The following is a 143,809-nucleotide window of genomic DNA, read 5'->3' as shown; positions in this document are numbered from 1 at the left end:
CTTAAAGGTTTTACATGATGGACAGGTAATGTTGAGTGTGACACTCTTGGACTGAATTAAGGCATTTTATGTACGTTGGGGGTTGTTGTTAGATTTTTTCGTCGAAAAAAATATGTTTTAATCTAATTTATGTCTTTTTCTCATATTAGTGTTATTCAGGTACAAGGAAAGAAAAATCATAGTAGCTTGCTCTTCATTAGCATCTTCTTTCGCTCAACGACGTATAAACAATGAGCAATCTGAAACCCCCCAATATTATGTTATTGTGAGTTACGAGCTAGTCTCCAGACATCATGGACAGAATCTAATCAGGAAGGCGATTTTTTTCATATCCAAAATATAGAGTAAGTTTTCGTTATATCAACACACTGTTGTGAAATTTTTAATTATTGAATTTTGATTAAGTTGATTTGAAATTCAGCAAAGGGGATGTGACTTCTTCTTATGGCATGACTCAGAACCGTCAGAGAGATACTACAGTGGTCCCGTTGCTAGGCCGAGCGAGACCAATGGCTACGTTTTCGTCACTGAGGCAGTGCCCAGCGGTTCAATTATGTTATGATCTTAACATAATTGATAAGACAGTATAAGCTTCCGTCGTACGATCCACCTGTCGACTATGCCTCGTGTCAACAACACTACCTCCCAAAAGGAAGTCGAGAGATACTACAGTGGTCTCGTTGCTTGGCCGAGCGGGGTAGCCGCTCGGCTAGGATTCCGCTCCGTCCGCAACCATGTCCCACTGCTTGGCGAGCGGGGTAGCCACTCGGTCGGGACTTTTCCGCTCTGTCGACCTCGATGACTCTCATATGCGATGGTTTTGTAGCACCTGCCTTCCCTCTGTTCGGACAGGTTACCCGGTCTCCCTCAACATCCTACTGTTCTGTATGAGCATTGGTTGTCTTGCACATCATCCCGAGCTAGACTGAAGATATGCTCGGACCTGTCTCTCGCCCGTCGAGGCCTGACTGCCCGATCGGTCATTGTCATTGCCCTCCGTTCGGCCCTCTAGCACTCAGACCTTGACCACCTTGACTTTGACCTCTATCCTGACAATTGACCTTGTGCCAGGTCGGAAAAACAACAAAGTTAAAGGCTATGTGTTGGCTGGAATGAACGATGTGCTTAGGCTGAAGCACGAGCAAGTGGAGAATGCTTGTGAAATAATGGATTCTCTACAAGCTATGTTTGGACAGCAGTCTAGTCATTCTAAGCATAAGGCGATTAAGAAAGCCATGAATGCTAAGATGAAGAAAGGACAGTCAGTTGGAGCGCATGTTCTGAACATGGTTAACTACCACTTCACTGAGGCTGAATAATGTTCTGAACCCATGGTGCGACCATATATAGATGATGGCTCGCAAGTAAGCATAATCTTGGAATCCTTGTCCCCAGATTTCTTGCAATTCAAGAGCAACTATGTGTCAATTATAACGCAACACAATTGCTAAATGAACTGAAAACCTTTGAGGTGATTTCTATTGGCAGAAAAAGTCTCATTAGTAGCTTGAAATTATCAACTCAGACCATTTAATTAATGTATACTTATAATGTCTGGCAACAAGATTATCTAACGTCGTATAGGATGCATTGACCGAATCAAGGACATGCTAAGTTGGAGCGCATGTTCTGAACATGGTTAACTACCACTTCACTGAGGCTGAAACCCATGTTCTGAACATAAAAAGGTGTAGCTTCACTTGGTTAACTAAAAGCTTGTACATGCAGAATGTGTTCCCTTCTCAAGAACCACATTAGAAAGTTAATTGCTTCTATGTTCTACATTCCACGTCCACTTTTTATTTTAATGACATTTTGCTTGGATTTAAGATAAATCTATGTTGGAACTCTTTTGACAAAAGGATAATATATATATATATATATATATATATATATATATATATTAGTTATATGCAAGAACAAGTATTGCATTCAAGCTACTAATGAGATCATTCTTCGTCGACAAGGCCATCGCCGTGACCCTGTTCGGTGCCAAGCGCGGCCGGATCAACCTGGCCATACCCCCGGTCGCCACCCTTCTTCCTCATCGAGCTGCCAGTGCCCATGTACGTGCTCCACCGGAAGATAGTGTTGAAATAGTGGTATATGTTTAGTCCCACATTGAAAAGAATAAAGATGTTTGATAGGTTTATTAAAGGATGTGCATCAAGTATGTTGTATTTAATTGGTGACCTTAGTAGCCAAGTGGAAAGACACATAAATGGTGGGACCATTTCACTTTTTGTGGGTCCCATCATTTATGTGTCTATCCTTGAGATTTTTCCTTAAGAATATCATTTTTCATTTATATATATGTCAAAGATGGGCACGTGGGCACATATAGAAAATTCGGAATTAATTTAATTTTGAATTTTTCTTGGTGAACAAATGTGACAGTTAACGTGCCCATTCATGAAAAGGTGTTTCCACAACTTTTCCCAAATGTTACATTGTTCACTATATATACATCCTTTTAATATCTTCTCGGAAATCACTTTTCATTCTCTAATTTGTCTTGGGAGAATCTATAGAATTGTTGTCTATAGATTCTACATTGTTTTGAGTATACTGGAGGGAATTTGTCGTTAAAATCCGGCAGCAACATAATGGGGACAAAATTTCCTTAAGAAAAGTGATTCACGCTCAAAACAAAGTTCCATCTTCGTGCTGCATCTAACAGATAGAGTCCGGGTTGGTGATGTTGGCACCGGAGAGCAAGACCTGAACGCCGCGGCAAAAGGTAGCAGAGGAGTACGTTTGTGCCGTCTATGCGCAGGCGACCAGCTCAGTGGGCAGCTCAGCATCTTCCTTGTCAAATTGAAGTAACAGTGCTGTAACAACAACAAATTAAACACGAATTAATAAAACAATTAAACCTCCTTAATTAATTTGTACTATCTCTATATACAAAATATTTGATATTAATATACTGTAAATAATCAATAATAATTCATTGTCACCTTGCAAGGGCGTACGTACCTAATTAAAACTTGGATTGGTAGACGAGCCACTCACAGTGATCTCCCCATGCCTGTGCTTTCTCTTTTCACATATCGCCCATTTGATGTTTTTTCCATGCACCGAAAGACGCTGCCTCTATTGACGGTGCTCATGTCAGGCACTGGGATAAGACATGTATCACGAAAAAAAGGATAAACACAGCTAGCTTGCACCAGTGTGGCTGATGGATGTATCACGAAAGCAAACAGTCTATACAAAATGTCATTAACAATCCAGTGAGAGAAAAAAAAAAACCTACTTAATTTGCAGATAATTCTCAAGCTCAAGGATATCTCCTTAACTGCTCAAAGTTTCAAGGTACGACTTACAGAAAAAAGTGATAATGTCAAACAAGTAGAGAACTACATTAAATAATCGACTAATATATGACAAACAGATACAAAGAGGTGCAACATCAGTTTTGCCTAGAAATTATATATTTTAGCTATATTTCATGTAATAACTGTAATAGAACTAATTATGTTAAAACAGTAATATTTAATTGCACTAATAAACGACGAGCATGTAATAAACTTTAATAACAGCAAAGGGTTAAGAAATTGTGTATCTCCGGTCGAAGCGTCGGACGTGCCGACTGTCTTTAGAGAATTGATTGCCGTCCACGGCGCAAAGGCTCTCCGGCAAAATCCTCCCAAGATCCGACAACCGCTCGCGTCGCTCGTAGATGCACTCCAAAACGAGCACCGCACTCGGACTCAACCTCAAATCGCAAACCAAGCCTCAGAACTCGGAACAAGGGGAGAGAAGAAGAAGCAGAAGGCAGAAGAAATGCTTTGCTTCGGTGTGTTTTTAGAAGGAACGGAGGAAGTGTATTTATACACTTCGAAACAGTGCAGAGGAAGGGACGCACTTCCTCTTCTCACGCGCGGATGAGTTTAGATCCTCATACGACGCGGAGCGCTGCTGACCAGAAACGAGACCAAACCAGAAACCAGCAAAAACAGACCGGGCCGCCCGTGAGTGCAAGGCCCACGGGCTGGGGATTTGCACCCCCCGCACGTGACGCCCGATTTATGGATTTCCGGCTCGAACCCCCCAAATCCACTCGATTTGGGCTTGGCCCGCGCATACGTGTAGGTCTTCTTATTATTGCTAAGCAAGGATGGAAGGGCTTCATATATAAGCCCTTCCAAGCTTCTCCACTTAGCAATGTGGGACTAAAAAACACTACAAAAATTGTTTTAAATTTAAAACAAAACTCAACATTTCATTCAATGAAAAAGACTGAAATCCAACCAGCCTTATAAACATAAAGAATAGGGACTATAAAAATAGTAGAAATTTAGATTTAAAAAACAAACAAAAATGACCTGGTCTCTTTGAAAATAAGTTCTACCATTACCATCTCTACCATTTTTCAATTAGTAAAACATCTTCAATATCTCCATGTTTCAACTTTCAGAAGTCCCCTCGGAGCGGTGTGATGGTTAAGACATGGGGTATTACCACATGAAGTCTTGGGGTCGAAACTCAGCATGACCGAGCATAACCTCCCCCATGTCTTGGCCATTTGCACTAATGGCTAGTAGCCACCCATGATTTACCTCCTCCATGTTAGCCTAGGGACAGATTGACGGGAGCGTTGGGACGAACGAATAACCTTTTTGCCACATGTTTCAACTTTCAGGAATAAGAAACAAGACCATTGAGCATGAAGTTGGAAGGATATATATAATAGTAATTTATGGAATTGAACACGCTATAGAATAGAGTTACAAAATTGTTTTATCTGATTAAACAGAAGGTATTATGCAGAGTCTTGGGAAATAAATCTATCTACTTTATGTTTTTTATTGTAAAGAATAAGCATATGTATTCATTCCTCTTGTATAAATTATAACATGGGGGTCTATATTATAATTGAAAAATCCATGTTGTAGTTGCTCTAGCTAGTTCCTTGTGGAAAAATAGAGATTCCACGGCACTTTGTTAAGAGAGTATGACAATGTAACATCTACCAGCTATCATAGAATCCATATTGTATTTTTGTTACCCCCACATGCTAGCTGAGATGGTAAGTGGTAGAATTGATACCACATAAGGTCTAGGAGTCGATTCTCGGGGTTGGCGGACCGTAAATCCCTGCAACCCGTGTAAACCTCACCCCACCTGTCACTTGCCTTCTTGGTCATCGTGATTTATCTCCTCCATATTCGTCTTAGGACAGGGACCCTAGGGGTGAGCGTATTTACCTTTTACCACATATATTATATTTTTGGGACTAGGTTACCCTAATTTTCTAATACTATTTCCTACTTTTGTTGTTAATCAATCACCTATGATTAATTAGTTTAAGCTGAATATCCGGTGTCAACTAAAAAAAATATATAGAAAGACGTTCTCTCCCCTTGCCCTCTTCATTTTCTCTCACTTTTGTTTGTTCATATCCTATGTTTCTTTGTTAGTTTGTAGTGGATTTGGTGGGGGGATTTGGTCTTAACTAGTAGAAGCTAAGATGAATGATTTGCCCTTCTTGATATATGATGTGTGCATTTTATGCATAGAATTTGGTATTATTTTACATGTATTTTATTTCGTTGCATGAGCATATTCGACATACATTTATATCCTTGTCATTGGATGTGTGACCTTGCATGCTTATAACTCGTAGCTATGGTAAGAGTTTAGGATAACCAACCGGATGGTCGTTGGTGCGTGAGCTTTGCACGTTTATAACTCGCAGTTGTGGCGAGAGTTTAGGATGATCGACCGGATGGTTGTTGGGCGCATGAGTCTTGCATGCTTATAACTCTCAGTTGTGGCGAGAGTTTGGGATAGCCGACCTGATGATCATTGGGCGCGTGAGCCTTGCATGCTTATAACTCGTAGTTGTGGCAAGAGTCTAGGACAACCGAATGGATAGTCGTTGGGTGTGTGAGTCTTGCACGCTTATAACTTGCAGCTATGGCGGGAGTCTAAGACAGCCGATCGGATGGTCGTTGGCACATGAGCCTTGCACACTTATAACTTATAGTTGTGGTAAGAATCTGGGACGAACAGAAGTCCGGATAGTCATTGGGCGCGTGAACCTTGCACACTTTTAACTCGCAACTGTGGCGAGAGTCTGGGACAGCCGGTTAGATGGTCGTTGGGTGCGTGAGTCTTGTACGCTTATAACTCATAGCTGTGGTGAGAGTTTGGGATAGCCAATCAGATGATCATTAGGCATGTGAGCCTTATACACTTATAACTCACAGCTACAATGAGAGTCTAGGATAGCCGACCGGATGGTCGATGGGCGCGTGAGCCTTACACGCTTATAACAAGCAGCTGTAATGAGAGTCTGGGATAGCAAACGGATGGTCATTAGGTACGTTGGCCTTGCACATTTATAATTCACAGTTGTGGTGAGAGTCTGGAATAGATGACAGAATGATTGTTGGGCATGTGGGCCTTTCACACTTATAACTCGCAGCTGTGGCGAGAGTTTAGGACCTTTTCATTAGATAGAAATTGGTACAAGTACAAGTACAAAATGCTTTCAAGTGTGATCATGAAGTTGGAGGTAATTGGCTCTCCATGGGCGATCCAACTCCTTACCATTGGCATCCTAAAGATAGTAGACACTAGATAAGAGTTCTTGACAACTTTGTAAGTTCCATTCCACTGGGGTACCATCTTGGTTACATCTCTGACCGGCTTTGTCCTCTTCTAGACTAAATCACTTTCTTGGAAGAAGCGAGGAATCACCCGCCAATTGTTATTTTGTTGCATTCATTGCCTATAAGCTATCAGCCAAGTAGTAGTTCTTTCTCTAGCCTCATTGATAAGGTCTAGCTCGAGAAGGCACTGATCAACATTATCTTGGTCATACAGTAATCGTCGAGCAGATTCTCCGCTAATCTCAATGGGGACAATTACTTTATTGCTATAGACTAATTGGAAAGGAGTTAGTCCTATTCTCTCCTGGGGAGTTGTATGGCAAGCCCATAGGATGCTCAGGAGTTCCTCGACCTAGTCACCTCCCACATGATCAAGTTTCACTTTGAGTCCCTTGACAATCTCTTTGTTCGTGACTTCGGTCTGATCGTTACTCTAAGGATATGATATAAAGGTGAAGGTTTGGGTAATACCTAACTCTTGGCACCATTCCTAAATTTTGCTCCCTTAGAATTACTAACCGTTATTCGAGACCAACTTATGAGGGATCTCAAATAGGCACAAGATATTAGCTCACAAGAACTTGATCACAGCCCGTTCGATGATCTTGATCAGGACTTCGACCTCCACCCATTTGGAGAAATAGTCTATTACAACAAGTAATAACCTTTTCTAAGCTAGGGTGATGGGGAAAGGACCTACAATATCCATTCCCCACTAGTTGAGAGGGCATGAAACTATCGACATCTTTAGTAGTTCTGTTGAGCGATGAGGTATGTTCTGATGCTTCTGACAAGAGACATTAGTAGCTACTAGTCGATTGCCATCTACCTACAGAGTAGACTAAAAACAACTTACCAGTAGCACCTTGCGAGCTGACATCCTCCCCCTGACGTGGTTGCCACAGCAACCTTGATGAATTTCATATAGAATGTAATCAACTCCGTCCGGTCCAAAATATTTGAGTAAAGGCTGGGAGAATGCACGTCTATACAGTTGATCTCCAATAAGGGTGAAGCGGTTGACTCTATTTTTACCTGCCGAGCTAGCTTAGGGTCGATCGGCAACACTCCTTGTTGTAGGTACAAGATAATTGTGTTGGTATCCCAAGGTAGTTTTGATGTGATCAAATAAGTTAAGTTAGGTCCTGTTGTCTTTAACCTTGTGTCTAAGTATGCAAGAACTTAGGAGCACAGGACGTCAAGCAAAAGACGCAGCTAGCGAGAAGGATGACATAGGAGAGAGCCGACGGGTTCGGTGCGTCTGGGGTACGAGGTGCTGCGGAAGAGTACACGAGTGGACGAGAAGGAGGCGCGCGGTGTTTTCGAGGGATGAGAAGCCGGAGCGGAAGCTTACTCGAGAAGGCCGGAAGTTTGGTTTGGGTGAGTCCTATTCCAGATGGCCGAAATCACCCAAACAAGCGGGGTCAGAGCGGAAGACTTGGACCGTTGTGAGTGAAACCAAAGCAGGAGATCGGGACCAAAAGTAAGTAAAAGGCTGACTTCTGGGGCTCCGGGTGCCCGGACCAGTCCGGGGCGCCCGGAACCCTTCCGGCTGCCCTGAACCCTTCCGGGTGCCCTGCACCCGAAACTTAGCCATATTCGACGTGGCACACACTGTTGCATCGGAGATAATATATTATCTCATTCCAAGCACTTGGAACCCTTCAAGGCGCCCCGAGCAGGGCTATATAAGCAGCCCTGCTCCCATAAGCTAAATACAACAAGAAAAAGAGAAACAACACTTGTACTCGTTCAGTTTTCTGTTTAGCTTCTGTTTTTGTGCGTTCATTGCTGTAAAGAGGTTTCTCCGTCTGAATGAGAAATTAGTGCGACTTCATCTGTCTTGGATTAACAACCTCCCTGGTTATAACCAAGTAAACCTGTTGTGCCTCTTTCCTTTTAGTCTCTTTTATTATTCTTATGCAAGTGTTATTTTAATTAAGTTATAAGTTGAGAAATGTTCATTTGCTTAATTTGTGCAAGGGCTATTCACCCCTTCTAGCCGGTCGCCGAGGATCCTAACAAGTGGCATCAAAGCCAGGATGTTTCAAGAGGACTAACCGCCAAACGAAGCACACGAGATGGCCAGACCAAGCATTATTCACCAAAGTTTGAAGGGGAGTTCGTGAGCTGGAAAAAGTGAATGGAGGTATTTTTTTAAAACCGATTTTGACTTGCTTTTAATAATGAAGTTCAATTTTATAGCACCCGAAGGTAAAGAAGAATACCAATGGACGAAGAAGGAGCAGACCGACTTCGTGGCAAACGTCAAAACATAGTTTCATCTGCTGAGCATTTTACCACCACAAAGAAGTCAACCGGATCGGCACCTACAACTCAGCAAAGGAGCTTTAGGAGAAGTCCCTTGAGCTACACGAAGGGACGTTCGAAGCCAAGCTCGTGAGACGGGATCGGCTAAGGAACCAGCTGAGTAATATAAAATTGGAAGCAGAAGAAACCGTTGCATATCTTCACTCAAGAATGAAGGAACTAATCATCGGACTCACGAATCTCGGAGAAAAGGTAAGGAATCAAGATTCGCTAAGGTACGTGCTTAATGCATTTCCTAGAACTATCGAGTGGTCATCATTAGTAGATGCATACTATATATCTAAAGATTTAGAATCTGTCACCTTAGAAGAAATGTTTTCAACATTTGAAGTCCATGAAACGAGATGTACAGATTCGAAGAAGGAGCCGAAGCACAATATTGCCCTCCAAACGAAGATAGATGAACTAGATTAAGAATCCACTCTGGACAAAGAAGAAACGGTAATTCAGGCTTAAACTGATAGCTAATATAGTCCAGGGTCCATGGATAGTGAGAACGGCTGTTGGCGAGCAGGCTATATGTATTCTAGGGAGAGCTGTTTCTTGCAAGTACACATCTGGGTTGAATTACATCGAGGTAGATGTGGATATTGGATCTTCAATTATTGCAAATGCAATTGTGCACTTGGCATTTGGTTATGTAACAATATTAACAGTAGATTTAGCATTCCTGATCGAGAGCCAGACTGAAGAAGAACTTCCTGAGCAAATCCTCGGAGCTGTAAGGTTCTCGAATCTAAATCCAGCTTCAGCTGGTCATTATGATCTGACATCTGATGCAGATGCTGGAAGCCATCCACCACTGCTTCCCACAAGATTGTGGAGATCAATTGGATTTGGTTTTACCAACCTGCCACTGCAAGGGAGTCTAGAACCTTCATCCATCATGTCAGATCATACCAATGGAAATCTTCATGGAGAAAATGATACAAAGAAGAATGATGAAACTTGGTAATATGTTATCAAACTTTATTTTTCATTGTTTCTGTCAAGTTTTGGCTTTTACTTGTGGTGGTATTTGTTCGATTAAAGATTCTTATTTTTACAACCTCAAGTTAATCGATGAATTACAACAATATTCTACTTTAGTTATCTTTAAATATAGGAAAAGGGTCTTAGAAACGCACGCTGTGGGTATCCAAATAAGACTGCATTGACCTTTTGATCTTTATCTACCATAATATCTACTTCATTATCAGGATTAGAGATTTTTATGTTTTCTGTCATCTATTTTCTTTCTTGTAAACCTGATGCATTTATCATCACAAATTTTCAATTCTAATTTTTTTATCTGAAAGTTCTTTATATTATACACGCTTAATGAAATCTCATAACAAGTGACACTTCTGTCCCTTCTTTTGCACCACATCTCGGTGCCACTGAGGCTTGCTCCATTTACTGATGACACCTAGTCTAAACAGATTTGTTAAGATCCACACTTATGCTAGCGAGGATCAATTATCATTCATCCTCAAGACTTACATTACAGTGTTATATCATTGTTTCTGGTCTTGACTTCAAAATGATCAACTAGTATATTAGAGAATATACTCGGGTTTACATTGGTCATACTGATGCCCCTTATTTTTGACTTATTAGTGAATGTAAGAGTCTTGTTATTTAATGTTGAGGCTTGTATTTTTATAAGCAACTGCTCATTCTGAACTATCTAGTTAATATTGGCTTAGTGGCATCATCATGTAATATTTATTATGTACGGCGATTAAACAAATACTTGTTCTCTACCTCGTAACTAATAAGCTATGGTCCATAACTGTGATTTCTGAATAAATTGCATCCTTCTAAATAGTTGTTGCCTTAAGTAGGGCTATAAATGAACCAAACGTTTGTGAACAAGATTGATATGCAGATTGGTAAGAGCTTATTTATATTTGTTCAATATACACAAGGTTAATTAAATAAACAAGTATGAACAACTCATTAAACTAAATAAACAAGCTTGAACACATATGTATTCAACTAATTAATGTTCATGAGATTGTGAATTGTTCGTGAATATAGAATTTGTAAATTGTTCATCAATAAAACTCTTATCAATAAAGTAAATAAACAAAGAAGCTCTCAAAATCTAGCTTACTAACCAACTAAACAAGTTTAAAAATATAAAAGCTTAAAACATTCAAACAAGGTTGAACTAAGAGTTTGATAACATCTAAATGAACCAAGCTCAAGCTCGTAAAAAGGAAAAACCAAGCCAAGTTTGAACCATCATTTCAACAGTTTGGTTCATTTAAGGCTCGGCTCAACTTGGCTCGATCACCTTATCAAACAAGCTTGAATAATATAAAGCTCGGCTCGGCTAGGCTCGTTTACAACCCTAACCTTAAGAGCATCTTTGTAAATAAGTAATCAAATATCTCTTGTCAAGCATGTTCGTGTGTAAAATTTCTGTGAATCAAATATCTACTTTTTAATTTTAGACCTTAAACGAACATAAATAAGTTCTTATTGAGTCGGGATCAAACTTGTTCACGAACATCGTCTTCATTTACAACATTACATATGCTTCCTGTAAAATTGTACTAGACTTCATATGATTTCTCATCAAATTTTTAATGCAGCTGCTTCTCATATTCATTAGACTATCTATTTATCCTTTACTAATAGGTGGCTTCTAATCCAACATGAATATGCACATCTTTAGTTTATATTTTAGATCTTGCCATAACTAGTTGCTTCGTTGCTTGCAGAAATCACGAATGCATTATATTATCCCAGGCAACTTCGTGTTTGTACTTAACTCTCAGTATCTTCTGATGGATGATAGACTCATCGTAACTCCATTTCATGATCTATTAAAATATCCTCACAGTGCCCTGCTTCATTTATTCATTGAAAAAGAAGGGAGAAAAGTCTCGATGTTCTACTTTTGACTGACATCATGTGAATAGTAGTCACCCCGTACACATTTATGCTGTCTCTTAACTTCCTGTGGCATTGGAAAGAATATGAATCTTCCATGAAAGAGGGGGAGAGGTCATTTGTAAAGATATATATTTGTGTATTTGTTCCTGATTCAATGATTGAAGCATTCATTTTGGTGATTTGGTCGTTTGTAAATTGTTTAATTCACTCCTCACTGTTGTATTAGATGAATCTTGAATCATTCAGTATTGCGATTGCTTCTTCTATCAGTTTAATTTTACAGTTTTTTGGTATAAATAAAGAGGCATTTGCAGTGACAGGATCTTCATCCAAGTGGTAGCCAAGATGTAAAAGGAAGCCTTGTGTGTCATTCAGGCACAACAGAAGCTGCTCATTTTGATCAAGATGCAAAGTAGGCACTCTAAGCATTTACAAGAATTTGTCCTTGTGGTTTTATGATTTTCTTCGACTTGTGCAATGCCTGCTCAAAGTTAGTGGTCACATCGATATCTGTAGATGTTTGTACAACTGATAATAAGACCAAGTTTTCTTCAAGATCTTCAATGGGAATGACAAACGAAGGATGCCTCAGTGAAGAGTTCAACTTCAAACTGAACCAAAACAGCAATATCATATAAAGCATCACGCACCTGCTACATGAAATATCGTCACCAGATTCATCAAAGTATCCACTCGGCTGTTGCGGTTCCATACCCGAACAATTTCACAAAACATAAATTGCAATGTAAAAGTATGTTTGTCACAGACACTTTTGTCGTACCATTATCAGGAGCAAGAAAGAAAGTACCACTTATTTCATTCAAAGTGATGGTAGGCTTCTGGTTCAAGAAAGAAGATGGAGCTAGGTACATGTTTGCTGGAATATGAAGCATCACAAGTTGAACATTGTGTATTCCAAAATTAATCTATGAAAATAATACACCTTAGAATAAGCCCATTTTCAGGACAATATAAAAAAGAAATAAGTATAAATTTACTGCCAAAATAACATTTTAGCACAGTATATATCGAAACAAAGTTGACAGAAAAAGGAAAAAAAAAAGTGTCCAAGCATAAAGTAAGTTTTGTTATATATATATATATATATATATAAAAGAGCAAAACTAACTTCTTTAAGTGCAAACCTACCCTTCATGCTGATTCATTACGAGTTGATCTTCAACGACGCTTCATCAAAGTTTATCGTGTAATTATCCTTATTAGATGGACTTATTTATAAATTATATATATGAATACGATCCAAACTCATTTAACTTAAAGTTATTAAATTTTTAGATATTAGATATGGATATCATATGTGTAGAACTTATTACCCGCATCTATTATTATCTATGGGCTAATAATAGATGTCCACTATATATAGGGTTGGTACCCAAGGGTTTATAGTGAAATTTTTGACAGAGCTTTTGATTTCCCATTTACCTAAACTTTTTCGATGTCGTCACCCCTAAGTCCCTTGGAAGATCTTCCTTTTCTTTCTGCTATATCTTTTTCTACATGGATTATTTCTGGACGACGCTAAAGACAAGAATGACTTTTCAATAGGTTATTTGTCATATTTGTTTATGTATATATTTTTCTTATATCATATTTTCAATGAAACGAAGATCGATGCTCACATATTTTTATTTTTCTTATTCGAATTCTTATTTTAATTCTCTAGAATTCATGCGACTTTAGTTTTACAAGAACTATTAATTGGTATCAAATCCAAGACTTTGTTTCTTTATATTTTCATGATAATATAGTATATATTTTTCATCGATATGTTATTTATATGCTAGGTTAAGTTTTCCTAATATAACATAATGTTTGATCGTCGAAATCATGTGAGAAAAAATTAGAATAAATTTATTTTTTTGAGTTTTTCATGTTTCTACAAAGAACACAAAGAATGGTAAAATCTTCGCTATTTAATCTAATTTTAGATAAAATTATGATGGTTCAATCGATTGTTGAGTCTAAAATTTTGAACAGAAATGATTAAAAATTTTAATCGATAAATAACATTAAACTCGTAACTATGTTAATTATCAATTAATTAGAATTAGTTTTTTAATCAATTCAAAAAAAAATTTTCATTAAGTTTTTTTTCCCATTACGGTTGCTGTTTCAAGGTGAAACACAAACGAAAACAAAAAAAAATCATTGTTTCGAATAAACAGTAAAAGAAAAAAAACACGGCTTCGAGTGGAATAAAAGAAAAAAAACACGGTTTAGAATGAAACAGTAAAAGTAAAAAGTAAAAGAAAAAAAATAAAAAAGATAAATATATTTACTCTTTTATTGCAAAAAAATATGTATTAGATTTTTTTAATGAATAATTAAGAGATTAAATAGTATTAAATAATATTATTTAATTATAGAACTTAAAGAAGGTTTTATATATGATTATGTAATCGTATATAATAGACTTTTAAATCGATTGGATAAAATCAATCGACTGTCATACTATATCAATCGATTGATAAGTCTAATTTGGAGTTATTAAGGTTGATTAAATAATTTTTGTTCAAATTAAGTTTCTAAAATTTTCTTGAATATATCCATGCAACGTGCTACAAAGTTGAACTAATGTGTCAGCTCAAAGGAAGACACCTTAGATATGTTTAGTGCATTTTGTATTAGTAGACGTATATCTATGCTAAAAGTAATCGACCTAAAAGAAGATTATTTTTATGTCAGATATATGCATAAGGTAGCTTACAACTATAGAATAAAATATTATTTTATTCAGATCATGGATAAAATATGTAAGCCCCAAAGGAAGGCATATTATGTGATCGATTAAGGTTGTTGTGAGCTATGGACTAAAATATAACTCATATAAAGTATCATATTATGCGCATAATAGATTGGCCCAAAGGAAGGCAAATCATGTGGTCAATTAAAGTTTGAGTTATATTAGAGAGTATCACTAACAAATAATGTGTCGGCCTAAAGAAAGACACATTATGTTGTACTTGGTATCCCATAAAAAACTCATTTAGATACATTTAAAATTTTATTTTATTTGCATAATTTTATGTTACTTATATGTTCTTGGTTTTAATTAAATCATGAGCTTAAATAAATTTCTTTCTTTAAATTTCAGTACAATTTGTAACTGCTAGTATTAATAACATCTCAATATTAACTAGTTCGAATTTTACTAAATGGAAAGAATATGTGATCGTAGTCTTAGGTTGCATGAATTTAGATTATGTATTAAGGAATGATCGTCCCGCACCTCTGACCAGTGCTAACATTATAGAGTAGAGAGCTGAATTTCAGCTGTGGGAGAATGCAAATCGCATGTGTTTGAGTATCAGGAAGCTTTCCATACCGATACCAATAAAGGGCTCAATAACAGAAGGAGGAGATGTTAGGAGTTTCATGGATTAATTAGCAGACTGATTCACCTCAAATAAAAAGGTCGAGGCTATCACACTTCTTACGAAATTGGTAACAATGCGGTACAATGATAAAGAAAACATAAGGAAGTACATTATGGAGATGTCCAATATAGCGATAAGTCTAAAAGCACTAAAACTCAATATGTCTGAGGGTATGTTAGTGCATTTCGTCTTAATGTCTCTGCCTGTAAGGTTCACTCTTTTTAAGATATCGTATGATCATGTCCGAATGAAGGAAACTAGAAAGTTGGGAATAGGGTGACCGTTGACGGGATGAAGACCTCGATCTTGCAAAATAAAATCAAAACCAGGGAAGGGGTCCCTGGCGTTGGCCTTCCGACGCTCAAGTCAAAATCAGGAAGAGAATGAATAATCCAGAAAATAGAAAATCTTACCTTCCTCATACCTGGAGTACCCTTTTATACTTTTTTCTGTGATCGTTCACCTGCCCTTCTTTAATGATATTAATTGCCAGAGGAAGACTTATTTGTCTTGACTTCCGTGCATTGATGATAAATGTAGTGTTCTTCTTTATCTTGACTTCCTCATATTTAATGATAGACGGTGTATTCTCTTTTGCTTTCTTGTCTCCTCTTGTGTAATGTCATTCCTTGCGCCGGACGGGCGATTCAAGCAACCACTCCTCTGCCCATGATGCCCAGACCGACCCATGATGCCCTAACCGACCGGGTGATGTTCATTCGGTCACTCCTCTGCTGACTGGGATAACTGTAAGCCCGACGTTGATCGCCTTGACTTTGATCGACACCGTGTCAATTGACCCATGACAGGTGGGTGCGCTCTCCCTTATCACCGCATCATCGTATAATACTCAAAAGAAAAAGTAGACATTGAATGAGCTCATAGCTCAATACATGCAAGAGGAAGAAAACTAAAGATTGAGACATTTAAGAGTGCTCATTTAGCATCTAGTTCTCAAAGTGCGAACAAGAAACGAAAGATGATCAATAACAAAGGAAAAGGAAAATAAACTGCAGATTATGGGAGTTTTCTCAACTTTGTTAGTTCGGAAGTCAGTCTAACTATTGTACCCACTGACACTTGGTGGATAAATACCGATGCTACTACTCACATAAGTATCACTATGCAGGGTTGTCTCAGGAGCCGACTTCCACTTGATGGTGAAAGATACATTTATACAGGAAATGGAAAGAAGGCTAAAGTCGAGTCGATTGGTGTTTTTAGGCTTTGTTTAAGAACCAATATTTTTCTGGATTTAGAAAATACATTTATTGTATCGTCTTTTCGATGAAATTTAATTTCAATTTCTTGTTTGGACAAATCAGATTATTCTTGTTTATTTAAAAATAAAATTTGCAACATTTTCTTTAATTCAGTTGGTTGACAATGGTTCCTTGGTTGATAAGTTTTATAAATTAAACACATTTACTCCTACGGTTGACAACGTAATAATACATAGTATAAGTACGAAACGCAAATTGACTAACAAAAATTCTTCCATGTTATGGCATAGGCGTTTAGGACATATATCCAAACAACGCCTAGAAATATTAATATCATATGGAATTCTCGATTCGCTTGACATGTCAGACTTTGATATTTGCATAGAGTGTATTAAGGGGAAGACCGCTAATAAAAGGAACAAGGAGGCTAGCCGTTGTAGTGACGTCTTGGAGCTAATACATACGGACATTTGTGGGTCATTCCCTAAAGCATCTTGGAATGGGCAAACATATTTTATTAGCTTCATAGACGACTATTCAAGATTTGGCTATCTATACCTTATTTATGAGAAATTGTAATCTTTGGACATGTTCAAAATTTTCAAAGTCGAAGTTGAACTTCAACCAAGTAGGAAAATTAAAGTCGTCCGATCCGACCGTGGAGTTGAATATTATGGTCGATATAATGGATCAGGTGAATAACGTCAATGACCTTTTGTGAACTACCTTACTGAGTGTGGGATTGTGCCTCAATGTACCATGCTTGATACACCCAGTCAAAATGGTGTTGTTGAGCATCGATTTGAACCCTAAAAGATATGGTAAGAAGTATGATGACTTTCACTTCTCTACCAGAGTCTTTGTGGGGTGAGGCACTCAAGACTATAGTTTACCTACTCAATAGAGTATCTAGTAAGACGGTAACTAAACCCCCATTCGAGATGTGGATGGATAGAAAGCCTATCATTGGGCATTTACATGTTTAGGGTTGTCCAGCTGAAACTAGGCCTTATAGCCTAATGAAAGGAAACTGGACTCAAAAATAGTTAACTACAATTTTATAGGTTATTTTGAGAAGTCAAAAGGGTATAAATTTTATGATCTCTCTAATAGATCCTTCTTCAAAACGGGAAATACGAAATTCATTGAGGATAGTGGGAGTGATAAGTTAAGGGAAATATCTTTTGAGGAATGCATTGACAATCCTCCTGTAGTCGCTACTAATACAATCAGTAGTGGCGTGGTTATCATACAACACATTATAGGTATTACATATCCAATGAACGTAGTGAACCAAGATATTTCCATAACATCTCTAATGCAATTGAAGGAGCATGACATTGAAATTGAAGTACTGCCTCATATTGATGAGTAAGTACCTCAGTCATCTCAAACACAAGTGCCTTTAAGGTGATCCATAAGAGAACGGACGAATTCTCGTGATTATGTTTATCTCCAAAAGCATGACTTTGACATAGGGTTGGAAGGTGATCCTACTACATTTTTCCAAGAAGTCAAACAATGCTCTAACCTTGAAAGATGAATTAACGCCATGTAAGAAGAGTTGAAGTCTATGGCAGACAATGACATTTGAAAACTTATCGAATTGCCTGGAGGAAAGAAGTCCGTTGGTTGTAAATAGATATTTAAAACCAAGCGAGATTCAAGGGGCAATGTCGAAAAGTATAAAACTCGTCTTGTTGCCAAGGGATTTACTCAGAAAGAAGACGTTGATTACAAGGAGACTTTTTTCACCTGTGTCGATGAAAGACTCTCTTAGGGTAGTCATAACACTTATAGCTCATTATGATTTAGAGTTACATCAAATGGATGTAAAGACTACATTCCTCAATGGAGATATAGAGGAGTTTATATATATGGTGCAACCAAAGAACTTTGGGTCTAAGAACTCAAAGCATCTAGTATGTAGATTAAAGAAGGTCATTTATAGTTTAAAACAAGCATCCCGTCAGTGGCACCGAAAATTTGATCAAGTGATTACCTCATTTGGATTTAAAGAGAGTTCCGTCGATCAGTGCATATAAACTCCTCAATGGAGATATAGAGGAGTTTATATATATGGTGCAACCAAAGAACTTTGAGTCTAAGAACTCAAAGCATCTAGTATGTAGATTAAAGAAGGTCATTTATAGTTTAAAACAAGCATCCCGTCAGTGGCACTGAAAATTTGATCAAGTGATTACCTCATTTGGATTTAAAGAGAGTTCTGTCGATCAGTGCATATATGTCAAGTTTAGTGGAAGGAAGTTTGTTATACTTGTTTTGTATATGAACAATATATTGCTTGCGAGCAATAATAAGGACATGCTGCATCAAACCAAGTCATTTTTATCTGGTAATTTTAAAATGAAATATCTTGGTGAAACATCATTTATTTTAAGCATATAGATCTATCGTGATCGTTTAAAAGACATTCTTGGAAATTCACAACAGGCATATATTGAAAAGGTGCTTATAAGGTATGATATGCAGAATTGTACACATGGTAACACGTCTGTGTCAAGAGGTGATAAGTTCAGCTTGCAGTAGTGTCCACAGCTTGAACTTGAAATAAAGGAGATGAAACAATTCTCATATGCGTCAGCAGTAAAAAGTCTCATGTATGCACAAGTTTGTATTCGACCAGATATAACATTTATAGTGGGGATGTTAGGCAGATATGTAAGTAACCCAGAACTATCGCACTGGAAAGCGGTAAAGAGAGTGATGTGATATTTGCAAAGAACTAAAAGATATATGCTCATGTATCGGAGATCAAATCATCTGGAGGTGATTGGATATTCAAACTTTGATTTTGCTGGATTCTTGGATAGCAGGAAATCTACTTTAGGCTATATTTTCATGCTTGTTGGAGGGGTTATATCTTGGAAAAGGCTTAAGCAAACACTAGTAGCTACTTCTACTATGGAGGCAAAGTTGGTAGCATGCTACAAAGCATCCAATCACGGGATTTGGCTGTGAAACTTTATCACAACATTACAAATCATTGATGTATTGACATGCCACTGTGAATCTATTATGATAATAAAGCCGCAGAACATTATGCCAAGAACAATCGTAGTTCATCGAAGTCCAAGTACATCGACATCAAGTTTCTATCGGTTAAAGAAAGAGTTCAGAGTAGTTAGATTATAGTAGAGCATATCAACACAGATTCCATGTTGGTCGATCCACTCACTAAAGGCTTAGTGCCTAAGGTGTTTGATAACCATGATTTTGCTACATTATTTTGATTTATAATGCATATATTTAATGGTCTTTTCATAGCCTAATCTCACATTTACATTGTATTTCATAATTGCATGTAATCTTGGACTTAATTGCAAATTAACCTATTTTCATGGTATTTGATGCTAATATTTGTTTATTATTTTGTAGGCATCAAAAGGGTCATGGACCCGATCAGGTCAGGCCATATTTGGGCTCAAATCTAGGGCTAAACGAGGCGATCGAGCTTTGGAGTAGATCTGGACCGTAGATGAAGATCGGTACTGTTGGATCGGATTTTAAGTTATTTTCTACCGTTGATCAAGCGTCGAGAATTCTTAACCGTCCGATCAGATTTGGGAGAGTTTAAATGCCGCGAGAAGCTACAGTGTACAGTGGGCTCGGCGATCTCGCGATTTTGCTACAGTGTTCTTCCTTCTTCCGCGACGCCGAAGCTCCCATTCCCGATTCCAGATCTGCGAGCTAGAGTTCTTCATCGGCGGCGATTCCTGAGCTCCGGCGATCTTCGTCCGAGGTCACGGAGAGCGGTCGAGGGTGTTTCCCAGTCCGCAGTGTTGGACTGTTCCGCCGCAATCTAGCTCCAGGGTGTTTCCCAGATCTGGATTTCCATCAGCATCGGAGCTCGAAGGGTGTTTTCCAGAAGCTTCTGATCGCATTTTCGATTGTCATTCCATCAACGACTCCAGCCGATCTGATCATTCGGTTGAGTGTGGCAAATTCCAGATTCATGCTCTGTTTCCTTGTGCGTTAAAGACTCCATTTGGTTGTGAGCCCGAAGGGTGTTTCTCAGAGGCTATGAACATTCGGCTGGATGAGTGGGAAGCTCAGAGATTGTTTGTTGGATGTTTTAAGGGAGGTTTCCGAAAACATATTTGTTTAACAGCAGATTGATAAGGTTTGGTTACGGATTTGGTTGAGAAATGTTAGGGTTTAGTTTTCTTTATCTGTTTTTTGATTTTGTCTTGAATCTGCTTAGATCTTCAGATCTGATTTCTTCTTTTGCAATTTAGTTTGTGTTTGAATTACAACAATCCAAATCTTGTTGCAGGGATTTAATTGATTGCAAATTTTATTCATTATGAATTTTCGATTCTGTTAAATACTAGTTTGTTTAGTTTTGATTGTTTAGTTAGCTAATCTTTATTCTTTGTGTTGGATATGTGGTTATTGAGATGGAATTTAAATGTGGAATGCTTACTTGAGCTTTTAATTGTTTACTTCCCTAATATGTGTTGATTGTTAGTGAGAATTGAAGACTAGTGATTGAGCTAAGTGTTGAATCTGAGTGTGATTATGAATGTATGCTATTTCAGTTCATGCAAGATGAGCTTAATTTCAAGTCTTGAATGTAGGAAACTCTTGCTCTAGTTCTAGAATCTTTGGTTACAGTGATTGTTGATTGAAAATGTGGGAATTACATTATTTGATTCAGAGACGAATAAGAATTTGAATTTCATGGAAGCCATTTGGTTAGAAGGTAGTGTGATTAGATGAGAATGTACTTTCTTTGATCTTATTCTTGATCTAGTTGAAATTAGATTTTGATTGGAACCAATTCTAGAATTAGCACACATTTACTAATTAATCCTTGGAAAAATCCGACTTAGGACTCCTTACTACAACATTTGTTTTTATTTTAATGAGTTTCAATTTTAATCAATTTGGGGTGCCACGTGACATACAAAAAGGCTTATATTAGTGTTTCATGCGCATATTGTGGATATGAGAATTTTTCTTATCGAAGAAGAACTCATCTAGTGGGAGTCTGTATTTATTTTATTACTCTATATTTGATAATAAAAAAATATTTTGTTTTGATTATTGTACGTACTTAAAGTTCAAAACATTAGTGAGAATTTATGTGTTTATTTGACACTCTGACTGTGATATCATCATTTACTACTGTTGTTTAACATTTAGTGTTTGTAAATATGATACAGATTCCTTTTGGAATCATAAAGTTGATCATAATTTACTATTACAGTTTAACATAAAATATTTTGCAAATATGATCTGATTTCTTTTGAGGTCATTTTAGGACTAGTTGGAAATTAACATGTATTAATCACATTTCATGCAATTTTCACTTTACAGATCTATATCTTGATCTATGTCATTAATGATCTCTTTAACCCTATACCAATGAAGTTAATAGATCAGATTGTTTATAAGAACATCTTGTACCCATAAAATTTGATATCAAGTAAAATTTTACTTGTATTTCACATACAACTCATATATAACCCAAGTGATAAATTATTAAATATAATTATCCCTATTAGATGGGTTTATTTGTAAGTTGCATATGTGAATACGATCTAAACTCGTTTAAGTGATCTAACTTAAAGTTATTGAGTTTTGAGGTTATTGGATGTGGATCTCATATGTGTAGAATCCATTACCCATATCCATTATCATCTATGGATTGATAATAGATGTACACTATATAATGGGTTGATCCCCAGAAGATTAGGACTTCCTTTTAAGACGTCTCTTCATTCCCCTTTGACAAAGAGGATTCAGCGCCGTCAACCCTAACTCCTCCGAAAGACCAACCTTCTTCTCCTTTTTCTTCCATGGAATTATCGGATCGACAAACTCTACACAAAAAACAATGACAATTCCACTACGTTCAAGTTCTTCGTAATTACAATATTTATGTATTCATTTTTTTATATCATGTTTAATTGATAAAACTAGATCTTCTTATTTTTATATTTCCTATATATGAGTTATTTATGTTTTAGAATTCATGTAGCTTAGATTTCATGAGAACTATCATCTTGTGTTAAAAGTTTATAATAAAAACCAATAATGATAGTTTTTCATGCCAATTGAACAGTGAACCAAGAGTTTTTTTTCCATGATTGAATTTCTTCTGCAACTGCTTGTCCAACAATATTTTCAAATTTCATTAGAAAATCAACCACGAACCAGAGTTAGCAAAATTATACCTGGCAGAATGGATATCCTCAGGTCACCTCCAAGGAAATGAATCCTGCATGAAAGCTTGAAATGTTACTCAGCAGCTGATAACAAATGTGTTTTGTACATGGTGTCCTCAAAGTAAAGACACCGACATTTCTCCTTTGATACTAACAAAATCAGTTTCAATGTCACAGAAATCTAGCAGGAAAACCATCAAAGCTTGCCACAAGAGATAAGCTCTCAAGACAGATTACAAAAGAATTCAAAGGAAATTACATTGAATTTTGCATCATGCCTACAATAAAATGGCACACAACCCATGCAATTAGTACATTCAACCAATAGATTACGTGAACTGTTATCTTCAAAGGAACATCACATTGACCTTTTTTCCCTGCTGACATTTTATATTAAGGCAATTAACCATGAGCTGAGCTGAAAACTTTACAAATACCATACATGTGATGAGAATTTGTAGATCTTTAGATCAACATATGAAAGATAATTGACATGTCGTATGTCTAATGAGCAAGTTGAACTCAGATGAAATACAATACGTAATCTAACTATAAATGGCCATGACATCATCCCTGAAGCCAAGATGAACAGTGATAATAAGTATAACATCCGTGACAAAACAGACCACTAAAGGCTCACCAAATTTATCTAGTATGAAATAATCTCATAAGCGACGAGGGAGCCGTTGCAATTCAAGTGTTAAATTCACAACAGCCTCATGGATTCCAGGAATAGCTGAGTTCTTAAGAGTTAAAAGAAGGGTTTCTATACTTGAAATTGCCGATGCCGGTATTGACAAAATCAGTGCATGGGAGAGGTATTGCCTACAAGAGAAGGCAAGAGCATACAGAAGACGAAGAATATGTATGCCAAAGGCATTATTAACTAAGAATTCCATAAGTTTGCTGATTTTTTGAAGTTTTGTTAAAATGCCCGTGGTGGCTTCTCGTGGTGCTGCTTTAAGCAGCAGGACCACACACTCCGATGACAAATCAACAACTGATGCTTTCGGGTTCCTTAACAAGTCCAGGAAGACACTGAGGTTACTGGCAAAGTCACAAACATCCTTGATGCAGTGCTGCTGATCAACAGCAATACTCATGTTGAAGGCATTATTGCATAGAAGAGATGGTTCTTTGCAAAGGGCTACACCCTTCTCATGTCCAATACCCCGCAAAATAAATGCTTTGCAAAGTTGTAATGTTGGTTCCAGAAAATCCTCCATTTCCTTTGCACTCACAAATTCCAAAAGATTTCCTATTTTTCTTGCCACTCGTAATTGAGACAGAAGCTTAGTTTCTGTCTCAGAAGCAGAAGCTAATGCTAGACAAAGTTTTACGTCATTCACATTAGCATTTGAAAGGTCACCATGCAAAAATCCAAAGCAACGTGTAACTGCTTTCAGATCCACTATATCTGATACTCTTATATAGTTAAATTCAATCAGCATCACTAGAAGCTTCTGGGCATACATAGGAATTGGATCTTCATCTTCAATCAATGCAGGGTAAAGAGGAAGGAAATAAGTTCGAGATATCAACTTTATGTCCTCCAATATTTGCTCCATGTTATATAAGGAAGGATCATCAAAGATATCAACCATTGCATCAAACAAAATTTTCAAGCACAAAAACCTGGCATCTCCATCTCTGTTGCCATTGTATATAATGGCCAGGCTAGGAAGAATCCTACCTGTAAATATTGTGGGGCCATCTAGAATAACAGAAGGATCTTCTATAATTGTTTCAAGCACTCGAAGCAACGTAATTTGAAAATCTTCTCTTCCCTGTAGTCATTAGAAAACAAAATATTAGAAAACTATCTACTTTCTAAGGCTGACATTAGATACCTTAGAAGTTGAAAGAGGGCAAACATTAGTACCCTCAGGATATTTCTTAACAGATTGAAACTGATTTGACAGTAGTACAATTCCTACTACAATAAGATCCGTCCACTATAATTCATAATTGGCAATTCTCCTTAGAGTTCATTGGTAGAGAAACCTCAAATAGTCAGGGCTCATTTTGTTATTATTGTTATTCTTGTAGTAAAATTATACAATTGATTTTGTTACAATAAAATATTAATATTAATTTTTTGTTAACAGCTGTTGGGTAATAAGCATTATATACCTATGATTCTGTCTACTTGTTCAGAAAAAATCACAGATATATGTTGTTAGGGTGTTTTCTACATAAAAATAAAAATATAGGAGAATAATTTCAATAAATATATACAAAAACCTATCAACGAATTTCTTTTTAGTTTGGTCTTTTTCCCATAGAAGTACAAAACAAGACTGGCCCCGGTTTATAGGAGAAATCAAAGGCCAAACAGAGAATAGGCCTGATTAGAAAAGGTTTGTACCTGAAAAGGTATCTCTAAAAGTTTGATCAGATTCGTCAACTGGAGCAAGACATGATTGTTGACTACCCGATGTTTAAAGGAAGAGCTTCCAAGAAGATGAAGAATCACTGGAAGTACATTGGCACTGCTCTTTGGGTTACCTCGGCTAGCAAGAGCAACAGTAGGTCCATGACGTTTACCGGCCATCATCTGTTGCATATCAACAGACACAGTTTCAAGAATACCTGGAATTGTAGTAACAATTAAACACACAAATGATTCCATACACTGCTGAATAAACCCATCCTTCTCTTTTCCCAGTCTATCAACTGCATAAAGCAACTTAACATTTCCAAGAAACTGAGAAAGCCATCTACGGCTGTTAATACAAAGAAGAGCCACAAACATAACAGCTTTTCCTCGTAAAATTTCAGTCCCTTGCTCAATTAGTGACAAAAGAACTGGCACCAAGTGTTTTTCTTCCCCCAGGGAATGAAGATTTCTGTTCATGTTCGTCAACCCTTGCATGCTTAAAATTGACATATTGAGAAGATTTAAACTAATCTGCTGCTCGCGTGGATTTCCCTTAACTAAAGCAGAGGCAACATCTCTGAGTGGCAATTTCTCCAACACATACTGTATGCATGAGGAACAGAAACGACTAAGGCGTACTAAACAAGATCCAGCAATAAACCTTGTATTTTCATGTTTTCCTGTCGCTTTGTATATATAACAGAGATTTGCAATTACATCCTGACTGGCAAAACGAGATGCCCAATCTCCTCCTTGACTGCAAATGTTTTCAATTGTTCTTAGAGCATAAAGCTGGGCTATATCATCCTCTCCCATGCGCAAGATGGATGAGACCAGTGCAATGACAGAACTTGTAACCTGTTCAAATATTTTCCATTATAAAAGCAAGAAGGCTATAACATTAAAGAAGGTATAGCTAATTCTATATAGTCCCAATAGTGTACTACAATGGCAGAATTTTACAATCATCCTATCAAAACAACATAGGAAAGGATGGATTATTGGGTTGTACAAGGAAACATAACCAACTCTTCTAAATTCAACATATAATTTGAAGCTATGAAAATGACAATAATGCAAAGCCTATGATCTTAAGTGCATGCAATAGTTTGTGCCGATAGAAGCATTAATTTACAATCAACCAATCAACAAAATTGACAATGACCATAGAAAACGTCAAAGAAATCAAACCTGCCAACAAGATGTAGCTTTTATCTCCTTCGATGGAGATTCAACAGTATCTCCATCATTGCAGTTGTGTTCATTTTTAGTAGAAATATAGAAAAGCAACTCCCCAAGAGCAGCCATAGAAAATCGTCTTACTTTGTCATGCTTGTCCCTTAAGCCATCCATCAGTGAATTTATAATACCAGAATTTGCAAGTTCGGTTTCAATAAAGGTGCAATGCCGAATCAAAAGGCCCATTGCTGAAGCAATTTGAACCCGCAGAGTAGATATTTTTGAAAGTCTCAGCATTTTTATAAGCGACAACATCACAGGCCCATTAATAATTATATTGGCTGCGTCACTATTTCCACTTAAAATTTCTAAGTATCTAATGATATTCTGCTTCTCTAAAACATGAGAACTTCCATTTAACACATGAATTATCTTACCATTCAGTGCATTCATTTTTTCTGCTGGCAACTTGCCATAATCACTTGGAGAAAAAGATTCAAAAGGAAGATTTGGAATAGCATCTGCAGCTCTATCACCTTTTCTACTTGGCATCACTGGCTTTACTGCAAGATCTGATGGATGCCAAAAAACTTCAAATAATTTAGTGGATGACCCAGAAGAATCTGAATCAGTTGCAGGTTCAGCAACTGTCTTGACGTGCTGTGTATTCCTACTGCAGACACTAGGTGGGGTAGCAGTCACATCGCGATGCTCCGAAGAAGTGTCTTGTTCTGGTTTCTTATGATCAACTAATTCATCATCAGCGGCGATACTTGGGGGATCCATATTTTGTTCTCTCTCTTCATTCTTTTTATCAGTATTTTCAGCTTGTAATTCAGCAGATATAATGCAAGAATTTTCAGATCCATCAGCATCATCAGTTACTTCATCTTCAGGGTTCTCATTAAAATCAAGTTCCATATCATTATTCTCAATTTTTACTTCGGCATCATCATCGCATGTCTCTGCTGTTGGACGTCTATAGTTCTCTTTCTCGTTCTCTCTCTGTAAATTCAGCTTGGCCATCCTTGACATCCTAACAAGATTTAAACCCTTTGCAGTGTCAAGCTTCCCACAATGTTTTAAATTATTTTTCCTATTATTCTGTGCATTTCTAACTGGCGTTTCAATAGCTTTGTTCCCAGAATGAGAACTTTCATCTTGTTTATGGGCTCTCATCTTGCTTTCTTGCCGCTTTTGAGGAGTTCTTGATTGAGAAATTTTTTCACCATTTCTATCTGACAGGTATGGTTTATGTAAGACTTGAACCATATTATTGAATGCAGGCTGAGCAGGTAGAGATACAGAAACAACCTTGGTTCTCCAAAAACTGTGTTCACAAAGTTCAGTCCATTCTATTCTTTGAGCTGGATCTTTGACCAAAAGTGCATTGATCAGGCTCAGAAATGAGTTGGATGTGCTATCTGGGAGAGCTGGTATGGGATCCGAAATAATTGACTTCACTAACTGGGTAAACTCAGTCCCTGTGAAAGGTGGCCTTCCAGTATAGCATTCATATAGCACACACCCCAGAGCCCATAAATCAGAAGCGTAAGAGTGGATCCCTCCATCATGGAACAACTCAGGAGCCATATAACACGGAGTTCCACGCTTTGATTGAGGCAGCTAATATGCACAATGATAAAATAACATGAAAGTATTAGCTGAGAAAATGTAGATTGATAGTGTTCCTATGATATTAACAAATGTCTCCAAGAGCTGAGGAACTCACCGCAGCAATAGTATTCTTTTCAATATCAATTAATCTCCTAGCCAATCCAAAATCACAAAGCTAAAGCAGGTTATATGGGAAAAAAGTAGTTAGGCAGAAATGTATCTTGAAATTTAGTACAAAAAGAACAAAATTAGAGTGTACCTTGGCAAATCCAAATTCATCCAGTAAAATGTTTGACGGCTTTAGATTGCAGTAAATAATTCCCTTCGAATGCAAGAACCTAAAAAACTCCCTGTTAGAAATTTAAACATAGTGCCACCATAGTTGAAACAAATTTTTCCTAAAATAAGACTGACTGGAGAGCTTTCACCAAGTCAAAAGCCAAATCATGGATGGAATTTTCAGGAAGTTGTCTGTCCTGCAAACATGTCATACTAGCATAAGTGCAACAACTTCAGACAGTCCGTGAAAATAATTACAAAAACAAGAAAATGAGTTTTAACATCAGTTCATAAGTATAAAAAATCTCCTAATTCTAAGCTTCATTATAGCTGTTAGTGTCGAATCTTTTGTTACAGTAACGTCAGTTATTAGGATCATTTAATTGGAGAACAGAATCATCAAATACCCTATCAAATTCAGCAGCTGTTTCAACAAATTCATTTTTTATACAAACAAGCAATAGGAATTACATTCCTAAATGTTTTTGGCAATTGTAAGCAGTGCGTTGAAGCTTTAAAACATTAGTGCAATAAACTACTCAAGCACACAAACTTTTAATAAACTGATAAAGAAAAGTAATTAGAAACCATCACTGCAGATAGGACATCAAACAAATCTGTTCAACTATCAGTACCAAACATGACCTTGACAAACACACAATAATTGATTTTGAAAGATGAAAATAGAGAGAACAGCTGAAGATGTATCTTTCACTTTCATATTGACACTTGGAATCTAACAATTCAGAAAAAAATCAACCACTAAAAACATGACTTTTGTTTTTAGGATGGGAGCTTGCTAGAGAGGTGAAGTGAAACTACTCAAGCATCTAGCTAATCAACATGCACTCAGAAAAATAAAAATCTTGATTTGCAAGAAATAAACACACTCATATGCAAAATTCAGTTAGCCAATTATCCCCTTATTGTACATTGATCATTAGTAGAGATAGAAATAATATTATCTTTATTGATAACAAACTGACAGTGCGTGTAAGTTACCTGTTTCAATAATGTCATGAGGTCACCACCAACACAATACTCAAGAACCAGCCAAAGGTGAGCGGTGGTTTCATACCTGAAGAAACTCAGCATAGTTCCATCAAACATATTTTCATCAATCTATATATAAGGGAAAATGACTGAGATAAAGTCCAAAAGGCACTTTAGAATTAGAGTTTTCATAATGTAAAATAATCAAACAGAATTGCCCTTGTCTTACCAAGAATAAAACCTCAGTACATTTGGATGATTCAGAGAATGAAGCATCCGAACCTGCAGAACTCAAATAGGAGAATACAGTGAATTTTGCTGAGCAAAAAAGTTACAGGATGAAGGAAAATAACTTAGTGTGTGTGTATAAAGTTTCTCCTTTGCATCCATGGAGTACAGAAGCAGCCAACATAGCAGACTCAAAGAAAATCTCCTTAGCGTCAGCAAAAGAGACATATTTGTAAAATTTACCAAGGCCACTAGCTACAGAACAACACTAAAGTTACAGAAAGTGACGTATTTGTTAAATTAACCAAAAATTGAGCTGTTCAGGGTAATTTCCCACGTAAAAATTAAGCTTCGGAGTAAATATGCAAACTTAAAAATCATAGCGTCGCTTACTTCATGAAGAATTTTCGACCTCTGGGATTTCTCCACGCTCTTTATCGCAAAATACTCAATCGTCTTCTTCTTTCTCCCTTTATAAACCAACTGCAACAATCGAGACAAAGAAAAGGCCGAAAAGAACCCTAAAACTTCAATCTTCTTCAAGAGAAATGCGCGAGACGGAGACTGATGGATCGAGGTGTAGAGAAGCGGACTCACCGAGTGCTTTCCTTTGCCGACCACCACGTAGATGTGGTAGTTGTTCATCTCGGGGTAGGGTTTCGGCGTCCTGTCGATCTCGAAGTCGGGGTTTCGCCACGAGAGAGAGAAAGAGGATTAGAGTGAGATCGGTGTGTCTGTTTGACTCAATCAATTGGGTGAAAAGAGGCGGCAAAATTCCAGATCAGTGTTTTTGAATTTTGAAATATCTTCTGAATTTTTAAATTTTTATGTTTTTTAAATGGAGATAACATAACTGGAAACCTGTTTACTTGGCGAGAAGGGGAGGAAGGGCAGCTTCAGCATATTCTCCCTTGTTTACCTTGGTGGAAATTGCAAATGGACTGAGGCCCCCCCCTTTTCGCTCTTAAAAAAAATTAAGCAGATCAGATAACGTCGAATTTAGGATGATTAATTTGATCCCATGAAAATTTTTCACCGGCTAACAAAGTAAATAAAAAATATGTACATAAAAATTTATTCTAATAACCAATATTATCAAATCTGCTACTCATTAATTAAAAAATTTTCTAATAATATGTCGCAACCCTCGAAAGAGGACTTAAGTTGTATAGTTTGTCCTCTATCTTTCAATGCAACATCAACACTATGAATGAAATGGCATGTGTCTTTGAGTGACATTAATTTTTTTCGGCTTTTTACCCAAAAACGTAGGTAAAATTGTGTATTTATGAAAAGGCATATTATAGTTTTATAATTACCAAAGGCACATTAATAAATATGAAAGTCCTTTTATACCCCTCCCACTACCATCATCTTTTGCTACCGCATTTTCCAAGGCGTCTGAAACACATTTGAATTGTTTAGATTTAAAAATTTCATTGATGATTCGAATGCTGAGGGCATCAATATCTTTCTCCCTCCCTCTTTCAACACGTGCAAGTCTCGCACTTTTCTAACTCTCCGATTGTGAAAAACTTTCACACATTTTTAGTTGCGAGATCATCCCCCCCAACGAAAGAGTGCGTAAGCGTCTTCGTATGTCCGTCAGGCGACATCAAGGGTTTCCAACAAAAATCTACACTGGTCCCGTCTCTATAGTGAAGTTTAGGGTTTCTACCAATACTCTCCTTTCATAATGGCGGAAAGAAGTGGGTTGAATGTTTCATTCTCTACTGTTAAATTATCCACAAAGGATCACCTTCGAAACCATCGGATTTGCAAAGCCTGAAACAGTTTGGACAGAAACTACATTAGAACAGCTAGTGGCGGATCCAGGAATTCAATCATGGAGGAAAAGCAGCGATCTGAGCGCGGCGATTTTTTTTTTAATAGTTAATAACTTCTATGTAATTAAAAAATATTTTTAAATAACTTGGCATACAGAAGAAAAAGGTACAATATTATGAAAAAAAACTCGTCTAATAATATTAAAATACTAAAGCAATGTACTAACGAATACGTGACAATTGCATTCTTCGAGACTCCATGTTCTGAAAACGCTGTAAAATTGGCTCATTATCGACAATATTAAAAACATCTTTCTCGATATAGACTATCAAACTATCATTCATCCATTCATCTCCAATCCTGTTTCGCAAATATGTTTTGACAATATTCATTACCAAAAACACTATTTCAACAGTTGTAGTAGCAACTGGAAGAAGTAAGGCTAGCTTAATCATCCGATAAACCAAAGGAAACACACGGTTCTTCATTGTTCAATCATTTTCTTTGCAAGAGCTCCCAAATCTGAAATGTCTTCAAACCGTTCATCTAATCTGACGTCATCAATATATGTTTCAAGCTCTTGTTCAACCAACATACGCTCACTCCAAGAAAAATCATCCTCATAAAAATGAGCCAGACACACTAATTTCTGTACATCAAATCTAGGTAACGAGTTCCTAGGATCAAGGCATGGCATATAAATCAACAAATCTGTAGTTGTTTCAAAGAAACGACTATTCATCTCCTGTAGAATAATATCGATAACCTACAATTTAAAAATCAAACAACAAAAGTAAAAATTAATAAATATGTTACTGTTTAAAAGAATTTAATTGACGGTAAACAAAAAAAGAATTATGAAGTTACCTCACAAAAGATTTCAACATGGTAGTAGTGATAAAAATTAACATTTTTTCCATCTCTCTTCAAACGACTACGGCTGTTGATGTTATCTGTCATATTAATTATTTCAATGGAATGAGTGTTACAAAACTTCTTCACATCCTCAAGTAAAATATCTCATCCAGAATCTCTCAACTTTTGCAATTTGCATTTCACATTATTGATCAAATGCATCGCATTCACAATATTTTGATCTATCTCTTGTAGAACGGTTGACAAATGATTTGTGATTGCCAATATACGTTTCATCAATAGTAGAATAAACACAAATTCATACCTCTCCATTTTTTCAACCAAAGTTCTACTTAAACCCTTAGAAGAACGATCACCATCATCAATCAAATTTTGAAAAACCTCTATAACAGATGGCCACATTTGTTCAATACGACATAAAGTTGAATGATGAGACCCCCATCGTGTATCTCCAGGTCTAGCTAGACTAGTTTCTTGGTTTAATCATCTACCAGAACTAATCTCTCCTCTTTCAAGAAGTTTAACTTTTATGTCATGTTCAAGTTGTCGAAGTTTGTCGGCCCTTTTGCAAGATGATGCAGATGTGTTCACAATCGAACCAATAATCCACATGAAATCACAAACATATTGATTTGCTTGAGCAACAGCTACAACCACTAGCTGGAGTTGATGAGCAAAACAATGAACATACAATGCATACAGATTTTCTTTCATTATCAGTGACTTTAAGCCATTAAATTCTCCAGACATATTTGAAGCACCATCATATCCTTGACCCCTCAATCTCGCCACTAACAAACCATACTTAGCAAATAAAGAGTCGATTGCTTCCTTTAAACAAGCAGTTGTAGTTGTTGCAACATAAACTATAGTCATAAATCGTTCAATCACCTCTCCATGTTTGTTCACATATCTAATAACAACTGTCATTTGCTCTTTCACTGAGCAGTCACGAGCCTCATCAAATAGTAAAGTGAACCACCTATCTCCAAGATCAACTAGAATAGCATTTGTGGTCTCAACTGCACAAGCATTCACCAATTGCTTTTGAATTTTTGGGATAATCATTTGATTATTTCCAGGTGCATTCATTCCAACAACTGCCGTAACTTCTGGACACTCTGAGTTATACCATTTGTGCAATTCTAAAAAATTTCCTCTATTGGATGATGTCGAAGACTCATCATGTCCTCGAAAAGGCAATCCTTGTAACAACAAAAATTGAATTACTTTTAAAATGGAAGTCAAGCGTTTGCAATAAGCAACTTCAAGCTCATGTTTCCCCAATGAAAATGAATACTCCACAATTTGTCTTTGATTCTTGAAACCCTCAAACTGTATTTTTGCCTCATTGTGCGCACTACCAACTCCACCTATATGCTGATTGAATTTTTCAATTGTTTTTTTTTCCAATTTATGAAACTAGATCTTGTAAACACATCATCTCCTCCAAACCCTATATTACTAGGTCTAAAAAGATAACACCAGAAATAAAAGGTTGTATCCTTTGAAACACTATACTCCAACCAATCACGGTCTTTAAACCAAACCTCTCTGAAACATCTATTGTCTTTACCCATTTTTTTTCTTAGAAAATTATGGCCTCGAGGTTGACAAGGGCTTATAGCAACATATTCTTTTCGAATACGATCTCTAGCACCGACATCATACTCTTCAATCAATTTTCGCAAACCAGGATCAGCAACAATTTCTACTTCACTACTCAGATTTTCAATATTTTCAAATAAAATTTGCGAAGGAGGAGGTGGTGGTGGTTGTGGTGCAAGAGTAGACTCTTCATCCGGAACACTAGACGATTCAATTGAACTCCTATGCCTCTTTGCAAAATATTTCAACATTTTCTACAAATTATAATGTATGGGAAAAAATTATCAACATAAAGCAATGTGAACAATTTAACCATAACACAAATAACTTATCTAACATCATTCATCAACAATTCTTTTAAAAAAATAAAATTAATTTAGCATAAATTATCAATATTCACAAATTACAATTAACTAATAGCTAATAAAAAAACTAATTACATATTCAGAGTTTATACAAAAACTAAATTATAAATTATCCAACCATTAAATATGTAAAATCTAAATTTTCAATTACCAATAATCGAATATAAAAAGCAACTAAACATTTAAACTATCAAACTTTTAAATTGTTAATTGTATCATACATTATAATTAAGAAACAATCAAACAATTATTAAAAAAAATAAAATAAAATAAAATTCAGTAATCCACTTACCTGAACTCCTGAAGGCTAAAGGCTTCACCTTTGGACTTTGGTCGTTTGATTGGCACTCACAAGAGAGAAAAAAAAAACCTTTGGGCAAGGCTTTGCCGCTTTGGTCGACGCTCGGTAGAGAGAAAAAACAAAGGGCAAGTTTGTGAGCGGCTGAAACAAAAAAACGGAGGAGAGCAAGGAAATTGGTTCACAATTAAAAAAGCAATTGGACACACGGTTCACAATTAAATTGAAAAAAAATAATTGGAAAAATATAAAAAATAAATCTTTATATGGAAACGTGTCATTGTGCCAACGTGGACACGTGGTTCACAATTAAAAACATGAATGAGTCGACTCTTCGTTTTCTCCGCGACTCCACCAACCGTGTTTTTTCTCCAACTGCTGGCTGCTGCGAGTGAAGAAGGAAGATAGTCAGCTTGTAGCAATGGAAATCAGAACTATCCACAACAAGGTTGCCTTAGGTAAAGATGAAGGAGAACTATCCCTGATTTTTTTTTTTGGCGGTCCCCGGCGGTACATCTGCCCCTGGGAATAGCGTGTTAGGTCACTTTAATAGTTTAAAAAAAAATCCACAAAGAAAGAAAGATATCATGGATGTATTATTTTACATAAGCGATACGTAGTCATGATCAAACAGTCTCCCTTTAGTATTTTCTTAGACATATAAGATATGCAGCATATTCGTGATATATTGTTCAATATATTTTAAAATTAGGATTCAACTTCTCAAACCTTTAGATTCTCAAGTATAGCTTATAGTTGTAAATTTTAAGTACAAAGTAGTAGTTTATTAAAATAAAATAATTTAAAAATTTTAATATTTATTTATGTTGGTCCACTGATAGTCCTGGTTATTAGTAAATCATGACAACTGAGGGTCTGAAATGATCTTATATCAGGCCTAATGTGGTTCTGATATGATTGAATATCAAACCTAACGTTGGGCCTGATATGAAATCATTTCATGCCCTTGTTTTCCATGATATTATCATATATAACGTTGGATCTGATATTAATTTTTTAGGTGTATTGGTTGCATTCAAAAGAAGAGACGTTTCATTATTGTTTGGTATTGCAGACTGTGGTGTTTCAGATCTGATAAATTCAACTAAAGCATCAGGTGACCTCTTTCTAACTTCTCGAAAAAAAAAGCTACCAGATCAAAAATTGAGGAGTTGCTTAAATTTTATGCCAATTGTATTGAAGAAGATGATGATGTTTTATTATTTTGCAAATTCTACATTTTATATATATTTGTTTGTGTCTTTTTTTCTTCTAGTACATATAAGTCTCTTTATGTCTTATAGATATAGTAGATGATTTTGAGAATTTTGTTATATTCAACTGGGTTGAAGCTTCCATAAATTTATGGCTCCACAATTAGTTAAGATTAGGGACATATTTTCATCAACTTAGACAATACATGCCAACACCAACCTTCCTTACGTAAAGGGCATTGCTAGTCTTTTGGCAGTGAGTATATTTTTGATGTTAAATGTAACAAAATTTTGTCGATGTGTATGAATATCTAACACTTGTGATGATGAATTAAGCATGATTTTTAGAGCATGTTCCAATCTAAAAACCTTACAAAATTGAAGGAGCACGAATAAATAAGTAGAGGAATATTCTTTCACATATTAGTAAGGTGAGGGATTTGTTGGATTGAGTCTCATTTGAAGATGTAAAGTTTGAAAACTGTCACTTAAGTTATGTTAATATGCTTCTTTTACCATTTGTTTTAATAATATAACAGATTATGATTAACCTAATCCCTACCCAATATGAAAAATCATTGGTTGAGAACCTTGATTTCGTTGATGATATTCCACGTCCAATGAAGACATTACAATTTGAAGACAACAAAGCAGGAAGTGAAAGAAATAAGGAATGTTATAACTGTATTATTCAAGCAAACTGAATTAAGGAACTAACAATAGAGAACATGCATTTGAATGAAAGGGTGAAATAATTACTGGAAATAATAGAAAATAAAGGCATGCAACCTCAATTAAGCGATCTTGTAGTCAATCCTCAATGTGAGCAAGTAGCTTTTGGAACAAGAGGTAGGAGAGGACGTGACAAAATTCGTTATGATTATAGGGATACTTCAATTGATAGTTCATTGTGGCTCTAGATTTTACCTAAAAGGAAGTGGAGAAATATACAAATATGCGAGCCTATGGAGAACGTTTTACCAGAAGTAGGGGGTAAAAAATTTATAAAAGAACCTGATATTGTAGACAAGGGGAAAGGAAAAATTGATGGGATGATATGGAAGAAGAAATAGACATTGTCACAATAATGGAAGGCAATTCTGAAGAAGAGGCAAAGAAGGATGCAGCTAGGATTGACCAACTTAATAAAATAAGGAAACAAGTCATTGCTGTAAGTTTGTATTTGCATATAAAATAGTAATTTATTTGATTTAATTTATTAATTAAATGGGTCTTATGTCTATGGACATAGTTTGTGAAGAAGCAATTTAAGACTTCGAAGAAAAAAAATAAGATGAAGATGTGACCTACTTGTTAAAACAATTGGAGAACATAAAGTATGTTAAATACATAGTTGATTTAATTAAGTTATAAGTCAAGATAATTATATGGTTCTCTAATATAGATAATTATATGATTTTCTAATTTTATTATGTGATTTATAGTTATTGATTTACTTTGCAGGTTTACAAGTGAATTAGTTTGGAGGATCCACCCTTTGGTTTAAATATGCATTCCTTCTTATCTGGTGTGAATGGAGAGATTTTGACAAAAGGGGAGGTAATTGACAAGTATTGTAACATACTATTTAGGGGGGGCATCCTCGTCTGGTAGGCCATACAACAAGTGCATATATTGTTCAACCTTCTTCACAATAAAGAATCTAAATGATTTGAGAATTTATAATATTTGAATACATTTTATTATTTGTTTAAGTATGTATGACTTTGTATATTTGTAGTCATCAATAAAATCCTCAAGTAAGTTTGGCTTGCAACAAGTGATAAAGACAGATAAAGAAGATAAAGAGTTTAAGTTTATTTTTATACATTTATGCAGTGATAATGTACACTTCCACTTATTGATGATGGACATCAAATCAATGACGTTCAATCATTACAATTCTCTAGCAAGTGGAAGTAAATCCAAATATGATTTTGAACCAGTGGTGAGTATCCAATATTCATGTGTATGTTAGAAATGCAATATAATTGCTAGTTGATATAAAATTTTAATTTCTTGTTCAATCTTGTAGGTATCAGATTTAAAACAATATAGTCGTGAACACCTTGCTTCTATTGATCCAAAGTTTGAAAGACATCATCCCTTCGATCAATGAGTGCCTCTCATAATAGAATGTCCATAACAAGAAGTCAGGTAAGTCGAGATCAAATAGTGTGAATAGAAAATATTGATAAAAATATTGAATATTAAATTGCTTATGTTATTTACAACGTTAATTGTGACTTCTTTGTGATCCAATACATTCGATGTCTTCTATACGATCTGAAGATGAACTTCAAACAAGGAGATATGAAAAAAATTAGAATTGATATAATTGTATCAATTTTGAGGAACAGGTTCTGTAAAACATTGGATTAATTATCCATAGTTTTGTAAGTAAAAAAGTTGGGTTGGGAATATAAAGGTACAATTATGTAGTGTTGTTAGTTTTATATCTTTGTATGTAGTAGTTGTTGTTGAATACAATGGTATGTATGATATAAAATGTTTAAACTAAATTGTCACAGGAATAACAATACTATTGCTTAGTGAAATAAAAATCACAATATCCAAATTGCCATGATGGTATAGATTAGTGAAAAGAGACATAACTTCACACTATATCTCTCTTATGAAAACTAAAAACTTGGTAACCGTTGAGATTTTTTAGAAATCCAAATAGGCTAGGTCTGACACTGGTTTCAAGTCTACAAGGTCTACTTGGAAATATAAAGTAGGCATGTAATTTGGGAACTCCAAAGTAACTAAGTTATGAGTTAAAACAAATGGTTATTATTATCTCCGAAAATTAAAAGTCGACAAGGTGTGTGTTGTTTGTTGAATGGAAATCCATCAGATTCACATGTTCTGTGCCAACTAGTACGGAGCAAGAACTTCATTTGTGGTGGTTAGAACCAAGATTTAGCACCATATCTAGCTTCTCCCCTTTCAAACATTCCTAGGAAACGTGAAATTAAAGAAATCCAAGTGTCGTAGGTCCATCAGTGGGTTTCAGTCAAAACTCACTAATGGACCTAGACTTCTCCGATTGAACACATTTCAAGTGTTCTGAGTTTTTAGTCTTGCAAGGACTCTAACGGTGCTATGCATTACTTATTTAAAGCTCCATATAAGTGATCGAGCGTTAAGAAAATCTTCAACCTGATTATGGGTCTGATATGGGATAATATCAGGCCCAACATGGACCTAATATTATCTGATATCATACCCAAGTTGGGCCTGATATTATCCCATATTAGGCCCACGTTGGGTCTGATATGATATCATATCAGGCCCAATGTGGGCTTGAATGGTTGGCACCTCTCTCGCTTTGTTCAACCGATCACAATCCAATTTTTTGATCCCGATATCTAAAACCAGAGATTATATCTCTGTTCTATAAACTAAAAACTTGCTACAGATTGTGATTTGTGAATTAGTTTAGAATTTCAAATAGGCTAGGTTGAACACTTGATTTTGAAGTCTACAATAAGTTATTGGAAATTTCTAATTATATTGTAATTTAGCTTAAATATCTAAGTAATTTTTGACTTAATAATAAATTGGTGGTAGGTGTCATCCCATAAATTAAAATTTGATAGAGTGTGTGTTGTTCATTGAATGGAAATCCATAAGATTCACATGTTCCGTGCCAACTGGCACAGAGCAAGAACTTTATTTGTAGTGGTTAGAACCAAGATTTAGCACCATATCTAGCTCTCCCCTCTCAAACCTTCCTAGGGAACGTGAAATTAAAGAAATCTAAGTGTCATAGGTCCATCATTGGATTTCGATCAAAACTCACTGATAGACCTAGACTTCTCCAATTTAAGCCATTTCAAGTGTTCTAAGTTTCTAGTCTTGCAAGGACTCCAATAGTGCTTTGCATTATTAATTTAAAGCTCTCTATAGGTGATCAAGTGCTACGAAAATTTTCAGCCTAATTGTGGGCCTGATATGGGATAATATCAAGCCCAACGTGGGTCTGATAGTATCTGATATCAAGCCCAAGTTGGGAATGATATTATCTTATATCAAGCCCAACGTGGGTCTGATTGGTTGACACATCGCTCACTTTGTTCAACGGATCACAATCTAATTTTTTGATCCTAATATCTAAAACCTGAGACTATTTCTCCGTTCTATAAACTAAAAATTTGCTACATATTATGATTTATGAATTAGTTAGAATTTCAAATAGGCTATAGGCCAAACAATAGATATGTGATAATTTAAATTTGTGGTTGTTATTTTTGTAAATTAAAATGTGACAGGGTGTCAGTCATTGCAAGAACGTAATATTACACTTATTTAAAATTACAAATATACAATTTACAATTTAAAATTTTTGTCAGTCATTATTTTATGGCCAAGCCAAAATCTATAAGCTCTCATTTCATCTTGTGTAAAGTTCGTTGATCGCTGAAACATCAAACTCTCTACAAAATGCATCATAAAAAAGCATAATCTAACCTACAAGAAAACAATATTAAACGTGTAAGAGTCTCTTTTAAGGTAAAGATGATAGAATATAAACAAATACTTACGATTTACTTTGTGTCGGGCCATTTACTTGAATCGATTTAAACTCTCTCCCCGAGATAGGTGCCAAACCACGATGTTATATGTGATAGTATGACCAATTTAGCTCCTTAAAAAATGACATCTACACATAAATGACATTAGTAATTAATACATATCCAACGTTCCTCCAGGTCTATGACCATTAGATGCCAATGATTATCTTCATTATTTAGTGGACAAAAAATATACCTAATGGGCTTATCATTATCAGTTTTAGCACTTTATTTTAATGCGTCCACATGCATCATTCTAAACATTTCCTATGTAAACAAGATAAACTTTAAGTTTACTACATCCATTATATATAAAGATAAGATCAGGTGCTCAAATACTTACTTGAAATCTAATCTCATAAAATATGAATGGGTAGTATGGTGAGTTAGAGGTTTTGACTTCATTAGCTAGAATAGTCTAATAAACATTTATGCAATCCCCATTGGTGTATTGAGTCTAATCAAATATTATCATAAAAGATTGCATATCTAAAGAGAAAGTACCATTGGACCATATTGGAAGCACCGTAACCCTACATAACCAGTCAAAAAACAACATAAATAAGTTAGCACTATTAATTATTATTCAACTCCAATCATCATCATTAATTTACATGATTATACAATTACACTACCAACTTACTTTAACTGACTCAGTTTCAATATTGCATCTACTATCAAACCATCTTTATTCTTCTTAAAAAATATCTTTGCTTGTTGAAAAAAATTCAAATTCTAATATGTTAATAAGGATTACAAAGTAATGAATTACCTTCAATCGACCCTACCTTCAATATTTTGGTCTTGAGCTTTTTAAGTTCACCACATTTATTTCTATATTTGATGAAAATGTGTCTTCAATCTGTGATGGGACAGGAGCTTCTGGTTCTACATCCTTAGCAATCTAGTTATCTTTTTTTTTACACTCGGCTATTTGTTTTCTCTGAGTTCTCTTTTTTTGGGGGCCCAGTCCAAAATTAGTTAGTAGTCTTGGCAGATTAGGTTATATGTCCTCTTTATCTATGGTAGTGGATGTTCGTGGCTCTTCTGAGACCTTGCTTTATAGGATTTTTTGGAGATCTTTGATTTAATTTTCAGCATCGACTATGATTTTATCTTTTACAATTAAAATTCTATTATCTACAAGAACATTGCTAGTGTCAACAATTTTGCCACTCCTATCCTGTAAGTCATGAAGGTGACTTATTTAAAGATCTTTTTATTTAAGCATACTCTCCATTTCAGCAATTAAAATATTCTTTGCTACTAAGAGACTATTCTTTTCATCTATAATTGTTGCCATGTTGCTATTAGCATCCTCCAAGCTTTTAATAGCTCTCTATAATTGTTGCTTTAAATTTTCAATTTGTTCTTCTTTTTCCTTGCACTGACTACAGTCTACCATCTCTGGGCACTGCAGTATACCTTCTTGCCCTTGTTTGCCAAGAACGCTACTACTACCACAAAATAGAATAGTTGCAAAAAAATATAAGATATACAGCTGACAGTATAACTTGTCATTTGATCTTGACTTCCATATAAGTTTCTCCAAATGTTTGGCAGAACAATCAGACTCTTGGAAAAACTCCAGGTACAGTTGGCTGGAGGCCTCATTTAAATCAAGACGAACTATCTCTCCATTGTCGAGTAGGCCTAGAATCAGTACAACATCTACCTTGGTAAATTTCAATTTTTTTCTATGGAAGATGAAGTTGTGTTCCTCCTGATCCCAATTATCAAACATATTCTGTACCTGAGCTCTTACACAGGAACTAATAGGGAGGTCGAGGATCTACGAAAAGGGTGCCCCTTGAATTATCTGTTCTTATTATACAGATGGTTGAACAGAAGAAATAAATTTTCTGAAATGACAAATGGTACTTTTCCAGTTCATTCTTTTAGTTCTTCCTCTGTTGACATAACTTGGATAACTGGGTCGAGCAACACCTCCACTTATCGATGCTCTGTTTGAACCATTCCGAACTTAGCAACCATAAATCAACAATCACACATAGAAAAAAAAACTCTTAGATTCCGTAATGATGGTTGTGCTCTTATTCTAACAATGCCCTTAACAATAACACAAACCCTAGGTGAAATCATTATACATATTACCACTGAATACGTAACGGAGCTACGTATAAAGCCAATGGTCGGATGCCGATGATGCTAAAGGCACGCCTCAAATGGAGCTACGTGCATTGGCTCTAGAAGATGACTACGGCCGAGGCAAGAGAGTGGGAGATTGCGCTGTATTCAAACGTTGGTATGATATCCCCCAATATCAAGCCCAACGTCAGAAATTTATTTATTTTAATTTGTTAACTTTTTTAGTTATTTATTTTCTATTTAATCTCTATAATTTATTATATATATTAATCTTTTTTATATTATTTTACTTTTTATTTATACTATATATTACTTTATATATATATTATTAAAATATGTTTTATATTTTATAGATATATTTAATTTCATTATGTGATTTATTTTAATCTATATACTATATTTTGGTTTATTAATTTTTTTTAATATTAATATATATATATTAGTAATTTATTTTATATTTATTTTTAATATTTTTTTATTAACAAATAAATTTTTTATTTACTATTTAATCTATAACTTTTATTCTATATATTACTCTTTTGATATATGAAATTTTATTTTAGAATAATAATATGAATCATTTTGTTTAAGCTATAACTTCATTTTACTTCAAATCAAATTACAAGACAATTTTATATTTCCAAGCACACCCTATAGACTTGAATCCAACTGTTGGTGCTAGGCTATTTGAATTTAAAAAAAATATCTCAACTCCTAGCAATTTTTTTTTTAGAGACTGAAGATATGGTGTGAAATTTTAGATCTCGGGATCAAAATCTTGATTGTGATCAATGAACAAAGCGACCAAGGACGGATCTTACAAGGCCCATGTTGGGCCTTATATGATCTCATATTAGGCCCAATGTGGGTCGAATATCATTCATATCAGGCCTAGCATCGTGCTGAAATCTATCATTACATTGGAGCAACTGTGGAGATATTTAAATCAGTAATATATAACACCGTTGGAGTTCTCACAGCACCACAAACTCACAAGATTTGAAATGGACGCAATCAGAGATGTGTAGGTCCATCAGTGGGTTTTGGTCAAAATCCACTGATGACCCTACAGTATTTGGATTTCTCTAAAATCACTTTCCCTATGAAGGTTTGAGCTTATAGAAGCTATATATGGTGTCAAAACTTAGTTTTAACTAATACAAATGAAGCTCTTGCTCCGTGCAATTGGCACGAAACATGTGCACCTATTTGATTTCTTTAAATGAACATCATTAAATTTACAATAACACCAAGTACCACCATTTTATTTTTGAGTGACAACTTAGTTAGAAGTTAAAGCTATATTACATTACTATTAGCAATTTCTAATCACACATTGTAGCCTTAAAATCCACTGTTGGACCTAGCCTACTAGAATTTCTATACTTTTTCACAATTGGTAGTGAGTTTATAGTTAATAGAAGGGAGAGATGGTGCAAAGCTTTAAATTTGAAGAGCAAAAACTTGGAAGTGATCGGCTGAACAAAGCGGCCAAAGTCCCAACCTATCAACCCAACATTGGACCTGATATGTTAGCATATCATGCCCACAATGTAACACCCATAGGATCCCTAGGAATTTTATGAATTTTACCATGATTAAAATAGGCCTTATGTGGATTTTTCCAAAATAAAAGAAAAATAGAACCAAAAAGAGGCATGACCAAAGTTTGAACTTTGGACCTTGTGTTAGATGCATGTATGTGATAACCAGTAGCCCCAGCAGGGGTGTGCTGTTAGGAAAAGAAGGGGAATTGTAGTTAAGGTGAAGGCCTTTCATTTAGAAGGAGACTTAGAAGGAAAAGTTGGAGTTGTCTTCTTCCTCCCTAATGGAAAAAGATGAATTGCCCTCTTCCTTCATTCAACATAAATAAGAAAAAGGGAAAGAGAACTTCATTTTTCTTCTCTTTTCTTCCTTCCTTCTTCTCTCCACCAAAAAACCAAAAACCTCACCCTCACCATTGCCGAAACTAAGCCAAAGAAGTTCTTCTAGGAAAAAGTTTCAAGAAGCAAAGGGTATTCTCTTAGTGAATTAAGCGAGAGGATGTAAGTATTCCCGCACCTGCAGTACAATAGTTCTTGTACGCTTTATGTTTAAAAGTTGTTTGAAAAACTTAGGGATTTCCTTGCAAGTTTCGGCCAAGATAAGGAGTTGTGGTCACTTATGGTTGTCAAGTTTACAATTTATGCTTCATGTTGTAACAAAAAGTCTAGAACCTCACTCTTGAGATTTCGGCCAAGTTGGAATACCAGGCTTAGAGTAGAATTTTAAGACCTAATCATGCTTGTTTATGCGCCTTCATGATGTATGATCTATTATATGTTGTTAGTTAAGTTTTCATGCTACATGTTGTATAAACAAAACCTAGAACCTTACCTTAGGTTTCGGCCAAGGATGAACATAAGGCTTAGAGCAAGGTTTTGAAATCTAATCATGTTTGTTTGTGTTCCTTCATGATGTATGATCTATTATATGTTGTTAGTTAAGTTTTCATGCTACATGTTGTATAAACAAAACTTAGAACCTTACCTTAGGTTTCAGCCAAGGATGAACATAAGGCTTAGAGCAAGGTTTTGAAATCTAATCATGTTTGTTTGTGTTCTTTCATGATGTATGCTCTATTATATGTTGTTAGTTAAGTTTTCATGCTACATGTTGTATAAACAAAACCTAGAACCTTACCTTAGGTTTCGACCATGGATGAACATAAGGCTTAGAGCAAAGTTTTGAAATCTAATCATTTTTGTTTGTGTTCCTTCATGATGTATGATCTATTATATGTTGTTAGTTAAGTTTTCATGCTACATGTTGTATAAACAAAACCTAGAACCTTACCTTAGGTTTCGGCCAAGGATAAACATAAGGCTTAGAGCAAGGTTTTGAAATCTAATCATATTTGTTTGTGTTCCTTCATGATGTATGATCTATTATGTGTTGTTAGTTAAGTTTTCATGCTACATGTTGTATAAACAAAACCTATAACCTTACCTTAGGTTTCGGCCAAGGATGAACATAAGGCTTAGAGCAAGGTTTTGAAATCTAATCATGTTTGTTTGTGTTCCTTCATGATGTATGATCTATTATATGTTGTTAGTTAAGTTTTCATGCTACATGTTGTATAAACAAAACCTAGAACCTTACCTTAGGTTTCGGCCAAGGATGAACATAAGGCTTAGAGCAAAGTTTTGAAATCTAATCATGCTTGCTTATGCTCCTTCATGATGTATGATCTATTATATGTTGTTAGTAAGTTTTCATGCTACATGTTGTATAAACAAAACTAAGATCCTTACCTTTAGGGTTCAACCAAGATTAAATGGAAGGTTTAGGGAAAAGTTTTGAACCTAACTATGCATGTTTATGTTTTCTCATGATGTATGATTCTTGATATATATGGTTAGTTTAAGTCTTCCATGCTTCATGTGGGGTTAAAAATAAATTAAAAAAAAACCTAGAATCCTACCTCTAGGTTTCGGTTAGGTTAAGATTTAGGGTTATAGGAAGATCAAAAACCCCAATCATGTATGCTAATGATTTATTATGATGTGATATGGATTTTATGTCATCATGCTATTTGTTATGTGCACTTACGTCATCATGTATGTTTTCTCTAAGAAATGCTATGTGTTCTGTGCACTTTATGCTACTATGTTATGCAAGGCTCATGTATGATGAAAAGCATAAGAGATGCTTCCCTTAAGTTGGGACTAAGAGCACTCTTCATGATATGACAAGAATATGATATGCCATGATAGGATAAGAACATGATATGCTATGATATGATATGAATAATGATATGTTATTTTACTTTATATGACTTGTACCAAGGATGAGCTCCTAAGTTGCCCTTAGGTCGATGGTCTATGAAACAGACCTAGTAAAAGGGATGAGCTCCTAAGTTGCCCCTAGGTCGATGGTCTATGAAACGGGCCTAGATCCCAATAGGTTCAAGATTTGCTACCTTGGATCTACTTAGGATGCGCGCATTTATGTATGTATGTGGTACAAAGCCGGGCTCTCATGATGAGATTATGTTTAAGTATTTATATGGTATATACGTTTTCAAAGGACATCTTGCATATATTCATTCATGATGCATGTTTTCAAAGGACATCTTGCATATGCTTATTCATGCTAAATGTTTTCCTTTATGTTTTAGTAAGATGTTCCTTTCTGAAAAATAAGTTTATGATGCCTAGATGATCATGTTATTACTTTGTGTATGAACTCTCACATGTTATGTTATGATTTACTTACATGAGTATGACTCCACTTTATGCTAGTATGCAGATTTATATCTAGATGTTGGTTAAATGAACATGTTACCACTTTATGTTTAGATGCATGATTCATGTTTTGTGAGTAGGAAAGAATCTTACTAAGTCTATGTGCTTATAGTTTAAATTTCCCTTGTACTGCAGACAAAGGAAAGGAATGGTTGAATTAAAAGGGAACAACAGGAAGGGCAAGAATGTGTGTGGCAGTGGCATGGTGGAATAAATCTACTTAATGTTTCTATGTTCTAAAACTTTATGTATGATGGATGATATTTATTGATGTCTACTCACTATGAACTTATGTTTTGATGATCTCTGATAATATGCTTAGTTCAAGTAAAATGCTATGCATTATGTAGTAAGTAGTAGAGGTTAGATCAAGTTATGAATGTTAACATGATATGTTGGATATATGATCTTATGATAATGAGCATGTGTCTATGACAACATGATTATATGCTTAAGTTAGTTTAATTTGTTTCAAAAAAAAAACATTATTTACTTCTGCTGCCATGTATGTATGTTTACAAGTAACCCCCGTCCCTTCGCCCCCTTCCCGAGGCGAGGGGAAGGGCGGGGCGTTACACACAATAAGGCTGAGATGTTTCATAACATTAGATCACCTCTAGGGATCTTTAAATCAGTAATGGATAAAACCGTTAGAGTCCTTGGAATACTAGAAACTCACAAAACTTGAAATGACCGCAATCAAAGATGTGTAGGTCCATTAGTGGATTTTCGTCAAAACCTATTGATGGCCCTACGGTACATGGATTTATCTAAAATCACCTTCCCTATGAAGGTTTGAGCTTGTAGAAGCTATATATGATGTCAAAACTTAGTTTTAACCAATACAAATGAAGCTCTTGATCCGTGTCAATTGGCCCGAAACATGTGCACCTATTGGATTTCTTTAAATGAATATCATTAAATTTACAACAACACCAAACACCATCATTTTATTTTTGAGTGACAACTTAGTTAGAGGTTAAAGCTATATTACACTACTATTAGCAATTTCCAATCACACGTCGTAGCCTTAAAACCCACTGTTGGACCTAGTCTACTGGAATTTCTATACTTTTTCGCAATCCGTAGTAAGTTTATAGTTTATAAAAGGGAGAGATGGTGCTAAGTTTTATATTTGGGGAGTAATGTTTGATCACCTCTAGGGATCTTTAAATCGGTAATGGAGATAGTACTGTTGGGGTCCTTGGAATACTAGAAACTCACAAAACTTAAAATGACCGCAATCAGAGATGTGCAGATCCATTAGTGAGTTTTGGTCAAAACCCACTGATGACCCTACGATATATAGATTTATCTAAAATCACCTTCCCTATGAAGGTTTGAGCTTGTAGAAGCTATATATGGTGTCAAAACTTAATTTTACCTAATATAAATGAAGTTCTTGCTTCATACCAGTTGGCACAGAACATGTGCACCTGAATTGTATTCTATGAACAACAATCACTGTCCTATTATATTTTTCAAGCACAACAACACTCATTTTGTTTAGCTCATAACTTAGTTAGAGTTGAAAACAAATTTATAAGATTTTAAATTTCCAACCCCAACCTATTGAGTTTAAATGCACAATTGGACTGAGCCTATTATATTTCTGAATATTCACAACTGCTAGCGAGTTTTTATTTTACAAAATGGAGATATGGTGTGAAGTATTAATTCTGCCTTCCTGGGATTAGTTTACACTTCTCATATCATAGATATCATTGTATTAAAAAAAGAATACTACAAACAACGATATAATAGTAACATTTTTTGTACAACTATTTTTCTTACAACACTATGGATGCATTGCATACAAAATATAAGGATCAACTCCTCCTGCTTACAAAATATTTAAATCAAGCATAATATTCCTATATACATATACAGGTAAGTCAAGAACTAGGGGTGGACGACATTTTACAAGTTCTTCGATTATGGCCCGGCTGTTTGCACCAGCAACATTTGATTTTTACCTTCCCATTATGTTTCGACTCGATCCGTGCATTCTTTTGCCTACCCGGCTACACAAGGCTACGGAGATATAAAACTATAATGTTGTTTATGCCCCTAGGCCAAAATTCCTTGATTCGACATGGGTAAATATGATCCATGTATTTCGCATTCCAATTCTGTGAATGAAAAAAATACTCACAATATGGGAGTGTATCCATGTTCCGGTGAATGATGACAATAATAGCAAGTGAGCAAGGCATTCCTGAAATTTGAAACTCCCTGTAGTTACAATATTTTATTTCCAAATCAACAATGAATGAAGCATCACATGTCTCTACTTCCATTTCAGATTGAGAGTAGAGGTGGACTTTATATCGTCTAGCTTTCTCTCTCCTTGAATCCATTTCTTTGGTAGCATGAGGTGTCAAAGCAGCATACCATTTAGAGACTTCCTCCCTACGGTTAAAGAACCATTGAGCTACCTTTCTTCTGGTATTATCAATTAACCTATTTATGGGAAGTTCACATGTATGTTGAACAAAACATTTAAACTCTCTACACAATTAGTGGTTAGCATTGTGTACCTTCTCCCACTAAAGTGTGCATTAGCCCATCTTTTAGGGTCAATATTCTGAAGCTACTTATGGACATCTGGATGTTTTTCAAGCATGACCTACATTATGATATCATATTGGAGTGTTGTGTTTGTACGTGTTGCTGCCCAAAACAAGCCTAAAGTTAACCTACTGCCAGTATTTGTTACCATATTACAAGACATGTGGTGGCAATAGAAAGCATGATGGGCTTGGGTAGACTTTCCTAACTGCTGATATAATGTCGCGATGTCTATCTCATACTATGCTTATTAACTGTGCATCAACAACAAAGAATCTCTTCGTATGATCCAAAAACTACTCCCAGGCATACCCACATTCAACTTCAACGATTCCAAAGGCTATTGGGAGGACATTGTCATTAGCATCAATTGTTGTAGCAATCAACAACACACCCGGATACTTCCCTCTTAGATGTGTGACATTAATTCCAATCAATTTGCGAAGATAAGAACTGAATACTCTTCAGCAAGCTCCAAAACCCCTCAAAATAGTGTTGGAACTTATTATCACCATTCCTTTGTAGTGGCACATAGGTTTCCGTGTCCCTTATTCTTAACTCACGTAGATATAGCGGAAGATCTCTATAAGCTTGGTCATAATCTTCAACGATCTTCTTCATCGCTTTCTCCCGAGCTATGCATACTTTTTTATATGATATGGTCACTCCAAACCTTGCTTTTATATCTAATATAATCATACTTAGTTTATATTGTTTATTTGCAACAAATTGCTCTTCAACAAATTATGCTATAAAGGAGGAAGAGTATGCTTGATGATCAACACTTTCCCTGATGGTGCCACATTAGTGTTCCTTTACATATTTTGTAACAATGAACTCTACATCCCCTGGGCAACTACTCTCCATGTACATGGTTGATTGAAGCAAATGACTTTTACTTTATTTTTCCGGGTGTCAACTGAGTTATATCTCATATGTTTAACCATGACATATTTCACAAGTGCATTCTTGAACTCTTGTTGAGATTAAAAAAATTTGTCCAACATAAAATTCATGTTCATCTGTTGTCTCTTCAATTGGTCTTTAGAGCAATTGAGAATTTAGAATATATCATCAGCTAGTGGGAACTCCTCCTCTAAGTCACTGTACTGCTCTGGGTGAATTTCATATCGCTTAATCTGTATATCATCAGCTAAGAATTCTTGTACATCTGTATTGCATTGTAATTCCTCTCCAATTCGGGTATAATGTCCTTCCTCCTCACTCCAAGTAGGCTCAAAGTAATCATCAAGTGTTGTACAAGGATTCATAACCTCATTTTCTAGAATACTTGCTTCTTCATTTAGATCAAATGTCAAATTGCTGCTTATATTTCTATTTGTGTTATGCACACCACTATACTCAGAAGACGATGGAATATTTATTCTAAATAATTCTCCTATATTAGCTCCATGTCCCATGCCAGAATTTGCATCAAACATATTCCATATCTCATAGAGAATTTTTCAGTAATATGATCATCCATGATACAAAAATTATAAACTAATTTAGCAAAGTTATAACTACATAATCAAGTACTGTTGTATATACTAATTTAGCAAAGTCCAAGTAACGATATATATAGTGTACATACTAGATTTTCATAATTTATTAGTAGTTGTGACACAATCCGACTGATATGGACCTAAGGTTTGTAATTTTCCATAATTTCAAACACTAGAAAGGGTTGAGCGAGGAAATAGTATATATGGTGTAAAAGTAAAGTTTTAAGCAAAGATCACGCAAGACCGGATATGATCTCACATCAGGCCCAACGTGGACATGATATCATCCCATATCAGGCCTTCATTGAAGCATAAATATTTGGTAACGTTGGACCACCACTCAAAGCCCTAAATAAGCAATGAATAACACAATTTACCTCCTTACAACACTAGAAAGTAACAACACGTTTATTGGGTGTAATCAAACAAGTTTAGGTCCTTAAGTGGGTTTTGGTCTAAACATATTTATGGACCTATGGTAATTGGATTTATGCAAACTCTCAATCACTATGAAGGGTTAAGTGAGGAGAAGGTAGATATGGTATCAAACCAAATTTTTTATTAACGAATACAGTGGGCTTGATATGATTGTATATCAAGTCCAACGTCCTGATATCTACCATATCAACCTAACATGCATGAGTATGGTCTAGCTGAAATCTAGCATCACCGTGGAGCACCTTGTAAACCAATTAACTATTGGAGTACATCATATTGCAGATGTTGTTGAATATTTATTCCCCAAACATCGAATGAAACCATAAACACGATTTTTGTCATTACCCTTTGCTACCAAATTGTAATTTTTTTTACATGACAACCATATTTTATAGTAGTAAATTTATACATATATTGTTAAATCTTTAACTATCTTCTTCTACTAATTTCCCTTTTGCTACAATTTTTTTCAACTCTGCGGTTCTTAACTGCTATTGTCCTATGAACTCTTGAAACTCTTGCGATAATATCCCTAAACCCTAACTAGTCTTTTGCAATGCCGCCAAACAACACGAGAAGGTATAACAAGCGGAGGAGGTTCATGATCGCTTCGTGTTTATAAAACCAAGAAGAGGGATGGAGGGAGAGAGAGGTGAGAGGATATGCATCTAAACCACAAAATGATTTTCAATTAAAAATATGACTTGGATGCTTAGAAAATAGTAATTGATTAAAGGAGGTTGATGGAAGGGATAAAAGGAGATTTTCATTTTTTATTTTGCGTCATTTGATATAAATAAAATTACGATACGACTTTTGATAAATATCATATTGAACATATGCCATTTGATAAAAAGTCACAATTTTTTCTCCTCATGTTTTTTCGTCTTCTTGCTCGATGAAGACAAAGCAAAATAGACTCCGAGAGATTTGCGCCTTGTGCTTTCCTTCCTCTTTTCTCCTCTCCCTTCCACATAAGTAAACAAGCTATAAACGTAAAAAAAATTCTCCAAGTGATGGGATGGCTAAGTTATTTTTTATGTATTTAATAAAAGATTTAAATTTGATTTTATATTTATCGTCGATATGTGTATTTAATACACATGGAGCAAGTGCGTCCCTCGGTTAAGAGTCTTAAAATCAATTCAACGCATGCCCTGGAGGCCTTGAGAAAAACTCTCCTTCCATCCCTAACTAGTTAACGATTAATTATAAATTGACTTCATAATTTACCTAATTTCATATAATCTAAAGACAGATTATAAAGACGATGAGTATAATATCTTTTGAAATGAGGTAAACTAATAGACATAAAGAATCGAATAACGTGGAAAAACCTTAAGGAGCTTGACACATTTGATGGACCACCTTACGGAGTTTAGCGCATTTGATGGACTAGAGGCCTAAGTGTGAAGGATGAGATGGACAAAGTCATTCTTAACAACTGTACAGATTCAACACCGAGTTTAATTCTTCTGTTTGTTTTTTTTCAATTCGACAAAATGAAATAAAATTTTATCATCATTTTTTCCAATTCTACGCAGCAAAATTTATATTTTACATTGAGCATATTTGATCCTTTACAAAATCAATAACAAAAATTACTAGTGATTAGTGAATGCTTTTTTTTTTCACAAACGTTATATAAAGAATAATGAAAACTACATTTTTTTTAGGTTCAAAAAGTTTTTTCATTGAACTTGTCACTCCGTTCTGTATGAATTTCCTAGTGGCTCATTTCTCTATATAAAATTTAGTCATAATAAGTGTTTTTTAGTTGAATCTACTTGAAAATAATGACAATAAAGATGATTGCTGGTTGATGGCTGTTGGAGATGGAACTACGATATGCAAAAGTTGCAAACAACTCATAATTTAGGGTAAACAGAAAGGATCCCAAGGAAATTTTTAAAGGTTGTAGAGAATTATCAAGTTTAGACTGGGCAAGACTTGAAAGGATTATCTTAATTAGTCGAGCTCCATATGCTTGAATTTTAAGCTCATATTTAGCTCAATAAAATACTAAATTGATCAGTGAGTTAGCCGAACTAAGAGCACTAAGCTCAAGCTTTGTTTTCCATATCAAATTTCCTTCAACCAAAGTGCTACATCCAAGCCATATCAAACATACCTCATTAAGTGCTACATCAAGCCATATCAAACATACCTAATTAGTCATTATCTGATTCTAACATGATCCTACTACAAGCAATGCATTGTCCTTGTGCTTGTGCTTGTCCTTGTCCTGCCCATAACAACTTATTCTTACTAGTCTCAGTGGCACACAAATAATCCAAATTCATGACAAAAAACCATGAGAGCCCCACTGTAAGATGAATTAGTCCCAGGCAATGATTAGTTGTTTTGTGATCTAATTAATCAAATCTGCAGGTAGAATATGTTAGGAGAACATGTAGGTGCCAATAAGCAATAATACAAGATAATTAGGGAATCTAACTTATAGTGATGAGAAAGTAGGTAGCTTGTCCTTTGGCAAATCTAAATTAACTATATACTTTTTTCTTTTGATACAAACAATTCTTTTTTTTTTTTAACTTCTCTACTCCAACCACGTTGGATGTGAGCAATCTGTATTCAGGGTAGAAGGGACAAGGGTAAACTTCTACAGTACATGAATTCAAACTTTGACAATCCTCTAATACTAAATTGTCATTACAAGTGATACAAATATTTGTTATGCAGTACATGCATGTAATGGCAACTGCAAATTAATTTGGAATTGGGGAGAACATATCCATGTGAAGAAAGATCATAGCTCGCTTTCTAAACCCAACATTAAACAATGATTAGTGGAGGAAGGGCCTAAATTTTTAATCAATGGATGAGGACGTGACATGGGGAAGCAATCAAAGTGGTGTGGATTCATGGCCCCTCCCTCCACCTAATGCTTCCTGCCTCATCAGCTTAACTAAATGGATTGATTCCTCATCACTACAAATCTACAATAGTGAAAAATGTGAAGGAAAAGAGGCATAAGAAATTAGATTGACCTTAGATTTTGACAACTTGAGAGTGTGAATGGTTTCTTTTGGCATGAACGGCAAAGTCGCCTTAAACAAACACTAAGGTGATGGATGAGATAGCATCAATATTGGAGCAAAAAATAAGAGGCCAATCATATCCAATTAAACAACAATGATGCTTGCGGTCAAGTCAAAGGGAGTCATGGCCAATATTGCTAGCCTTAGATTCGATGAACGAAGACATTCTGGTTGAAACAAACTTCGTGTAGTTTGATTGGCAAATCGGTTCACTTGGATTAGAAACACATTGGTTGGGTTGCATAAGAAAGGCAAGCCACGTCCCAGGACATCTCACCAACTAATTCCCCTTTAATTTCCCTCGTTAGACGTTATATATTTGTGTAGAGAGTTCCCTCTCTTTATCTCTATCAAAAGCTGGGGTTGGCATTCTCCCGAACACCTGGTGTGCACTCACAAAGACAGAGAAGGAGGGTTAATGGAGAGATGGGAGAGAGCACCATCGCATCACCACCTCCATCGCACACGATCGAGGAGCCCATCCTTCTCCTCCTCCCTACTGGACGTCATCTACCGATCCATCGACGGCAACGACAACACAGATCACAGTAAAAGCAGGGGAAATGGCAAAGCAGATGGCTCGTTACCTCGCAAAAGCGCAGCACAGCTGACGTGGCATGGCCGGGACGCCGGCGCGGCGGTTTCTCGAGCGCGCAGCAATGCAGGCATCGACCATGGCCGCCGCACCGTCAATTTCGTGGTCGATCCTTCGGTTTCCAACATTCCGCGGCCGGACTCACCAGCGACGGAGAAGAATAATAGAAAGAAGAACTCGCGGTGCGGATCCGTCCACAGAGGGCTCCGAGGCCTTAGTAAGGGGAGGACGTCGTCGTCCTCCGCCCCGACTTCGCCGGGGGCGCGGCTGGCGAGCTTTCTCGCCTCGCTCCTCGCCACCGCGAGGAGCCCCAAGAAGTCCAAGGTCGTTCCCCCCGCCACCTCTGCAGCCGGGGTCGGGGAGGATCCGGCAAGGAACTCGTCGGCGACCCCAAAGGAGAAAAAGACGGTGCGTTTCCACCCGGAGCAGGAGGCGCGGCCGCGCGGCGACAAACACCCACAGGACGGCTCTACCAAAGCGGCGGCGAGAATGGAGGAGTTGCTGAGGGCGGCCGCGACGGCAGCGGAAGAGGAGGAGCACGGAAGAGACTGGGAAGGAAGCGAATCGAGTTCGGATCTGTTCGAGCTGGAGAATTTGACGACGGCCGATAGAGGAGGAGGCGAGCTGCCGTTGTACGAGACGACCGACTTGAGTGCAAATCGTGCCCTAACGTTCAGCAACCCGTTGACCTAATTTATGTTCGCGCGTTAAATGTTTGGGGATTTTACTAGCTTGACCTTGTAATTTGACTCAATCTCAATTTGCCTCCTTAATTCAATAAAGCGTTAAAAAAAACCCTCACTATTTTAACTATTACAATAATAAAATATATTTATCTCATAAATTATATTTATCGTTATTAAAGATAAGAGACTTAAGTATCGACAGCCGGGATATTTCAAGTGAATTTTATTTTATTTTATTTCTAACTTCTCCTGCCTGTATGCATGTGTGTGATCGTGCCGTACGTGGGTGGGATATGAGAAGGGGAATGCATGCTTGAATTAGAAGCTGAATGTCAATCGTACAATTGACCTGCAGAGCTGTAATATGCCTTCTCTCTTGTTCTCTTCTTCGCATGTGATGAAGAGAATGGACCAGACGTTGATTGCACTGTCATTTTCCCTCCGGTAAATAGTTGTCGATTGTTATTTCGGGATGGTGCGATGGTTAAAATATAGGGAGTTATTAGATGAGATCTTGAGATCGAAACTCGACGTGACCGAACATAACCTCCCCCATGTTTTGACCATTTGTACTAATGATTAGTAATCACCTGTGATTTACCTCCTCTGTATTAACTTAGGGACGGATTGACAGGGACGTTGAAAACGAACGAATCATCTTTTGCCACATGTTCGATTGAAAGAGTCAGACATACGGCTACGATGCCTTCCAGTGACCCCAAGGCGACTATTGAAAAACCTTGAAATGCTACAAAATGAAAAGATGCCTAATGAAGTGTCATGAGTGTTTTACGATCGTCGGAGGGTTCAGTTTAGATGCTCCGTTACAATCTTCTTCTTTTTCACTGTGGTTCGATCAAATGCATCCCTCGAGATGTAGATCTCGTAATAAGCTCGAGCCAGTCCAAATCCTCTCCATTATGAATCCAATTCCATGCACGGGAAACCTCCAAATCTCACATTCTTGGCTCTATATATATAATGACTGCAATCCATCTCTGCTCAAAAAATCTTAAAAGAGTAGAGCAAAATGGTTCTTGATAGATTTCTGGTGCTCCCACTTCTGCTCTCTCTCCTTTTCCTCTCTCTAGCCACCGGTCTCGTCCAAGACTTCTGTGTTGCGGATCTCTCGAAAGAAGACACCCCCGCCGGCTACCCCTGCAAACCAGTCTCCGAAATAGGCTACTGTGACTTTGTCTTCTCCGGCCTGGCCTCCCCCGGCAACACTTCCACCCTCATCAAGGCGGCTGTCACCCCTGCCTTTGTAAGCCAGTTCCCAGCCGTTAATGGTCTCAGCATCTCTGCTGCTCGTCTTGACCTCGCCGTCGGTGGCGTCATCCCCCTCCACACCCACCCCCGCGGCTCTGAGCTTCTTGTCGTCATAGAGGGCATCATTATAGCCGGATTAATCTCCTCCAGCAACGACGTCTATGTCGCCAAGCTCCATGCTGGAGACACCATGATTTTCCCCCAAGGATTGCTGCATTTCCAGATAAACTCAGGCAATAGCCCGGTGGTGGCCTTTGTCAGCTTGAGCAGCCCCGACCCTGGGATCCAGATCACAGCGTTATCGCTGTTCAGCAACAACCTGCCGTCCGAAATAGTGGAAGCCGTCACTTTCCTGGACGACGCAGAGGTGAAGAAGCTTAAGAAACTGCTAGGAGGATCTGGCTAAGATAATGAATTCAAGTGTTTAACCTCCCTAGCGAATCCTATGTTCAGTTCATGTTTGCATTATGTGGTGATGTTCGTGTGGATTTTCTACTTATGCGATGTGCTACTGCCAGTGCTAGTGCTAATGCCAATAAGTTTTCCATTAATTTTCTTCTCCTATGAATTTATTTCTCCCTCACATATGCACATTAATAAAGAAATATGGAGACTTCATTAGTAACGATAAAATAAAATAAAAATATAAATGAGAATACCCGGAGGTTTAGTATACTTATCATGGTCAAACAAGAATTCCATGGCCGCAATATCCACATGCAATCAAATATCATCCAATGGGAATCTTCAATATCTACAAGTGTTATATCAAAGTGATATACCTGAACTGACAATACTATCGAAATTTTAACAATGACAAGAAACCGTGTTAAAGCCAAGAAAAAGGATATCAAGCAAAGAGAGCAATCCACGTTTCAACACTTTCTTACTTTCTAAGCGTTGAGGAACACTGTACAAGAATTGCAAATATATACTCTAGAAGAAGAGAGCATGTAGCATACATAAAAAATGTTTTTTGTTTTTCTTCTTTTAGTGTTTTGACTAAATCAGAGAATATAGAAGGAAAGATGACTTCAATGAGTGATTATTGCCTCGAATCTATCGATTGATGCATTCAAGCGACCATAATTCATATTGAACATTGGTTCCCCAGTGCCAACCGCCCTGTCAAGTATCGACCAATATAAACTTGTATGCAATCGACTCAATATCCAAAACGTATACTATCATTCGAAAACTGTAACTTAATATGAATAGAAGCATCGAGTACTTACCCATGAATCTCAGGAAGTACATATTCTGCCCTCCAACCAATCCTCAAATCGACTCCTGGGCAAACACCAATCGATGTCTTGTTCCGGATCTGGGAAATGCCATCTCCACCCAAGCATGTAGATAGCTTCCATTTCCACCCAGTTGCATTCAAGTGGAAACTATGACCAATTCCTACCTGTGTTAAGGAACAACAAGTCATCATGGATTAAGTATCTCGTCTTAATTATGTACTTCTTTGGTGCACAATCTGTTGATAATGCATCACAATAACATAAAATTTTCAAGACAAGCGGCACATATCCAAGTAATGCATCTTACAAGTATAACGGGTAAAGTTGTCATAAAAAATTATGTCAGGGAATAAACTTACTGAATTTAAGCATTACTTATTGTTGTTGGCTGGTTAAGTTTCTTTGGCATATGATTGTATTGAAAAACAAAAATTCTCTCTTTGTCGTATGCCTAGATGGTATCCTTTTTTTTTATAAATATCATTAATTTCTATTTAATCTTACATCAAATGAAGAATAAAAGAACAGTGAGCTATGTTGGGAAAAATTTATAACATAAAAGTCCTATACACAAAGCAGCACTAATATCGTGAGAACTGAAAAGGACAAACAGAATACAACTACACAATTTTGTGATTGGCAATGTATCCCTGCCTTCCGACAATTCAAATCAGCTGAGAGAGAGAGAGAGAGAGAGAGAGAGACTAAAAAGATTCATGTTGATGTTAGGCAAGCAATTGCATAAATTAATGGGCATCACAACTTTCATGTAGACTTACACGGGTCTTTCCTATAACTTATATACCTAGAAAATGAGACATCTGTAAAAGTAAATTTTATCTACCTAGAACATGCAAGTTAGTTACACTTGAAGCCCTTATATAAGTTTGTAACATGGAATTATTGGATCATTTGACACATGGGCCAATCCTCCAGGACAGCGTAAATTATGGGATGCATGGGACAATACATGAATCATGGGTTTTATGAGAACAATAAGTTATATTGCAATGCAACTCACATAACTAAGCAAAACTAAATGAGAAAATTAGTGCAGCAAAAGTATACTTATGCACGTTCAGAAAAAAAGTTTGAGCAGAATGTTGTTCAGTCAAAGACAACAAACCTGGAGAGTCAAAAATTTAGTAAGAGGTATCTTCTTTGAGAGAAGACGAATATCTCCATGCAAGGGCTCATAAATGAACTTCCACCTCCTATCTGATGTTGTAGGTTTTAAAACTAGCTTTGCCTGATATTCATTGGTAGGAAAGTTGAAAAACTGAGACAAGAAAAGACAATCTATCAGCTAGCTGCAAGAAAACTTAGTTCAGGCAAAGTGCTGCAGAATGAACTCTCCAAAATAGCAGTCACAAACTTAGTTGCTGCAACCGCATAAAATAGAAACAATACTAACTGTTAAGCAAGGATAACTTCTCACGAGAATGTTGAATATGTGTATGTTGAACTCTCAAGCCTAATAATTACAAAGTTGAAAGTTCACTAGCCAGAGTATGTTGGATCGAGACGCGCTAGAGGGGGGGGGGGGGGTGAATAGCGCTCGTGGCTATTTTTAAACGTATCGGAATCGTAAAACTATCAAAGTAACTATACGCAGCGGAAATAACAAATACAATCACAGAGGGACACAAGAAGTTTTACTTCGTTCGGAGCCTAAGGCGACTCCTACTCGAAGGCCCGCGATCCTTGATCGCTTCCGGTGGGCAACAACTATAATCTCGATAAGAATTACAAGTTGAAGTACAATAAACGACAATAAATAATTATACCGACGACAAAGAAATGAAGATCCGGAGCTCCTGGTCGTCGGACACAAGTAGCAGTACTTCGAAACGTTGTTTTGAGCAGCACGTAGCACTGGAATCACTTGAAACTTGATGATCTTCACTGCTGCTCGAAGTCCCCTTATAAAGGGCATCCAAGGCGCCTTGAAGGCCTCTCAAGGCGCCTCCATAGCTCCAAGTCCACCGTGCAAATGAGCGCTGATCATTCTGCGCCTTATCACCTTGAAGGCGCCTTCATGGGTCTTCAGGGCGCCTTCCAAGGCGCCTCCGTAGCCAACCGAGGTGCCTTCAGCCCTGCTTCGCGGCCAGGTCAGCTTTTGCACCCGAGGCGCCTCCAAGCTCCATGGAGGCGCCTCGGACACTGTTCATCCGAGGTTAATCTTTGCACTTTGGTCCCTGCAAGATACATTAATCCCAAGTATACCCTGCAGCACAAAGTTAGCACATAAAGCATAATAGAAGTGATAATGATAGTCTCCGGACTATCCGAGCCTGACTTCGGGTTTCCGACCGGAAATCCTAGGTCGACCCGACGCCTACTGTTCCCTCTACGGGGAACGCGTCCTCACCTACTCCACTCGGAGAACTGCTGCCAGTGCGATCCTCCGGATCGATTGGACTTTTGCTCGGCACTCGGCCCGGACTTTCTGCTAGACATCCGCTTCCCAGCTTCAGTCTTTCACCGGTTCGCGACACGGACTTTTCACCTAGGGTTACCACCCCTAGGACTTTGCCTGAAGCCATCGACCGCCAAGACTTTTCCGTGATAGGGTTACCACCCCCTATGACCTAGGGTTACCGCCCCCTAGGGTTTTCCCTTTGCCTAACCGCAGCTAGGACTTTCCTGAAATCCTCAAGTAGACTTGTTAGACTACAAGGAATCTTAACTTTGAATCCCTTTGCCATTATCAAAACTTAGGTTCGATCGTCAGATGCTTCCTGCACCAACAATCTCCCCCTTTTTTATTATGGCAACAAAAATTCAAAGTTAAGAAAAAAATGTCATTCAAAGCTAAGCATGAAAATACAAGCATAATGTTAGTTAAGTGCAGAACTAAGTTAAGTGCAGAGCTCCCCCTTAATATAAAGACTCCCCCTTAATAAAAGCTCACTTTTTAAAATTTGAATTTCTTCCAATTTTCTTTAATTCTTTGAATTTTCTTCTACTCTCCCCCTTTGCCATATATCAAAAATCAGTTGAAAGCAAGTTTTAAGATTTTAAGAAAACAATCTTTTTGAGAGAAGGAAGAAGAAGGCTTGTGAAACTTAGTTAAACGGAATATTTTTCACCTAAGTTTAAAAGGCTAATATATGGATGATTTCGAATGATGTCTTTAGCCACTTTTGAGACTTAGTTGTATTTAGAAAGACATACCTAATTAAAGTTAAAAAAACTTAGCTAGATTTTTTTTTTTTATTTTTTTAAATTTTGGAGCCAAATTGTTTGTAAAGAAATTTGAAGTCTCAATTTACTTAGCAAAAGTCTTTTGAAATCCATGAGTTAAATTTTGCAAGTAAATGCAAGTAAAGAAATATGCTTTTTAATACTTTTAACTTAGAAAAGTATTTTAGCATTTAGAGTTAAAATTTATAAGGTGGCTAAGTTTGACACAGTTTGAAGGTTGTGATATGAGTCACTTTAGCTAAGTCTTTTGCAAATAATGAATTTTGAGAATGTAGGTTCAGTTTAAAAGGTACTTAGCGTTAAAACTTAATTTTGAAAAGATAGGAGTAAGAATTTGTTAAATAGTTGGTCTTTAAGTCCAAGCATGAGGTTAAATAGATTTTAAGTTATCCAGATTGTTTTATTCAGGTATCAGAGCCCTAAAGTATGAGCATGCTCAAGCTTCAAATCTCCATTTCCTTCAGGGCTAATTCCATATTCTTGGAAGTCTCGTAAATTTAGGGGAGAAAGATTTTCAAGTTAGTTTTTCAAGTATTTTCCAAAGGATTTTTTAAATAAGTTTTTCAAGTATTTTTCAAAGGATTTTTTAAATAAGTTTTTCAAGTATTTTTCAAAGGATTTTGAAACGATTTTTAAAAGAATTTTGAAATAATATTTTGAAAGAATTTTGAAATGATTTTTAAAAGAATTTTGAAATGATTTTTAAAGAATTTGAAAGTGATTTTGAAAGGTTTTTCAAATAATTTTGAAATGAAGTTTTAAAAGATTTTTAAAATGATTTTGAAAATGGTTTTGAAATTAAGTTTAAAAGATTTTTAAAATGATTTTGAAAAGAGTTTTGAAATTAAGTTTAAAAGATTTTTAAAATGATTTTGAAATTAAGTTTAAAATAATTTTAAAGATTTTTGAAATTGAGTTTAAAATAATTTTGAAAGATTTTGAAATTAAGTTTAAAATAATTTTGAAATATTTTCAAAATTTTAAAATAATTTTGAAATATTTTGAAAAGATTTTTAAATAATTTTGAAATTCATTTTGAAAAAATTTTTAAATAATTTTGAAAGAATTTTGAGTTTTGAATTAATTATCAGTTTGATTTTAATTACTTAGTCATCTCACCCGATCTAAATTTTCAATCAGGGAATCCTATCATTGTTGTGAGATGAATTGAGGTTATATTTAAGGGTTTGGTTTAACTTTGTGTTAGATTCAGGTTTAGCTTTGGGTTCAATAAGTAAGCATTCTTTGGATAAACTTCTGGGCTATGGTGAGTCACGAGGAACTCATTAAAGTAACCATGCCTTCGAGGTTTTCCAAATAGTCCTACCCATTGAACTTAATACTAAACCTTGGTCTAACTAGTTAGGATCCATTTAAGGGTAGCTTCGGTCAAATGCACCAGGTCGAAGCCATATCTTCCTAGACATGCGATGCCCAAGCTTCCCTAACGTACTATCATCCAAAAATTTCACCAGTACCGTGGTTCAAGTTAAACTTATTCCGTTTTAATCTAACCTTAATTACCCTGCCGGGTAATCTATTCTTGTTTTACTCATTCCGGGTAAATTAGGTTCAGTTACCCTGTCGGGTAGTTCAGTTGGAGGTGCCAGCTAGTTTGGATCCTCCATCTACTTATCATAATTTCGACTTGTTGAATTTTGAATTTGTAATTTAATTTTGAATTTAATTTAATTTCGAATTTTAAATTTGAAAATTTAATTTTAAATTTTTAATTTAATTTCGAATTTTGAATTTAATTTAATTTCGAATTTTAAATTTTGACTTTTAATTTTAAAATTTTCAATTTAATTTCGAATTTTGAATTAAGATCGTTTTCATTTTAGCTTTCCCTGGATCACGACCTCGATATGGTCTGTCGAGGTAGTATATTTGATCCTTCGAAACCCAGTATTGGCCAAGTCCAATTTGATTTATCAATTTGGACTTGGGGACCCATGCTTGGACTGATTTACTACTTTGATTGTTAATTAAGGATAAATAAGATTTGTATTTCTTTTTACTTTTATATCCTATCCCAGTTCTATTGTAGACGGCTCTTTGTGTCCCAAGAATTAGGTCCAAATTCTTGGAGCCCAGAGAGAACTTTTCTAAAGTAATTTTTAAATCTTTTAACTGATTTTTCAGATTTGAATTTTCTTTCTCAAGTTGTTGTACTTGAGTTGAATCTTCAGTTAAAGATTTTGAGTTAGTTACTCCTTTAAGAATGGTTACTTCTTTTAAAAGTGACTTAATTTTTAAATTTGACTTGGCTAATTTGCGAAGTAAATAATTGACTAAATTATTAAGCCTAGGAATACTTACAGCGGAGTTTGGCCCTTCGGAAACGGATGTGGATCCGTGGCTTTGCTCGGAGTTGGCTTCTGACTCACTCTCGAATTCGCTGATCTGGTCCCGGGCCATCAATGCAAGTAAACTCGTTTGGTCGAGTTCATCGTCTTCGTCCTCCGAGGAGGATTCGTCCCAGGTTGCCTTTAGGACTTTCCTTCTTCTTTGCTTCTTGGCTTCCTTTTGATTAGGGCAGTTGGCTTTTATATGCCCCTTTTGGTTGCACCCGTAGCAAGTGACTTCGAATTTTGTCTTTGAGTTCTGTTGAGTCTCCTTGTATTGAACTGCCTTCTTCAGATCTTTCTTGTTGAAGCCCTTCTTCTTCTTGTAGAGTTTCTTTACAAGATTCACAAATTCGCTGGCCAGTTCATCTTCTGAATCTTCTGAATCGGGTTCGTCTTCTGATTCCGATTCAACTTTTCGCCGTCCTCTTGATTCCCGTGTTCGACTCGTTCCTGCAACCAAAGCAATCCCTTTCTCGGATGGCTGTGCATTAGTTTGTTCATGGAGTTCGAATTCACTAAATAATTCGTCTAATTTTAAGAAGGACAAATCCTTAGAGACTTTATAGGCATCTACCATTGATGCCCATAATGTACTTCTAGGGAATGAGTTAAGGGCATACCTCATTATATCTCTATTTTCTACCTTCTGCCCGATTCCATGTAGAGAATTCAGGATATCTTGAATTCTGGCGTGCAAAGAGCTTGCCGTCTCGCCTTCCTGCATTTTCAAATTGTATAGTTTATTTAGTAACAAATCACGCTTACTTACCTTGGTTTCCGAGGTGCCTTCGTGAAGTTCGATCAGTTTCTCCCATAGCTCTTTTGCGAAGGAGAATGGACCGACTCTGTTGAGCTCTTCTTTGGTAAGACCGCACTGAATGGTGCAGGTGGCTTTGGCGTCTGCTTCCACCTTTTTGATAAATGCTGGCTCCCAGTTCTCACAGGATGTAGGCTTACCGTCTGTATCAGTTGGTAGTTGCAGTCCTGTTTTGACGATCATCCAGGTATCGAACTGGATCTTTAAATAAATCTCCATTCGCCCCTTCCAATATCCGAAGTCCTCCGGAAAATAATGGGGGACGAACGGTGCTAAATCCTTCTTGTTGGGCCATTTAGATCTATAAAACGAACAGAAACAACAAGATCTATTCCAAGACTAAGTCTTGGATTAGTAGTGCGGGAGGAAAAAAAAATAACAGGCTCAAGTGGTATTGACCAGCTTTGAGCAAAAAATCAATTCGTAAAAAAAAATTAGAATATAGCTATGAGGCTAAATTCTAATCGACTCCGAACAAAACCAAGAAAAAAAAAAACTTGTCTCGAATAGTGGTTGCACTTATTCAAGACGACCCCGCTCTGATACCAATTGTTGGATCGAGACGCGCTAGAGGGGGGGGTGAATAGCGCTCATGGCTATTTTTAAACGTATCGGAATCGTAAAACTATCAAAGTAACTATACGCAGCGGAAATAACAAATACAATCACAGAGGGACACAAGAAGTTTTACTTCGTTCGGAGCCTAAGGCGACTCCTACTCGAAGGCCCGCGATCCTTGATCGCTTCCGGTGGGCAACAACTATAATCTCGATAAGAATTACAAGTTGAAGTACAATAAACGACAATAAATAATTATACCGACGACAAAGAAATGAAGATCCGGAGCTCCTGGTCGTCGGACACAAGTAGCAGTACTTCGAAACGTTGTTTTGAGCAGCACGTAGCACTGGAATCACTTGAAACTTGATGGTCTTCACTGCTGCTCGAAGTCCCCTTATAAAGGGCATCCAAGGCGCCTTGAAGGCCTCTCAAGGCGCCTCCATAGCTCCGAGTCCACCGTGCAGATGAGCGCTGACCATTCTGCGCCTTATCACCTTGAAGGCGCCTTCATGGGTCTTCAGGGCGCCTTCCAAGGCGCCTCCCAAGGCGCCTCCGTAGCCAACCGAGGTGCCTTCAGCCTTGCTTCGCGGCCAGGTCAGCTTTTGCACCCGAGGCGCCTCCAAGCTCCATGGAGGTGCCTCGAACACTGTTCATCCGAGGTTAATCTTTGCACTTTGGTCCCTGCAAGATACATTAATCCCAAGTATACCCTGTAGCACAAAGTTAGCACATAAAGCATAATAGAAGTGATAATGATAGTCTCCGGACTATCCGAGCCTGACTTCGGGTTTCTGACCGGAAACCCTAGGTCGACCCGACGCCTACTGTTCCCTCTACGGGGAACGCGTCCTCACCTACTCCACTCAGGAGATTTACTTGTTGCCAGTGCGATCCTCCAGATCGACTGGACTTTTGCTTAGCACTCGACGCTTCCGGACTTTCTGCTAGACATCCGCTTTCCGGCCAACTCAGTCTTTCACCTGGTTCGCGACACCAGGACTTTTCACCTAGGGTTACCACCCCCTAGGACTTTTGCCTGAAGCCATCGACCTGCCAAGACTTTCCGCATAGGGTTACCACCCCCTATGACCTAGGGTTACCGCCCCCTAGGGTTTTCCCTTTGCCTAACCGCAGCTAGGACTTTCCTGAAATCCTCAAGTAGACTTGTTAGACTACAAGGAATCTTAACTTTGAATCCCTTTGCCATTTTCAAAACTTAGGTTCGATCGTCGGATGCTTCCTGCACCAACAGAGTACAGAAAATGAAAGTTCCATGTTATAGATTTTGAGTTGGTTATATGACAATTTGAAAGCTAAAGAGAGTGTATAAGAAAATAAACAAAGGAACTATTTCACGAGTTCAGGATTCAAACCTGGAGAACCTAATATTCAGTTTCTGAAACAGTTTTCAGAGAAGCTATCAATTTTAGCATTCAAAAGATAGAATTGCATGTTTTACTTCAACAGAACAAGGGCTCAAAAACAGAAGAAAGAAGTTTTCTTTTTTTTTTCTAAAAGAAAAAATTCAATCAGTGCGACAAGTGAATCATGAAGCATAATAAAGGTGTAATCTTATCATAAACTCACCGAACAAAAGGAAAAAAAACAAAGAAAGAAGAAGAACCTCGAGGTTGAGACCGACGCGGAAGCTCTCAATTTGCTTACGGAACTTGAAAAAGAGCTCGGACGGAACTACGTTGATGTTGTAGAGCTCGTCCAGAGTAGCCGGCTCGTTACGTTCTCCCCCGACGGGCGCCCAATCGGAGTCGGATGGACCTGCTGCCATAATTGCCGTGGAGAAGAAAACCCTCGAAATGGAGATGGATCAATCCGACTGACGTGTCAAGGAGATACAGAAATACTTATTTTCCAAAACTAGAGGTGCTTTTCGCACCCCTGACAGCCTCCTCTACCGGTCCTACCAACAGTTAGAAAGTGAGATAATTTAAAAATACTTCAAATGTATTGGAAGGAAGATAATTTAAAAGGATAAGAAATTTTAATAGGTGTCAGAAGTTGGGAGGAGGATAATTTAAAAAGATGATAAATTTTGATATATATTAAAGGTTAGAAGGGGGGTAATATAAAAAGAGAGGAGGTCTGATATATATCAAGCGTTGAAATGTTTTGATAAGTGTTAATAGTTGGAGGATGAGTAATTTAAGGAGAGTGAGAGATTCAGACATATGGCATGTGTCAAGGGTTGGAGGAAATGATGATTTAAAGGGAGAGAATGTTTTAACATGTGTCAAGAGTTGGATAAGAGTAATTTAAGTATTGAATTAGGAAAATAATTAAAGGGTTGGAGGATGAGATGATTTAAAGAGAGAAAATGTTGAGTTAGATGGGGTAATTTAAGTATCGAATTAATTTTTTTTTTTAATTTAAAGGAAGAGTGAGATTATGTTAAAAATTATATAAAATAAAAAAATTGATAAAAAATAATAAATAAAATTAATTAAAAAGTAAAACTAAATAAAAATTAAATAAAATTAAACAATATATAAGTATTGATAAAAAAAAATAAAAAACAAAATTAATTAAAAAATAAAATTAAATAAAATTGAAAAAAAAAATAAGGAAAAAACGAGGATAGAAATGTTAGGGGAAGAGGAGGGGAGAGGGGGAAGCATTTTGCTCAATTCCCTCGGCAAGCAGATATAATAGGGCAAAAAAAGACGGACGCTGCAATGCGAAGAGGGCGAGAAATGAAAAGATTTCACGAAATATAACATGATACTCCCTTGTGTATGTATTTAATTAGGAGCTATATTTTCAAAGAAAAATCTCAATAAAATATTTAAGGATAGACATATAAATTCATAATTCATAATTTCATTTTTATGGGTCTTATCATTTTATATATCTATTTTTAAATAATTCATAGATTCTTTTATTGAGTATATCATATTTCTTTAATTAAACATTTGCCCTTTGTTTTTTTTTTTGTTTTTTTAAAAAAAACTTGGCTCAAAATTCTTGAATGTTTATCATATTTTATAAAATATGATTTCCAATGGGAGACAGGATGAAAAATGTTGGTCTTCTTCCATATTTTCATTAAAAACAACGGTTTATTAAAATGATTGTTTTTACAATATAAAAAAAATTAAAAAACACAACGACCTATAAAAGTTAAAACAATCTAAAAGGATAGTGGTTTAAAATACTGTTATTTAAAATAAAAAAAATATGAACATAGATAACTGTTAATAAAATTGTTATTTTTTTTGTAAGATACTTGGGTGTTGTGAGAAACAGAACAAACTTAGTTGTATTTTAAACGTGTATCATAGCCTAAAAAACCATTGCACAAAGACAATGGTTGTTCCAAACGGTTGTCTTTAACCCTCCAAAAAAATCAATAATTTTGAAAAACTATTGTCCTTTCAATTAACTGAATGATAACCGTTGACACATAGACAATAGTTTAATTAAATTGTTGTCTATTATCATATAAACAATGCTAATAGACAACTATTAATTATTATTATAGACCCAAAAAATTAAGCTCAACAATAACTTTTAAAAATAATTATCTCTAACATATATAAGACAACGATTTTTTTTTTCTAACTGTTGTCTTTTTTAAAAAAAAAAATAGGCCAACAACAATGATTTTTAGTAAAATCATTGTTAAATAGAAAAAAATAACAGTTTTTCAAAAAATCATTGTCTATTGGGTGTGGTTGAATCCTAAATTTCTTGTAATGTTTAAAAAATATTTGAAAAGTTTTATTCAAATGTTATCTTTTCACTTTGAAAAATTTCTTTAAAAAACCTTTAAATATTTTTGTTTGAAAATTAGATTGTAAATATTTTCAAAATTATTTTTGGAGAAATTCTTTGAAACTATTTTTCAAATTTATTTTGAAATAATAATTTACAAAATAATTTCAATTATTTTTGAAATCTATCTTGAAAACTAGTTTGCAAATTTAGTTTTACAAATGATTTATATTGCAAAATTAATTTTCAAAATGCTGAAAATCTTTTGAAGAGTCAAAAATTTCTATTAAAATATTTTTAAAAATTTTACTAACTCCTTCCTCTGATACACCTATAAGTTTTTTATCACTCTGCATTAATTATTACTTGATTATTTATTTACAATTTGGTCTACTTATCTACATTATTTTTGATGAATATCAAAGGGGGACGATAAGGACCAAGTAAGAAAAATAAATTCAACTTGAAAACCTTAATCCTAAAATGATCAAGAGAATAAAATAATAATTGATCTTTCTTAAATGTTTTTCGCTTGAATCAGTTAGTATTACTATTTTTTTCATATCTTTTCTTAACTCTAACCCATATTGTCATTACATCAAAAGAGAGAGATTATTGGTACAATTTATACTAACAGTCTAGCTCAGATTTTAATGAATAATAAGTGAGTTAAGTTAGGTGTTATCATAATCTAACTTTGTTATTGAGTGTGCATGGTTGACTAACTTGACGGGTCAAGAGGACCTGACACCAAGTAGGAAGTCTAGTCGGGATGTTCGATTCTAGAGTGGTAAAGTCCGAATGTATGATTCCGATAGGAGATCAGGATGTGCAATTCCCGAGTAGTGAAGTCTGGATGTGTGATTTCAATAGGAAGACCTGGTGGGTCAGATTGACGTCAAGGAGGTAACTTGACACACGGTAAGTAAAGATAAGTCAGTTGAGGAGAGTGACTAAGTGAGGATGCGTCCCAATTGAGCGGACAGTAGGCGGCAATCCAATTTAGGTTCATTTCAAAAACCTAAATTGAGATCCTGACTAGATCTTGGCCTAGAAGACAAGGTCTAAGTCATAAATCTTAATATTATTATTGTGCTAACTTTATTTTACAAGATAGATTATTATTATGTTAGACTAACCTAACTTGCAAGGCAAAAGGAGCAAAAAGACCTTGAGTGAATAGTACCTAAGGTGCCTTCAAGTATTGGAAGTCCGTCTTTGCATTGTTCATGGAAAGCGCCTTTGATGCTATAAAAGACGCCTTCTAAGGGATAAAATTTAGACTTCATCATAGATAAGGAGTAACGAGTTTGGGATTAGATTTGACACATTGGAGGCGCCTTCAAGGCTTTGGATGGTGCCCTCCACACCCTTTAAATGGGTGTCTCGACCAAGCCTTTTAAAAAACTTCATACGAGATTCTACGTGTCCGATCGACTTACCGACTGTTTCAGCTTCCTGCTGCCACCCTGCTATGACTCTATTACCCCCGACTGCTGCTGAGAAGCTGTCCAAACACCGAGCTTGAGTCGACCATCTACAAAAGTGTTCAGTAACACAATTTAATTCATGTACTTAATTTCTATAAATGAAAAGTGTAGCTTGTTACACTCTTTCGATTCTTGTATATTCGATCCCCTCTTCCGATTATTCTGGAAGAGATTTTTAGTTGCTTACCCATCGATAGGTCGCGGGACCTGGGTTTTGGAGCAAGAATCGCCGAAGGCTCCAAACCAATTAAAAATCGAATCGTGTCTTTTACTTACTTTTTCTTTTATGTTTTCTTTCTGATGCGTACTTTGATTTCAAAACCAAAACGAAAAGATTTTTAAAAATCACATGATTCCCCCCCCCCCCCCCCCCCCCTTATGTGTGTCTCGATCCAACAATATGACTATTACTTATAAGACAACTAATGAAGATATGAACGGAAACATACCTATAAGCTAGGAGTCGCCTTGATAGTAGTATTGAGATGAGATAATTTGTAAATTCATATTGATTAGAATAAATGTACCACTTTACTAAACCTGCTGGAAGCTAGAAAGAATTCATGAGTTGAATTCAGGATTAAATTACATCTAGATCAAAATTTGTACGATGTTAGATTTATAGAAAACATGTGCTCTTTATTAGTAAATAGAATAACATCATAGCATGTGATTTATATTACATGTGCAATAGTGATAAAAATATAGTAGGAGAATAGATCTCCGCTTCTCTATAGATCTTGAGATTATAAGAAAATCTCAGTTTTACCCTCAGTGACTTGTTAGTTGTCTACTTGAAGTTCTAATCAGTGACTACTATTTTAGTATATATCCTGATAACTATAGTTGAATTGATTTATGGAACATGACTAAGAAAATGATTGATTAAAATGAATAGATTTTAGCTAAAAAGGAAAAGTAAAACATATTTACATCTTTGATATTTATTCACTAGTTGACCAATTATATTTTTTGTTTAGTACTTAAAATGTGATTATAAATAACTATAATGATAGAAGATATTGAATATGCTCTTGACATAATAGTCATTATGAGGGATTAGAAATGATTTAATTTAAGTAAATGCAAGATATGGATATCTCAGATTTATAAAATGTACAACTTTTTTGGCATTAATCTATCAATATGCTTACTGTCATACAAACTATTTTTCTTTAGAAATATGAATTGGATGTTCTTATTTAGTCTTTGTGACTATTTAATCTTTGTGTCTTAACTTGGATGAGTGAGAGATGTTGATAGTTACTGCATGTAGAACATTTATTGTAACTTCACAGTGCAGTTTTTGAATATAGTATATAGTTGTGTCCAAGTAATACAAAAAAATGAAATGATGAGATTGTACAATCATAATTGGCATCCCATTGGAATTTAATCGTCTAACGAAGTATCTTGAAGAAAGGCAAGCTCCGATCGACTGATCATGAGATGAAGTGGGATAACGTCGTGATTTGCCCGATCAGTCTTTATGCTTCTTTGAGATTGCGTGAGTGAGTCATGTCTTGGAGAGCCCGCACTTCGCTCGGGTTAGTTTCAATTCCTCGCTCGGTCATAATGTAACCGAGGAAATGCTTGCTCTTTGCTCTAAACAGACATTTGCTAAGTTTAAGTTTCAATCTATAATACCTCAGGGTTTGGCAACTTTCCTCAACATCTGTGCATAAATCCACCTCTTGGAGGGACTTAATAAGAATATTGTCAACATAAACCTCCATATTCCACCTGATCTACTTCAGGAATACTTTATTCATGAGTCATTAGTAAGTTGCTCCTGTATTCTTTAGTCCGAACGGTATGATATTATAACAATAAGTTCCTTCAGCGGTTATGAAGCTAACATTTTCCTGGTCATTCTTGGCGAACGAGACTTGATGGTAGCCCTGGTATGTATCCAGTATGAAAATTAACTCGCAACCGGAAGTTGAGTCTACCACTTGATCAATCCGCGACAAGGTATAGTAATCCTTAAGTCATGCCTTGTTGAGGCCTCTAAAGTCGATGCAAATCCTCCATTTATTTCCTAGCTTAGATATCAGGATGATGTTTGCTAGCCAGCTCGGGAACTACACCTCTCGAATATAACCGGCCTCCAGTAGCTTGCCCATCTCCGCCCAAATGATTTTATTCTAGTCGACTCCGAAGTCTTGCTTCCTCTGCTTGACCGATTGGGCATCAAGAAAAATATGAAGTACATGCTCCATGACTGTGGGTGAGATGTTGATGATCTTTTTAGGCTCCCAAGCGAAAATATCATTATTACGTGTTAGACAAGCCACAAGCTCTTCTTTAAGTTCTGGAGATAGGTCGGCAGCTATCTAGGTAGTGGCCTCCGGCCGACCTAGTCGAATTTGGACCTCCTCATTTTCTTCATGCACTAGTGTGGGTGGCGTCTCCCGGATGGTGTTAACCTCCATCCTCTAGATCTTCCGGGGAGGTGTTGGCCTCTGTCTTGATGATATTAATGTAGTATTTGCGTACTACTAGTTGATTTCTTTTGACTTCCCTGACCTGGTCATCTATAGGAATTTTTTTTTTTGACATAAGGTTAAAACAACTACCCGAAATTCATTTAAGGCCAATTGGGCCATAATAACATTGTATGCCGAGGGCATGTCTACGACTATAAAAGTTGATAGGCGCATCCTCATTAGGGGCTCCTCCCCTAAGGATAAAGTCAGCTTTCTTTGGCCGAGCGACTGGACTTTGTTGCCCGTGAAATCATAGAGTAGTGTCATCATGGGCTAGAGCTCGTTCAACTCTATCTGTAGTTGCTCGAATGTTTGCTTGAAGATGATGTTGACCATGCTGCATGTGCCAACAAAGGTGCGATGAATGTTATAATTGACTATAATAACCTTAATTATTAAAGAGTCATCATGGGACACTTCGACCCCCATCTAAATCCTAGGGCTTGAAGCTAATCTTGGGCCCTTGCGTCTGCTCCTTACTACAACTGACTGCGTGAATCTCCAGTCAACGAGCATGCAACTTCCTCGCCCGGTTAGAATTTCCATCAGTTGGGCCTTCGCCAATCATGCCAATATCTCCCCAAGCGGGGTTGTTGCGATTTTCTTCTTGTCGCATCAAGGGTTGCGCCTGCTGGACTCGAGCGGGGGCCTGAGCCCGGTCTCCCTACCGCTGAGGCGTCGTTTACCGCTAATCGACATTTCGATAATCTCTCCTCGATGAACTATTCAACCGTTAATATTGTAGTGGTTGGGAGACAGGAAACGCCAGCGGTATCCTTGGTTGGCGGCCTGGTGATTCCCTCGATTATAATGATAATAATCTTGGATGTCTGTTAAAATGTATACTAAAAGTCTAACTTTTTGTATAGATATTTATATTTTGAAATGAGAAGCACTTTGGTCAAATGTTACATTTTATATTTATATGTTAATGCAGTTGTCCATTTAATTTATATTGTAGATAACATGGTGTGTGGTGTCACACAGAAGATCATGTTATCAGTTCCTTATAAATTATAAATAGTAGCTCACGACCAAGATAGATAAGGACAAATCATTGGAACAGTTGTAGTGTAATTTGGTATTAGTCTAACTTGACTATAAAATTTTACTAGTACACTATGTGTGTATTGAGTAGGATCATTTGAGGTTGTTCGACTTATATTGACTGTATAAAAGAACAAAACCTCTGTTATTATGGATGTGCGTTCTCTTAATCCTGATATAATAACAAATACATATACTTAGTATTTATTTCTTTGACTTATCAATGGGTGAGATTTATTCGTTAAATTAATAGGCCTGATGAGTTGGAAGATAGTACCATTTATATGTGTGTTATGGTGTGTTGTTGATTATAAAAGGAAACTGTGTACTATTTATTTAGGTTGATGATGTCCCCTTGAGGAGCTCATAAGGATTATCATGTAAACCCTGCAAGTGGACTTAGTCCGACATGATAATAAGGTTGAGTGATACTACTCTTGGAGCTAGATGTTAATTAATTGAGTTGTCAGTAACTCATTTAATTAACGGACATACGATATCTTAAACACAGGGAGATTAACACACTCATGATAAGAAGGAGCCCATATTGTAATATGGGATTGGTATGGTAGTTCAATAATAACTCTTTAGTGGTATGAGTTATTATTGATGAACTTGAGTTGGGTGTTTGGGTCGAACACAGGAAGCTCAAGTCCATCAGGAGGTCAAAACCAATTACTCATCTCGGTCCCTGTTGTAGCATCTACATAGCCTCGCATTCACTCATTTGATTTTGTTTCCTACCTAAGAAAGGGGTCGGCCAAGCCTTGCTTGGTGCCCAAGCAAGGGGTCGACCAAAACAAAAGAAAAAGGAAAGAAAAGGAAGATAAAAGAAAAGAAAGAAAAGAAAGAAAAAGGGGGAGAATTTTTCTTAACAGAATTAGAGATTCTAAAAAGAATTATGTTGATTTTTTCTTAGAAATTTTTTAAAAAGAATTATATTAATTCTTTCGTAAGAAATTTTTCTAAAAAGAATTATGTTAATTCTTTCCTAGAGATTTTTTTTCTAAACAAAAATTCTATTAATATTTCTCCTCTTTTATCTGGTGTCAAAGGTTATAAAAAGGGAAGAGGTCATGCCACCATAACCTAATCTTTCTTGAGTTGTTTTCTTTGCTTGTGGCCGGCACCTCATCTCTTCTTTTCTCTCTTTTCTTTTCCCCTAGGGCCGGCGCTCACCTCCTCTCTTCCTCCTAGGGCCGGCGCCCCATCTTCTCATCTCTTCCTCCCTTTCCTCCCTCTAGGGCCGGCGTATATCTCCCTTGGTGGCCGGAGCTTGGAGGAGAAGAAGAAGAAGAAGAAGAGAAGAACCACCCTAGGTGGTCGGCGGTTTGAAGGAGAAGAAGAAGAAGGAGGCGCCCCTTTTCTTTGCATCTTTTGGTGGTAGGCGGCTTGGAAACAAAAGAAGGTTCGGGTGGTTTGTCTTGGTAGATCGTCGCCCACACGACGCCTAAGAAGAGGAGAGGAATACAGCAAAAGATCAAGAAGTCATTGTTTACGAAGAAAGATACAACTAGTTATTTATTCCGCAGCGCAACTAGTTTTGTTTTCTTTGCATGGATCTTGAAATAGCAACACAAGAGGCTACAATCTTGTGCTTCGATCAAGGTGCGTTTTGATCAATCAAGAACTTGCTTGATTGATCAAATACATGTTTGATCAAGCAAATGGTTTCCAAGGAATAGTTCTGTCCTTGTACAAATTTTTGTATAAGGGATTTACACAGAACGAAATTCCGAGCGCCAACAATGTCGTGGGTCACCAAGTGGTGGTAGGTACAAAATCTGGGTGGAGTCCATCTAAGGGCATTAGGGCATTCCACCTGCTTGGCCTCCACATGTTGTATAGCTTGAGGGCGGGGCTCTGGGTGATTTGGGGGAGGACCCGCTCGGGGCCCCATATAAGGAAGAGGTGAAGATGGTGCTCGGCGCTCGGGAACAGATGCTTGAGCGGGCGTGGAGACTTCTTTCTTCCCAACAAACCGTGCTTCCTCCACATTAATATATTTAGTCGCTTGGCTCAGTAGATGATCGAAATCTCTTGGAGGCCTCCTGATGAGATTGAAAGAAATCATTGTTGGTGAGCTCTTGGGAAAATGCACTCACCAAAATTTCTAGGGTGGCCGAGGGAATATCTATGGTCACCTAATTGAATTTCTTGATGTAAGCCCGGAGCGTTTCCTTGGACCCCTATTTGAGTGAAAAGAGGCTCAAGGGGGTCTTGTGATAACGACGATTGATGGCGAAATGATAGAGGAAGACCTTGTGGAAATCCTAAAACTATAGATGGATTCAGCTAGAAGTTGCTTGAACCACCTTTATGCCAAGCCAGAAAGTATAGTAAGAAACACTTGACATTTCACGCCATCCGTATATTGGTGAAGAAGGGTGATGTTTTCGAACTTTAGGAGGTGATCCTCTGGAACAGTTACCCCAACATATTCCCCTATTGCCAAGGGGTGGTAGTATTTCGGCAATCTATCTCCAGTACCTCTTGGGAGAATGGTGTGTTGATCCGCTCGGGAGAGCTGTAAGCATTGGAGCATTTCCTTTTGCGTAAATCTCGAGTGGGCACGAGCTGACGAGAGAGTGGGCATCCAAATCAGGGTCTTCAACAACTTCCCCGTTCCTTTCGACAAGATGCTGAACCAGGTCATGAACTGTTCGCTCAGCACCAACATGCTTTCGGCAGTCACCGGTGAGGTCGCAAGTTCCGTCGACACGAAGGTGAAAGCCATGGTGGTGATGAACTTGAGGTCGGGATACTCGGAGCGGATCAGGGAGGTGTACCGCCAGCAGGCGACAGCGATAGGGGAGGTCGTCCAAGTGTTCCAACCGAGCCACGAGGAGGCACAGGCGATGGAGAAGCGGGGCCACAACGTGAAGGCGCCGGCGGAGATCAAGCTGCTCAGTCTCAGCTACGTCCTTGTGATGTCGGCCTGGTCGACCTTCGGGTACGTGGCGTAGGGTCTCGACGGGCTCAAGCCATGGGTCTTGCTGCGACACACGCAGTCAGCCGACACGTGCCGTCGAGCGGCGTCACCGGAACCGTGCTTCCTCATGTCCCCGGCACCAGCGCAGTGCTTCCCAGACGGCGGCGGGAACACGATCTTGAGCAATGTGAGGCAATGCGAAGATGAAGTAAATGACATCAAACTATTTGATTAATTAGTTTCAGTAAAGAAAAACATATTGTTCATCTGAAAAAAAATTACACCAAAAGAAAAGATGATTTTACTCAACATCGATCGCTTGATTGCTTCTCATCACAAATTACACTATCGTTTCTTTAGATCACAACGTAATTTCTAAATAAAAATTAGAAATATACCGAAGCATAGATATACCAGCTAGCAATAACATTCCATCAGACTCTGAAACTAATCAGATGTGTGTTGTTAGCTCATAGTACATCAGCTTGTTGTATAGGAAGCAGTAGCAGGCCTCGGTTACACAAAAATAACTTCGAGTTTCGCACACGGTTTGCTCTTGATGTGTTTCTCGAGCTCAGCATCGTTGTTGAATCGGAATGAATACAATGCTTCTCGCTGGGTGATGCCGACCGGGTATATTCGATAGATTCGTAAGTCGTTTGCTCCTCGTAAAACTTCTGGCCTTTCGTTCTTCCAAATGGGCACATGATTCAGCGATTGGAACTTGGCAAGAACTGCAGATTCGAGTGCTTCTAACGTTAACCTTCCGGATCTGACATGGATCATGTAGCTGTTAAAAAATCATGCAGTAGGTGTAATGCGATAAGAATGAAGGTTGAGATTCGACAATGGATATGTACCTCATGTAGATGCTTTCCATTTTGAATCGACCTCGTTCTCTGACAAACAAGTGGTAGACTGTTTCTGCTTTGCTGGTGCAATGGCAGGGACGATTCTGAAACGAGGAACTTGTTTCCTCTTTTTCGTGGATCTTTGTTGCCAGATGTATGCAAAGGCGACAAGAGGAATGTACAGTGGCCATGTCCACAAGGGCTTTGAATGAATCAGATGGACCCTCATATTTCCACCTACATAAAAAATGGAATTAACTTGTGAAGATATCGGTTTGAGAAGACAAAGTCTGATAATTGTGCTTCAGTTAGATTCCTCTTTATGGCCTTGCTAAACCATTCGATCATCTATTTCTTCTGATGTTCAAGAGGATAAAAGATACAAAACTCGTAAGTAAAAGAATGCTCTTAGAAAGACAACTAGCATTGGAGTTTCAGAGAAGAAGCACAAAAGACAATGCTAATTTCCTTTGGTCATATAGCTAAATGTTTAATGATGGATGAGTACTGGTACAAGATAGGTAGTTCATTTTTTCTCACAATTTTCAAGTAACATCAAGAGATAGAGCAATCATGTCATTCATTATTACAGTAAGTTGTCGAAAGATGAATTATGAGAAAATTTAAGTTGCATAGTAGTGATCTGGATCATAAAAGTCCAAAACCGAGGAAGAATTTTGCAGCATGATCAAAATTCAAGTATCTACCTTAGTGTATGGTTGTAAGCAACATGGTCTGATGCAAGGGATCTCATGGTTTTTGCAACTGAAGCAACATCCTTGGTCTCTTTAATATGCAAAATACAATCAGGACAAGGAGCAAACTCTTGGATATTTGGAGCACCAATGACGACAGGAACAGTCCCTGCAGAGTAAAGGAAGGGAACAAAATGCTTTTACACAAACAATAGAGAAACTCAAAGACACGATTGAGGATTAAGAACAGATAACAAATTGAGATTGGTAGAATCTATAGATCTACATTATTTATATTTTTTTGGATAATATTAGCAAGCTACTAGATCTTCAAGATGCGGTGTAAGGAAATATAAAACAAATAATGCATTGCCGCAATGAAAAGCAACTGAATTGTCAGTATTGCAAATATTAGTTTGAAAAGCACACCTGCAACAAGTGACTGAAAAAGTTTTTCTGTGACATAATCTTCCTCATTAGAATTTTCAAAAGCCAAGCTAAATTTGTAGCGCTTTAAAGTCTCAACTTTGTTCACTGCATCCAGATAAGAAAACACACGAAACAGTAAAGTTTAGTAGTCTAGTTATAAACTATGGAGAAAACATTGAATGACCCATAAGAAGAATGTAGTAATATAAACCGATCATAATGAGAAAGATGATCTGTATATGATCCAGCTATTTGCTTCCACAATAAGCACTCATGACCCAGCTAATCATTTGTTCATCGAGGACCAAACACAAGTATATAACAAAAACAACAAGATGATGTAGAGCATTGTATTCACCATCACCATCACGGTTCCGGTGACAACTACCATATGAATCAATCTTAATGCCCAACTCTTCCAGCATTTCAAGAGCCTGCAAACGGAAATTGCGAGCCCCACAGTTGGAAATGAAAGCGGCTGCAAGTGCTTCTTCTGTTTTTGGACGCACAGGTGCCATTATTTCATATTCAGCCCATGAGAAATAACCAACAGGTACATCGGAAGAAAGGCTGGTTGTCATTACAACTTTATACCCTCTCCTATCCAAGACAGAAAGGTTAATGCCAAAGTAGAAGGTCAATTATAAAAGGAAAGGAAAAGGATTGCATGGTAAAGAATGAAGCATGCCCATATATCATAGTTTAGGATAGCAAAAAGTTAAAAAGTAAGTATTCTTGAATCTCCTTTTAAAAAAAAAGATAGATTGATATAATCAATTTGGTAGGAAAAATAACAAAACAGTATGCTAAAGTAAGAGTAGCAAATCGGGAGACCCATGAGCAGTTTGAGACAAAAAAATCAACAACCTGAATTTATATGTTTCTTTCACCATTAAAAGAAGAGTGGCTTCTATTATGCTAATTGTAAATTTAAAAAAAAAACTTCAACATGTTAATTTAAACTCAAGCAGTAATATTAGTTTCCTTAATCAGATAACAGTCTAAAAACATGAGCAGAATTCTTCAAATTTGAATATTTCTCAAATGATGTAAGACTAGATTGCTCAGATACATACTATAAATTCAAAGAAAAACAAGTGTTTACAATTGCTAACTTGGATAGGATGACCATTTATCCAAAAAAATCTCAAAATCTATGGAAATGGAAGGGCCAAAACTATGGTTTTTTATTGTTAGAACCCTCCTTCACATGTGGATAAGCAAGCTGAAATGGCTAGACCGAGTGTAAGTACCCCAAGGTAGTTTTGATGTGATCAACCAAGTTAAGTTAAGTCCTGTTGATATTTAATCCCTGTGTCTAAGTGTGCAGGAACTTAAGAGAGGAAGTCGAGCGAAAGACGCAGCTAGCGAGAAGGACGACACAGAAGAGAGCCGATGAGCTCGGTGCGTCTGAGGGACGAGGTGTTGTGGAAGAGTACGCAGGCGGACGAAAGGAGGCACGCGGCGTTTCCAAGGGACGAGAAGTCGGAGTGGAAGATTGTTCGAAGACCGGAAGTTGGGTTCGGGCGAGCACTATTCCGGATGGCCGAGATCACCCAAGCGAGTGGAGCCAAAGCGGAAGATCTGGACCAATGCAAGCGGAAACGAAGCAGAAGACCGAGACCGAAAAATCAACAAAAGGCTGATTTTTCGGTCCTGCGCGCCCGGAGCATAATTTTATCCGAAACGCGATGTGGTGAGTTCCGTTGTGACGGGGATAAAAGTTTATCCCCCAGGTGCCTAGAACCCTTCCAGGCGCCCCGACCAGGGTTATAAATACAGCCTTGGTCCAAATGGTTCAGACAACACTTGTAAATGCTTTTAGTTTGTTCTACTATTTGTTTGTGAGCCATCAACACTGTAAGAGGCTTCTCTGCCTGAATGAGACTTTGATAGTGAGCTTCAATTTCGTTAGATTAACAACCTCCACGGTTGTAACCAAGTAAACCCCTTCGTGCCTCTACTCTTAGTTTATTTCTTAACTTATTTTATGCAAGTGTTAGTTTAATAAAGCTATAAAATTCGAGGAAGGTTCGTGTTTCTTTGCAGCGCTATTCACCCCCCTCTAGCCGGCCGCCACGGGTCCGACATCGAGAGCAACATAGGGACTGACTTCACTTAATTGGAGGTATTATTTTAGTTACGAACACTAGCAAGATAGAAATAGTTAGCCTCCTCTCATACATCAAGTCTAGTTAAGTGACCACTTATATATAATTTGTTGCAAGTCTTGACAACTGGTTGTTATTCAGTTTTATTGATGTGAACCTGACCAAAATGTATGTGTATGATCAACTAATTGCAACAAACTCCATTGAGGTACTGGTTCATGAATGCATCATGTTTTTGAACATTTTTACCCAAAGATTCCACAAATGTATAGAAGTAGCATGATGATATAATTGGTTGTATTCCCATAGATTCCACAAAATGGTAGGTAAATCTTATATTTTTGATAATTGTTTTATGATGACAAGAAAAAACTTTTCATCATTACATAGCATTAAGAGTTAGAAAAAAGCTAAAGTCAGTGAGCTCAAAGGAAGTAACTAACAAGTCGTAGTGTCAAAAGACAAGGGAATGCCATCATCACAAGAAATTGCTAGATTATACTGACCATACAAACAGAAAAGAAAAAGAAAACTACTGTGAAGTTGTGAACTAGTCATATTACACAGATGATACTAAAATGAAAATAAAATCCAAAAACTAAATCTTTCAAGATGAAACGAACAAACTGTGCTTACCCACCGTCGTGCCGCGTCAACACTATTTTCTGGATAATAGTGTGATGATTCCATGGATCTTAGAACAGCAGCAACAGCTGGATTTTGTGTTAACCCGAATGAAGCATCAGGTACCTTCTCATTTGAAAAACCAAAATGACAATCAATTGAGCAAGATCTCCAATCCTGGATCAGAAATAGAACATTTAACACATTTAATATAATGGAGCATCTCAATTTGACGCTATATATCATGATCAATTGCTAGATATAAATGTTAAGATTAGCACATGAGGAGGAAGAGAAGTCGAACGCTCAACTGGTAGCGTTGGGAAACCGATAACAAAATATTACTTTTGATTTCGCCTTATGATTTATCTATCTAGATTTAGTTATAATCGAAACAGCAATTACCCAAACTCTTAGTCAAAATTATCCAAAAAATTCCTCCAAACGAGAACACGATCAGCAAACTCTCACCTTCTGCATCCCGGATACAAGAACTGGATCTTTCTGGAAATCTCGGGAGTAGGGCACAGCGTCCTGCCTCTCCAACCACTCCTCGCACTTACTGACCTCTTCCGGATCCACTAACCCTTCCGGGATCAAAGGCGAAGACGAAGACGACGACAAAGAGGTCGACCACTGATCTACCATACTGGAAGCCTTCTCAATAACGTCGATGCGTCCCGAAAAGGCGATCTCGCCGATGACTGCGAGGGCTACCAGCAGAGGGATGAGGCTCGCCCACCTCCTCCGATGTTGGCCGCGGGGCGGCACGCCCGTCAAGGGAGATGCTCTCTCCTTATCCATGCACTTCTACGCCGTTCGAAGGAGGAGGAGGCGGCGCCCGGCGCCCGTGGCTGGAGTAGTTGGGGTCTCCTCCTGCTAGTCTTGTTCCTTCCTGCTTCGGTCTTTGTTGACTGATTTCAGAAAGGACTAAACCTTTCAATTTGATTGCACTCATGTATAACCTACCCAAAATATACTCGTTCTTCCATTAGAATAGCCTATGCCGGGAAGAGACGTGGGCGTCATTGATTGGTTAGCAATCGAATTTTCCAAATTTAGACGGTTGACTGGCAAGCCAGTCGGGTCGCCAGGTTTGGTTCGGCATTGGGACAATGATAAATCCTTATTCAATCAGGCCCATCCATTTATTTTTTTATAAAATCATCCCTATTTATATTTACCTCCTTACTAAACACTCCTTCACTATTAGTTCTTGCCAAATCACCTTCTCGAGTATAATTATTTTCCTAATTTACTCTCAAATTTCAAGTTACTCCAAATTTAAGCTTGTCGAGGGAAAGAAGAGATGAGACGATACAGGGAAGGGAGAACCTTCGACCAGACCAATCGGTTCAATCAACTAAACTAAGAACCAAAAGTTAAGTTCATTGACATTGGATTGGAAAAAGAAACTAGTCGACAAGCATTGAGAACCTGCTGATACATTATCAAAGCAAACAACCATTGCCAATGGATCAATATTGGATTAAGTATTGTTGAACATCTCCTGACTAACATTAGGGATGGATAGATTCAAGAGAAACCTTGAGTTCTACTTGAACAAATCTTACGAAGGGTAACTGATCTCCCATCTTCTCTTGCATTTTCTACCTCCCATGAGTCATGACGTAACTGATCTCCGGTCCATGTCAAGATCAACATTGTTTGTAGCTTGTCCTGCTATAGAAGCTGAGGAAGATGAGTCAGGAATGAGCCCAGCCGGCGACCATTTTTGCAAGGTACACACAGGAGTATGCAAGGCCCATGGAACATTATCATAAATTAGCAAAGGCCACTTGAGCTTTGCCAAGGAATCGAGCTGCTCCCTGTAAACCAAATCAAATCCAAACCTAAAAAAACATGTGCTAACAACCACGTGTCTTCTAGTTGATGAAATAACAAATCAATGCAGCTTCAGATAACAATCAATATTCAGCAGAAACAAAACTCTTAAGTGAATACCATGTGCAGTCATAAGCAATCGATTATTTTGAAATACTTTCATGATAAATGCTTTCTGCACTGCACAAAGTTCATTGGAAAGATGCTTGTCAACTAAAATAGGATCAACTAGTAAGTCATACATTGTAGTTACTGTCTCAGATTATTCATAATTTGATAAACATTCAGGAAGTCCAAAAGTTCATGGATCATTGACTCACACAAGAGCCATCTGGGCCTTCTTCCTTGAATGAATTCTCTGCAAAATGGTCTGAACATGATTCTGGTGATGATATAATGCAAGCCCAGAGCTAAAATCTGCAAAAGTCAATTCCAGTTAAATGTTGTGCCCATTTGAATGGATAAGATGTTCCCTTTTCACCTGCCAACGACAAAAGCACTCTATTGGATTGACACTGACACTGAGAGAGGAAAGTTAGGGGAGTAAATGAGATTGGATGCCCCTAGGAGTCCTAGCCGTAAATGATGAATACTAGACGCTATGTGTATCGACCCGTGTAATGTTGTAGCTAATGCATTAAGTATCCCATATGAGAAATACGTTCATAAAAATAAATCTCAAAGGAATTGACAGGAGTCTGCACAAGCGGTGGAACATATGATTTAATTCGATACAAAGCGAATAACCTTATCAAGATTTCACGTGAATCCTCTTGAAAGAGAGAGATGTCTTTGAGAATACGGACACAGGTGGTGCATGATTGTCATCAGCTCATGTTGTAAGGTGTTGGGTTAAGTCTTGCAACGAGCGCAACCCTCGTCTTTAGTTTGGAACCCTAAAGAGAATGTCAATGATAAGTCAAACAAAGGTAAGGATGACGTCAAGTCATCATGCCTCTTATGTCCTGAATAACAAAACCAAGAAAAATACCTTCTCATATGATGATCTATTTAGTTTTCTAATTTATCTCTCTATAAATATTTATGAGACCTATTGTATAGAATGCCCCAAGTTAACATATAACCTTTGGTGAAATACAACATAGTTTATATAAACATCTACAACAAACTAAAGGATAATTTTGAAAATAAAAATGGTACTGAGATAGTACATAAAAAAGGCATCCCTCCACGATTCTAATAAAAAAAACAAAGGTTCCTTTTTATTTTATCAAATTACATATGTTAAAATAATTTATTTTTTTAATTCAATTTAATTAAAAATTTGTATATAGAGTATTTTAATTAAAAATTATTGTCTTATTAAAATTAGTTAAATTTGATAAAATTTAGTTTAATATGATAAAAAATCACTTAAAATTATTGTACTAGTTATTAAATAATTATTATAATATTTTTTTAATAATTATTACAGGTACTCCACAATGATCACATCTATTAAACAATTATTATAATAATTTTGACTAAGTTAAAATGGTTTTTAAATATTTTTGATAAAATAATTTTATGTATATTATTTTTAATAAAGTTGAATAGATTTATTTTAACACATAATAAGGGTCTATGTCACTAATAATATTAGAATAAGAATATTTTAAAGATGAAAAATATAATTACTTTAATTATCTCTTAAAAAATAAATTTTAATGATTCTAATAATTATGGCCACAATATGGCCCATCAATTTGGGCTTTTGTGCGATTTGATAGATTTTGATTTCTTTCGATCCAACCACAATTTGATTGTTTGGAGGTTAAAATTTTCATCTTCAAGGTTTAGGTGCATTGTCGTAGTTAGGGTCACATGGCTGTCGAACAACACTCCATCAATATCGCGTGTCGAAAACTCTTTTTCGATTCCTTTAACGTGCTCTAAACTATAGTCAAGCTAACATTGAACCTAACTTTTCGATGTTGGTGATGTTGTTCTCTCATTTATAGAACTCCATCACATGGCTAGCTCCCTATCAATTCATTATTCTTTTTCGATTTAGAGTTGTGAGTGAGAATCGAAAGTAACCTTCTACCTACCTATCGATTGAATTAGAGGAAAATTCATACAACATTCAATGAAACCGTATCCACTGATACACATGTAGGACTTCTCCTTTCCAACTAAGGAGCTACTCTATTTACTTTTGATGGAGAAGAAATGAGACCACAAGAAATGTTTCGAAATTAGATAGGGAATAATCGAATGGCCACCTTCCTAAGTTTCATTTTTTTTATAATTAAATCATTCACACGGGATACCCAGTTGATTAGAGAATGACAGACTTATTACAATAAAATAAAAGATCAATTCACAACAGACATATGTCCTCAGGAGAAAAAAAAAAACTCTAATTTGATGGTTAGTCATACATTGACTGAGTGATTTAACTCCCTTTACGAAACCTGAGGAAAGATTTTACTATAATTTTTTTTAATCAAACCAAAGTTTAAAAAATAGCTCAGCTCCATCTAAAATTCATCACTATTTCAACTTAATTAAAGCAAAGTTAAGTATAAATTCTCAAAACTTTTCTATTTTATTGATTTTTTTAATCATCAAACAAATAAAAGGAGGATTTTTTTTTTTAAAATGGGCACTCTGTTTATCAAAAAATAATAATAATAATAAAAGGACATCCTACCATATATTTTATATCAAAAATACCTCTTATTGCTGCTATAATATGAGAAATTAATATTATATTAAAATGCTCTTTATTAATTGGTTAAAGATACTTAATTTTAATCAAAATCATTATAAATCGGTAAAAAAAAATCATTTTAAAACTAAAATGTTTGGTGTAGTTAGCACCAATAGTCAAACTTCGATTTTAATGAATGACAAACGGATTAAAGTTAGATGTTGTGTTATTTAATCTCTTTATCGAGTGTATGGGAATTAACAAGACAAGAGGATCTGACACCATGTTAAAGTCCAGATGTGTGATTCTGATAGAAAACCTAACTTAGTCTGCAGGACCTAACAGTTGGTTGAAGTCCGATCGGGATGTTAGATTTAAGACAATTGGTTAAAGTCCAGATATGTGATTCCTGTAGGAAGACCTAGTAAGCCAAGATGTAAGTCAAGAGACTACAAATGGTAAGTGACGTAAGTCACCAGGGAAGAGAGATCTAGTGAGGATGAGCCTCGGTGGGACTATTAGTGCGGTCGAGCTTAGAGTCATTTGGGAAGTCTAAGCTGAGACCATGACTAGATCCTAGTCTTGGGAAGACATGATCTAAGTCATAAATTGATCATACTTTTAATGTTCTAACTCTATCTTACAAGGTAATTTTTATTACTTGGACTAACGTGTGTTGTAGGGAATCAATGTTGCAAAATGGCTGGAAAAAGGGCTCCGGGCACTTGGAGCTTGTCCATATTGACGATGGAATTCATACATATTATTAATGATAGCATATGGTATATATAAATATCATTACAAGTGAAAATAAGAAAAATACATAAATTAGGAAAATAATAAGTATTTCCTAATAATAATTATTCTCTAATAACTAGGAAACAAATAACTATTTTCTAATAATAATTATTCCCTAATAATTAGGAAATAAATAACTATTTACTTATAATAATTATTTCCTAATACACCCTTTCAAGATGATGTCCTAGAAATGACATAAATCTTACTGCAAATAGTAAGCAACCAAGGTCGAGAAAGCAACTTTGTAAATGCATCATCCAATTGATCCTCAGCAGGAATATGAGTAACTTGCAGTTCGGAGGCTTGCACCAGATCATGAACAAAGTGATAGTCAATAGCCAGATGTTTCGTCCGAGAGTGAAAACAGGATTAGCTGAAAGATACGTGGCACCCAAATTATCAGTAAAAAGCACGCATGCGTGGTAACCGAAAGAAGCAGATATGTCAAAAGTGACTTAATCCATTGGATCTCAGTTGTTGCAGAGGCAATGACACGATATCCAGTCTCAGTCGAAGAGTGTGCAACCGTGCGCTATTTGGTAGATTTCCAGGAAATCATATTAACACCTAGAAAAATAATAAATGCACCCGTAGAACACCGATCATCTGGATCTCCTGCCCAGTTTGCATCGGAGAAATCATGAAGAGTAAAAGGTGTATCCGCAAGAAGACGAATGCCAAGATCCCTAGTACCATTGAAATACCGAAGTAGACGCTTCACAGCATCCCAACGCGTCTTTGAAGGAGCATGCATAAACTGTGAAAGCTTGTTGACCGCAAAGGAAATATTAGGATGAGTCATACAGAGATGTTGTAAGCCTCCAACCACCTGTCGGAACTTAGTCGTATCAAAAGATGAAGACCCATCATGCAAAGTAAGACGAGAACCAGCAGTAATAGGAGTGGAGACCGACTTGAAATCAAGCGTGTTATGTTTGGAGAGAAGATCGGTGACATACTTTTGCTGAGACAAGAGAAGACCATTTGAGGTTGGGCGAACTTCAATACCGCAAAAGAGGGAAAGAGCCCCAAGATCCTTAATCGCAAATTTTGCATGAAGTTTACATACTATGACATCAACAGAAAAAGTATCACTCCCTGTAATGATTAGATTATCAACATATATAAAGAAATAGATAACAGTATCATCCCGAGAATAAACAAATAAGGAGGTGTTAGCTCGGGATGTGATAAAGCCAAGAGAGACCAAGAAAGCGGGAAGCTCCAAATACTAGAAGTGCGGAGCCTACTTAAGGCCATAAAGCGCCTTATGCAAATGACACACATGATCCGGAAACTCAGAACTGCGCATACCCGAAGGTTGCGTCATATAAACCTCCTCTGCAATATGACCATTAAGAAACACATTGTTTACATCAAGTTGGTGAAGACACCACCTCCGATTCACAGCCAAACTAAGAACAATGCGCATTGTTACTAGATTAATAACAGAGCTAAATGTATCATGAAAGTCAACACCAGGGTGCTGATGAAAACCCTTGGCAACAAGGTGAGCCTTATACCGATCAATTGAGCCATCAGAATTATGTTGGTGCAATCGACCTAGGTTTTGATGTGTGTGTCAAAGAGTTTAAGTTAGACTTTCATATGTATTTGATATGTGTTTGAGTCTTGCAGGACTTGGTGGAACACATGAGAACTTGGTGTGGCCAAGTATGGGAAACTCATCCAAGGGCTCGGATCCTTGAGTCGGTGAAGGATGGTGTGGAAGACATCCGAGGGACCGCCGGACGAGGAGCAATGGAGTGGAGCCGAGGGAAGTGGACTTCAAGGCAGCGTGAAGGATGGCACGGAGAAGAGCCGCGGGCTCGGGTGCATCTAAGGGACGAAGGCCGAGGAAGAGGACTTCAAAGGCGACTCCAGAAAGGATGAGAGGAGTGAATGTACTGGGACCAGTCGACTGATCCAACTTCTCAGAATGCACAGAAGCATTCTGTGCTTGTCGGTTAAGGGGACCAGTCGACTGGTCCTGAGACCAGTCGATTGGTACATAGCCGTTGGCAGGATTTGGCTTTCTGCAGAGAGCCGTTGGCTGGGTCCAAAGGCACACCAGTCGACTGGTGCTTGGATCAGTCGACTGGTGTCTGGGTTTGAATTGATTAATGATCAACTCTCTTCTCTTATTTAAGGGGAGCTTTGGGGCATTAAGGAGGTAACTGATGCTTGTAGTTTAACTCCTATTCTGTGCCCAAAGCTCCCAAGTCAATTCTCTTCCTCCTAATTCTAACTCCATCTTGTAAAGAGGAAGAGTGCCCTTGTGAGAGGTTTGCTCCACCGAGAAGGAGAAGCTTTAGCCGGAGATTGCCGGAGGCTGATCCACCGAAGGATCAAGGGATCGTCCACCTCAAGGACACTCCGTGGAGTAGGAGCATCATCTCCGAACCACGTTACATCGAGTTTGTTAGCGTTTGCATTCTTGTTTGTTTCATTGCCTTAGTTTTAGTATATTCCGCTGTGAACTAACCCTTGTGTAGAGAAGAAATCGATTTGGGGGTGGCCTAGCTATCCAACCCCCCTTCAAATCGGCCACCGATCCTCTAACAAATTATGCTTAATGTGAAACACCCACTTATTACCCACAAGATTTTGGTCTGGCAATCGAAACGTCGATTAGACGCTTAGAAGCTTGTAAACTAAGTTGTGTTGAAGCCTTGGACGAAGTGCCCTTATAAAGGGTGTGGAAGGCGCCTTCCATAATCTTGAAGGCGCCTCCAACCTGAGAGATCTGACCTCGAATAGCTCAGTCCTTATTTGTGAGATATGGAAGGCGCCTTCACACTGTTCACCCGAGGCTTTATTTGCTCCTTCTGCCCTGTACAATGTGTTATTCCAAAACTAAAATATCTAACTTGTGAAATAAAGTTAGCACAATGATAATAAGTATAATTATTAGTTCCTATCCTTCCGGGATCAGGAACTAGTCAAGGTCTCAGCTTAGGAATCCAAAATTGACCTAAACTGAACCGACGCCTACTATCCCTCAATCGGGACACGTCCTCACTGACTTACTCTCCTCCAGTGACTTAGCTTCACTTACCAATTTGCAGTATTCTGCTAGCCTCTTGAATCACCAGGTTTTCATGTCAATTGTCAGGTCCGCACACCTAACTGGACTTCTGCTAGTTATCAAGCCCCGCAAACCTAGCTGGACTTCTTGTCAAATATTAGGTCAGTCATTTGACCTATCTGGTCTTCGTACCAACTATCGGATCCTACGGACCTAATTGAATTTCAGTCTGGTATTAGGTCCTCTAGACCCGTCATCTCCTACACACTTGGTAAAGTAATTAGATCACCAAAACACTTAACTTGACTCACTTATCATTCATCAAAACCTGAGTTAGATTGTTAGTGCAAATTGCACCAACAATGTTCTACCAGCAGCTTGATAATATCAATTCAGACGATTTTCGTTCTTGTATGCTGCTCCTACAAGACTTCTACAGCACTGAAAGACTACTCCGACAATTGATACTCAATCTTTTACTCTACTTATTATCGGTAACATTTTTGTTTATAACATTGTACTTAAAATTTTGAAATCCTTTCGATATTATAGTAATTGTCCAATAAAAACATTCAATGAATGCGAGCCTTAGAGTAAGACTCGTTGAAGATTCTGAACTAAATAAAAAATTATTTATATTAACACTTGCTCTTTTTCTTTCTCTTTTCTGCTACATTTACTTTTAATTCTCAATTTTTGTCAAGCGAAGAACGCTATTCCCTCTACTATTTTTACGATCCTATCCAAAGTAACGACTAAAATGTTATATTCGATGTTAAAATGTTGCAACATCTATCTAACTGTTACATAGTTGTAAAGCTACCTAACAGCTACAACAGCACAATAATATTATAGTGGTAATAGAATAGTTTTATACGTGTAATTAGTGTAGTTGTTATAATAAGGTTAAAAATAAAAATATTTTTTGAGATAAATAATATAATGAGACATTTTTTGAGTTTTTTTTTAAATGCATCTTTTTCACAATTACATAATTTGGACCTCCATTTTTAATTTTGCCCAATAAAAAATAAACTATAATCAAGTAAATGTTAAGTTTATATATATATTCTTATTCCGAATTAACTGAATGATTAGAGTTATTTAATTGAAATGCTCTTGTGATCCTCCGAACAAAAAAGATCCTTTTAAAACTATTAGTTAAGTTATAAATATAAATAAAACCACCTTAGAAGCATTTTTTTTCCTTTTATATATATATATATATATATATATTCCCACGGTGAACAATATAGATGAGATAATTGTATCATGTATCACTATCACCCTTGAGGTAATATTATAGCAGTAAGACATCTTCTTAATTTTCTAGATTTCTTAATTTTCTAGATATCTAAGGATCACGATTCTATTTGAATGAATTAACGAATGAATTCTTTTTAATGATGATTAACATAAGAATGTGGAGTAAATATGTACTCGCTAGAGCGTGGAGCTAATGGATACTTGTGATTACTTCTTGATTTATTTTTGTGGCTGATGAAAACTTTTTATAGTTAATCAAGCTATTATTTTCTATTAAAATTAATGAAAAATACCTTTAATCCCTTTATTTTCTATAAAGGATCATTTTGCCCCTTTAAAAATAACATTAACCTCCTTTTGACTAAAGTCAAATATAAAAATAAATTGTAAAAGGTAATTATGTTCTTATCTTTTTTTGATATTTGTAAGAGGAAAAAAATTATATTGAATTGATTTGATAATTTAGGTCCACTTCTCTTTCCTTTATTGATATCTGAACTAATTCTAGATAATTCAAATCCTAATTGATATTTTCAACATGTGTATGACTGTTGATTTCCTAATTTAAATCAATAAACTGCATGTAACCTCCAATAATACTCAATTTTACTAATAAAATAAAATTAAGTAGTTTAAAATATATTTTTTTATCGTCTTAGCTGCGTAATCTTCTAATACAATATATAATAATTATTTTCTTCACTTTCTTTTAAATTTAAAATTTTAGATCCACACTTGTCCATGATTATATAAGATTTCTTGAAAATAAGTGAAGGTATAATTTTCTTTTATTACGCGAAGACAAATTTTCTTTGCCTTCTTCGAACTCTTTTATTTTCTCATGCATGCATGCGAGTCTCACATCTCAGTTAGACCCGACCCCGGACCGGGTCTGGCCTGGACCCGACTTGGGCCCGTAACTGGGTCAACGGGTCGGTTGCTCGTTGACTCGGTTCGCCGAGTCGAACCGGAACCGGCCTGGCAAGTTGCCGGGCCGGTTCCGATTCAGTTGTTGTAAAACCGGAGAATCGCCGGTTCAGCCCGACAGTTCAACCACAATTTTTTTTTTTGTAATGGCTTGAACCACAGGTTAACCAACGGTTCATAGTCGTTGGAACTGCCAGTTAACCGGCGGTTCATAGCCGTTGGAATCGTCGGTTAGCATGCGGTTCATAGCCTTTAGGGGAGTTTTTTTGAATATTTTTTTCAACGATTAGGATTATTTGATCGTTTTTTTATCAATGACTATGATTTAGTGTCCATTACTATCAAAACTCTATAAATAAAGAGCTCATTTCATCATTTTCACACACATCTTCTCTACTTTTACTCTTATCTCAATTTCGTATTCTCTACACGTTTTTTGTTTCTAATTTTCAATTACAATGGAAGGAGGTCGCGGAGGTGCATCATCTCATGCTCGAAAGGGAAAGAAAATAATAAATCCACGGGAGGAGGACCCCAACATTCAATCCACCGATGATGAGATCGAGCATCTTCCGAATCTGACACCCGAACACACAAGGAAGTACCGATGCAATTACTTCTAAGGTTCGGGAACTTCCTCCTCTAAAGTTTTCTATTTTCACTAAACATTTTGAGAATGTCACTCTTCCGTCGGGAGAAATACGTGTAAATTGTAAGCACTGCAATACTTCCTACAAATTCCAAGCCGGCGGTGGCTATGGGTCGTTGAAACGACATGTAGAAACAAAACACCTAACGGAATATGGACTCGACCGTTCTCAAACACAATTATCAAGATTTTCTTCAACTAGCGGTAGTACTGATTCCGGTTTATTTTTATATTCGGATAATAAATTAAGAAAATCATTAGTTAAATTTGTTTCCGTAGAACATCTTTCTTTTAGTTCTGGATCTAATATACATTTGAAGAGTTTTTGTAAAGAATCTCTTAATTCATGTGCTAAACGTGTTCTAGGACTACACTTACTCGTAGAATTAAAAAATTAGTAATAAAGGAAAAAAGAATTTAATTGATGAATTTAGTAAATTAGATAATAAAGTTTCTTTATGTTCTGATATTTGGAGTGATCATTGGCAAACACATTCTTATATGGGTATGACTTGCCATTGGATTGATAACTTTTGGAACCTCCAAAAAATTAAAGATTGTTAGCTTATAGAGTTTTTGATGAATCACATAATATTCATAACATCGAACAATTATTATGTTTACTTTTAGAAGAATATGACTTAACTTATAAAATATTTTCAATATCATTAGATAATGCTAGTTCCAATACCGCTTGTATATATAATTGAATTTTTTTTTGTCAACCTATTATTGGCGGTTTATTTTTTTCATATTAGTTGTGTATGTATGTTTTAAATTTATATGTTCAAGATGGTTTAAAAATTTTAGAAAGTTATATTAAACCAATTAGAATTGTAATTTTTTATTTATGGTCTCATCCATCTATAATGAAACAATGGGGTATGTTTTGTAAAATTAATGGAATGAGAACTAAAAAATTTCCACGTGATGAGCCAACACATTGGAATTTAACATACCAATTATTACAATATTAATTTCAATATAAAGAATTATTATGTTCATTTTTTGCACAAAATACTAATACTAATATATATTTATTTTCATAACAATGGAATATTTATAGTAGTATATATTTGTAGTAGTATTTGTGAAATTTTAAAAGTATTTAATGATGTAACCGAACAACTTTCCGGTGTTTATTACCCCACTGCTCAATTAGTTTTAGAAAACTTTTCTAATATAGTATTAGTTTTAAATGAACATATTAATAATGAATCATCTCCATGCATCTTAGCTATGAAAACTAAATGGAAAAAATATTTTTATTTAATTCCTGAAATTTATTTAATTGCATTCGCTTTAGATCCTAGATTTAAATTAGAAGTTTTACTATAAATGTTAACTTTATATTATGACGTTTTAATTCCAATTAAAGATTTTTCTTTCCTGATCCAGTTAATATTATATATAATGTTTAAATTTATTTATATGATATTTATAATCAATATTATGCAAAATATGGAACATAAATTAATATTTCTGAAATACAACAAACTACTAGTAATAATTTAAAACTTACAAAAGCACAACTCTTATTCTCTTATTAAAAGAACGAACAAAACGTCCACGAGGATCCTCAAGTTTCATACAGGAACTTGAGAATTATTTTATGACTTTTTTTTTTAATTTTATGAAGCAGATAGCAAAAATTTCGATATCTTAAAGTGGTGGTCACAAAAGGCTTAAAGCTTTCCCGTTCTCTTCGTGATCGTCACAGAAATATTAGTTTGTCCGGTGTCAACTGTTGCTGTGGAGCAGACGTTCAGTGCCGGTGACAACATATTAGATGAACGACGATCAACTTTATCTCCCGACTCATTGGAAGCCCAAACATTACTAGACGATTGGACCAGAGCGGAGAAAAGAATCCAAGGAATGCAACTTTCAGATGATGAAGTTGACGATTTTGATACTGAAGGAATAAATACAACAGGAACAGGAAATGGAAGTGAGTGAAAATATAAAAGGATAAAAATGTAAAAGAACTACGTGAGCTTTGATTCCCCTAAAGGGATACGTAGGCAACTTAAATAAGTACAAGCCCTTTTTCCAATAAATTTTAATTTCTAATTTGTAATTTGTAATGTTTAATTTTTAATTTTTATTTTTTTAACATAATAATCTTGAACCGTGGTGAACCGTGAACCGGCAGTTCCGAACCGTGAATCGTAACCATCTTGAGCGATTAAGGTTAAGGGCCAAACTGTCTGAAACCGTCGAACCGGTGGTTCTGAACCGTCGAACCTTCGGTTCCGAACCGTGGTCAGGTCTAATCTCAGGTCATCACTAACTTGATTGTTAAAGAGGGTAATACCGATAATGTCAACCATCACTAACTTGATTGTTAAAGAGGGTAATACCGATAATGTCAACCATCATCTAACAAGCTTTGCTTTGCAAGACATCGAGACCGACATATCGATAAATCGACATTAACCATAGATCCAAGAGAGTGACGAAGGGCACCATCACTAGATGCTTCTATATTTTTTATTCTTTTATATATATTTTTCTTCCAATGTACACCAACTAATCAATAATTAAAGAGTCTATCTTGAAAAGATATGTAATTATTTTCCATGTCATTTTAATATATATTTTTTTCTCTCAAGAGTATAAAAAAAATATCAATAAAAATATAATTATCTTTTATAATTTTTTTTCACATTTAACTTTAATTAAAGGAGGGTTAAGTATTATTTTTAAAATACTATGGTAAAATAAAATAGAGGGGTATACACAATATTATTAAAACAATAATCATAATAATAAATTTACATTTAATAGGCATGGATAACGACCCCTAATAATGATAGCAATAAATGTTACTAAAGCACTCCAATAAATTTAGTTTCATCTGGGCACAATCTAATATAAATTAAATTAAATCATTTTTCATTCAAAAAAATCTCTTCAATAATAATAAGACTAAAACATAGGTGTTTTAAAAAATAAGGTACTCATTTATTATGTTTTTAATATGAGGAATTATTTTGAAGATAATATTTTGATTTTTTTTAAAAAAATATTTTTAAAAATGCACAATTATTTCCATTTTTTTGCTACAGTCTGCAAGACATTCCATTTTAGGCATATTCACGTGGTTTAAACTGTTGTCTGCCATAAACGCCTTTGTCCTCCCTCCATGGATAATTGATCTTTGTCGGCAGCCCACAGCCACTTGTTTACCCCACTGTTTCCCCCACGCTAGTTTTTTCTTTGTTTACTTGTTATCCAAAAATTATATATATATATATATATAATTAAATTTGTTTATTTAGACGGAATAAAATCTAATATACTATATATATAATAATTGTTATTAAATTTGTTTACTTAGACGGAATAAAATCTAATTGTAGTATAGATTTTATAGAATTCAAATAAAAAAAAGTCGAAGAAGAAATAGGGAAAAAAAAAGTGTTCGACCGTACGACGAATCCGCTGGCCATGAATGCCACGGCGCGTGAGGACTGCCTTCAGCACGTGCTGTACCATGCGGGCCGTGGCATTTGTGACCGGGTGTGGTCCCCGCGCGCGAAGAATTCGCGCACGTGCTGAGTGCCCGGCGCTACCGGTGGCGTTCGCCACCCCGCCGGTCTCGTCCTCCGCTATATCTTCGTCTTCCTCGCCAGTGAAACAGAGCTCGATCGAACCGAGCGAATTTCAGAAGAAAGAGGAAGAAGAAAAACCAGAGTTTTAGAAGGATTCGACGTCTCCTCTCACAAAACCGGGCGGAGGGAGGAAGAATGGAGAGGGATTTCTTGGGAACTCACTCCAAAAATTTCCATCCTGATCCAGGTTCTTCCCTACTCTGAGAAAGCTGTGATTTTTATTTTAATTTTTTTTTACTTTTCTTTCCATTTTCTTCCTCTCATTCAACCCTTCCTTTCTTCTCCCTCTCCGAATTGCAGCTGCTTTAGCAGGTTCACCGCTGCAGTGGCCTTTCTCCAACAAGGCGTCCGCCATGCAGCAGTTCATGCTGTACAAGGCTTCGCAAGAGGAGGGTCCAAGAAGCCAGGCTTTGAGACCTCAACATCTGCCAAAAGCCGCCGCCTTCGAGCTCAATCACCATGCTTTAGTATCTCAGGTCCGCAACTCCTCCATCACGGACCATGCCACTGTTTTTCTTTCACCGAAATGGATCAGCAATCTTTTGTTTTGTTTTCTCTTTAGAATTTTCCTGGCCGGCACTCAATCCATGGCTCTTTTAGCTCTTCGAGCCGCCATTTCACCATTCCCCTCGCTGGAAACCCTTACTTCAAGGTTCAGAACGCTCACTACTCTGCTCCTAATTCAGCGATCAAGTCCACAAAGAAGCAGCCCTTCGTAGGAGGAGGAGTTGAAGTTGGCTCCTTTGGCCATAGGTAAAAGCATCTTGTTTCAGATATTTCAGATCTCAGTAACTGTTAAAACCATGGCGGAATGGCCGTTCAGGAACATGGCAAAGCAAAACCACAAGGCGGCTGCGCAGCTGACAATCTTCTATGGCGGCTGTGTGAATGTCTTCCACGATGTCCCATTCGACAAGGTATTCTTCTTCTTCTTCTTCTTCTTCATTTTCTTTCAGATTAGATGGACAGTATGGATGTTTCTCAGCACTAACTTTCCTTTCAGGCTCAAGCAGTAATGTCATCCTTGGCGAATTCAGGGCCAAATACGGCTTCAAATGGCAAGAAAATCCGATCTGAAGCATCACGACCCATATCGAATTCTGTCAGTTCTAAACAATCTTCAGCTCGAGTCGTGTCGCCTCCTTCAACTGCATCAACAGCGCTTAAACTTGTGGCGCATCCAATTTCAGTGAACCAACAACAGGCCATTCCAAGAGGTGGTTGGTTAATTTAACCTCGAAACATGACTGAAAATCTTTCGATTAACTAACTAACTGACTAACTAACGATCTGTTATATGGATATGACAGCCATACCTCAAGCTCGAAAGGCGTCGTTGGCACGGTTCTTGGAGAAGCGCAAAGAGAGGTGGGTTTCTGAAGTACAAGTTCAGCTTTCAGTAACAATGGTTTCGATAGTTCGATACATCTACCTCAGGATCTTGAACATGAAGTGCCCTAATGTCTCGCTCCTTCTCAGGTTGACCAGTGCCGTGCCTTATGCTTCCACCAAGATATCGACAGAGAACAACGACTGGGGACATAATGCATCATCAAGCACGTCTAACTCATCAGCTGATACCAATCTTTCGAGCTACCGAATGACCTCATCTTTTGCAGGGCACCTCAAGAACAACAGCAGGGATGCTTTAAGCATTAAGCTAAAGATATAGATCTGCAAAAGCATATTTATTGTGCTCATTTTAGTGCCAAAAATTTGCAGAAATTATTACACTGCTATGTAGTCGCTTAGTCATCAATTAAGGATATGACTCAGTTTGTGTTCTTGAAACCTTCCCTTCCTGCACAGTCGAGCACAAATAAAATTCAACTTCAGTTGCCGAGAAAAACACAATGAATCTTCACAATCTTTGTTCCATGTCAAATAATATTCATACTTCATGTTTAAAAAAACTGAGAACTTAAAAAACTGTGGAAATAAATAAATAAATAAAGGAGAGAAGGCAGGTGTTTAATTGGCCACATGTGGTGGGACAAACTCGAGGGAATTCTTCTTATCTGAATTCAAAAAGGAACACTGAAAGTGATATTTCTGCAACCTCCTTCCACCATTTGTTTCACGGTTTCCTCTTTCACATCCATGCTTTGAAATCTCAGGCCTGTGGAGGGTCACACTAAGGACTTTATGATCATGCCAATTCATCAAGTTTGGTAGTGGTTACAGTCACTCTACTCGATAAGGAAACTAGTAAGATTTGAGATCCCCGGTTCAAAAGAGTCAGTGTTAGTGTCGTGTTAGGCATATTGACACGGTGCGCCGAAGGCACTAAGGAGAAGGAGAAGAAAAAGGAGAAACCATGCTAACATCGGGGAATACTTGCACGACACCATTGATGTCACAAAACACTCTCATGCGATTTCTGAGAGGACTTCTGGCGACTCCAATTTATGCAAGTTGGTATTGGTCTCACTCACTTGCTATGTAGCATGAAACCAACTGCTCAATGGACCACAAGATACTTTTCTCTACATTGCAAGGAATAGAGAAGAAAGAGGTTCAAGTTTTACTCATTTTAGCTATTTTATTTAACGAAGGAATAATACTTTTTTTCTCCTTTGAGTTCCATCTAAGTAAATAAGATTATTAGAATGTATTAGAAATAAGATAATACATGTTTTTCCTAATGTAGAAGCTCTAAATAGAGACAACATTGATCGATTAAATTTGTTTTCATTGAGTTTATGAGTACACCTTTTGATCTCACCATGATGCTTTTAAGAGTCAGGAGGAGGTTATTTGCTTTCAACTATGTTATCAAAGAAGCCGGTATATTAAACCCGATGTAACTGATAATCTAATCTAAATGAGTGATTGAGAAGTTGATAGCTGATCCTGTCCGAACGCTGACTCAACGGACGCTGGGCACGTGGTGCTCTCCGATTTGCTGATATAGATCTCCGGCTAGTCGTACGAAGCTCCGGAGAACCTGCACAGAAGTCGGGCCGGGAAGGGGTTCCCGGCGGCGACCCTCCGACGCTCAAGTCAGGCAAGCAAGTAGTGAAAAAGGTGGCTTCAAAGATGTCTCACGCGTACCTCCGGCGAAGTATGAGGCTCTTTATATAGCGCGGTGAAAGAGCTCCTGCACGTCCACCGAGGCACATACATGTCCGTAGCCCATACCTCAGTATGTGTCTATCAGAAAGCTTACCTGACGCCATACTGCTACAGTCCCAGCACGTCGTCGATGGGACAACAAAACACCCCGTTATCAGACTTGTAGTACGGCCTAGCCATAGGGCTTGACAACTGTCATAAGATGTTCTTGTCCCTCTCTACCGATCACAGGCCAGGGCGTCTGGCCAGCCGGCTGGACGGGAAGTCCATCCGGACGACCCTTATCTTAAGTGCTGGCCGGACGGAGATCACATCCCGTCCGGCCTGCTGTTGGCATCGATATACTGGGGATATTTTCGGTAGGATGCCATGTAGGGACTGTAGCAGTGTCACCTTCTATCAAGCTTTCCGCTCGGCTCTTTGCTACTGTTTAATTGAGCGTCGGAACCCCAACTTCTGTCGGGGTGACTTTTGCCATCGGCTATTCACCGGTCGGTCGGCCGGGGGGTCGGCCCCTCCTTCTCCGATCGGCCACCTGGGCCTTTGACTCCCGCGTGGCATTGACCCCTCAGAATGGGGGTCCCCTGTTCTAACCGCCGGATCACTTGCCTCCCCCTCAAGTCTAGTCGAAGGAGGCGAAGTCCGACTGACTGGGCTGCCGATCTGACTGGACTACGGTCGATATACTTGTCCGCTCGGCTAGGCATAGAGTTGCACATCCGGTCGGCGGTGTCTCGCTCATGCCTTGTATTCCCTTGAAATTCCTATCAAATCCTTTCACTCACTGCCAATCACGTACGCTACGCACGGTAAGGTGCATTCATTAAATGCGACCAGTGTCCTGCTGACACGTGGTAACCCTGCTCTTGTCAGCGTATGGCGGTGGCGTTACCTCCGATGGGACAACAGCCGTTTAAAATGAATGGCTAGATGATAACCTCGTTCTCCGTGACCTGAATCGGACGACCACGGCCGTTCGACGCTAACGTTATAAATCTCGAAGCCACTTCTCTCCGCCGCCTTCTTGTTTCATCGACTTCGCCTTCACGCTGCTCTCTCTGCTCCGGCGATCCTCATTCCCTGCCTGTTTGGTGTGCTCGCCATCTTCTTCCTTTCCTCGATCTTTCTAGCACCCGTAAGCCTTCCTTTTCTGCTATCCGCCTCTTGTATTGCTTCCTTTTGCATTCTATCGGCATTTTCTTTTAGTTTTTCTGTCGATTATCGCTTCTGTTTCGACCATGGCGAGTACTTCTATGCCTACAGTCGGCGCTCCTGGTCTCTGGTATACGACTATGGAGAGCCGCTTCGATGAAGAAGACGCATTGCGTCTTATTCGGACGTATGAAATTCCGGCCGACCATGAAATAGTTGTAGCCACTCCTTCCGATCGGCCGAATGACCCGCCGCCCGGCACCATTTGCTTCTTCCGTGATCAATTTTTGGCCGGGCTGCGCTTTCCTCCCCATCCGTTCATCATCCAAATATGCAACCACTTTCGCCTCCCGCTCGGCCAATTAGTCCCGAACTCGATCAGGTTGCTGAGCGGGGTGATAGTCCTTTTCAAGTTGAATAATATCCCCCTGGACCCCCAAATCTTCCACTATTTCTTCTACCCAAAACAATCCGAGTGGGGGACCTTCATATTTCAATCTAGGTCGGGTTTCGTCCTATTTACCAATATGCCGAGCTCCAATAAGCATTGGAAGGAGCATTTCTTTTTTATGTGTCTTCACGAACGGCCGGCCTTCCGAACGAAGTGGCAGACGGCGGTGCCGAACCAACCGGGTCTTGGCAAATTCAAGAGCCATCCGACGTATCTTCATGCGGCCAACCAACTGGTCGGCCAACGCTACGATATCGATAAGTTGCTCCTCCCTGGAGTGATGTATATATTCGGCTTGTCCCCCATCCAAGCCGATCTGCCTTGTAGCATGAGTAAGCGATTCTTATCTCCCCTTTTTCTTTTGTTCTAACTGATTTATTCTTTGTTTCTGCAGCTGAAGTTATGTGGCGTGCAAAGGCAACCGAAAAGCTCAAGCTGAAAGCCGCCAATATTGAGGCGGTGAAGGACAAGGAGGCAGCCGAACGGGGTTTGGTTCTGGCCGGCTCAACAACTGAAGGGAGTGAGGGAACTCAAGTTGCTCCCGAGGCTTCGGCCGCCCGCGTCTCCACTGACGAGGCCGTGGCCCATATCACATCTGTCCAGGCCGAGGAGGAGGGCCGATCGGCTGACGAGGCGCCCTTGGTGACTCGTAAACGCCGTCGGCTAGAGCAAGCCACTCAACAGCCTCCTCCAGGGGAGCAGCTTGCCGAGCGGAGCGATGAAGCTCCTGTGGTTTTTGAGGCGGTCTCCTCGGAGCACACTCCGACTCAGCTTGACTTGCCGCCGACCATCGCTGAGGCTCAACCTTCCACCACTCAGACTCTACGTCGTCTTAGGCGACTGGGCGACCGTCCGGTCGGCGAGTCCTCTGGCCATGCTGCTGCGTCTCAAGATGACTCCCTCGGAGGAATACCTACTGGCCGCCGATCGACCATCTGTTCCCGAACAGCAGATCACCCTCACCGGTCTGCTCGCCAAAGTTTGGGAGGACGCGCGCGTACGAGTCGCGCTCATGTCCCCCAGTTAGCTAGGGGACAGTAACCTGCAGCAGGCGACCGGGGTATGCCTTTCTGCTTTACTGATATTTTTTATTTGCGTTTTTAACTTAACTGCCTTCATTCGCAGAGTTGGGTAGAGCAGATCGCAGTCAGCAATCGACTGGCTGAGCTGGAGGAAGAAATGAAAAAACTTAAACTTTCGGATGCAAACCAAGGGCAATCCACGGCTGCTTTGGAGAAGAGCAAAAAGCTTTTGGAAGCCGAACGGAGACGCACTTCCGATTTGTCGAGCGAGGTCGCTCGGCTTGAGGCTGTGGTCAAACAATGGGATAAAGAGATCAAGACGGCGACCACTCGGAAGCGCAAGGCCATCGATGACATGGACCTAATGAAGGTGGAGATCAGAGGGCTAGAGCAACGCATCAAGGATCTGGATGTCCTTCTGGCCACCGAGAAGGAGGGCCGCTCGGCCGATCTTCTTAAATTTGAAGAAGACTTGAAGGATCTCCGTGCCGCCAACGATGTTTCCCGAGCTGCGCTTAAAGAGTATCAGGAGGGGGAGTCGGCTCGCTATGACGAAGTGAGGAAGGCATTTGTCCGCTCGGACGACTTCGGAGAGAAATTCACCAACAAGATTTCCCTCACTTTCGAAGAGGCGATTAAGGCGGCGGTGGATTACTTGAAGACCAAAGGCCTCCTTCCCGCCGAGCTGACCATCCCCCCCGAGGATCTGGCTACCGTGATGGGCGCCATTCCAGATGCTCTTTTTGATTTTGACGCGTGAGCCGTGCTTTTTATCAACCTTTTTGTACCGTCGTTCGGGCAAACTTATTTTTTTTGTAATTCCTTTTGTTTGCCCAGCGTTTGACGCAAATAGATCATCTTTCCGTTCCTGCAACTTTTATTTTGGCGAGAAATTTTTCTTTCGTCATGTTTAAAGTGTTCTTTTAAACTCATCCGATCGGCTTAATATTCTAACACGGATTCAAGCCGCTCGGCTTCATACTCTAAGACGGACTCAATCCGATTGTCTTCAAAAATGTCTTTCGCCATGCAACTGCGTAGCTGCTCGGCGCGCGAAATAATTGTCGTTCACCTTAATTCTTATTAACTATCTTTTACTTTGCACCTTACCTTAAAGGGGGTTTCCATATATTTTTGCTAATCGAGCCGTTCGGCCGTATGTTGGCCTTAAAGAACAAGATCTGTCGTCGGTCGGCTCCCACCGCCGGAATGTATCACATGGATGGCTATCCGCTCGGACGTTTATAGACGCCGGCTCGTCTCTCGATATTTAACGTTGGAGCTCGACGGTCTTCCGCTCAGACGTTTATAGACGCCGGCTCGTCTCTCGATATTTAACGTCGGAGCTTGACGGTCTTCCGCTCGGACGTTTATAGACGCCGGCTCGTCTCTCGATATTTAACGTCGGAGCTCGACGACGGTCTTCCGCTCGGAGGGTTTATAGACGCCGGCTCGTCTCTCGATATTTAACGTCGGAGCTCGACGGTCTTCCGCTCAGACGTTTATAGACGCCGGCTCGTCTCTCGATATTTAACGTCGGAGCTCGACGGTCTTCCGCTCAGAGGGTTTATAGACGCCTGCTCGTCTCTCGATATTTAACATCGGAGCTCGACGGTCTTCCGCTCGGACGTTTATAGACGTCGGCTCGTCTCTCGATATTTAACGTCGGAGCTCGACGGTCTTCCGCTCGGACGTTTATAGACGCCGGCTCGTCTCTCGATATTTAACGTCGGAGCTCGACGGTCTTCCGCTCGGAGGGTTTATAGACGCCGGCTCGTCTCTCGATATTTAACGTCGGAGCTCGACGGTCTTCCGCTCGGAGGGTTTATAGACGCCGGCTCTTTGCTACTGTTTAATTGAGCGTCGGAACCCCAACTTCTGTCGGGGCGACTTTTGCCATCGGCTATTCACCGGTCGGTCGGCCGGGGGGTCGGCCCCTCCTTCTCCGATCGGCCACCTGGGCCTTTGACTCCCGCGTGACATTGACCCCTCAGAATGGAGGTCCCCTGTTCTAACCGCCGGATCAATAGCTAATCCAATTAGAACTAACTCGATTCACATCGGGACAAATCTCCAAGTCGTGATTTCTATACGATTTTAAATCAAAATTTTCTTGATTTGAAAGAAAAAGACCAAAAACCATAAAACAAGTGTTCATATAATTATTTTTTATAAATTGAATGGGCCAAGACCAACTAAGCACTTTTAGTCAGTTTAATATAATGAACAGAGTAATATAATTGGATTTAGTTGTGCACATGTCAAAGCTTTCACCATGTGATCATGCCACTAAACTTGAAGCTTGAGTCAACTCGCACACAATGGTTGACTTTTCTTTTTAGTCCATCCTGGTCAATTTTTGCAAGGGTTGACTCCAAGTCCTTGGTGGCTTGTGGTTTCAGTGTCAAAGTCTTCTTGGTTGGAAACTTATGTAGTTAACAATATATTAAATTAGGTATCTGTCATTAGTAATATGTGAATAAGGGACAAAGACAGTACTTACTTTCCATATCACACTGAGACTTGTTTACAGACTTAAGATAGTTCAATAGAAATATGATTTATGTAGCCAGCTTGAACACTTAGAACAACCACAACTTAAGATGTTGATCATGATGAAAATACCGAATAGATGTACACAATGGATAGTATTTGTATTTTATACAATAAGGGTGGAAAGGAACCATGGAATTTAGTTCAATAATATTACAAATCTATTTGATGACACCATAGCAACCTTAATTTTCATGAAGTATTAAGTTGTTAAAATGGAAGCTCATTATTTCCTAAATGATGGCAAGGATTACCTGGTAAGAGACCTTGCATAGTTCATAGGTTCCTTATTTGTACTCCATGGCTTGGCTAAACGGAAAGGGGAAAGCACGGCTCTTGATGGCTAAATCATCACACGGGTGGCAAGCTCAATGGGCATGTACAAGGAGGGTTTAGTGATTGCTGGTCTGATTACTTCTGATGTCAGAGCTAAAGAGCATATATCTTCTTCTCGTGTTCGGATAAGGCATCTGGATCTGAGAAACCAGAGTGATGGGACCAGGAGAAGGACTTGCTGCCACTGGCCCTTCTGATTCGCCTTTGAGAGTCTTCGCCAAATCGAAAACGCTGTCGAAGAACAAAATAACTCATCGTCAACAGGGTGCCTGCCATGATAGGACCTCCGATTGCAGTTATTGTCGTTGCCATCCAGGATGATTGCTTCCCCACGACCACGTAAGATAGAGAGAGGAAAGCTGCGCAAGTACTGAGGCAGGCAGTCCACATGAGCTTATTTACTATGGAAACGACCTGCTTCTGAGCACCTGTTTCCCATGCGACCAAAGTGATCTGAACCACGACGACAGCAAGTGAAATGAACAATGCAGTGGCATTTAAGAGGCAGAACACACGAAAGCCCATTTTGTCAGCTATATTGGCCTTGCCTACTTCGTCTCCATCTTGGAAATATTGACCAGGCAAATTGAATATGGCCATAAATGCAATGGATCCGATTAGAACTGCTACCATTGTCACTGAGTTGATGGTATTCTGAACAGCTTCGTGATGTAATTTTCTAAGCTCTTTTGCTATGCCTGTCACATGCTTGTTTGTATTATCATTCTGAATGAACTGGGTGTGGACATCATGCTTAATATCGCTGACAGTTCTCCGCAGCTCCTCGTCGTTCTTGCCAACATTCCTTGCATGTTTGGCACCAGCTTCTGAAAGACTTTCCATAATATCCATCTGAGAATCACCATACGGGATCTTTTCAGCCAAGTCCATTGCAGTTTCATTCTGATTATTGATCTTATTCACCTCGATAGTCTCATAGCACAAAAGAAGCCGTACCATCTGTGGAGAACAGAATATGAAAGTCAAACTAAAGCATAACAAAACCGTAAAATGCATCAATCTCAATTTCAACATTCAGAATAAACTCTTGTGACGACAAGAATATGGATGCACAAAAGAATATTGGCTGAATTTTCCCATCAGCAAGTTCCAAAGTTATAAAATTAAGGTCAACTAAAATCAAGGTCAACTAGACCTCCTTAGAATAGTTTTTCATCATCAATAAACTTGTAGGATATATATATATATATATATATATATATATATATATATATATATATATATAAAATGGTTATCATGGAGTCTTTGTATATGTCAAACTAGTGTAACATGAGAATGGTGAGGTTATGGCACTAACAAGAAGAAACCTACATTTCTTCTTAAAGGAGGAAAAGTTACCAACGATGTGCAAAATAGACAAAAAAAAAAAAATAACAAAAATTATGCAGAGAGTGAGACTGGAAAAGGCCCAGCTACCGTTATTAATACCTGTGGACGCCATTTCCTGGTGGCTATATGCATAGCTGTGTTTCCCTTCTTGTCACACATGTTCAGAGTAGAAATATCAGCTTGCAGTAACTCCTCCACAACATCTAGACTGCGACCTTTTACAGCCATATGTAATGCAGTCTGTCCCTTTTTATCCTTTATAGAAACTACTCCCGGATCTCTCAGAAGAAGTGCTTTCACAATTTGATAATAACCAACTCTAGCAGCAGTGTGCAGTGCAGTTTTCCCATTCTTTCTCACGATTCTTATTGTGGTATCATCCACATCTAGTATGGAATTCACCACCTCCAAATGATCCATGACCGCAGCTGAATAAAGAGCAGTAGTATTTGATGAGTTACATTGTCTGCAGACATCAGGCCAGTTGCTCAGCAGCTCTTTAACAATCACTGTAGGAGAATTAGAGAACCTCAGATACCAAATAGTATCCTGAGTGAATACTAAAAGGGAAATGAAGTAACTCATTGCAACCAGTTGCGCCAATAAAATTGACAAATTAAATATCCCTATATACAATGTTAACTCTGAGGCCTCTTACTATAATATTGCTTCACAAGAGGGATCGATAGAAAACTTCTCAGTATTTTGGAGAGGAACTCGATGATATCAGTTGGAAGTGGTCTTCTAGTGTGCTTACATTTCCAAACCCTTATACTTGATTCAACAAGATAGAAGAACCTGAAGAAAAATTTGGGAATTGTAGAATCTCCTTATTGTTAAAACTTTTTATTAGATTTTGTTACAGTCAACAAAGGAAAGCAACCTTTTTTTATTGAGAAGAACTCCAAACTAGGTAACAAGTTCGCTATCTGTATCCTCTAGTTTTAAAAAGGAAAAGGATATTGGCCACAATTCTCCAGCAAGGATAGGACTACATTCCTGATCAATTTGACTTTAACTGTTGCTCGGTGAGTGTCAATATATGAACACAAAGCTACAACAAAGTTTATCTCATGATCTCCATCATATGGCATGACAAGAATCAATGAATTCACCAAAATTCATAAAGGACTATCCTGGTAATAGAATCTTCTACTAGTGAGTGTTTAAAATGTTAAAGTCACAATTTCCTATGACTATAGGTTGGTGGTTGCTGGTTTCCCCTTGTTTTCTTTATTTGGTCTTTCCTAGTAAGCCTATTTGGACATTTCCCTTTTGTCTCCTCCCTTTCCAAGCGTAATCTCTCTTACAAATATGAAGGAGATTTCCTTCAAAAAAGACATACATAGGAAAATCAACCTTATACTGGTAATCAAAGGGTAGGGTCAATCATTGACTAGGAACTCAAACTCATATCCTAGAAGAAATTTCAACACAGATTCCACTTTCCCAAAGAAGATAATGACTAAATCTTCTCGCTACTGATCCAAAATTTTGAGTAGCTTAAAAGAGCGGTGCAGAAGGCTCAGGACCGACTTTTTCAAAGACAACAGTGTATTTGAGACATGTATAAGTTAAAAATTTCTCTCTCTTTTTTGTTTTCTGATTGGTAAAGCATCAGACTGCAAAAGTTACGAGTGTGGAAAGGGAGGATCACCGGTGTGCCCGTGCTTGGCGGCGACATGAAAAGCGTCGAGGTCGACGCGGGAGCGGATGACGGCGGCGTCGAAGTCATAGAAGCGGAGGAGATACCGGAATAGCTCCACCGAGTTGCTCTCCGCCGCGATGTACAGCGCGGTCTCACCGGCCTCCGTCTGCGCGATCGCCAGGGCGGCGGCCGCGTCCGGGTCCTCGACGCCCTCCAGGACGCGTCGGGCGGCGTCGACGTCCCCCGATCGGACAGCCTCGATGAAGGGCTGCTGCAGCGGGCGAAGCCGCAGATCCATGGCGACCGATCGAGGCCTACTCCCCTACTTTTGATCGAATTGCAACGAGAACGACTGAAGTCGACACGGTTGGAATCTTTATGGTGCGCTGCCCCCTTGTGAATTATTCTATTTCTACTTTATTTTATTTTTTGTATTTTCTTTAGGAATTTAATTTACTTTTTATCTTTCATTTTTTAATTGTAAATTTAGGAGTTTAAAAAAAAAATTACATGAAGAATTTGTGGATTTATTGATTTGGGGGAGCAGAGCAGCAGGAGCCACGTGGTGGGTTACGTGATGATTGCGGATGCCAAAAGAGCATAGTCAGCGGGGTCATATAATTCTGGTTCGACCTGAACTGAGTATCAAGGGGGTTCAGCCAGGTGAACGAGCAAGTGGGAGAGTGGCTAGGACATGTTTTGAAAACATGAGCCGACATGCTGGAAGTGTACGGTACGATCATCTCTACTTTCCTTCAAATGCTCGTATAGTCGAGTGGAGGTACGCAGTGATTTTTCTACTAATTAGTTATATTGTTCTATTTAGTTCTTATTCTCTTCTCTGCACCTCACGTAACTCGGTCGCCAAAAGGTTTCATTAAAGTCTGTCTTAACCTCTCTCCTAATTTTACTTTGTGATCGCAATCTTCTTGCTCATCCGTCTATCATACTAAAGCTCCGGATTCAACTTTAGCCGTCATCATTCCACCCGCCTTCGCCCACTGACACTCCTTTTTGCCGGGTTGACAACATGAACGGATATAGTATTTTAAGTTGGAATATATTAAATGATGAAAATAATTATTAAATATATTATATAATAATAATCTTTACAGATTTTTAAAATGTATCATCTATATTTAGTTGAAATGTGAAAAATAAAGAAGAAAAAAAAATAAAATTCAGTTTTGCAAAGATTTGAATTCAAAAGGTGTGTCAAAATAAAAATAAAATTTACCAGATCAATTTTACATACATTTTAAGTAGGAGTAAAATTATATATACTAATAAAATTTAAAAAATTTCTCTATAAAATTATGTCCAGTGACCCTCCTTTGTCCCTGGTTGACCGCGTATAACTATTAGTTTGTCTGATCAAAGATGAGTTCATCACTTGTCAATGGGATAGATCTAGGATTTTAAATTTTTGAGAGAAAGTCGTATATTAAGTGACGAAAATAATTATTAAATGCATTATATAATAATAACCTCTCTAAATTTTCAAAATGCATAATTTATATTTAGTTGACATGTGAAAAATAAAAGAAAAAAAATTAAAATTCAGTCCCCAAGAGGTGTGTTAAAATTAAAAGAAAACTTACCATTAGATCAACTATAAATGTATTTTAAATTAGGATAAAATTATATATATACTGATAAAATTTTAAAAATTTCTTTATAAAATTATGTTATTAAAAATTTTTGAGGGGTCGTGGTCCCCTCATAGTCTAATTGTTGTCAATTCAACAGAAGTCAACCCGATAAGGAAGCACATGACTAGAGATGACCCGACCTTCTTCAGATCTATATATGACTTGTTCGAAGCCTTTAAGAAGTCATTCCATCACCCGATCTGAATCAGATCAATTATCGAGGGATTAAAGTGTTTAAGTGTTTTTTTTTGTTTTTTTGGTTAAAAAAACATTAGAGAAAAGAATAAAATTTATATGGACACTCACAACACTCTATATGAATGTCAATTATCTTTTATTCAAATAAAATTATTATTATTATTATTATTATTATTATTATAACAAATTAAAAACAAAAGAATTTTGTTGCTATAAAAATTAAGAGAAGGAAAAAACTAACCATCTTATTATATTTTAAAATTGATACAAAGTATAAGATCTTATATAGTTAAGTTAAGAAACCCTAAACTCTATAAAAAAAAAAGGAAAAAGTTCAAATTTCCCTAAAAGCTATAAACAAATAAATATATAATCTAACATCCCCCTCAAACTCACGATGCTACAATTAGAAGCATTGAGAGTTTATTAGATAAGAAACGAAAACATGAAGCGGAATGTGCCTTCGTAAATATATCAACAATCTGTAGCTTTGAAGGAACAAAAGACAATGTGATGGTGTCAATTTGAAGATGGTGACGAGTAACGTGATAATCAATTTTAATATGTTTCATCCGCTCATAAAAAATTGAATTGTGTGTAATTTAAATAAAACTCTGATTATCACAATATAACGGAGTAGGCTGATGAAGAGAGACACTCATATCCGTAAACAACCAACGCAACCAAACTATTTCACAAGTAGTTGAGCTCATGACACATACTCAGCTTTTGTGGAAGATCTAGAAATAATATCTTGCTTTTTACTCTTCTAAGAAATGAGGGAATCACCAAGAAAAATGCAGAATCCAGTGGTAGATTTGAGATCCGTAGGATCACCAGCCCAATCTGCATCAGAGTATGCACGTAGCTCAAGAGATGAAGTAGAAGAAAATAAAAGACTTTGAAATTGAGTGCCCCGAAGATACCTGAGAATACGAAGAACAGCAGCCCAATGAGCTGTAGTTGGTGCAGCGACAAATTGACTAACCACATGAACAACATACGCAATATCTGGATGATTCACGGTGAGATAAATCAAACTTCTAACAATAATTCTGTACAAACTAGAATCTAGCAAAGGTGAGCCATCAGATGGAGAATATCGAGCATTAGTCTCAATAGAAGTATTAACAACTCTATTATCAATAAGACGAACATGCTCAAACAGATCAGATATATACTTTGACTGAGATAGAAGATAACCTTTCGGGGAATAAGCAACCTCAATGCCCAAAAAGTATCGTAGTATACTCAAGTCTTTCATAGCAAAACAATGAGCCAACCCAGACTTCAAGGAAGCAATTCCATCAGAATCATCACCAGTAATAATCATGTTATCAACATATAATGATAAAAGAATACGACCTGTACTCATACATTTGACAAACAATGCTGAATCATGATTACTAAGATGAAAATCAAACAAAGTAATCACTGTAGAGAACTTCTCAAACCAAACACGAGGTGCTTGTTTGAAACTATAAAGCGCTTTACGAAACCTGCAAACTTCACCAAGTTTGTGTGAAATAGTAGGAGGAGGTGTCATATAAACTTTTTCATGAAGATCACCATTTAGAAATGTATTTTTGACATCCATCTTAGATATTCTCCATCGACAAACAGAAGCAACAACAATCAGAGTACGAATGATTGTCATTTTTGCAACAGGAGCAAATGTTTTTTCATAATCCATGTCATACTCCTGAGAATAACCTTTAGCACCAAGATGAGCTTTGTATCGTTCAATAGATCTATTAGATTTAGTCTTGATCTTACATACCCAACGAGAACCAATAGTATGTTTTCTTGGTGGCAATGGAACAAAATCCCATGTATGACTCTGATGCAAAGCAGTTAGTTCCTCAGCCATAGCACTCTGCCAAAGTGTATTACAAACAACTTCTCTTAGGATTCAGGCTTAGAAAGACAATGAATAGATACAACAAATGAAGCAAAAAAACGAGAATAACAAGAGTAAGTAAAATCTGGTAGTTTAGTAGACTTACGAACACGAGTGGATTGACGACGGTGGAGAGAAGGATCATTCGCAACCTCAGGAGATAATTGGGTAATGACAGAAGGAGGAACATGTGAAGCGGATATCTCGGGAACCAAAGTACCAGATTCAGTTGAACTACCAATAGGATTTGTGGGAAAATCTTCCTCCATATTGGTATTGAAAGGATCAATGCAAAGCAGATCTGACTTTGTCATATTATGTGAACTAGCCGGAATAGAAAAAATGAAATATACTCAAGAAACACAACATGACGAAAGACATACAATTTTTGACTAACAGGATCAAAGCAACGATATCCTTTTTGACTAACACCATAACCCAGAAAGACACAAAGAGCAGACCGAGAGGCTAACTTATTACGCTCTGCATGTGGACGAAGGTCAAAGCAAGTACAATCAAAAACACGCAAAGAGGAATAGACATGAGCATATCTATATAATTTTTCAAAATGTGACAAACCTAAATTGTGTGAGGTTGGAATTCTATTAATGACATGAGCAGCAGTAAGGATTGCTTCCCCTAAAAGGCACTAGGAACACTGGCAGACAATAAAAATGAATGAGCTGTTTCAACAAGATGTTTATGTTTTCGTTCAGCGACGCCATTTTGTCCAAGAGTATTTGTACACGAGGTTTGATGAATAGTACCATCAGAAACAAGTAAATATAAAAATTGATTCGAAGTGTATTCACCCCCCAAATCACAACAAAAACACTTTATGACACTAGAATGTTGAGTTTTCATAAGAACTCTAAAGTTGTTGAAAATTTTAAGATAATCAGACCTGTGTTTCATAAGATAGACCCAAGAGTAACGAGTGCAATCATAAATAAACAAAACATAATACCTTGACCTCCCCTTTTGTAGGAATAGGAGAGGGCCCCCATACATCAGAATGGATAAAATCAAATGGAGCAGAAGAAAAAGAAAAACTTATAGAAAATGGTAAAACCGAAAATTTAGCTAGTTTACAACCACTGCAACCAGAAATATCAAAATTTTTTAAAGGTCATAATGCTTCTGTAGAGGCTAAAACTACAAACGAGGTGCTGAAACATTACCTAAGCGAGAGTGCTACAAATAAAAATCAGAAGATGAATGACTCAGATGAAAAGACGATAAATCCACACTCGAAACTACAATTTCTGGTAATTTGAATTGATCTAAAGCATAAAGTTCTCCTTACTTATGACATGCCCCAATCATCCTCTGATATTACGAATCTTGAACATAACGATTGGATGAAAAAAAAAAGAAACTAGGTATCCAAACTCACATAATTGACTAACTGAAATAAGATTTAAAGTAAGACTCGGAATATAATAAACATTAGTAAGAGATAAAAAAGATGTAACAATTGAACCAACACCTACTAATGACATAGGAGTACCATCAGCAGTCACAATAGATATAGATGAACTGGGAGAAAAAGAAACAAAAAATGATAAATTGGATGACATATGGTGGAAAGCACTAGAGTCCAAAATCCACAAGGATGAAGATATATCTAAAATACCAGACAACGATAAACCTATATAAGAGGAAGTTGACATGGCAGAAGACTGTGAAGCAAGGAACTGTTAAAATTGCTCAAACATATATGAATTAGATTTCCATGAAGCATCTGCATGACCAGATATGATGACAGAACGAATAATTTTCAGAATAACCAAACTGTAAAGATACACATTTGTATAATCCGTAAAAAACTGATGTCAGGATGACCCGTGGTCACACAAAGAATCGAAATCGGCAACTTTGGACTTCAATATCGAAATCGATAGAAAAGAGTGTTGGCGTCGAAATTGACAGCACAGGACATCGGTATTGAAATCGACAGAAAATATTGTCGGCGCTGAAATCGACAGAAAATAATGTCGATGCTGAAATTGACAAAAAATAGATGTCGACGTCAAAATCAATAGCAACAAGACAGAAAATCGATGTCGATGCCGAAATCAATAACAACAGTAGGAGACGACGACGACAACAGGAAGGAATAACAGTGCGTGGTAGAAAAAATTAGATTAGAGAAGGAGAACCGCTCTGATACTATGTAAAAATTAAGAAAAGGAAAAAACTAACCATCTTATTAAATCTTAAAATTGATACAAAGTATAAAATCTTATATAATTAAGTTAAGAAATCCTAAACTCTATTAAAAAAAAAAGTCCAAATTTCTTTAAAAAATTATAAACAAATAAATATATAATCTAGCCTTGCTACCCTAGTGGAAAGTGCATGTTAATCCTTTGCACCTCAATTTTCCTCCAATTCAATCCGAAGGAGAAATGCGATTCCCCTCTCTCGTTCAAAATGAGTATTAATGTATAAAAAAAAAGAAAGAAAGAAGAAAAAAAATCTTTCAACTCCAGCAACATCTCCAATTCCAGTGTGTTTACAGTGAAGAATTGACTGTCAGTGCTGTCAAACCTCCTCCTCCTCCTCTTGGCTCTTGCCTACTTCCACTCGAGACGAGCTCTTCCAATCTCTCCAATGCTTCTCTCATCCATGGATGCTTGCAGACTTGCCTTGCTTCAGCCACCGTCACCTGCATGCCATATTGAATCGACTTCACATTCAGATAACTCAAGCTTCATTTTCCCTCTCTTTTTCTCGAAGGATTTCTACTCACCCATTTGCGTTCTCTCCTGCTCATTTCAGGCCATTGCTGCAGCACCTCGGTCGCTCTCATGGCGAACATGTAGTGGACCTTGTCTCGGTCCTCGCTGAGCCACTTGCCGAGCTCACCCTGTTTTATCGGTTTATCGATTAGGGCAGGGCCTTGATGGTGATTGTGATGATAGCCGAGACAAACACAGCTAGCTAAGAAGCTCCTCACCTCGAAGTTTCCTGTCACACCCGCTTCCTCAAAGGCTTCTCTGGCAGCTGCTGCCGGTAGAGTTTCATCGAGCTCCCAACCGCCCTGTCGAAGTCGATATCAGTTTTAATATCACAAACAAGCAATCACGAACGAAAGAATAAGAATGAGATGAATCAGTTTGATATAGAAAAATGAAAAAAAGTTACCTTTGGGAACATGAGTTCAGGTCCTTTCTGAGAACTTATGACGAGCACCTCAAGGGCTTGGTCGATCTTGAACTTGTAAGGAATGCATCTGCTCCAGCAAAATCAAACGATCCCCAATGAGTTAAAATACAACTAAAAGAAGCATTTTTGGGGGCCAAAATTGAACTAGGGTTCTTTCCCCAGAACTAGCAAGATTGCATTTTTTTTTTTTTTTTGGAACTCGAGTTCTTCGAATCAGCCCCATCGAACGGAAAGATGAAAATCCCAATCGAAGTCGCGAGCTCGGTAGAACATCTAGAAGATCGAAAACGCACCCGACGACGAGCCGGCGGCCGGCCCGGTAGCGCTGTAGGCTCCTCCCGTGGCGAGAGACCAAAGCAACCATCTTTCGGCGATGAAGCAGCGGATCGATATACAAAAAGGGGGAAGTGAGGGGAAGAGAGAGAGAGAGAGAAGCGGCTCCTTTGCCGTGGTAATCGCTTGCTATCATCCGATTGCAGAATCCAGCGACGAAGTGGAGTTGTCGAGGGATTGGGAGGAGGAGTTGGGATTCAGTGGGATTGGAATCGGAGAAGAGGATGGATCGATTTATAGAGGGGAAGATGAAGATCCATGGAATAGCGTTGACTGATAGGGATCTGCGACTCTGCGTCGCTGCTTGTTCTTCGTTGTTTCTTTCCCCGTCATTTTTGTTTGAAAAGTAGCAAAGCGCGTTCACAATCAAATTACCTGTAAAAATTAAATTTTAATATTATATATTATAGAGAGAGAGAGAGATTTGGTACGCTAAGCGATGTTTTATGCGCGACCATGAGCGAAATTGTACGTGGGCTATCTGACGCGGTCAAAACCTAATTTTTTAATCTCTTCCATTTGCATGCAATAACTTCTCTCTTTTTCTTTTTAAATTAAATAATATTTTAATTAAAATGATATTTTATCTTCTCTCTCCTATTATTACATGTAAAAGATTATTGTGATAGTGATGATACAATGTTTTAGCAGCTATTGCATAATAACTACTACAAGTTGTAGCAGCTACTACATAGTAGCTGCTACAACGGTGCAGTAGTTGTTACAATAGTATAGTAGCTACTACAACGGTGCAGAAGCTGCTACAACGGTGCAGAAGCTGTTACAACGGTGTAATAGCTGCTACAACGGTGCAGAAGTTGCTACAACGGTGCAGTAGAAACTATTACCATGGTGCAGTAGTTGCTACAACGGTGTAAAAGCTGCTACAACAGTACAATAACTACTATAATAATACAGTAGCTGGTACAACATAGTAGCTACATAATGACACTGCTATACGTTATAACAACTACTATACAGAAGCTGCTATAACGTGTAGCAACTATTGTGTAGTAGCTGCTACTATGTTGTAGCAGCTACATCACCTTTAAAAATTAGCAGCACAGTGATTGTTGCATGCAATCAAATGAGAAAGAAACGAGAATTTTATAGTTGTTACATGCAGATAAGAGAGAAAAGTTGTTGCATGCAGATGAGAGAGATTAAAAAAAATATTTTGGTCGAGTCAGATAGCCCACGTCAGATTTTGCTTACGATCGCGCACAGTGTCACTTAACATATTAAATCTCCCTATATATATATATATATATATATATATATATATATATATATATATATATATATATATAGAAGTATATCACGTTGCACAACCCTTTTGTGTGTGTATCAGTCCTGTGTAAGTATGGGTACTTGCCCACGTGATAGGAGTCAGTCAACATTCTTTTACACCTTCCATGTGGATAGGTGCCCACCACAATCATGCATAATGACTGTGTAGTATGACTCCACCCTGATAGCAAAAGACGAATATGTTCACCTCCAACGCCCTTGTTAATTCGTCTCAGGGTTAACACGGAGGAGGTAAACCATAGATAACTATTAACCTTAGGAATAATAATTAACAGACTTCACCTATATATATATATATATATATATATGTGTGTGTGTTGTGTTAGTTAGGCCATTCATAGCTACATGGAACCATCCCTTTTTTTTCTTTGCTATTAAAATAATTTTTTAGTTTATTTTAAAGGAATTGCTCAAAAGTAATTTTTTTAGTAGAATTCATTAAAAAATTATTAAAAGATTTTTTTAATAGTAAAGAGGTGTAAGATTTTAAATTTTGATGTGGCATTGATATAGTATTAAGGAGCTCATGGAAAAATTCTATAACTATAAATGTTCTTTTATTACTAACATAGTCGTGCGCTATTGTGAGCACCTATCAATATGGTAGGTGTCAGTCAACCTTGTTTGACACTTGCAACATGGGTAGGTACCCACAGTCACGCACGACTAAGGATGTAAATGAGTCGAACTGAGCCGAACAATATTAGGCTCGAGCTCGGCTCGTTTAAGTTATATTCGGGCTTGAGTTCGAATCAAACTTTTATTACAAGGCTCGAGCTCGGCTCGATTTAGAATTATCAAGCTCGCGAACAGTTCGAGCTCGGCTCGTTATTAGCTCGATTATCATAGTTAACGAGCCTAATTCGTTAAGCGAGCTCAGACTCATTTTCGGACTCATTTTAGAGTTCGTTTTTTTTTACTCGTTTTAAAGCTCGTTTTAAGGTTCGTTTTAGAACTCGTTTTTTGATTCGTTTTAGAGCTCGTTTTTTGGCTCGATTTAAGGCTCATTTTTTGGCTCGTGAGCCTACAAACGAACATGTTCGCGGGCTCACGAACCAAATATCCTTAAGCTCGAGCTTGGCTCGATAAAACTGTCGAGCTCGAAATCGAGCTCGATCTCGGCTCAAAATCGAGCTCGATCTCGGCTTGATAAGATTAACGAACGAGCTTTTTATCGAATCGACCTCCGAATAACTCGCGAACCGTTTGGTTCATTTACATCCCTACGCACGACTGTCAATGCATGTGGAGCGTGTAATATAACTTCACCCTATATACACCTGCCACGTGGGCAAGGTGTCTACGATGGCACACACAAGGGTGTGCAGTATAAGACACCACACACACACACACATATATATATATATATATATATATATATATATATATAGGGTGAAGTTATGTAGCACGCCTAGCGTGCGTAAGGATGCAAATGAATCAAGCTTATTCATGAGCTTTCTGAGCTGACTCTCAAAATATTCAATTTATATTCTAAATTATTAAATTTGAACATATTCGATAATTTTTTTGCTGAATTTGAACATATAATATTTTATTTAATTGTTCATGATCTCCTTATGAGCTGAACTTGTATCAAATTATACTTACTTTTATATAATTTTAATTTAAATATATTTAAATTAAAGTTCAAATAATTTGAATCGAATTCAAATTAAATCATTTTGAATTATACTTCGAATACGTTTGAATCGAGATTCGAACCATTAGAATTAAACTCAAACTTGAATTTTGTTTTGAATCAAGTTGAAATTAAAAGTATTTATATTTTTAAATTTCAAATATTATATATATATTTCAAACTCAAACTCAAATATTAATATTTTTATATTATTTATTTTTCATATTATTTAACTATGCGTTCACACCTCTACTCGTGCGCGACTATGGGTACCTGCTCACATGGCATGTTCCGATCAACGTTTGTATACGAGACCGGTTGACCCTGGGTATATAGATTTGCTCGATCAACATATGTGTACTTGTGGGAAATACTAGATTATTATCTACCCTTTACTTAAAAATTAAAATGCAATTAATTAGTCAATAAATAATCCATTAATTTGACCAACGCAGATATTGCTAAATTCTAGTGTGCATAGACTAATTAACTGACGTCATCTGTGTGAACATATAATTTTCTGAGAAGAAAACTTTCAGGAAATTTTTATTGGGTACATTAATTCAAAGTCAATAAGGAATATATTCACATTTGAGACTATGTAAACATACATATTATATTAATCATGTACATATTTATACATATTACGTAAATTTCCAATCATAAAATTCATTTTCAACAAAGACTGATCAAAATCAATTCTAGAAACATGAGTGAAAATGATGCATTTAATGGTTAGAAAAACATTGATAAATATCACAAAATCTCACACACAAAAAAACAGCCCGAAACTACCGTCAGTGTAGAATCCTTATAAAAGACCAAACCACATTGAATATAATTCTATCGTATGCAACCTTATGTTACATTTTGGATCTTCTGCAAATAGATCGTCCAAGTTGAGGTATATATCATGAAGCTCCTCAGTCCCCCGAATGTTATCAGTTTTGTGGCTCGGATCCTTGCTGCAAGGATCAAAATACAAGGTATAGGAGAACATGCTGTCGCACTTCAAATATGTTCTATTATCATCTATTCATTAAGCGGTAACTTTCCAGTTCCTTGTCTAATTCATTGGCAGACTTCTCAAAGCTTTGCTGCCCTCCATGACCATGACCTCGACCACGGCCACGTGTAGCCCTAGTACCACGGCCCCGGCCACTGCCTCTGAAACTTCCACGACCTCGACCACGTTGAAAGCCACCACCCCGATTTATCCTGCTTGAGGTGAAACAAGTTAGGAAGTTAGACCATATCTGTGACATGACAACCTTTTAGCTGGATAATACGATAACATTAGCCTCTGTAGAAGCTTGTTTCTGATTTAATGTGAAGATTTCACTCGCTTATCCATAATAAGTAGACTTCAAAAATAAATGGGAGTTCGATTTTCCTCGTTCAAGTTTATCCTTATTGAGGAGCCAAACTGATGTTTCATTCATTTTGAATCATTTTATGTGTTTAGGAAATATGAGAGTTTATTCGAAGAGTTTTTCATTGAGAGGCAAAAAGAGAGGGTAGATGCACCATATTGGGAAAAGAGGATCTAATCTTCTTCCTTCTCTAGCGACCAAGACATGCTCAAGAGTCCTAGCCATGCTTAAATGAAGGATAAATTCAAGGAAACAGATGACTGAGGTTGGATCCTAGATTCCCTCTCATTGGAATATACAGTTTTAATTGTTGTCCTTGATTTTCTTTATAGATAGAATCCTAGTCGATTCCTTTGATTTATGACTTCTATAATCCATTTGGGAGGTGATAATGAAATGCAAATTCTTTGATTTAAGAAGATAATTCCATGAGAAAAATCAGTTAAAAGTCGATAACATCCTTAATGTTAACATATTTTCAACATATATTTCTAAACAATATAAATATGCTTGGATACGCTTACCCAGAAGCATGATTAAAAGAACGCGAACCACCTTGAGCTACTTGTGGCCTGAAAAGAGAAATTGTCAGCTTTAGCTTCCAGTCAATGAGTAATTCAAAATTGGCTACAGACAAATATGTGGCCATTAAAAGTGGATGATAATATATGCTGAAAATTAGGAGCTAGATAGTCAAAAGTTTTGACAAAAACCCCAACAAAATTCACATAGATAGGCAAGGAACAACTAAAATAGCAATAATATGAAAGTTAGAGAACAATTAAAGATTTCAGGATTCAGATTTCATCTTTGAGTGTATATATTTTTTACACATTTTTGGCGAACAAGAAAGTTTTTTCAAAAATGGATCCTAGCAAAAACAACTGTATTTGGCATGAAAGGTTTCTCCTGAGAAAACCTACGACCTGGAAATTTAATGAAGCAATAGTTTCAAATATAGGCATTAGAAAATAAGATACAGAAAATATTACTTACGTTACCATAACTGTCCTCCCCCTACCATAGGGAACACCTGCAACGTTCACACGAGTCATAGGCAAGCCTAAAGCACCAATAACTTCTACTTTCATAGGCTTTCCGTCGAGCTGCACATTGTTGTAACGTTTTAGAGCAGCTATTGCATCGCTTCTCCTTGTGTATACAACCTCAGCCGAACCCTGCCAATAAATTTGAATATCTAAATACATGACAAGAAAATTGAGAAGATCGCACAAAAAACAATTTGCACTTACAATAAGAGTAGAGACCCTTAAGGAATTATTCCAAGTTCAAACTAGTGTCAGCAATAGTTGATGATAAAAAGGCAACAAAATCACATGTATCCAATATTGCACAATTTTGTAGCTTTAATGAAACCAGTTCTTTTTATCATGAAGTGCGCATAAACTAATTCAAATGTAGTAAGTATGATACTTCAGAACTCAGCAATTAACTTTCTCACTCGTTGATTGAGAAAAAAGATATCCTAAAAACTGTTCTCAAGCATTTGATGTCTGAATAAGGCTAAACTCACAGAGCAACTTTATTCATCCAATAAAACTTTTAAAGGTTATATGAAGGAAGAAAAAAAAATATGTACAAGATATATAGTCCATTGAGAATATACTTCATCACTCTGAAAATGCATATCAAGGTGGACAGTACAATCCTCTTCATACGATCATCAATTATCAAATTTAACATAGTCAAAATTAACAGCTCAAATAAACCTGGAACAGGTCCAACAAGCTATGTTGAAAAGGAGGCGGTCCAGCTTTGCGACCACACTCAGCCTGCACTTGCCTTACACCAAGCTGGCTCATTAGCTAATTTTAACTTTATTATGTCAGCTTGGATATCAGGTTATTAGTATAACACGACACAAAATGTTCATCTGAGTGCTAGGTCTAGGGAAAAATAAACCATGCTTATGTAAGAAAAAGTATTTTTACTATCTAAAAGCCTGATTATGGAAGTTGTAAATTGAATATATGGAAATACAATTTTTGGAACACACAAAGAAAAAATGCACAATTATGAGGAGGCAAATATATTCTCAAAATATAGTGGAAAAAAAGCATGAAGACTAAATAAGGTGATTCATAATGTTCATTGATGAAATTCAGGTTTCGTTCTTATGAGAAATCACAAGTTGCAAGCAAAAATGGCCTAGCTCAGTGGAATGGTTAGAAAGAAATTTATAGTGTATAAAGAATAGGAAGCACAGGCAACCCACACTTGGTCGACCATTCCCATCATAATGAACAGAACAGCGCATTAGATCACCAACTTCGGAAAATAACTCCTGGATGAAAGTTGAAAATGGTTAATCAAAGAATAAAATAAGAACTACTCGAAGAATATCTGACTATCCAACAAGTAAAATAAGACAAAATCAGCTCACCCTTATATCTGCATTGGATATCCCATAATCTAGATTTGAAATGTAAAGTTTTGTGCCTGTTTGCACTCCTGAAGTGCCAGCTGCTTCTATGCTATCATCAAAGAGGTCACGTCTCCATGTCATGTCCTTTGTTCTACTGAAAGACTGATGATTGGAACCAAGCATCCAGATACAGGACAGACATGTTAGGGCATAAATCATAAAATTTGCTAGCGGAGTGCAATGCTTATTGAGATCATAGAAGAATGTAGAAGCTTTTATATAATTCCTGACCTCCTATGTATCTATCATAGAGTTCCATGTAAAAAATATATTGTTTATTCAAATTATAGTGTATGCTAAATGAAAAGTAAAGAGAACACAAAATGAAATAAAGATAGAGAAATCCACTGTAATAGCATATCATGCGTACTGACAAGGAATTGAAGCAGAGGAGTCCATCAGTATTGTATGAAAATAATAATCTACTGGCGAGAGTTCCGGGGATGAAATACGTCCATTTAAACATTTCAACCAAAACCCCAATGAACAGCATATGAACCGAGGAGTGAGAGCTTCACCATTCATGATTTGAAGTTCCAAATTTAGTAAAAGATGCCAGCTTAAAATTCGTCATTTATTAATTATGCGCAAACAAACAATAGGATGCAAAAGCCTCTCCAAATAATAAAATATCTTGTACCTCCCTTCCACATCTGGATTTCTAATGATTCAGGTTTTTGAACACGAGCAAAAAATATCAATAGTTTTGGGCTTGCCTTGGCAATTTTGTAGGGTGATGGGCGAGTCTTAACTCTCAGGAAGTCTCCATTAAACCTTCCCATTCCCCTTCCAAGAAAAGTGCCACCACCGCGGCTGCGAACTTGAACTTGCCCCTGGCCTCTCCCTCTCCATCTCCCTCTTCCTCTTTGACTAGAACTTCTTTTTATCAGATCATCCAGTGACATATCCAAAGATGTAGCCATGCAACAACTGTTACAAGCACCTTAAGCGCAACAATCTGTGCCTAAATGACAAATAAATAAATAATCAACTTTTCAGTTACAATAATGCAATGTACTTCTATAAAACATCAAATTTACCTCAAATACAAAAAACATAAAAAGGTAGATCGATCACATAAAAATATAAACATGAAAAAAACAACAAACAACTGAACTCAGAGGAAACCTTTGAAACCTACTAAAATCAGATAATTCGTACAGGTATCGTCTTTTTTCCCCCCAATCATTGAATTGGTTCGAGGCCATAACCGTAACCAGATTTGGCCTTCGCAGTGTTAATGAATTTATACAGCCAGCAGTTCCATTGACATCGACCAAATACCAAAAACGTCATGGGTCAAATTGTGCACTATTACCCCGATCAGAAACAATTTCACCTCCTAAAAATATAATAAAAGCAATACCTCCAAAGATCGATCCCTCAAGCTCGAACAACGATCACAAGGCGGACGATGCACTTTAGGAACTGGGAGAGGAGGACTAACAGAACCAAGTCGAGCGGAACAAAGAAGGATTCGAATGAACTGGGAGATGATGCTCGAAGATTTGCGAGACGGTGCGAAGGCGATGAAGAGCGAGGAAAGCGCTAGGGTTCCTGTTAATGTTTGAGATGGGCTTTATGCAGGAGAATTGCACCAGACCAATTGATAGCTTTCTGACAAAGTTTAATATGGGCTTTTTGGAAGACTACTGAATCGGCCCAATAGAGAAAAACTTATTGCGTTACTAAATTTATTTTATTTAACAAATTGTTACATGAGCCCCAAGAAAGCATGGCATCCGCGTAAATTATGGCATGTTCAAGGACAAATACGTCATATCAGCTCAATTAAATCGCCCATCAGTGCGGCGCTGGCGCCGGCATTGACCGCCAACGCCCACGAGATCGGCGGAGGCGAAGAGACTTTCCCAGAATTCGCCCACCGCTCACTATCGTCGAACACCACCCACCTCTGCGTGATCACAGTCCCGGAACGCCCCTCCTCTGCTTCCGCGTCTTCTTCGGCTTCTCCGCCTTCCTTCTCCTCCTCCGGAGAGACGCCCAGGAGGAGCCGCTCGAGCGCCGACATGTCCTCATCGGGAATGCTCTGCACCGGGGGAAGGTCTGCCGTGTTGAGGAGCCTGAGGGTGCGGCAGAGGTCGAAGTAGCTGGAAAGTTGCAAGCTTTGCTCCGCCGCTCGCCGCAGCATCCTCATCCCAATCTCTCCCCTCCGCTTTCTGGATTCTAGAGATCGAACGCTCGAACCGCGGACGCCGATGAGGAATCGCGAGATTCCGTCGCAGATGTTGCTGTAGACATCGAAGATTTCGATCACAACGCAGTCCATGGCCTCGAGAATGAGGCTCACCTCCATCCCGTCGGCGTAAGGGCGGATCTGCATCAGGAGGTTGAGGAGAGTCTGGAGGCGCTTTAGTTCCTCCAGATCGGCGTCGGCGGCCGAGTTTGTTTCGTCTTCCTCTTGTCCGGAATCGTGTTTATTAGGGGTTCTAATGGAGAAAACGGAGCGCTGGTCGAGGAAGCGGAAATAGGCGCGAACGAAGGCAGAGAAGCCGGAAGGCGAGGATCGGTCGCTGAAATCAGAGAGATCGAAATGGAGGCGGCCTAGGCGGTCGGGTGGGGGCGCGTCGTCGGAGCAGAGAAGGAGGCCGTGGGCGAGGAGGAGCGACTTAAGGGCGACGACCCAGGAACGGGTGCGGCTGGCGCGGCGGGAGAGCGACCACATCACGGGGCCGAGGAAGGACGACGGGGCGGCGCGCGCCCACGCAAAGACGCGCCCCGCGCTCTTGTAGTCCATCGAGCGGTCATCGTGGCTAGTGGCCCGGATGATCGCCGCCTCGATCTCTGGGCCGCCGCGGTGGCGACGGCGGCCGGTGACGATCCTCGTCAAGCAGAGGCTCTGGGCGTCTTTGGCAACTCCCGCCGCGCGACGCCACCACGCCTTGGGCGGCGCCATTGGGCGGGGTCCGCTCGCGGCCCGAAAGGTGGGATTTTTCCAGCCAAGTTTGAAACTTTTATCAATTCCACAACTGGACTAAGCTTCTTCAACCTTGTGATCGGTAGAATGGAAGGCGGGAAGAATGAGACAGCGCACGGGAGGAGCTCCGAGCGGCGCGGAGTAGGAGGAGGAGCGCAGCGAAGGGGCGGCCAAGAATAGCGCCTAATAACACGGCGTTGCCTTGGTCAACCTGTCTAAGACGGAATAAGCTTGAAATAGTAATAATAATAATAATAATAATAATAATAATAAGAAAAAAATAAGAAAAAATAAGTTCAAAATAATTTGTTTTGCTTTTACAAAATACAAATTGTAGGATAATTTATTTAGTTGTACGACTTGTTCTGAAAGAGAGTCGTCGCGTTAGTTGGGAAATGTAGAACAATTGGTAGAGATTTAAATTGTGAAGAGGTTTTTGCGATTTGTCAAAACGAACATTTGAATTAGTAGGAACTGATAAACAAAAGTGATCAACATTGTCCTGATTTAATAATTGTTCATCAATCGTGACAACAATATTACATATACTATTTTTATTATTTTGATTAAGAACGGGCCTCTTTTACTAATTAATTTGGTAAAATCTAAAATAAAATTATATTAATATTTTTTATTTTCACACTAAAATTAATTTAAGATTTATTAGTAATTTTTACAAATACATCAATCAAAGATCTATAATTCAAGATTCAGCTAAGGTATTATTAGAAATTTTTCTCATTAATCAAATCTAGAGTTCGATACTCAGTTGTAATGTATTATTGAAAAATTTTCTCATTAATCAATCATGATCTAAAGTTAGAGACTCAGCTATGACTTGTTAGAAAATATATTTTTTCCAACTTTTTAGCTAAGATCAAATATGATATTAAAATATTTTTTTTTATAAAGTGGAGTTTGTTACAGTAGATTACTGTTGGGATTCATGAAAGTTACCCAAGCATTACACTATTGCATGGATTTGATATACCCTTGCCTAATTTATGGACGGTTTTTGACTAAAGATTAAGTGTAATATTTATTCTTATTAGTTTAATATCTAATATAAAGAATTAAATTAAGTTTCTTTTATGAAGGAGAGTCTATTAACTATACACATTCATGTATTATATTATATACGTAATCAGGAACAAAGCCATGTATAATTTTGGTGGGGCAGTTGTCTCACCTCAATTTTTTGTAAATATCCTTAGAGGTGTCATCTCAATTTTTTATAAATATCCTTAGAGGTGTATAAAATTATAAAAGTATTTTTAGTCTTGTCTTACTAAAAAAAATAAAAGTATGGGTAATACTTAAAAAATAAACTATTTTGTATAGGCTAATTTTTCTTCCCTCATATATCTCTCTTTATTGTCCCACCTAGTATAAGAGGTCTAGCTCACGTAACGTGTATGTACGATCACTAGTATATATAATAAGTTTATCCTACACACTCGTTCGATGCATACCTAGGTGACCTTCACAGGTCTGGGCGCTCGGAGTCACCCCCGACACGGACCCCTAAAAATAAATCGGAGCCCCGAGAGTGATTCTAAGCGCTCAGACCTATAAGGGTTGCCTAGGAATATGCACTGAACATGTTAGTTATATATATATACACACACTTGTGGAACCGTCCAGGCTAGCCTCAAGGCGCCTGAAATTAATTAAGGCATCCGTGTGTGACTAGGCATTTGGAATGAATCCAAGCACCTAGATTCTTCTATTATTTTTTTAAATTTTATTTTAGGGTATATTATATATTTAATATTAAAAATTTTAAGATTTAGGAGTTGTGTTATAATGAATTTGAGCCAATAAGATTTTTTCCTTTAGGGTTCAGATTTCACTTTTGAATTATAGTGTTCAAAATTAAAAATTTTAAATGTTTACGGGGTATATTATATGTATTTAGAGTTTAAGATTTTAGGACTTAGGGGTTGTGTTATAATGGTTTTAAGTTAATAAGATTTTTTCTCTAAGGTTTAGGCTTCCCTCTTGGGTTATAATGTTTGTGATAAAAAATTTTAGATGATTACGGAGTATAATATATGTATCAAGGATGTTTTAAGGAATTTTTTATTTTTAAAAATAAAAAAAAAATAGAGTTAGGATGGCTGAATTAAATCCAGGTACCTCGATCAAAAATTTAAAAAATAAAAAATAAAAAAACGAATCGCGAACTGTTTCGCAAGGTGTTTGTTACCTTACACATATGTTCGATGTATACTCTTGCACAACTCTCATATCTTTAGATGGCCGGAGCTTTTTCCGAACGTCTGATTCACTTTTAGGATTAATTTTTTAACTTCTTAATCAAATCACTCCGTCAAGCTTGCTGGACTGGATCGTCCAATTGAATTTATTAAAATTAAAATAATTAATGTTTTTACGAACCGTTCAATTTTTGTTATTAAAATTGAATAAATCAAACAAATAAAAAAATCAATTAATTAAGTTATCGACCTATTTAAAATTTTTTAAAATATAATAATATTTTTTTAATAAAATTAATAAAAAAATAATCGATGTATCAGATTAAATATTTTAAAAAAAACTTTCTATTGAACTTTTTAATTAATTCAATTCGATGAATTATTTTTGTTGAATCAAAATTTTACTCACCCTTAGGATAACATTACTGCGGAAGCGAAGAGCACCGTAGACAAGAAGGGGAATAAGGGAAGTCAGACCGACGAATCAAATCGCACATGGAGGCTTATGAGTTTCGATTTAGAGGTTGTGTTGGATGCGTGCATTCAAAAGCTCCACCGTTTGTGTGAGTTAGGCACATTCAATAGGGTCTCAATTCGGATGAATCCGATTGAATAAGGGTTGAGCCAATTTTTTTTTTTTTTTATATCTCAATTTGAATCTGACCAAATTCAAATTTAATCCGAAATCTTTAAATTTAAACTTGATAAATCCTACTACCCGAATAATCTAAAAATTTGATTTAAAATGATTTTTTAAATTATTTTCCTTATAATTTTTTATTTTAATCTCAGTACTTTTTATATATATATATATATATATATATATATATATATATATATATATATATATATATATATTAATTTTAAAATAAAATTTGATTTAACTCTAAAAAAATCACTAAATCCTACATTCAGATCAACTCAAACTCAATCCGAATCTGACCTAAACCCGATCTGAACCCGACTCAAAAATTTTCAATCCAAAATCCTTTAATCTGAACCCAACCTGAACCTAAAAATTCTTAACCCGAATTTAATTTTTTTTCAAATCAACTTACATCGGGTTCATTTTTAATACTCGTAAAATTAAGTAAATCAATCGAGCCAAGTAGGTACATTGGTGTTGGGGTTTTTCGAGATAACACGGAGCAGAAGCGAAAAATGTGTTTCTAAAATTTTATTACATGCATCCTAAAATGAGATCATACATGAAACGTTGTTTGAAAGATATATAGATATGCTTAGAGAAAAAGACATCAACTAGTAAATCTTATAAGATTTGACTCTATCAATAGTCATGCTGGGTAGCTTTCAAGATGACATCTCAAGCTATAAGTTCTCTCTCCGTTTGGTACTAGCCAAATCGAGGAGATGACACGAGAGAAGAGAACAGGAAGTCGACGACGCAAACTTGTAGCCGGTGGCAAGACAAGAGAATCCAATGACACCTTGAGAAGGGCTGGCCAAACAAGGAGGGGAGAGGACGGGCACCCAAAAAGGAGGCGGTTCCTCTCAGGTTGGGCGGTGGCAAGCAACAAGAGAGGAGAAGAAAACAAAAACCCTTGATTGGATTAATTCTCTTGTTTCACGTAGAGGTATGTTTATACCTCTTTAATCAGACTTGGAGAGCAAGTTATAACCCAAGCCCAAGCCTAAGCCTACATCATATATGTTGGCTTAACCCACTTACAAGTGGTGTGAACCAAAAACAAACTCATGTCTCATGAGTAAGCCCAATTTGCCTACAAGAGGCATGACCCATTAACACTTTTGTCACGATAAATACTTTTCATATTTATCCTTTATTTGATTCAACTAAACTTAATCTCTTTTTTTCTCTTTGAGAATCTTATTCTCTATCTTACTCTTAGGTCTTTAAGATATACTTATAGTGCATTGACCCAATAGGTTCTTGATTAGCTTAATCATTCATAATTAACTATTAATTATGAATCGATCATGAGTATCATCTAGTAGTACATCATGACCCTCAATTGATTAAAAAATCATAGTTGATTTCAGAATATCTTCTGAACCCTTCAGCAACTACAGTTATTGTTGAGGTTGCAAGGTTACAAATAAAGTCTGACTTTGAAAATACATGAGAAATATCATGGGTTCATAAAGAAAAGATATGTCTATTGATTTGAGGTGTTTTGGGTAAAATTTTAAAATAAAACTATGAGAGTTTAGACTCAACGTTGATAATATTATACCATTGTAGAGATATCTAAATTCCTCTGGTCCTAACAATTTGTATCAAAGTCCGGACTGCTAGAAAATATAACCGTCGATTGTGCACAAGAGCTATGATTTAATCAAGCAATGTGAGTGCAATATTGACCTCGAATAAAAAAGTGGGGACTCCTGTATCCGGATCAAGAGAACCAGATACTATGAAGGAAGTCCTAGTGGATAGTTAGGCAGAGAAGCCCTAGTTGCGGTCAGGCAAGGAAGACCTAGTAAGTTAGTTGGACTAAAGGACAAGGAATTCCTAGTAGGTTGAGTGAACCAAGGGACAGGAAAACCTAGTAGGTCAGTTGAACCAAGGGACTGGAAGACCTGGTATGTTGATGATCGAACGCCAAACAGATAGGCTTTTTACTTAAGGAGGTCCTCTGGTTCTTCGTTTGAGGGAGGAGATTGTTGGGGTTATAAAACTGTAAATAAAATTCTACATTGAAAATACATGATAAAAATCATGAACTTATAAAAGAAAGATATCTTCATGCCTTTTTGGGTAAAACTAAAAATAAAATTATAAGGATTTAAGTCTAAAGTGGACAATATCATATCATTATGGGATATTTAAATATCTTCATGTATATTAGCTTATACCCAATTATTCCAGATCTACACCTTCTAGAAGATGCTCTATTAAGATGTCAAAGTATAAATCTCCATGATCAAAATGACTTGAATACCTCAAGTCTAAGGAAACTTACATTTGAGCTGCAATGAGATCTTCATCGATATATAAAAAAACCACATGAAATCTCATACAGATCACATCCAATGAACTAATTACCCATAATTAGCATCCACATGTTAACTCTCAACATCCTAATGTTTATAGCATCGGCTGCTTGGATAAACTAAAGAATATAACATATGCTAGTCTCACAGAATTAATGATGTCCACTCTCATTAATTCACTGACTAAGGAAAATTCAATACGTACATTATTACATATGATGGGATACTCACTAATTGTATTTCAATTACAATTTCTCGCATATTGTACTTTGTATTGTAAAATTTATTAATTGAGTTTAAGATTAAATCATATACATAAAAAAAAATGTACACTCAAATAATAAATTTTATTAATTAATTAAATAATATAATATTTAAAATTTATTAATTAATTAAATAATATAATCATGGTGGCAAAAGGCGAATACGCTCGCTCCCAGCACCCTCGTCAATCCGTCTCAGGACCAACACGGAGGAGGTAAATCACGGGTGGCTACTAGTCTTTGGAATAGTGACTAACATATAATGGAGACATTTACCTTGACTTTGTCAAGATTTGAATCTCAGACTTCATGATGGCAACATCTCATGTGCTAGTCACTAAATCATCACGAGGGAATTATAATTTAATCATGAAGGTTAAGTTAGTCGAGTGGGATGGGATAGTTTGTCCAATCATATTAAGCTAGTTAATTTTACCGAATGGGTTCGAGTGAGAAATCAATTAGTTGTGTTTATTGATCTAGTTAGACAAGTAGTTCCAGCTGGGACAATTGAGCGTATTTATCTATGGATTCGAAAATGATAGAATGATTGGCACAATTCGAGCGCGTGACAAGGATACTTTGTCTAGTTAGACGCGATAGGTTGGTTAGTCTAATCAGTTCAATTCGTATGAGGTGTGTTTTCTAACAACCACATCGAATTATAGGATATTTAATATATATATACAAATAAAATGAGGAGTTTTTTTAAGTATATAAAATACAGTAAATTGCCTTCAAATCACTAATGGCAAATTAAACTTCTTCTTTAGTCCCTGCATAAAAAAAATTTATTCCTACGCCTTACAAATATTTTTTTTTTTTACTTCAACTCCCTAATACATACTAATTTACCTAATTAATCTTATTTTTTTTTTACAAAAAGTCCAAAATAAAATATATTTTTTTTCTAAATTCAGCACTATATTTAACTATAATCTAATATATTTTCTATCAATTAGACAGCTCTGCTTGATTGAGAATAAATCGACAATTGATCGATTTATCATGAGGAAACATAAACCCTCATTATTTTTTATAAGTAAAAAAAGTCTAAAATGAGTTATAACTCTTCCTAAATTCAACATCATTTAACTGAAATTGAGTACATTTTTTATCCAATTGAGCATGACTCTTTTTTTCGTCTGACCAATTAGGCTGAATTGATTGCTAAATCGATTGGGTCAATCGATTCAACCTAAGTCAATCAGTGTGCATTAGGGAGTTGGTGAGGACTCCTTCCCCGAAGAGGGAATAGTAGGTGTCAGACCGACCTACAGTTTCAGGGAAACTCAAAGTCACAACCGAACAGTCTGGAAGCTGTCAAATATATTTTTGCTTCATATATTATTGCCTGGACAAACTTTATTCTCCAGAAAGAAGAATATGGAAAAAGTTGGTCCAGTCGCCCAGGGGATCCGGGTGCCTGGAGTTGCTCTAGCTGCCTAAGCAAATTTTGACAGAGGAGCGCCCCTGGGCAAGTACCTGGCCCGACACTCGGGCAGTCCGGGAGCTTGGAGTTGCTCCAGGCACCTGGACAAGTGAAATTTCTATTGATACTCCAAGGTAGCTTTGATGTGATCAACCAAATAAGGTTAGGTCATGTTGGTTTTTAACTCTGTGTCTAAGTGTGCAGGAACTTAGGAGCACAAGAAGTCGAGCAAAAGGCATAGATAGCGAGAAGGACAACACAGGAGAGAGCCGACGGGCTTGGTGCGTCTGAGGGACGAGGTGCTGCGGAAGAGTACGCAGACGGACGAGAAGAAGGCACGCGACGTTTTCGAGGGACGAGAAGTTGGAGCTGAAGTTTACTAGAAGGTCGGGAGTTAGGTTCGGGTGAGTCCTATTCCGAATGGCCGAGATCATCCAAGAGGAGCTGGAGCGGAAGACCCAGACCAAGGCGAGAGGAACTAGAGATGAAGACCAGGACCGAAAGTCAACAAGATGTTGACCTCCTTGGTCCAGGCGCCCAAACTCGCCGAACTTCGGGCACTTGGAACACTTTCGGGCGCTCGGACCAGGATTCTTATCCAGAATGCATCAAACGTGATCTGTTGCGATGGGAATAAAGTTTTATCCTCCTCCAAGTGCCTAGAACCCTTCCAGGCACCCCGACCAAGACTATAAATACAGCCCTAGTCCCAGAAGCCGAGATAGAATACTTGTAAACAACTTCTTCTGTCTAGCTTTGATTTTTGAGTACTATTATTTGTTGGTGCGGCTAGCACTAACGATTTAACCTAGGTTTTGATGAATGACAAATAGGTTAAGTTAGTCTTGTTGTTGTCTGACACTTTGATCGAGTGTGCAGGAGAAGTCCAGCTAGGTCGACGGGCTGACCGGATAGCTGGCGAGAAGTCCAAGCGGGTCGACGGGCTGACCGGACGCTTGGCGAGAAGTCCAGCTAGGTCGACGGGCTGACCGGATAGCTGGCGAGAAGTCCAAGCGGGTCGAAAGCAGGAGATTGCTTAGATTAGCGCGCCCAGGCTCCTTGGAGAGGTCTATATAAGTTCTCCATTTCTTCACCGGAGGTACGCAAGTCTTCATTCTGCAGCCACCTTCTTCATCCATTCCTCGTCTGACTTGAGCGTCGGAGGGCCGTCGCCGGGACACCCCCCCCCCCCGGCTCGGTTTTGTTGCAGGTTCGCCGGAGCACTCGAGGATCCAGCAGGGAGCGCCACGTCCCCAGCGTTCGTTGACTCCTGGTTCGGACAGGATCAACCATGATTCAAGTTAAACTTGGTCTCTTTTTAACTAATCCTAATTACCCTGCCGGGTTGGTAAATTTTGGGTTACCCTATCGGGTAAGTTAGTTTTGGAGGTGCCAGCTATTTTGGAGCCTCCCCCTGAATTATTGACTTTTAATAAATTTTGATTTTAGGCTTGTGTCGATTCTTTTTATAGTTATGATTAACTTGTTGATAATTTTGTTGATTTTCAAACTGTTTAGATTTTGAATTTGATTTAGGTTTGTATTTTGGATTTTGGTTTGGTTTATTCAATTTTATATAATGTATTTTTTCTTTAGGTATATAATATTGATTAAGTCCTACTTGCGTGGTCAGACACGCTTTCGGAACCCAAGCTAAATTGGTTGATTTGTATTGGGTTATTAATGAGTTGAAAGTTTTATTTGAATTCGACTTATATCCTAGTCCGGTTTTATTATAACATGCTTTTTGATTATTTAGGATTAAGTCTAGATTTTTTGATCTTGTTGTAAATTTTTCTAGCATTTCTTTTAAATTTTTAACATCATTTTTTAACGATAGATTTTCCTCTTCAAGTGTTAGATCTTGAGTTGGATTCGAATTTTCTAATTGTTCCTTGAGGTTTTGATTTTCCTCAAGAAGTGATTTATTTTCATTTTCAACTTTAGTTAATTTACTATTTAAACAGGAGATGATTCTAAAAAAATTTTTGTTTAAATTAAAGTATACCTCATTCGAGCCTTCGGAAACGAGTACGGACTCGTGGCTTGTTTCGGGTTCAGACCCGTCTTCATCTTCCGCGAGCCATCAGTGCGAGGTGGCTCTGATGTTTCTGTTCTTCTTCTTCTGATTCGTCCGAGGAGTCGTCCCACGTTGCTTTGAGTGCTTTCTTTTTTGTTGGCTTTGGTTTGTCGAACTTTAGTTTTGGGCATTCGTTCTTGTAATGCCCCTTTTTGTTGCAGCCGTAGCAAGTCACGTTCTTTTGTTCTGAGGGAGAGCTGATCTTTTGAAGATCCTTTTTGCTGAAGCTCCTCTTTCTCCTGGTGAACATTTTTCTTACCAAGTTCACCAGGTGTTCTTCGTTTTCGGAGTCTTGGTCAGATTCTTCTTCAAATTCAGGCTTGCTTTTCTTTTCTTTGGAGGAACCTGCAAATAGTGCTATACCTTTCTCGGCTCCAGCATTAGTTTGTTCGTGTAATTCTAATTCACAAAACAGCTCGTCTAATTTTAAGTTAGAAAGATTCTTAGAAATTTTGTAGGCATCCACTATTGATGCCCACAAACTATTACGTGGAAAAGCGTTTAAAGCGTACCTTATTAAGTCTCTGTTCTCCATTTGGTGGCCTATTGCATGAAGCCCGTTGAGGATGTCCTTGATCCTCGCGTGTAGTTGATTCGCTGTTTCTCCTTCTTGCATTTTTATATGATCCGGCGGTAAAAATGGGGGATCCACTTCCTGAAGAGTCTCAGCTTGAGGACAGATGGAGGGCTGACTAAGCGGTTAGTGGCCGTGCCGAGCAGCTGAGTAGGTCTGAGCGGAACCAAAGATAACCCAGCCAGGCTTGGGTTTCCGACGCCAAGGCAGTAGGATTGAATGGCCGAGCGGGGCGTCTGCCCGGCTGGAACCGAGGGGCCGAGCGGGCGGTCCGTTCGGCCAGGATAAGGGCGAGGATACAAAGGTTAGCCGAGCGGCCTATTCGTTCGGCTCGGGATATAGGATGTCAGCAGAGGCATGTCTAATGATTATGCCGTACACAAGATTTCACGATAGAAGATCTTGCCGTCACATCATGGAGAGGTTGATACAGTAGCAGTATGGCCTTATGGATGCCCTTCTGACAGACCCATACCTGGGCATGGTCGAAAGCAGGAGATTGCTTCGATTAGCGCGCTCAGGCTCCTTGGAGAGGTCTATATAAGTTCTCCATTTCTTCACCGGAGGTACGCGAGTCTTCATTCTGCAGCCACCTTCTTCATCCATTCCTCGTCTGACTTGAGCGTCGGAGGGCCGTCGCCGGGACCCCCCCCCCCCCCCGGCTCGGTTTTATTGCAGGTTCGCCGGAGCACTCGAGGATCTAGCAGGGAGCGCCACGTCCCCAGCGTTCGTTGACTCCTGGTTCGGACAGGATCAATGGTATTGGTGAAATTTTTGGATGATAGTACGTTAGGGAAACTTGGGCATCGCATGTCTAGAAAGATATGGTTTCGATCTGGTGCATTTGGCCAAGTGGAACTGACCGAAGCTACCCTTGAACGAATCCTAACCAGTTAGACCAAGATTTAGTACTAAGTTCCGTGGATAGGACTATTCGGAAAACCTCGAAAGGTTGGTTACTTCTAATGATGTCCTTGTGACTCACCAAGCTTAGAAGTTTATCCGAAGAATGCCTATTTGTGGAAACCAAAGCTAAGTCTGAATCTAACACAAGTTAAACCAAAACTCTGTAATCAAACCAATTTCATCTCACTAAATCATAGGATTCCCTGATTGATAATATAGATCGGGTGAGATGAATAAGGCTTAAATTTTAATTTCAAATTTTTTTTTAAAAAAATTAATTTCAAAATTTTAATTTTAAACTTAAAAATTAATTTCAAAATTTTTAATTTTAACTTAAAAATTAATTTCAAAATTTTTAATTTTAACTTAAAAATTAATTTCAAAATTTTAATTTTAAACTTAAAAATTAATTTCAAAATTTTAATTTTAAACTTAAAAATTAATTTCAAAATGTTAATTTTAAACTTAAAAATTAATTTCAAAATTTTTAATTTTAACTTAAAAATTAATTTCAAAATTTTAATTTTAAACTTAAAAATTAATTTCAAAATTTTAATTTTAAACTTAAAAATTAATTTCTAAATTTTTAAATTTTAACTTTTAAAAAAAAAATTTAATTTCAAATTTTTTAAATTTTAACTTAAAAAAATTAATTTCAAAATTATTAAAATTTTAACTTAAAAAAATTAATTTCAAATTTTTAATTTTAACTTAAAAAAAAATTAATTTCAAAATTTTTAAATTTTAACTTAAAAAAAATTAATTTCAAAATTTTTAATTTTAACTTAAAAATTAATTTCAAAATTTTTAATTTTAACTTAAAAATTAATTTCAAAATTTTAATTTTAAACTTAAAAATTAATTTCAAAATTTTTAAATTTTAACTTAAAAAAAAAATTAATTTCAAAATTTTTAAATTTTAACTTAAAAAAAAAATTAATTTCAAAATTTTAATTTTAAACTTAAAAATTATTTTCACAATTTTAATTCTAAAACTAAATTTTAATTTCAAAAATTTTATTTTTAAACTTAATTTCAACCTTTAAACTTAACTTTAAACCTAATTTCAAAAAAAAAAAAAAAAAAAGTCAAAAACCAGGGGCGGGCGGCCCTAGTATTCCCCTCCGGGGCGCCCGGAAGGGGATCCGGGCGCCCGGAAGGGATCCGGGCACCCGGAGTCCCCTATAAATAAGGGGCAACAGGCGCCCCCAACCTTTGCCCCACCAATTCTCACTTTTGCCAAGGTTCACTTTGAACCTCAGTGCGAAAGTACTCTAAATCAAAATTTCCTTGCGGTGAAGACGCTGTTGCGATTCAACCGAGGTCGTCAAATCTATATTTTTCGATGGCTCCTCGGTAAATAAAATACTTCCCCTCTCTAAAATCTTATTAGAATTTGTCTTCTCAATTTTTTAGAATATTCTTTTATTTATATACAGTAGGAAACGAACAAATACTGGTGCTGGACCCTCCAATGCTAGTACAGACCCTAGGTTTCCCACAGACGAACTTAGGATTAAGTTTGAGTCCACCATTTATAAGACCATTAGGACTACCTGCATAGATAGATCGTTCTTTCTAAGGTCATGTCCCTCTGCTTTAGAGGTTATAGGCCACTATAACTTAAGGAACCTTGTCGAATGTACCAGTCCAATAAACATAAGTCTGTGTGCCAAATTTTGCAATAACCTAGTAAAAATAGACGATCTCACCTATACCACTAGGGCAGCTGGCACTGATATCGTATTTTCTCCTACGACTATCCGAGAGTTTTTAGAGTTGCGTCCATCTACTTGCTCATTTTTGTGCTATCCTCCGAGGGATCTACCGTTCGAAGATCCCTACTCACATATTACTCTCGATACGATTTATTCGTATTTTTTCGGGGGAGAGAGAGATCCCACGGTGACACAGTTTAGGTCAGTAGAACTTCGAGTCCAGGACTACGCTCTTTATAGGGTTGTAGTCCTTTGCATTTTACCACTGACTACTCGGGACATCGCTGTGATGCGCCCATTCCATTCGTTCTTACTTTATGCCTTGATTCATAGGTTAGACATTGACATCAGCCTACATATCTTCTCCACCATCATCTATTCAGCTGGATTTGTGACTGACAGTCGAGTCCATATACCATTTGGTCACATTCTGACAGCCTATATGTCCTCGTTGCACATTGATGTCACTAGGGGAGACGTTGCCCATATGACCGAGTTCGATGTTATAGCCGCTCGGAACTTTTCCCTAGCCGGCATCCATATAGATAGAGATGACGGGACTATGTCTTGGCGGAGGGGGGCACAGCACCAGCCCGATCCAGACGCACAGGTGGACGAGTTCATGCTCGCACTATTTCCAGAGGAAGCCGCACCGGCTCCACCACCACCCCCAGCTCGAGCACCACGACACGCTCCCCGCACTCTAGCCGACCGTATGACCGGACTAGAGAGAGCTATGGCGAGTCTCCAGCAGGAGAACTCTGATTTTCATCGGGACATACGGCGAGAGGTTGCCGAGTTACGAGCTGCCGGAGTCACCCGACACACTGAGCTGATGGCACTTCTTCGATCCTTGGGATCTAGACCACCCCCTTCATCATCTCAGTAGCCTTAGTGATGACCTACTTCTGTAGCTACACTACTTGTAAAATATTTTGGATTTATCTAGTGGCATTTCAAACTTACATTGAATATGTTCTATCTTAATAGGTTAGGATCTTTCAAAAATACTTTCAAAAATGATTTTACCAACTTATAGGCTAAACTTGTTTGTTTTCAAACTTTCTATTTTTAGACTTTCAAAAATAGTTTTGGCCTTAGACTAGTTTTTGAATCCTTAGAAAGCATGTACCCATAGGACTAGTTTTTGAGCATCTCACCAACACCTTAGGTTTACCTTGCTTGTGTTTGATAAACATAGAAAGGGGTGAGATGCATAGGCCAACTGTCTAGACTTAAGATGCTTATTCCAGTGCATCAGCATAAGTCTGGACATTAAATACAATTCAGATATTAATCAGATTAAAGTTCATCAGTCAAGTCAAACACTGACTGGTTATAATTAACTTAATCTGACTAACCAAGTGAAAGCTACTATCTTCTGATAGTTAGTTAGTACCTAATTGGTTAGACAGCTGGTTAGAGTTAAGTATCAAGTTCAGGGGGAGAATTAACTCAAATTTTGTGTGTTTGAAAAATACTTTTTAAAACCTAACATATGTTTGAACATTGATTTACAAAAAGTTAAATTTAACTAAGTATTTGAAAAATGTAAAAGTTTAATCCCACCCAACTCTCAAACCTGATTTGAAAAATTAACTATTTCCAAATTTAGCCTTTATCAAATTAGCCTTAAAAATTAATTTTGGCAAAAAAATTTATTTCTTGAAAAATTATTTAATTTTTGCTTTGTTTTGAAAAATCGAAGTTGAAAAATTTACCTTTTTGAAAAGTAGATGTTACTTAAACATAAAAAGTAAATTTGAAAAACCTATTTTTGAATTTCCACACGCTTGAGAGTTAATTAACCTTAAATTTATACTTTTCAAAACTCAACTTGTCTCCCCCAAGTCAACTTGACTATTTTTTGACTTGGTGTTAAAAATTGCACTTTTATTTTGAACCAAACTTAGATATCTTTCAAAATTTAATTACCTGTTACAATAACTCTTCACTATGATTATTTACCTTTGTTCATTTTTTTGATGAATGCCAAAGGGGGAGGAGGGTTAGGTGGTTAAGTTAGCTAAACCAATTTGAAAACACAAATGCATGTTGTTTCTTGCATATGCTTTCACTAACTTAACCAGGTTGTCATTCCATCAAAAAGGGGGAGATTGTTGGTGCGGCTAGCACTAACGATTTAACCTAGGTTTTGATGAATGACAAATAGGTTAAGTTAGTCTTGTTGTTGTCTGACACTTTGATCGAGTGTGCAGGAGAAGTCCAGCTAGGTCGACGGGCTGACCGGATAGCTGGCGAGAAGTCCAAGCAGGTCGACGGGCTGACCGGACGCTTGGCGAGAAGTCCAGCTAGGTCGACGGGCTGACCGGATAGCTGGCGAGAAGTCCAAGCGGGTCGACGGGCTGACCGGACGCTTGGCGAGAAGTCCAAGCGGATCGACGGGCTGGTAAGCAAGGGAAGTCACTGGAAGGGAGTGACTGTGAGGATGCGTTCCCGGGAAGGGAACATTAGGCGTCGATCCGGCTTAGATCCATTTCGGATATCTAAGTCGAGATCGTGACTAGATTCCGGTCTCGGAAAGACGGAATCTAAGTCATACTCTTTTTAATTATCTGTTGAAGCTTAACTGTGCTGACAATCTGTTTTACAGGATATACATTTGCCTCGGACTAACTTTGTTTTGCAGGAAAAGGGAGTTTTCTGGAACAAGGTGGTCCGGGCGCCCGGAGGGGATCCGGGCGCCCGGAAGGCGAATTCTATCCAGCCGAGTCGTCGCCACGTGGAGCATCATGGTTTGTGCAGCTACGTCACATTCCAGGCGCCCGGAAGGGATCCAGGCGCCTGGAACAGCATATAAAAGAAGCCCCAGATAGGAGCTTCAGAATCAATCAATCTGAGAACTCTTCTACTGCTGGTCTTGCTGCTCTACGTTCCTGCGACGCTGATAAAGCTACGACAAAGTGCACATTCGGTTTTTAGTTTACTTCTTTGTCGGTATTACTTTGTTTCATTAGCATTTTCTGTATTCATCTTGTAACTATATTCGAATTGCTAGTGATTGCCCAACGAAAGTGGTCAAGGACCACGGGCTTTCGAGTAGGAGTCGTCACAGGCTCCGAACGAAGTAAAAAACAACTGTGTTCATTTACTTTTCCGCTGCGTATTTATACTCTTGTTTTTCGAATCGATATTCACCCCCCCTCTATCGAATCTAACGGTCTTACATTATTATTGTAAAGGGGCTTCTCCACCTGAAGGAGAATTTAGTGCGCTTTTCAACTTTCTTGGATTAACAATCTCTCTGGTTGTAAACAAGTAAACTCTTTCGTACCTCTTCTTTTCTTTATTTGCTTAATTTATTTCATGCACGTGTTTAATTAAGCTATAACGTTCGAGGAAAGTTTAGTTTTATTTTTCAAGACTATCACGTCCCTCTAACCGACCGCCAAGGGTCCTAACAAGTGGTTATTGGAATGTATACTGAAAGCCTAAGCTTTGTAAACATTTATTATGAATAAAGAATCACATTTGGTCTAATTGTCTACATTTGTTTGTAGTTGTTCATTTAATTTATATTGTAGATAACATAGTATGTGGTGTCACATACAGAAGATGATGTTATCAGTACCTTATAAATTATAAACAGTAGCTCACGACCAAAATGGAAAAGGAACAAACCATTAGAAGGTCGTAGTGTAATTAGGTATTAGTTTATCTTGACTATATAATTACACTAGTACACTCAGAGTGTATTGAGTAGGACCATTTGAGGTCATTTCTTTTATACTGACTTTATAAAGGAACAAAGACCTCAGTTATTATGGAAGTGTGTGCTCTTAATCCTAATATAATAACAAGCACATATATTTGATATTTATTTCTTTAATTTATCAATGGGTGAGATTTAGTTCGTTGAATCAATAAACCCGATAAGTTGGGAAATGGTATTACTTATAGTGTGTGTTGTTGATTATAGAAGGAAACTGTGTCCTAGAGATACTAGGTTGATAATGTCCTCAAGAGGAGCTCGTAAAGATTGTCATGTTAAACCCTGCAGGTGGACTTAGTCCGACATGACAATAAGGTTGAGTGGTACTACTCTTGGACCTAGATATTAATTAAATGAGTTGTCAGTAACTCACTTAATTAGTGGACATTCGATATCTTAAACACAGGGAGACTAACACACTCATAATAAGAAGGAGCCCAAAAATGTAATTTGGGATTGGTGCGGTAGTTCAATGATAGTTCTCTAGTGGAATGAATTATCATTGATAAAATTAAGTTGTGTGTTCGGGGCGAACACGGGATGCTTAATTTTATCGGGAGACCAAAACCAATTCCTCCTCTCGGTCCCTATCGTAGCCTCTTATTTATAGAGTTCTATACCCACCTATACCCACCTTCTATAGCCACCAATAAGGGGCCGGCCAAGCTAGCTTGGGAACCAAGCTAGGGCCGGCCTAGGTATATTATTGGGTGGCCGGCCCTAGCTTGAACCCAAGCTAGTAGGGCCGGCCAAAATAAATTAAAAAAGAAATTTAATTTTAATTTTTATTATAATGTGGAAGATATAATTTAAAGAGAATTAGAATTAAAATATCTCTCTTGTAAAAGATTTACAAAAGATTAAAGAAAGAGATTAGATCTCTTTCCTTATTTGTAGATTGGAGAGATGTTTTATTTTCTCTTTAAAATTATTCACATGTTAATAAAATTAAAATTATAGATATTTCCTTTTATTAACCATGAAGAGATTTTAAAGAGAAATTTTATTTTTTAAAATTTCCGGAAACAAATTAGGAAGTTTTAATTGTTGATTAAAACTTGTCCTCTTTTGTTTTCCAATGATGTGGCCGGCCACTTGAAATTGATTTGGGAAATTTTATTTTATTTCTCTCAATTAAATCAAGTCAAAGAAATTAAGGAAAATTTATTGTAATTAAATTTCCTAATTTGCCTAGGCCAAGGAATATAAAAGAAGGGGTGAGGGTGCCTTCATGGGACACAACCTCTATTGTTTTCTCTCCCTTTTTCCTTGGTGTTGGGCCATTACCCTCTCCCTCTCTTCCTCTTGTGGTGGCCGAATACTTCATCTCTCTTGGAGTTCTTGTGGTGGCCGGATACTACTTGGAGAAGAAGAAGAAGAAGGAGAGAAAGTTAGCATCTCTTGGAGCTTGGTTAGTATTTTGATTTTCTTCTTTGGTAAAGTTCTTCCTTTGTGGCCGAACCTTGCTTGGAGGAGAAGAAGGTGGTTGGTGGTTTCTCATCTTGGTAGATCGTTGCCCACACAACGTCCGAGGTTAGAAGAGGAATACGGTAGAAGATCAAGAGGTTTTTCTACAAGGTATAATTAGTAATTTTTATTTCCGCATCATGCTAGTTATTTATGGAAATAATACCAAATACAAGAGGCTTATGATCTAGTATTTCAATATGTTTTTCGATGTTGTGTTCTTTTGTTTTCTTTCTTTTCCTTGTGATTTGATTGTTCTCTTTGGTTAACCTAAAGTTATTTTAGGAAATTAAATATTAGCTTTCTATTAAAGGTTTTGTCTAGTCGGTGGTGGTTGCTCCCATATCCAAGAAGGTCATGTGCCTCGCCACGTCAGTACTGGGAACCTTTTATGGAAATTAGTATTTAATGGAATTAATAACTTAAGGAGACTTGGGTCGAACGTGTTAAGTTCCGCAGGAGATCCAAGTTAAAACCTAAAAGAACAAATAGATTAAGTTTTGGATCAAACGTGTTAAGTTCCGCAGGCGATCCAAAATTTAATTTAAAAGAACACATGGTAGCTAGGAAAAAGGTTCAGACCTTTGTACAAAATTTTTGTACAGTGGAACCTTTAGGTTTTCCGAGTAGCAACCAACAGTGGTATCAGAGCCAGGATGTCTTAGAAGGACTAACCACCAACTGAAGTAATGAGACGAGGCCGATGCAAGCATTCATCCACCAAATTTTGAGGAAGACTTCGCACAATGGAAACACTGGATGGAGGTATTTTTTAAAATGGATTTTGAGATTCTGTTAATCATGAAATATGGTTTCATAGCCCCTAAGGATCAACATGGAGCTGGAAAGGAAGAGTGTTTATGGACAAAGGAAAGTAATGACAATAATGGAAATAATCTTTAATTGATTTTAATCAATTGAGATTTATTATATTTGGTACACAGTCAAGATCGACATGAATTAAATAGGAAAAATAATATTTCCAAGTCTATTATATTACTATGTTTATAATTATTATGATTGTATGCCTTATTCAATCTTTCCATTATTGTGTTGGACAATTTATATAAATAAGTCTATTGGCTTTAATAATAAGATCATCAAAAAGCTTTATATTATTTCTTTCCTCTACCTATTGATTTCAACATGGTATCAGAGTCATCTTCTCTTTGTCTTAATTTTCCTCTTCTAAATTTTTGTTAAGCAACTACAGGAATTTCTACATCGAGGTTTGATATCATCGTCTACAGTGCGGCAACCTCGGCAACTTCGACAATAACAACTTTTCTTCTCCTTTCATCAACAACTCTTTTTATTGGTATTCAATGTCCAGCCTATTGCCAAGTATTATTTCCAGCCGCCGAAAATTCTTCCAGTAAAGTTTATTACCATCAAGGGACGAGTTATTTATTTCCGATGTCAGATACCCAACGACATCAAGGTGGCCAAAGGTAAAGTTTAGACCGATATCAAATTTGTCACATCGTTAGTCATACTGGTATTCATTGCTCTAGAAGATTTGATTGGTCTTATAGTTAGAGAAGATGTCAAATTTGTCTCAGAATTGGACATATTGGTATTCAATGTCCTAAAAGATTTGACTCAAATTTGTTCGTGGTCCTGCAGCATTGGGGCAACCAACTATTTCACAAGAAGAGCATGCATCTTCAAATCGACCACCACCTTCTTGGCATTCTACAACCCAGTCATTTCATTCTGGAGCATTCTCACATTCTATCTCTCCTAATATAGTTTCATCGACTCTTGAGAACCCAGGATGACATCCGGATTCTGGAGTAACTCATCATGTTACACTGGAATATAATATTATCATAGAAGCTTCGCCTTATGATGGACCCAACATGGTACAGATAGGTAATGACTCAGGTTTGCAAATTACTCACATTCGAAACACATCTTTTCACTCATGCGGTCGTACTTTT

At 37.4% G+C, this 143,809-nt stretch overlaps 12 protein-coding genes across 17 annotated transcripts; 4 read left to right on the top strand and 8 right to left on the bottom strand.

Annotated features, from left to right (window-relative positions):
* The first annotated feature begins 7,389 nt into the window (after positions 1–7,389).
* LOC121980155 (protein ENHANCED DISEASE RESISTANCE 2-like) lies at positions 7,390–12,109 on the top strand. The gene is made up of 3 exons (XM_042532118.1): positions 7,390–7,394; positions 9,405–9,905; positions 11,666–12,109. Coding segments are annotated over exons 1-3 (507 nt in total). The 3' UTR covers positions 11,667–12,109.
* Positions 12,110–23,229: 11,120 nt separating this feature from the next.
* LOC121982375 (serine/threonine-protein kinase RUNKEL-like) lies at positions 23,230–30,063 on the bottom strand. The gene is made up of 10 exons (XM_042535398.1): positions 29,929–30,063; positions 29,725–29,814; positions 29,333–29,385; positions 29,113–29,188; positions 28,246–28,307; positions 28,091–28,169; positions 27,947–28,006; positions 26,227–27,840; positions 25,024–25,893; positions 23,230–24,442 (listed from the first exon to the last, which is right to left on the bottom strand). The coding sequence occupies exons 1-10, from the start codon at positions 29,974–29,976 to the stop codon at positions 23,321–23,323; spliced, it is 4,074 nt and encodes a 1,357-aa protein (XP_042391332.1). The 5' UTR covers positions 29,977–30,063; the 3' UTR covers positions 23,230–23,320.
* Positions 30,064–31,072: 1,009 nt separating this feature from the next.
* On the bottom strand, positions 31,073–33,347 carry LOC121980154 (zinc finger MYM-type protein 1-like). The gene is made up of 5 exons (XM_042532117.1): positions 33,296–33,347; positions 32,487–33,200; positions 32,300–32,378; positions 31,352–31,479; positions 31,073–31,116 (listed from the first exon to the last, which is right to left on the bottom strand). The coding sequence occupies exons 1-5, from the start codon at positions 33,345–33,347 to the stop codon at positions 31,073–31,075; spliced, it is 1,017 nt and encodes a 338-aa protein (XP_042388051.1).
* A 21,102-nt stretch (positions 33,348–54,449) lies between these two features.
* On the top strand, positions 54,450–55,405 carry LOC121980153 (protein BIG GRAIN 1-like). The gene has a single exon (XM_042532116.1). It carries the CDS (start codon positions 54,450–54,452, stop codon positions 55,317–55,319), a length of 870 nt encoding a protein of 289 aa, XP_042388050.1. The 3' UTR covers positions 55,320–55,405.
* Positions 55,406–56,307: 902 nt separating this feature from the next.
* Positions 56,308–57,132, top strand: LOC121982373 (germin-like protein 8-14). Its single transcript, XM_042535395.1, has one exon. The coding sequence runs from the start codon at positions 56,343–56,345 to the stop codon at positions 56,985–56,987; it is 645 nt and encodes a 214-aa protein (XP_042391329.1). The 5' UTR covers positions 56,308–56,342; the 3' UTR covers positions 56,988–57,132.
* A 308-nt stretch (positions 57,133–57,440) lies between these two features.
* LOC121982374 lies at positions 57,441–66,620 on the bottom strand. 2 transcript variants are annotated; one of them, XM_042535396.1, is made up of 4 exons: positions 66,389–66,620; positions 58,955–59,107; positions 57,817–57,992; positions 57,441–57,706 (listed from the first exon to the last, which is right to left on the bottom strand). In XM_042535396.1, exons 1-4 carry the CDS (start codon positions 66,548–66,550, stop codon positions 57,616–57,618), a joined length of 582 nt encoding a protein of 193 aa, XP_042391330.1. In that variant the 5' UTR covers positions 66,551–66,620; the 3' UTR covers positions 57,441–57,615. The 2 variants fall into 2 exon arrangements, with proteins under 2 accessions (XP_042391330.1, XP_042391331.1); XM_042535397.1 differs by lacking the exon at positions 66,389–66,620 and adding an exon at positions 63,358–63,556.
* A 10,130-nt stretch (positions 66,621–76,750) lies between these two features.
* Positions 76,751–82,073, bottom strand: LOC121982372 (putative fucosyltransferase-like protein). Its single transcript, XM_042535394.1, has 7 exons — positions 81,633–82,073; positions 81,178–81,338; positions 78,785–79,026; positions 78,427–78,531; positions 78,010–78,166; positions 77,312–77,539; positions 76,751–77,223 (listed from the first exon to the last, which is right to left on the bottom strand). Exons 1-7 carry the CDS (start codon positions 81,963–81,965, stop codon positions 76,968–76,970), a joined length of 1,482 nt encoding a protein of 493 aa, XP_042391328.1. The 5' UTR covers positions 81,966–82,073; the 3' UTR covers positions 76,751–76,967.
* Positions 82,074–95,824: 13,751 nt separating this feature from the next.
* Positions 95,825–97,734, top strand: LOC121982371 (protein TIFY 6b-like). The gene is made up of 7 exons (XM_042535392.1): positions 95,825–96,137; positions 96,251–96,426; positions 96,513–96,703; positions 96,774–96,867; positions 96,954–97,167; positions 97,261–97,318; positions 97,430–97,734. The coding sequence occupies exons 1-7, from the start codon at positions 96,086–96,088 to the stop codon at positions 97,620–97,622; spliced, it is 978 nt and encodes a 325-aa protein (XP_042391326.1). The 5' UTR covers positions 95,825–96,085; the 3' UTR covers positions 97,623–97,734.
* On the bottom strand, positions 96,237–107,923 carry LOC121982370 (ankyrin repeat-containing protein At2g01680-like). 3 transcript variants are annotated; one of them, XR_006112084.1, is made up of 5 exons: positions 107,547–107,920; positions 105,989–106,398; positions 104,458–105,499; positions 97,267–97,751; positions 96,237–97,197 (listed from the first exon to the last, which is right to left on the bottom strand). XR_006112084.1 is itself a non-coding variant. In XM_042535391.1 (3 exons), exons 1-3 carry the CDS (start codon positions 107,833–107,835, stop codon positions 104,633–104,635), a joined length of 1,485 nt encoding a protein of 494 aa, XP_042391325.1. In that variant the 5' UTR covers positions 107,836–107,923; the 3' UTR covers positions 104,233–104,632. The 3 variants fall into 3 exon arrangements, 2 of the variants coding, with proteins under 2 accessions (XP_042391325.1, XP_042391324.1); XM_042535391.1 differs by lacking the exons at positions 96,237–97,197; positions 97,267–97,751 and having other exon boundaries at positions 104,233–105,499; positions 105,989–106,317; positions 107,547–107,923; XM_042535390.1 differs by lacking the exons at positions 96,237–97,197; positions 97,267–97,751 and having other exon boundaries at positions 104,233–105,499.
* Positions 107,924–113,584: 5,661 nt separating this feature from the next.
* LOC121983373 (nudix hydrolase 17, mitochondrial-like) lies at positions 113,585–115,015 on the bottom strand. Its single transcript, XM_042536314.1, has 5 exons — positions 114,752–115,015; positions 114,438–114,525; positions 114,250–114,333; positions 114,043–114,159; positions 113,585–113,958 (listed from the first exon to the last, which is right to left on the bottom strand). Exons 1-5 carry the CDS (start codon positions 114,925–114,927, stop codon positions 113,806–113,808), a joined length of 618 nt encoding a protein of 205 aa, XP_042392248.1. The 5' UTR covers positions 114,928–115,015; the 3' UTR covers positions 113,585–113,805.
* Positions 115,016–118,443: 3,428 nt separating this feature from the next.
* LOC121982367 (THO complex subunit 4D-like) lies at positions 118,444–123,147 on the bottom strand. Of its 3 annotated transcripts, none has more exons than XM_042535388.1 (7): positions 122,927–123,147; positions 122,277–122,518; positions 121,519–121,662; positions 121,351–121,419; positions 120,111–120,292; positions 119,639–119,686; positions 118,444–118,959 (listed from the first exon to the last, which is right to left on the bottom strand). In XM_042535388.1, exons 2-7 carry the CDS (start codon positions 122,481–122,483, stop codon positions 118,770–118,772), a joined length of 840 nt encoding a protein of 279 aa, XP_042391322.1. In that variant the 5' UTR covers positions 122,484–122,518; positions 122,927–123,147; the 3' UTR covers positions 118,444–118,769. The 3 variants fall into 3 exon arrangements, with proteins under 3 accessions (XP_042391322.1, XP_042391321.1, XP_042391323.1); XM_042535387.1 differs by having other exon boundaries at positions 122,277–122,524; positions 122,927–123,146; XM_042535389.1 differs by lacking the exon at positions 122,927–123,147 and adding an exon at positions 122,722–122,842 and having other exon boundaries at positions 122,277–122,524.
* Positions 123,148–123,177: 30 nt separating this feature from the next.
* Positions 123,178–124,674, bottom strand: LOC121982366 (putative clathrin assembly protein At1g25240). Its single transcript, XM_042535386.1, has one exon. The coding sequence runs from the start codon at positions 124,475–124,477 to the stop codon at positions 123,338–123,340; it is 1,140 nt and encodes a 379-aa protein (XP_042391320.1). The 5' UTR covers positions 124,478–124,674; the 3' UTR covers positions 123,178–123,337.
* Positions 124,675–143,809: the final 19,135 nt, after the last annotated feature.

Source organism: Zingiber officinale, chromosome 5A (genome assembly GCF_018446385.1).
Source record: "Zingiber officinale cultivar Zhangliang chromosome 5A, Zo_v1.1, whole genome shotgun sequence".
NCBI lineage: Eukaryota > Viridiplantae > Streptophyta > Magnoliopsida > Zingiberales > Zingiberaceae > Zingiber > Zingiber officinale.
This window is presented reverse-complemented; position numbering and strand designations above follow the sequence as displayed.

Excerpts from the sequence above, each read along its gene's own strand:
- LOC121982375 (XM_042535398.1), bottom strand. The coding sequence starts at position 29,976 with ATGAACAACTACCACATCTACGTGGTGGTCGGCAAAGGAAAGCACTCG. Across the intron at positions 28,170-28,245 it reads GACTTGGTGAAAGCTCTCCA|GTTCTTGCATTCGAAGGGAA; the intron begins GTCAGTCTTATT and ends GGAGTTTTTTAG. Across the intron at positions 28,007-28,090 it reads ATGAATTTGGATTTGCCAAG|CTTTGTGATTTTGGATTGGC; the intron begins GTACACTCTAAT and ends AACCTGCTTTAG.
- LOC121980154 (XM_042532117.1), bottom strand. The coding sequence starts at position 33,347 with ATGAGGCAAAAATACAGTTTGAGGGTTTCAAGAATCAAAGACAAATTG. Across the intron at positions 33,201-33,295 it reads AATCAAAGACAAATTGTGGA|GATTGCCTTTTCGAGGACAT; the intron begins GTATTCATTTTC and ends TGTTGTTACAAG. Across the intron at positions 31,117-31,351 it reads TCGAAGAATGCAATTGTCAC|GCTTTGCAAATCCGATGGTT; the intron begins GTATTCGTTAGT and ends AAACTGTTTCAG.
- LOC121980153 (XM_042532116.1), top strand. The coding sequence starts at position 54,450 with ATGGAGAGATGGGAGAGAGCACCATCGCATCACCACCTCCATCGCACA.
- LOC121982373 (XM_042535395.1), top strand. The coding sequence starts at position 56,343 with ATGGTTCTTGATAGATTTCTGGTGCTCCCACTTCTGCTCTCTCTCCTT.
- LOC121982374 (XM_042535396.1), bottom strand. The coding sequence starts at position 66,550 with ATGGCAGCAGGTCCATCCGACTCCGATTGGGCGCCCGTCGGGGGAGAA. Across the intron at positions 59,108-66,388 it reads GCGTCGGTCTCAACCTCGAG|TTTTTCAACTTTCCTACCAA; the intron begins GTTCTTCTTCTT and ends TTCTTGTCTCAG. Across the intron at positions 57,993-58,954 it reads CTAAATTTTTGACTCTCCAG|GTAGGAATTGGTCATAGTTT; the intron begins GTTTGTTGTCTT and ends TCCTTAACACAG.
- LOC121982372 (XM_042535394.1), bottom strand. The coding sequence starts at position 81,965 with ATGGATAAGGAGAGAGCATCTCCCTTGACGGGCGTGCCGCCCCGCGGC. Across the intron at positions 79,027-81,177 it reads AGTGTTGACGCGGCACGACG|GAGAGGGTATAAAGTTGTAA; the intron begins GTGGGTAAGCAC and ends TGTCTTGGATAG. Across the intron at positions 77,540-78,009 it reads GCTTACAACCATACACTAAG|GTGGAAATATGAGGGTCCAT; the intron begins GTAGATACTTGA and ends TTTTTTATGTAG.
- LOC121982371 (XM_042535392.1), top strand. The coding sequence starts at position 96,086 with ATGGAGAGGGATTTCTTGGGAACTCACTCCAAAAATTTCCATCCTGAT. Across the intron at positions 96,138-96,250 it reads AAATTTCCATCCTGATCCAG|CTGCTTTAGCAGGTTCACCG; the intron begins GTTCTTCCCTAC and ends TCCGAATTGCAG. Across the intron at positions 96,868-96,953 it reads ACGATGTCCCATTCGACAAG|GCTCAAGCAGTAATGTCATC; the intron begins GTATTCTTCTTC and ends CTTTCCTTTCAG.
- LOC121982370 (XM_042535390.1), bottom strand. The coding sequence starts at position 107,835 with ATGGATCTGCGGCTTCGCCCGCTGCAGCAGCCCTTCATCGAGGCTGTC. Across the intron at positions 106,399-107,546 it reads CGCCAAGCACGGGCACACCG|TGATTGTTAAAGAGCTGCTG; the intron begins GTGATCCTCCCT and ends ATTCTCCTACAG. Across the intron at positions 105,500-105,988 it reads CCAGGAAATGGCGTCCACAG|ATGGTACGGCTTCTTTTGTG; the intron begins GTATTAATAACG and ends TGTTCTCCACAG.
- LOC121983373 (XM_042536314.1), bottom strand. The coding sequence starts at position 114,927 with ATGATAGCAAGCGATTACCACGGCAAAGGAGCCGCTTCTCTCTCTCTC. Across the intron at positions 114,526-114,751 it reads GGCCGCCGGCTCGTCGTCGG|ATGCATTCCTTACAAGTTCA; the intron begins GTGCGTTTTCGA and ends TTGCTGGAGCAG. Across the intron at positions 114,160-114,249 it reads GTGTGACAGGAAACTTCGAG|GGTGAGCTCGGCAAGTGGCT; the intron begins GTGAGGAGCTTC and ends CCGATAAAACAG.
- LOC121982367 (XM_042535388.1), bottom strand. The coding sequence starts at position 122,483 with ATGGCTACATCTTTGGATATGTCACTGGATGATCTGATAAAAAGAAGT. Across the intron at positions 121,663-122,276 it reads CACCCTACAAAATTGCCAAG|TCTTTCAGTAGAACAAAGGA; the intron begins GCAAGCCCAAAA and ends TCCAATCATCAG. Across the intron at positions 120,293-121,350 it reads ATGGGAATGGTCGACCAAGT|GGTTCGGCTGAGGTTGTATA; the intron begins GTGGGTTGCCTG and ends ATTTATTGGCAG.
- LOC121982366 (XM_042535386.1), bottom strand. The coding sequence starts at position 124,477 with ATGGCGCCGCCCAAGGCGTGGTGGCGTCGCGCGGCGGGAGTTGCCAAA.